General features: G+C 41.2%; 4 protein-coding genes across 6 annotated transcripts; 2 read left to right on the top strand and 2 right to left on the bottom strand.

The window, feature by feature from the left end:
- Positions 1–1,211: 1,211 nt before the first annotated feature.
- On the bottom strand, positions 1,212–39,436 carry LOC139612988 (transcription factor HIVEP3). Of its 2 annotated transcripts, XM_071469208.1 has the most exons (10): positions 39,160–39,436; positions 19,618–19,663; positions 11,590–13,933; positions 10,988–11,274; positions 8,748–10,784; positions 8,092–8,237; positions 4,797–4,972; positions 4,532–4,633; positions 3,116–3,780; positions 1,212–2,954 (listed from the first exon to the last, which is right to left on the bottom strand). In XM_071469208.1, exons 3-10 carry the CDS (start codon positions 13,586–13,588, stop codon positions 2,295–2,297), a joined length of 6,072 nt encoding a protein of 2,023 aa, XP_071325309.1. In that variant the 5' UTR covers positions 13,589–13,933; positions 19,618–19,663; positions 39,160–39,436; the 3' UTR covers positions 1,212–2,294. The 2 variants fall into 2 exon arrangements, with proteins under 2 accessions (XP_071325309.1, XP_071325308.1); XM_071469207.1 differs by lacking the exon at positions 19,618–19,663.
- A 3,482-nt stretch (positions 39,437–42,918) lies between these two features.
- Positions 42,919–52,176, bottom strand: serinc2l (serine incorporator 2, like). Of its 2 annotated transcripts, none has more exons than XM_071469476.1 (10): positions 52,047–52,176; positions 48,316–48,477; positions 47,834–48,021; positions 47,634–47,713; positions 47,344–47,481; positions 46,996–47,165; positions 46,524–46,614; positions 45,499–45,649; positions 45,193–45,405; positions 42,919–44,764 (listed from the first exon to the last, which is right to left on the bottom strand). In XM_071469476.1, exons 2-10 carry the CDS (start codon positions 48,364–48,366, stop codon positions 44,626–44,628), a joined length of 1,221 nt encoding a protein of 406 aa, XP_071325577.1. In that variant the 5' UTR covers positions 48,367–48,477; positions 52,047–52,176; the 3' UTR covers positions 42,919–44,625. The 2 variants fall into 2 exon arrangements, with proteins under 2 accessions (XP_071325577.1, XP_071325576.1); XM_071469475.1 differs by lacking the exon at positions 52,047–52,176 and adding an exon at positions 49,322–49,477.
- Positions 52,177–53,576: 1,400 nt separating this feature from the next.
- stmn1b (stathmin 1b) lies at positions 53,577–56,543 on the top strand. Its single transcript, XM_071469477.1, has 5 exons — positions 53,577–53,700; positions 54,850–54,882; positions 55,521–55,693; positions 55,827–56,018; positions 56,115–56,543. Exons 2-5 carry the CDS (start codon positions 54,867–54,869, stop codon positions 56,172–56,174), a joined length of 441 nt encoding a protein of 146 aa, XP_071325578.1. The 5' UTR covers positions 53,577–53,700; positions 54,850–54,866; the 3' UTR covers positions 56,175–56,543.
- Positions 56,544–59,875: 3,332 nt separating this feature from the next.
- On the top strand, positions 59,876–65,106 carry paqr7b (progestin and adipoQ receptor family member VII, b). Its single transcript, XM_071470204.1, has 2 exons — positions 59,876–60,016; positions 63,497–65,106. The coding sequence occupies exon 2, from the start codon at positions 63,503–63,505 to the stop codon at positions 64,559–64,561; it is 1,059 nt and encodes a 352-aa protein (XP_071326305.1). The 5' UTR covers positions 59,876–60,016; positions 63,497–63,502; the 3' UTR covers positions 64,562–65,106.
- Positions 65,107–111,812: the final 46,706 nt, after the last annotated feature.

The following is a 111,812-nucleotide window of genomic DNA, read 5'->3' as shown; positions in this document are numbered from 1 at the left end:
ATTGAAACTTAAACCCAGGGAACCTGTGTAGTCCTATTTAAGAGCATCTCCTATATCTAACACCTCAGCTGTGTAGATGAGAGAACTTTTGATCAATACCCGAGGGTTGGTGACTTAGTAAGGACATCTAGTGGCAGTAATAAAGGCATACAGCTGGATGCTCGCACAACAAAGTGTCCTGAAGTTTAGTAGAGTATGATTTGGACTACTGTGGGTTTATATATATGCTTCCAGACAGGTGACAAATTAAAGGAAAAAAATGAATAAGTGAGGAATGCAGGTGATACCACACAGGGAATGATGGGTCAGATGATAATTTGGTGAGATTTGAATCATGTTATGGCTGTAATACTCACCGCATCTCAACCCAACTCAAAACCCATGGGAGATTTTGTACCTACATGTTCAATATTGCTCTCCACCACCAAAATCAAAAGACAAATTGGGGGAATATCTATAGGTCTGGCAACTTGCGGTGGCCCGCCACCTTGTCAAAAAACCTGAAGCACAAAGGATTCTGTATAACGTCTGTATAACTTTCACATGTGCAGTTCTACTCTCCTTTAAGTCTAATGATGACGATCCCAGCAGAGATGGTCTTAACTGTGTTTTCAGTGCTTTATGTTTATTAAGGACTTATTTTTGAAACAAACAAAATGAAACAACGCAACTTTCCCAAAGAAGGAACACACATGTAAAAGGGCCAGTAGCCACTAATAACCTCATATTAGCACATGGGGCTCCACTGCACAACCAAACATATCACAGACTGCTGCCAAAGTATAAGCTCAGACCATAAAGTACCACAAAGAACCACAAATTGTAATACAAAACAGTACAAAATATCACACCTACCTCATAGGACACCGCAAACAACACACTGAGTGGGAATGTTTGAAAAAATGATTTTCAGATTTTTTGTCTGTAACTTCGGTAACACTCCTATCAACAACTGTAGCTCTTCTAAAATGAGGTAAACACTTTCAATCAGGCAATACAATCAGTTGGACACCATCTTAGATGTTTATGATGTAGTTTTGATGTTGTCTTTGTCCGCCCTCCAACTTCACAAGTTCAATGTCGTTGATAACACAAGGAAGTAATTAAATGTGTATGGAACAAATTGCCCTAAACCTCCCCCACATTTAAAGAGGATTGTCTATCAAACCGGTGCGATGGGTCAATGAAAGAAAGGCACAACCCGAAGGGAGTCAGGTGCATTTTTTTATTTCTTCAGTGACTAGAAATTTTGCTGTGTGTGAAATCTGCAGGGCACTTGATCCTCCGGTACCAGCCAAACTCAATCCCTCATCTTTGTCACCAATTCAAGTCACAAGAACATCATGAAAAAGACACGGATGTAACAAAAAAGGAATTTTCCAATAACAAAAAGTAAAAAAAAAACCTTGAAACAATGATCATTGTCATCAAATAACAATAAATAAGGAGCGCTCTTCCCTGTACAGAGATATACTCTAATCTAAAATCTTTCATAATAAAAAATAGATCTTCAGTGCATTTCCTCTGACACGTTTCTGCTGCTCCTTCAATATGTCTGCGATGCGACTCTTGGTTACCCTGGCATTAAAGCAATGGCCTTTAGAACAGAAACAATCAAAACATCAAATATTAACCCTCTTGAACAACACAAAAAAGCAGATATAAAATTTCACAGCCTTCTCTTTGACTGTCTGTACTGTACATCTCAAAAAGCAAACCTGGACAGAAAAGGCACAAGTAACTATAGTTTGAGTAATACTGGACAAAATCTGGACAAACAAAAATGGAATTATTTTTCAATAAAGATTTTGGTCATTTACAAATTTATTCATATTCCTTTTTCATATATTTAAACAGACATTAAGATTACCGGTATCAATAGAGATACAGGAGGGTAATATCACTTTCCCATTCAAGTAAATGGGATATTATATAAGGTTTTGTGTATGTGTGTGTGTGTGTGTGTACACACACACACACACACACACACATATGTATATATATATATATATATATATATACACACACACACACATACATATATGTATATATACATAAATATATACATACATATATGCACATGTACAATTCATATATTTATAGATTTACAGAAACATTATTTTCACAAAGAAAAAAGTGCATTTTTATAACAAACCTGAATGTTGCCAAGGAACAAACATTTAAGTTAACAATAGTATTGAAAACTGTATAAAAACAAAGCAATAAAAAACAAGACTAGTGTAGCAACCAATAAAGCAAAATGGGATGCATGATGCATCAAGGTGTAGACACTGCTAAGTGCTCTGGTCTGTTCTGGCTGAGTCTCCTTTAGCTCCTTCCTCCACCAGATCATTACCAGATGGTGGCTCCTCCTCCTCTGGCTGCTGTCCAATGACATGCGAGGCTACAGGGGCTGCTTGACTGAGGGCTGCTCTCCAACGACTGTCTCTGACGGAGCGCTCGGTGGTCTCAGTAGCAGACCTGTGGGTGTGTGTGGAGCTAAGTGAGCTGCCATATTGCTTTAAGTCTGTGGTCTCCAACTCCGGTTTGGAACATGTTAGTGCTGTGCTAAGACCGCACCGCCCTGACTGGCTGGTTCCTGCTGTCTGGTGCTCTGACCAGTGGTTTCCAGGAGTCCTAAGCCCTTGAGTTCTGGGGGTCCCGCCCCAGTATGATTCAAACCTGGCCAGTGACGGCCCCTCCGTGGGGGGAGATGTTGGCGATGAAGGGGTGGTAGGGTGGGACCTGGGTCTGGCCTGTACCATTTGGATTCCTCCGATGGGGATCATCAGATAGGGGACCTTGGCTTGTTGGGAGTGCATGGGAAGATGGCTGAAGATGTTGTCTGCTGCTTGGTGGCCAGGATAACCCTCACAGGTAGAAAGACGAAAAGCAGGTGGAAACAAGCTGGCCTCTGGCAATGTTGGCCCTTTGCCTGCTGTACCACTTTTCTCCTGTAGGGGGAGCAAAGACTTCATCATTACATTTTAGGCACTTGCTCTGCCTTTAAACAAGGTCCTGTACACTGAGATCTTCCTAGGAGGAAAGTGCCAAGTGGTTCCTCTCTGTTTCTAGGTACAGATCCACGCAGACCTATAATCAAAAAAAGACTTACCAGTTTGACAGGACTTCCCTTTGTACCGGGACTCTCCCAAGGCAGGTATCCAGCGGTTCTGTGCTGTAACCCAAGTGGCGAGGGGGGGGTCCGGGCTTGTGATGACCGGTAGCAGCTGGGTGAAATGGGACGAAGAGGAGAAAGGGGTCTGATCGGAGATGGTCCTCTTTCAGGGGAGGGTGAGACATGTCGACTGGGTGACGACAGCTCAGTCCTGGAGGAAAGACTGTGGATGGGAGAGGACAGCTCCAGACGAGGGGAGAGGCTGCGACTGGGGGAACAGCTTTCACTGCTGGGTGAGAAGGCTCTTGGTGATGCCTTCCAGCCCCGTTGGGAGAACAGAGCTCTCCTGCTGCCTGGAGAGGCAGCTCGCCTGCTTGGCCAAACTCCCCTCGGGGAGCGCTCCTGACTGGGGCTAGGACTGGGGCCCGGCAGGGGCTCAGGGTCAGGGGTGCCCTGCTGAGAGTGCTTACTGCAGCTGGAACGTCCTCCTGTTGATAGGTGGGTGTCTGATGAACAGGAGGATGGTGGGTCGTCATGGGATGCGGACTCCTCTTCTTCGTCATCATCATCATCATTGTCATCGTCGTCCTCAGACTCCTCCACGTCAGAAAATTGATGTTCCTCCTGTTCCTCTGAGCCACACACACGTTCATCACTTCCTGCTGTTTGTGCAGACACAAACACACAAATCCTTTAGGTTATATCTGTCTACATCCATATAATGAACTTCAAAACTCAAACTAATGTGACAAAAATTCTCACATTAAGAGAGACGAAAACACATTGACAGATTGACAGAACAATTTTCAGGACCAAGCAGAAAGGGTTAGGACAGCATACTGTATCTTTCTGACAAACCTCACCCACTACCCATCAAACCAATGTTATAAATAGATAGAGGATGAAAAGACCGGAATTTAATTGAATAGCACCAAGCCTCTATTCACAAACTCTCAACAGCCTTGTGAATGGAAAGATGGTTTAAAAGGCGCGTCCTTGGCTGTGATGAGTATAGTCTGTCAGCAAGAAAGAGACGGCAAGAGGAGGGGCAGTAGAGGAAGGTTAGGAAGGAGATCGTGAAGTGGCTGACTTTGACAGTGGAGGGGGCAGACATAAGTGTTGGAATGGGCTTTGTCATATGCCAGCATTGTATCCTTGTGGACAAGGTAAACTTGGCAAAATACTGCAACTACAGTGGCATCCTCTGTATTCTTCATTTATTTATCTTAACATTTTTTATACTCTTTCTTATGCAAGGCCAAAGGGAGGAGAATAGAACATGGTGTTGCATAAGCTGTCAGTGCTGAGCAACTACAATTCTTCATAGGCAGAAGTTCATCCTGCTGTGTACCAATATTTCTCTGCAGTGGTAGGGAAATATGTAAGATTTCCTCCCCATCGCCTCGTAAGTACCTGTTTCCTCACTCTCTGGCTCGTCCAATGATGACTCTGATATTCCCATTGCCTGGCATTTTTTCCCATGAGCCTTTGACTTCATGTGTTTAGTAAGGTTTCCTGTGAAGGAACAAAAAAAGCACATTAAAATGGCCCTTGACTTACACAGGGCAAGGAAAATGAGGATATTTCAACAACAGAGGTAAAATGTGATCACTGGGCATAATGTAGATGGCTAAATGTTTTAAATAACTTAATCTATTTAACTAAATCATCCCTTTACCTTTGGTTTTGAAGGCAAAGTTGCAGTGTTTGCAAATGTATGGACGGACATCGGTGTGTGTTCGGATGTGCTTTTTTAGCATGCTGGGCTTCTTACAGCGGATGCCACATTCTCCACATATGTACTTTCCCCTGCCGCGGCCTCGCACGTAAACATACTCTTCATTGGACTTATACCTAAGAGAGAGCAGAAGGAAACAGAAAGATAAGAGGTTTGGCTGCCACAAAATCACAATTTAAGGTTACTTCCATATAGACCACTGATTTCATTGCATGGTAGAATTTAGCAGCTGAATGCACAAAAGCCTAGTTTCTTGGTCTCCTCAACCAAAAATATCAGCCTCTTTAGCTGCTAAATGCTCGACAGCTAGTTACTGTCTGCTGTTTGGTGCAGGGTGGGTAACATACAGAGGTTTTACAGAGCTTTTTCCCTGAAAACAACTGTATGCAGCTAGAGCGATGCAAAGAACCAAAACCATGTACCAAGACACGTTAAACGCTCTGAGGAGCTGAGGGGAACTGCAGGGTTGTGTGATAATCTCTGTGGCTTCAACACTTTAAGAGCCTGCTTATATGTTACACATTCATTCAGCCTATAGTTCTTATAAAAAATATTGATTAGTGTAGCTTTAACACACACACACACACACACACACACACACACACAATAACACAAACACACACAAGAAGCTGGGAAACAAGGCTTTCTTTATGGAGGCGGGTTGGGGAAGCCCCACCAAAACCCCAGCAGCACTGAGTTCCTGGGCTGTTCCCTCCACTACACCCTGGGCACACAGAGAATACCAGCTATTCTGCTGTGATCGGTCAGCCCTGCCTACAACAGCAGCAGCTAAAGAGGGGGAAGGGAAGCCTGGCTATGGCCAACAACCTAAAATAGATACTATATATAAAAATCAAGCAACACATTTAGTCCTAGTCTATAAAAACATTGTTTATACTCAATCTTGATGTTTACCAAAAAGGCTATTTGTGGACACAGTGGACCACAGACACAGTTTTATATCTGAATGAATTGTCCTCTATGAAAAACTCCATCTACTCTCAATACGCATGAAGAGACGTACAATCCATTCTGACTTGTAAATATCCAATGTGTGCTGACTGAGTTTAATTACAGGATATGCACCACATCTACAAGAACCCAGGCTCTGAATGCTCCCTGTTGTATAACAGAACCAGCAACAGCAAATCATAACTGCTACACAACTGTAAAACAGTCTCAACAGCGGCATTATGTTTGTATTCATTCAGGGGGGCTGGCTACTGTTTACAAGCATGTATTTCATGCTTCTAAAAATACTCATCCACGTCTCAGGAAAAACAAGGCAGAAGTTGCACTTTACACACCGAGCATTAAATCAGCAGCGGTTCTCGTGGTAAACTCAACCGTCTCTCATCTCATCTGTCCCGCTTGTACTGTAGCTTTACAGCCACCATGGCAGATTGGTGGAGAGAATACCACTTCCAACCAGGCTGTGATGGATTCATAAAACCACTGAATTTCAAAGAAGTAAAAGACAACACTTCTAGTACTTTAACTTTAGTCAGAATTTAGACAGACAGGAATACTTTCATCTTTTTAACACCTGCTGTAAACTCACAGGAATGACAATGCCCTTTTCACCAGTGTGGTTTAAGTGTTATGACAAATTGGTAATGATGACCACTTCCACCATGGAAATCAATCTGTATCAACAGAATACAGCAGACACAGTTCAGCTCACTTACAGGGATTATAGCTCCTTTTCCACAGACTTTTGGAACAGCTATGCTTGCTTGATTGCTGAGATGTGTTAATGAGAAAAAAAGTATCTGTTTCTTAACTGTATGATAGCAATAAACTCCCTGCTCCCTGAGATCCCTGCTCCCCTTGTTCTTAAAGGAAACTGGATCAGGATGAAATTGTGCAAGTCATTGGAACAAAAACAAAGCTACATGATGCATATTCATGAAAAAATGTGTTGCTTGTTCTCCAGGATAAAATGAGTGGCACAGAGTCGTGGTTTCAAAGTGTTGAACAAAAGAGAGATAGTGATAATGAGTCCTAACAGAGTCAGGGTACAAAACATTCAGCTGTGTTGTAGAGTGAGACACTGTGCTTATTTGCATGCATAGAGAAAATACAGCAGGACATCAAGGTGCACAGGTACACTAGGGAGGCTGAAAGGGAATGAAGAGAAAGAATACATGGGTAAGTAAAACTGGAAGAAGAGCTGCCAGAGTGAAAGAGGCAGAGCGAATAGAGGGAGAATGGTGGTATGATGGTAACGGACGAGGGGTAGAGGGGAGAAAGCTGAAGGCTGAAAGCACTTCCTGAATCTGTGTGTCTGCAAATGATAAAGACTGGTAATTAGTGCCTTATCTACTGTTAAGCAGACAACTCATTCACTCTCAATCTGTGTGCACATAAACACAAAACACAGGCCTTAATGTGGAAGGGTTGACACGCGCGCGCACACACACATACACACATACCAGCAATTTCTTTTCCATTTCCATGTTCATCAAAAGGAAAACCAGTGTGTTTCCATATTTTTTACCTCTGTTCTTTATTCTTATCTGTTTCTACTATTTCTTCAGTATGAACAGTTCTATACAGAATCAGATGCTGGGGAATCTTTCAGCTCTAAACACAGTAAACCTGGGAAAAAAGACAGGCTGCTCTGAAAAAAAAAATCACTTAGACATTCATGGAAAGCACAAATATGTGAACATAGTCATGTGTACAAACATGTAGAGGTTTGAAGACAAACACACAAACATGACCGTCATGACTATGGTTCTGATTACTTGCACAGTGCTTCACACTGTGCCTCTGTGTCTTCTCAGTAACTCATGTAACTGTAAAAACAGGTATTAATGAGTCTCACAAAGTGAAAGTCGAGACAACCTTTTCCCCTTCTCTCTCTCTCTCTCTCTCTTTCGTACACACACACACACACACACACACACACACACAAAAACACACACACACTTCTATCTCTCCAAATTAGCACTTCTAAAACAGAGATATTCCTGCCAACACTAAGAGGAAAAAGCTTGGCTGCAGGTACAAATGAAGTCCCTGCAGGCTCCACTGCCTCCCATCTGTTACTGTAATTCTCTGTGCAGCTCTCTTGTCAGCTCTCCATAGTTTCTGTTTTTGATGTCATCAGGCATTGGTTTGTGACAGAAAAGCAGATTACTTGTGTAATGAGCCACTGCCATCATTCCCAAATATTGAATTTTGAATTAAAGGATGTGCATTTTAACAGCGTCACTCTCGTAGTTCTCACCCGCCTTCAAAGATGCGAACACGAGAGGGCTCGCCCTGTTTGGAGGTGGAGGGTCCTTCCTCTTCTCTCATCTCTTTATTCTCCTCTTTCTCATGCTGTTGCTGATCCTTTACTTCAGTGAGGGTGCTGGGTGGGGTGGCATGTACCTACACTCATGACACACACAGAAAAATTCAAAAACAACTTAAAATAAAATCTTCATTGCCGTCATTGTTACCCACAATGCAACTGCCTCTGACAGTTTGGTCAGAGATTTGGGTGTCTTATGTATATAATAGCCTGGAGCTTCAAGCAGAGATGAGGAGCTGTTCTACAGAGGTCTAGTAAGCACACTCCAAACCCCACAGATCAGATTTTTTTTCATTTTCAAACTTGTAGGTGTGAGCCCCAGCCACCGCTGTCTCAAGTGATATCGCCTCAAGATGTTAATTGAGGCAGTTGATCAGATTTTGAACTGATTTCTTTGGAACGTTTTCCACATATCCAGTAGCACTCCCTAACTCCTAAAAAACTGTACAGTGTAAAATAGGTAGAGTTCCCCTTTAAGCACATTGAAGTGGTTATATGTAAAACCCATGTATTAGTTAAAAAATGTAACAGAACAACATTCTACAGAAGTTAGTGCGTTACTGAGGGTGTATTGTGCTTATGTTTACCTCTGACACACGTGGGGTCCTGCTAGTTGCAGGGGCCAGTTTGCTTTTGGCTGGGGTTTGGGCCGTGGCCATGGTGTATGTCTCTGTGCTGTGCTTTTGTTTGGAGCACAGTAGAGACAAGACCACCTTAGTGCTGAGCCCCGGCAAGTTGGGGTTGTGAGCACTGACGCTCCAGGTAGAATAAACTGAGGTGCGGGGGTCCCTCTGGACCGATGGGTTGGGTTTGACATAGTTCAGGTAGCACCAGTTGACTGAGGTGGAGGTGTGGAGGCTTGGGTATGAAGGGGTGCTTAGTCTCTCTACCCCCTCTGCCACAACAGGCACCTCTTCCTTTTTTTGACTTGTTTTCTCAGTCGACTCCTTCTCCTCCTCCTCCTTTTCCTCTCGGTTATGTTTCCTTGGTACTTGCTCCTGCTCCCCCTCCACTTTCACAGTTGTCACCTCTACCCTCTCTGACTGTTTCCTCTCTCCTTCTTCCAGTTTTCTCCCAGTGTCTTTACTTTCTTCCTCCTCTCTTACCTTCTCTTCTACATCCTCCTCCTCCTCTCCTGCCTTATGTGGCTCCCCCTCCTCTTCCTCTTTTACCCTTTTCTGTTGACGTTGAGCCTCTGTGCTGAGTTCCAGACTGGCTGCGGGAGAAAGCATCCGTTTACTTCCTCCGGCCCCCAGTGGACCATATCCTTCTCCAGATCCTGAGGCCATCTCGGCAGGCAGGGACAGGGGAAGAATAATATCTGGAGAAGGGACCTTCAAGTAGGACCTTTGCAGCTTTTCCCGCTCCACCTGGCCCATGATGACCATAGCTGTGCAAGAAATGGGTTCCTGTGAGCGGGTGGAGGCCAGGATCTGGGACAAGGTGGTATACATGGCACTGGCATAGGTAGGTATATGTGTCTGTAGGCGCACTGGCACCACAAGGGACACTACTGGTGTAAGCTGTGCCAGGCATGTGGCAATGACTGGCCGTGGGTGGTGGTACGAGATTGTTACAAGGGATTGGTGGGTAAGGTCAGAGGATATGGAAGAGATGGAGGACCTGCTCTCTGTAGTGGGAGGGGAAGGGAGTTGTGTGGTAAATCTTGAAGGAACAGGTAAATATAGAGCCTGGCCTGCTCTAGTCCTGGAAGAAAACTGGAGAGGGACTAAAGCCGGAAGTTGATGGAGTGGTAAGCCCAATTGTTCTGCCATGTGGATCTGCGCTGGGTGTATTTGTATATGGGGAGGTCCTGGCTGTGAATGTAAGAAGGCTCTGTGGACGATCTGGGTGGACAGTACTTCAGAGATGGCTGTGGTGACAGGGAGTAGCTGGGATTGTGAACCTGGGGTGAATGCTTGCTGGCCTCTGGGCTGCAAAGGGAGCACATCCTGACGGGGAGGGAGGATTTGTGGCTGTAACAGCTGCAAGGCTTTCCCTGTGGCTTCCAGGCTGAACCGGGGGGTTGCCTCGGTTGAATAGAGAGGAGGAAGGATGGCACGGGAAGGCCCAGGCTTTGGACTCTCTGCTCTGGACAACTGACTCATGCTGGCCCCCTCCTCCTGCTCGGGCTCCCCTAAGGTGGCATGCTTCACAAGGAGACACTTTCTCCTTTCTTTCCAGGAGGATGTAGACTGCTGGGGCGACAGGGACCCATAGTCGAAGGACTTACTTCTGGTCTCTGAGATCTGTTCTGTTTGCTGGGGGCTGGCTGGGGCCTGCTCTGAGGCTGAACGCCTCATCTCCTTGTGGCTTTGGTGTTGTTGGTGGGAAACGGGTGGCACCATCAGCATCTGGGAGCTTTGGCTACTGATGGCCCAGATGGCAGGCTCTGATCTTGCTGGGTCCTCAAATGAAGCAGAAAGGCTTGAAGTGTGGGAGATGTTGCTCTCTTGACTGGGGCTGCGAGACAGAGACACAGACTCAAAGCTAGACTCCCCAGAGGACTGGGCTGCTTCTGCCAGGCGGAGTCTCTTCTTCTTTGGTGGCAGCTTCTCTGCAGGAAGCTGGGCCAGAGTCTGGCTACGCTGAGGCCACTGGAACTCCTCCACTCTGTCTGCCTCCTAGGATAGATAAATAGTTTACTCATTCAATCCTGTATAAATTTATAAATGACATCCTGTGTAAGATTTCAACTGTTTCTTAGGATACTGAAGTTCAAATATCAATGCATGTTGAACAGTAGTCAAGCAAGGCAGTCAATTGTACAGAAAATTGGCAAAAATATATAGCCAAATAGTACTGAATGCTTAAAATAATCATGTACCTTGGAAGAGGATGCTGTCACTGGCGGTGACACAGATGGCATGTCAGCATCAGGCTCCACAGTAACAAGGATCTCTGGCACTTGGATGTTTGGCTGGCGGATGAGGCGAGATGTAGAGGGTGATGGTTTTGGCTCGGGTTGTTGTGTTTGCTGACTCTCTCTGAGGTCTGGTTCCTGACTTTCCATGGATATACTCTCCTGCTTCTCAAAAGAGCTTGTGTGTTGGATGACAGACACACCCTTCCTGTCCTGTTGCTGTTGTTTTGGCTCAGTCTGTAAAGAAACACCTAGAAACATACAGCACAAACAACAAATCTATCATTATATTATATTGGTATGCTGCTTTTGGATGATGACATGTAGTTGTTAATGGATTTCATTACTTGATCTGTTGTGTAGTGTTATTTAACAGAATCTTTTTCTTTTGTTTTCCTTGCTTTACATCAATAATGTAAATGTAGATATTGCCTAATTATGTATATGTGTATATATGTTTCTCAGATATTAAAGGAGGAAAAAAAGTTATATTACACAAGAAACGTATTGCTCACTCAGGATAAGGTTATAATTTTATCCGCTATTGCAGGGATACATAAACAAACCTGAGAGGGCCTTGCTCTGCTCTGGTCTGCTTGGCACTGGAATGAGGCCTGCAGAGCTGCCTGACATAGCTACAGACCCAGGGCTGGGGGGGTCCTCCTCCAGGCTCTCTTCTTTCCTCCTCTTCCTCACGGCCATGGCCAGAGCCCGGAACTTGTAGTGCATCATCATCTGTGGGCGATCCTCCCTGCACGTTTTTCTCACATCCCTGCTCTCTTGTTCCAGTTTTTGCTGTCCTGGGCAGATGCCTCTGTGGGCCTCGTAGCCTTCACTATGTTGGAAGCGAGCCCTACATGTTTCACATTCAAACAGGCTAGGAGTCTTTTGCTGCTGCTGTTGCTGCGGCTGCCTGGCTTGTTCAGTGCCTCTGGCTGAGGAGGAGGAGGTGGGACCAGCCTCCTCCAGCATTACCTCAGCTCCCAGTGGGACTTCTATGGCAGGTTGGCGCCTCAGCATACGCTGGGCATGGCCAACTCTCATCTCGGCTACCACTGCTTGCTGCTCATCAAATGACTGGCAGAGACGGTAACCTCTGGGGGACATGGTGCCAGAGGTGGAGGGCTCTCCTTGGCTGGTAGATGATGGCATTGAGTGGCTTCTGAGCAGAGGCACTGATGACAGCTCCTGGGCACCTGGTGGATCTGCCTCAGGATTGTGGGGGTGCCTCAAACCACTGGGTCCAGGGGTTTCTCCCTTGGGATCAAATGTGTAGGCATCTTTAGGGGAGCTAAATTTAGGTGACTCCATGCTACTCTTCCTGGACAGAGAAGAGCGTCGGGGCTTTACACTGTCAATCTCACTGGTGTCTACTACTGCCTCATTGATAGTGATGAGCTTCGTAATATGTTCTATTACTTGGGTTTTGGGCACAGCGAAAGGAATGCTCTTTTCCTCCGTTCCTGAGGATGAGGAAAGTGAAGAATGAGGTTGCTGCTGATGAGGATTACGCTGCTGCCCTCCCAGTCTTCCATATTTCCCTAAAATAATTTCTGCGTAGGTTTTGGCACTGGCACTGGGAGGGCTAACTTGGGACAAGTCAGTGCTGCCTGATCCCGAGAAGTAGCCAGACTCTGTGCTGCCTTTACTGCCAGGGCCTAGAGAAGAAGATGAGGTGGAGAGGGAGGAAGGAGGATCATCTGGAGAAGCCAAGGGTCCACGTTTCCTTTCACTAAGCCTAAGTGCCAGCCTTTGCTTGACAGCCTGGGAGTCTTCAGGCCTCTGGGTCTCCTCTGAACCTCCCAGCGCTTCCTTACCACCTTTCCTTGGCTGGCCCAACATCTCCTTTGAGGAGGACTTTCTGTGTCGTCCCGTCTCCTCCTCAGACTCAGTGCTCTCTCCCTCTGTGTGTTCCTCAGGGTCTTCTCCAACACCACTGCCCTCTGGTCCACTCAAACTAGGTTCATCACGACTGGATGCCAGGCCTGCTTTAATGCGATGGGCATGGGACTTGCGGTGCTTGTAGAGGTTGCTTTTGGTCTTGAAAGAAAAGCCACAAGGGGCGCAAGGGTAGGGTCTTTCTCCTGTATGAGAGCGAATGTGTTTCTGAAGAACGCTTGGCTTGGCACATGGACGGCCACAGTAAGTGCACACATATTTTCCTGGTTTTTGGGGTTTCTTCTCCCCTTTTCGGGGTGAGCTGACCCCTTCTACGCCCTCTTGGCTGGACTGTGACGGGACCCCATGACCATGCTCACCCCGGGTGGAGGAAGTGGAGCGGAGGGATGAGGACGCTGTAGAGTAGAAGCTGCCTCCCGAGGGACCTGGGTTGTCTGAATGCTGCCATGCTACTGCTTGCTGCTGCTGTAATCGAAGCAGAAGGTCAGTGCGTTTGGGTTGGCGATTTTGCAGGCGGCCCAAGGCTCTGTGTACAGGACGAGGATTAGGAGGCTGCTGGGGCTGCTGAGGTGGACAAGATCCTAGTGAGGATTCAGCTGTCACATGCTGCTGCTCTTGCCTTCCAGAGCGCTCCTCATCAGCCGGATGGCTGGGCTCAGCCTCCATAGAGTGGGGAGGAGGCCTCACAGACACGCAAGTAAGGGCTCTTGGAGCCTCATGGGGCTAACCGCATGACAGCAGAGAGGTCAGAGTCAGGGGAACAGACTGAGTTGTAAATCAAAACGGAGGGCCTTTTGCAGTGTGGGCCAAAAGTTATTCAAGAGGACCACGTGAGGCATCATTAAAAGGTGCCCTGGAGCTGCATGGATGCAGGTAAACATGGATCATATCTCTGTACAAAGCAGCTCTGCTTCTGCCCAGACTCAGCCATTCTAACATCCCTCCCAAGGTCTTCTCGGCATCTCCTTTGTTGGTTGTCAAGAGTGTTAGCTGCTCAGCTTCTGAATGGGTCTAAAGGAACACAGACAAAAACAAGGAAGCACTGAGTCATTAAAGTGGAAACATAATAATACATTAGATAGAGTCTCTAGAAAAAGTTTTGTCACAAAGTGCAATTGCAAAGGGCTGTAAAAATATCTACAAGTTCTCATTTTTTCCTCATTTCCTCACTTTGCACTAATAAAAACAGAAATACAAAGTTTTTTTCTCAATAAAAGCAACAAAACAATAAGAGGTAATAAAGAAAGGTCCTGCTCTGCTGACTTCAGCCAACCTCAGGGCTTATTACTGCAGAACTCAGAAACAGCAAATACGCAGGACCTCATGAACATGACCAAGACTTCTTGATATTCTAAGGGTTTTCAAAAAAATAAAAATAAAGGCCTGCCATACAGTCTGAGAAAGAGTTACATTGGTAGAGTAGAAGGCCAAAATTGTTAGTGTCCTTTTATCAAACTATCAAAAACTGCTCCCACATATCTTACTATCACAAACAGGGTTACATTTCTTGGTGTAGTGTTGAATGGCATCAGTATTGCCATGAAAACATTAGCAGGGTCACTGCATCAGCAACATGTTAGTGCTCTCATCTGTCCTGGCTTCAACTCATTACAAGTCTATTATGAAATGTTAGGTACAGATGATCTTGTTATTGTAACACTTTGAAAAGACACGATGATCATCTACTGCATGTCAACATACTGTAGAAATACTTGTGGATCTCCACAGAATTGAGATAAAATTAAAAAGCTTTTGATTTCCATTCAAAACAAAGATATATGAGTCAATTCTGACCCATGACTGGCCAACTCTGCAGGAGTCAGAGCAGCTCAGGGCCAGCCAGGCAACATCCACAGCACAGGCACCAACAGAGGAGACCGCAGTGTCAGGGCAAGGAGTCATAACAAATGCTGGAAATATAGCCTATGCTTATCTGATCTGGCACAAAAGCTAAAGGGGGTAAATGGAGGGGGGCTGTTTTCTAGTGGATAAGAGGACTTGACAGCAACTTGGTTACACCAGCCTACACCCCCCACACTCTGCTGTTATACAGCCACCAGGGTGCAGTATTTATGAGGGGCCAAGATAAGAGTGGTCGCTTGCCTGGTGAGAACGGGTACTGTGAAACCCTTTATCAAAATTGATCAATTACAATATTGGCCACTCACACACTGCTAGAAAGCTGTGTTTATGAGTATAGCTGATCATCATGAACACTTAGAGAAGTAGCTACAATGAAATCTCTTCTTTTGTCAAGATGTATGGTCCGCAATATTTCCCACTTACTACAAATCCTGCACTCTGTCTCAACTCGAGAAACGGGATTCTTGTACCGCAGCCAATCAAAACACATTCTGGGAATGGATGGGGCCAATCATAACATTTTCACTGAGCAGCCATGCCCAACCGCTGACAGTCCCAGCACAGGCTCATCCAGAGTATCAATCATCATCTGCTTGCCACCCCCTGACTCTGTCAGACTCTGGAGATCAGTGCTCACTGAGGGAGGACACTCTGTATGTTCACCTCACAGTTGTACATTTCTGTGATGGCGTAGACAGCTTGCACCACCTTTGCCAGCTCTGGGAACATACCAGGAGAGAAGACAACAGGAGAGGGGGGCTTCTAATGCTTTGCACTGATGCAGAAACTGACTTTAAGGAGTTGAATACGTAGAAATGCATAGATGATCTATGAGATTAGATATATGCATTTGAAATAGGAGTAAGAAAAAGTGCGAGATGAAGTTAGAAGAGGTGGGGAAGAGAGAAAAGACTGAAGCAGTGATCCAGTGGCTGAATAAACAGGCCCAGCAGAAGACTGCAGCACGAGGTGCCTGTGGTGGCAGTGGTGACAGTTTTTTTTTTTTTTTTTTTTAACGAGCCACATTTGCTCTCTCCATATGTCTAAAAAAACACTGCACAGTCAGCCTTCATTAGAGCCAGTTTACAGTGGAAAAATGGAAGAAAATCACTCTTCCTCTCGGAAACAACCTGACATATTCTCGGCTCCATCTCCACGTTCCCCCGCATCTGTTAAGGGCCGATCATCTGTTTAGTGTGTGTTTCCCTGAGCAGACCAGTGCTTTGATTACAACAGACTTATACCATCACCACTCAGCAATTAGGCAGGATAACAAACCGAATCAACACCATTAAAATTCACTTCTCTGTTTTCAGCTGTCTGTCTTCCACCTGCTCAGCTGTACAAGAAGACTTCTGTATGTGCTGGCAACTAAAGATTCTTCTGTCTCGAGCTGTCGAGCCAGGGAGACATGCATTACTTGTGGAGTTTAATGCAGAGAAGTTAGATCAGGAGCGAATGGAGTTTACAGAGGAGAAGAGTGTTGTTCCTAACTTCCTTGACCTTTGGAGAGAAAAGTGACATGACAATAAAAACTGTAAATAAAAGAAAAGCAGGTGTGGGCAAAGATGGGTAAAAAGAAAGTGGGGTCTGGCTGTTGAAGAAGGATGATGCTGGATTGAGCAGCAAGGAAAGCACAAAGAGCAGGACAAATTGTCTTCCTCAGCCCCCCTGTAATAAATGTCTTTGTTCATGTAGTCGGTTATCAGAGTGTAAGTTTAATGATCTCTGGCATAGCTGCTGATGCAGCCCTTAAACAGGGCGATTAGAAGGTTTTAAGGTTGAGGGAGAGCACTGCTTACATTATTCATGGCAGTCTAGACTGCCAGCTCTGAGCGGGGAAACACACAGTCAGGGCCTTGCCAGGAAGATGAGGGAAAGGAATGCCAGAGTCTAGCCTACATTAAGCCAAAACACACACACGCACACCCTACAGCACACATACAGTGTACAGTACTACTCTCCCAGGAGCAATACCCACCAACACACAGCAGCCAAATCCACCCTGACAGCCCTGACCAGCCAATCAGCTGCAGTGCCCTGAGGTGACCTACCCCGGTTCCACTCAGCCGATCCTCCTGCTGTTTGGCGAGAGGTTTTCCTTTCTCATCATCTGCATTCCACGGGGATGACTTGTTATCAGCAGTGCTTATCACATACTGCACTTCAATGCACATTGGGCTTATATACACACCTCCAGGAAATCACTTGCTTACAAGTGAAAAAGACCACCGATGAAACACACAGGTCATGTAAATTTGTCTAACCTTATTGAAGAGGGTGGGGCGAGGGCGTTCTTTGCCCTGCTCTATTTTTAGGCTGAGGTGCGAGCAGGAAGCCACTGATGCAGCTGTTATACGGTGTTATGTTCTTTTTGGCGGGAGGTGTCAGATTAAAACCACAAAGCTAGGAGGTGTCAGATCAGACACACCCCTGGCCCTCCCCCCTCTCCTACAATCCCCAGTTGTCCACCTCCAGTCGGCCTTGAACCAGTGTATGATAATTCACACAACAGTCTCAAGACGTATGCAGTGATTTGTTGTGTGAACTACTTTCTGGTGTCTGTGCCTAAAATGTGATTAACAACTGGTCCACAGAGAGAAGAAGACAGGATGAGCAAGGAATGTGTGCAGAGATATGAGTTAATGTGTGTGTGTGTGTGTGTGTGTGTGTGTGTATGTGTGAACATGCAAAGGGGCTTTGTCAGCAGAAACAGGCACTGATGCAAGTACCCAAGGGAGCCCTGACACGTTACAGCTCACGCTCTCTCTCCTTCACACACACACACACACACACACACACACACACTGTCACACACTGTCTCCCGCCATCATCTTGGCTGTGTCTATTTAGCCCAGCAGTTATACTTCTGTAAGTGTAAATCCCATAAAACAAACATTTAGCTCAGCTCCTGCTCAATAAGCAGCACAGGAGCTTTGCAGCAGTTTTACAGTTAAAACTTCATTATCATACACGGGAGAGTGTGGCTGGCAGAGTTAGTGTTCATTTCCTCATCAATACCCAGACGTATTCATGCAGCTGGTAATGACGGATAAAAATATGGGTTAAACATTAAATTGCCTTGTGCCCTGAGAACAGATAAACCCTCCTAAGTGCTTTTTAAAAAATCTGCTGTCATACTGTACCCCCCCCCCCCCCCCCCCCCCCACCTCAAACACACAGACATCTCTCTCTCCCCATTCCCTCTTACTGGCGGTAGCCTGGTGCAAGTTCCCATGGAAACCAGCCTACTCTGAGCAACGGCAGATGGAGAGGGAGCTGGAGGTCTAAATTTATCTCCCAGCATCCTCTCTGACTACAGACGCACACTGGCAGCAGGAAGTGAGGAGGGGAAATGCTTGGCCTCTGCATGCATGCATTGACAAGCTGGTATGACCCTTGACATCTAACCCTCTTTGACTGACAACGGGTTGATGTCACACCAGATGAAAACATACAGTGCTGCCCTCAAGAGCTTGAACCGCAAAAGCAATTCAACATTTCATACTGTAGAAGAGGCTCTGCAGCATTTGGTATACGGAAAGTTAATAGTCCTTCCCGTGCCAGCATCACCAAAAAAAGGTACAGAGCTGCCAATCAAACTCAGAGTCCAAACCCTAGACAGCAACATTAACCAATCGCAGAACCATGGGGAGAATCAGTTTTGGTTTGGTAAATGCCTGAAAAAAGAAACCCAGACGGCAGTAAACACTAGATGGAGCATAAAACCTCAGAGGCCAAGACTCGCACTCACCCAGGAATATCACTGCTGTCAGTAGGAGCCGCGCGCCAAGGAGGACGCCGTCTGAAAAAACACCACATACCAGAGCTCTCACTCACTCTCCCCCAGCTCTGTGCGGGATGCATCGGGATCGCTGTACCTCTGAGGCGAGACGGTGTAGAGAGGGATTTCACAGGGCTTTGATAAGATTGGCAGTTCACAACCGTCGCAGTGTTCACTTTGATTAAACACAAGCCAGTGCACTGCAGGTCAATAACCGGCCTTTAAATCAAACACGAGTGGCATGACAGAAACCGGTAATGCACACCTCGGCAGCAGGAGGAGCTTGCACTCAGAGATTTTAATAATACCCCTGGCAGAGGAGAATCTGCTCTTTTGGTGACATAATCAACTGAAAAAACAAAGTGACCACAACCTGGACGGAATTGCAGGTTGCTGGGTTTCCACGTCCAGAAACCTCACAGATGGAAATGATCGTTTGATCATTGTGGTCACTTAGTTTGACAGTTTTAATTATATAGCCCAAAACCTGTGATTGGAGAGGAACTCCGTAGACCCTCTACTCTGATGAAAGATTCCACTAAATTTTCATAAACTCTTAGGGATCCAACTTCCAGGACAGCTATGCAATAGGTGTCATATACACAGTCTTAGACTGCAACAGACTTTCCAACTTTAAACATATCTGTGATTTAATGTCCATACAGTTCAGTGATACCCTGTGAGATGCTAAAAAATCTCAGGTATGTTGTCCTAAACCAGTGAAAAAGAGACTTTGACACTGACATAACAGACAAACTTAGAGCCTTCAACTAACTAAATACTCCTCTGGTTGCTAAGGTGCTAGATTACAATGTACCAAATGGCAAACTTTGCAATAAGAAACTATCAAATGTGTACACAATTCCCGACAACTAGGACACAGTTGCAATAACTAAATGACTAATTTGCTTTACCTGACAAGTAAAGTAATAATAAGGAGGGAACAAGAAGGGGGAGAAGACTGAGGGGAGAGATGAAGACAGAGAGGAAAAGAAAGTGAGGGGAGGGAGGTGCAGAGGGAGAGAGAGAAACAGACAGTTTAGATTACCTGACAGAGCAGTCTGGTCTTCCCCCTCAGAGACGCTTCACAGGCACTGTGAGACAAGTAGGGAGAGCCAGAGAGTGAGAGCGGATATGACTGTTTGAGTGGGTGTGTTGCAGAGAGAGAGAGAGAGAGAGAGAGAGAGAGAGAGACTGGGGGTGAGGCAAAAAAAAGGAATGATGGAGAGAGAGGGAGAGAGGAAGACACTAAATGAATGTTTCCACTGTACAAATGCAAGGGGAGGAGGAGGAAGATGTGGTAACAGAAAGAAACTAAAAGCGACTCATAATCTTGTGCCATGAGTAATATTTCAAAAAAATAAAAAATAAAAAATAAAAAATCACATCATCGTCTCTAAAACCACAGTAACAACATCAGCTGCCATGTGTCTTATTGCAAATGCAAACAAAGTGCATGACAAACCAGGGCAGTGACACCAAAGATGTGCACCTACACACTCAGGACAGGAATGTCTGTTACTGCTTCTTTAACTCACAAACATGCAGTGGCGGTGGCACACTGCCGATAGATAGGATTACAGACAGGTCTTACGCGGGGTTTTCCCCCTGCGACACAGAACCCTTGAGGCGATACCTTGCAATTATCACCTCCTCATCAGCAAAGTTATCTCATTGTAGTGGTGCGTGACGGAGAAAAAAAAAAAACCCAGCACCCTTCTCCCTAAGAGACAAACCCTCTGCCAAGATGAACATGTCTCTTTATGTACACCCTCCAGTTCCAGCCAGAGTGCCACTGTGCTGCATCTGTAAATGAATTCCAGAGTGGCATCCATTCAAGCAAGCCCCCGCATTACGCAGGACTCAGGCTAGGCCTATCAGCAGTGCAACACGAGAGAGAGAGGGAGAGAAACAGAAAGAGAAAGAGAGAATTGAGAATGAACGGAGGTCCTGCTGTTCCATAGAGCTTTGCCTCACTAGCAGAGCACAGGAAGTGTGAGTCACACACTCTAAAATAAACACACTCGCACAGTGACGAGCCGGCACATAGAACGAGCGGATGGCTGGGCTACTGATCAGAAGGCAGGCAGAGGGAACATGGATCCTCACAGGCCAGCGACACGTGGTGGCCTGGTGGGACTCACAGCCAGATGACAGGATGCAAAGGAAAAGATGGTTCTCTGCTTCTCGAACTGCTCTTTCTTTTTTAACCTCCTCTATTATACACCTGCTTATTTGCTCTCTATCAAATCTCTCATTTTTGTTTTCCTCTCCTCTTCCCGTGTGCTCTTCCTATATTATCCAGATGTTCCCCTATTCCTTCGCCTCTGCTCTGTGTTTCCTCTCTTATTTTATTTGGTTCCAGTCAATAGGAGTGTTGTTCGCGACTTGGTGATTACCCCTGGCTCCGTGCGCCTGCTGGCTGACTGCTGCAGGGGACTGTGCTGCCCTGATGCTGGGCTACTCTCACAGGCTGCTGGCTTCACTGGCCGAGGCACTGTATTGTGTCTGCCTGAATGTGCTCATTGTCACCCTTTACAGCACACACCTTCTATACTGTACTTCCCTGTGAGGGACCTTCACCCATCCGTCATCCCTTTGTCCTCTGTTCCTCAGACTGAGGGGTTCTGACGGGAAGGTGGTGGGGGGAGCAGAGGCCTGGGAACAAAACTGCCACTGTGGTGATGATTGACAGGAAAGTTGCTCTACACAGACGTAACGATTAGCAAGGCCGGGGACCAGGCTGCAGACACACAGTCTGGTTAGAAGCTAGAGGGAGATAGGAGGTGTTAAGTTGAACAGCCTTGCAACCAGTAACAGAGAGGACAATGTTTTTTGAAGACTTTGATCAAAATAGGAAATGCAACAATTGTGAGGGTGTGAAAGTAAGCATTTATGGTGCTATAATAAATGGTAACCATATGCTACTCACTGGCCCAAATCATGTCAGGCTCACATTATGCAAAGCTGTTTTCATTTACAGTAAATGGGAACAAGAGCTCCCCTGTGGTATGGTCACATGAGGCAATTTCATGTATACGACACACCTACATACAAAATATAATGGAGAGGCAAGCAACACCTAAAATGCAAACATCATGCTTTATAAGAAACTTCATGTTGTTTTGGAGCAGCCACAGACTATAATTTCGACCAAATGAGTGGTTTGCACATTTACAGACAACCATACAGATGACATATTTTTGGACTTTCATCCCATAAACTGCAGACAGAGGCAGTAAAATGGGCAAATTTGGGAGTATTCAGAGAGGGTTCTCTCTGTTCTGAGGGCAGATTATTTCAGACGCGTGGTCTTGTAAACTGACCCCCCTCTGTCCACATGACTGTGGTATTATGATAGAAACAAGATCCATTTAAAATGGGGAGCCACCTTAGTGTATAAAAGCCACTGTGGCTCAGTGTTGCTCTACCCATTTGCATTTATTTGGAAAAAGAAAAAACCTGGGTGCAAAGAAGACATCCATCGAACAAAGTGGGCTGAGTCATCTGGGACCAGCATGTCAACGCACTAAATCTATTCATTACTCGAGTAAATGTAACTGGATCATCACTTCTTTTTCACAATCCACCTCAAAATAAAACTTACATAAAACTTAAACACGTCTTATCCTGTAACATAATGTTTAACCTCTCCCATGCTACAACTACATCACTGGTTTGATAAAAGACCCTGAGAAGTGAAACATCTGTTGATAGTCTTGACTGGCCGGCACCAGTTAAGTGTCCACACAGTAATGAGCGTGTGCTATTGAGCAGGCAAGTGATACCGTATTCTGCAGAGCCGAGGAATGACAAAATATTTTTCATACTCGTGCCAGTATGATACCTGTTCTCCAATACTGATCTAAAAACAGTTTTTGAAGACTGCTGACTGTAAACTTTTGTACAAAAACCTTGGTTTGAGTCATGGTATTAGTGTGGCTCAAGCAGATCCCTTTAGCCTAGCCCTGGTGGCGTGGGCTTCAAAATAACAAAATATTCCAACTTTCAGTTTAATGCCTTTAACTGAACTGAACACAAAGGAACTTTGGCTGGATAAAATTAAGAACAGAGTGATGGATTAAATCAGTAAAGATCTAATAATTCAGTCGGTCATAAAAAATATTGAAGTTCAACAACCAAGTCGAGCAGTATTACTCTATACGCTATACTCAGTGTCAGCGCAAAATAAGCTAAAAACTTGGTTTAGGAATTCAAGTACACGTATGTACATCTATTTTCACACAAACAGATATAATACAGCTGATGGAGCGTGGTCTAAGACATGCAACCAACCACCCAGCTAATGGAGTCGAGCATGCTAGTCTTTTGTTAATGCCAATCGATATGTATCCTCAGCAGATGTGATATCTGATCCTGTAAAACACTGAAAGACTGACCACCCTCTCTTTCACTCAGCATCTTTTTTTTTTTTACTTGAGGGGTTTTTCTGCCTCTCCTTTTTCTATTTCTCTGTATTTCTCACACAGAGACACACAGAAAAGCACTATTCCTTCTTTGCAGCCACTCTCTCCCCATTTAGCTCTCAATTTCAGCCTTGCAACACACTCTCATTATCTTTTCCTTTTCCATGGTGCTGAAGCATTAATAAGCGCCACTGTCTTTATATGCAGCAAAGTAAACGTCATGTATATTATGAGGAAGGCTACCAGGAAATCATGTCTCCAGGGTTGCTCTGGGTAGTGATTATGGAAAGTAACTCAGGCCTGAGTAAAGTCCCAGATTGTTAAGCAATACCATATATAGAGCTGATATATCATTAGCAATTTGCAATGGTAGTGTAAACCCAGCTATTATAGTTATACAGTATTAGTATTTTCTGAGTTTTAAAAATTGGGTTTGATTGTGTGACTGTGTCAAAGTCAAAATGTTCTAGTGACATGAGACAAATAAATGAGAGACAGCAGCAGTGAACAAAGCCTCTGAGGCCTTGTGCAGAGTTAGTGTAACAGAAATGAAACAGATACTGAGTGTCCGTCAAAGAAATTTCATCTGCCTCTGGACAGCTCAACACCAAATATCAAAACACAGCACAAGTGGTGTGCAAATGAAATAAAAGAGTGACAAAGCATAGGGGATGCTTGGTGTGAGGGGGGGCTAAATATAGAAAGAGGAACTGACATTTTCAAAAGCTGTCCTCCCTGCACCCACAAGTTTCACTGATGCGTGGATGTCAAGATCACAGTGCAAATTCTCCCACGCAGCTTACTGTACCCGTCGTTCACACTCTGCAGCTTTATATTTGTTCTCTCAGTTGTGGTGCAACTGAAAAGAAAGGGCTTGAGGCAAACCTGTGATAAGATGAACGTCTTCAGTTAATTGACTGGAGACGGGACAAACACACAGCTCACCAGTAATACATTTATATGATGTGAAATCCTTTCATTAAGTAAATGAATGCTAGATGCTGGATAGAAAGATTTGTTACATCCAACAACGAACTCTTCAACTTTCTTTACCCCAGATTTAGAAATCAGTTTCTACAAGCTGGTCAAGGACAAATGTCATTTTACAACAGCAATCATTTTAGTGCAGTTATTTCTGTTTTTGCTGAAGTATCTGTTTTTCTATGAAGTCACCCATGTGGATTCCTCCCCAGTGATAGCAAAGCCTGTGATAGTTCCTCTTTCTGCAGCTGCTGTACTGCATCCTGTGTAAGGCTGCAGCAGGTACAATGAGTGCTGCTGTGGCACTATACACGACCTGGTGCCATGCCTTATCTGCACATCTCAGTAACTTGTGACTATGTTAATCTTGAGCTGTTAAGGTGGAGATGCTGGTGCTTTTAGTGCTGCCTGCACAAACACAGACACAGGGAAGAGTCAACAGGTGGAAGCTCAGCCTGAGTGTGTTTAAACATGAGGACCAGGCCGCAGAATGTATCAACACGGCCTCCGTCCCCCGCCTTCCTCTCCCGGCCTGGCAGAGGGGCACCCTTCTGATCAGGGAGTTTACTCAAAGCCAGGCCAGTCCAAGTAATTGCTACCCGCAGTGACAAACAACTCCATTCAGCCTAAGTGTCGGTTTACAGTTTACTCTCCCTCCTCTGCTGTGAGCCCCCGCTGCCTATTCTGCCCGGTGCCACGCTGCCTTTGTGGCCTGTCAGCGGAGACTTTCCTCTCCATCAATACCTCGTCAGCCGACCTTCAAACCCAACGCATGTATACAAATGCCATGTGCCGTAATCTGAAAGTGAAGGTGTGTGTGAGTGCATGCGATAGGGAGAGAGAGCGAGAGGGAGAATAACAAGATTGAGGAGAAAAACAGTGTGTGCAAATGCGTAGGAGAGAGACAGAGACATAGAGAGAGACAGCTCTTGTGTATAGTTATCCTCAGAGCACAGCTCTGACTTACAGGAGTGACTCTATCTGCCATCTCAGACAATCTTATAAAAGGCCATCAAATGTGTGTGCAACCCCTATATATCTTGAGACTGCAGCTCTGGGGCTGAATGAGACAGATCATCAATCACACACGACAATCAAGTGCAGCTAAAACAGTGCCTTAGTAAATATGTGTGCTTGTGAGCAACTATGAAATGCTGAATCTACAGAATGCATGAATATACTCTGTGTCAATGATAAATTGCACTGCATGCATATACTGTAGATATCTGTAAAGAGGGATCTGGTTCTTTATTTTTGTTGCTGTACTTCATGCCCAAACAAAATCCCTGAACCCCCTGAACCCCAATATTCCCAACTTTTCCTCTGAGTATACCCTCAGTGGGCTGCTTCAGTTAAAACACCATACATTTCATCACTGATATCTAGCAGTGTCTGGTCCTGCTGATAGTTTTGGGACATTCTTCTGAGATTTTTGCCTCTAAACCAAATTAATGAGGGTGAAAAACAATATCAAAATCTATTTCCAGAAACATCTAAGTTTTGTATGAGCCTTTTTCCAATGTTTGACAATGTCACACAAAGTATACATTCTTAGTCTCCTTATTTCTGCACCTCCACGGACCTGAAGACACAGAGTTAGGGAAACACTAAAATCAACGATGCCAGGTTTGAAATGGCTGAACCCTTACATTAAGTTCATCCTGAGTAGGTAGTATGTTGAGTTGGTAATGATGGATCCACCAAAGGTTTAACGAGAACATGTTAAATCATCATTCTGCTTTCAATGTGCAAATCTTATTTTTACAGTAACAGTAGTCAGCACCAGAGAGCTAAAGAAACAGAGCCTTACTGCCCTGTAAACACAAGATCGAGAAGGATTAAGATGTCAAAACGAGTGTCAATACCTGCATGCTGCTTAGTAACAAAGCACCAGGGACAAGCAAACATACGCTGGCATCCAGTTTCTTTACCACAACTCTTGCTGCAAAGAAAAAGGAGTTGTTGTAAGAAGAAGCTATTTGCTATGACAAGTCCTGTAAGTCAGACATGGCCCACTCTACTGCAAACCAACTGGCCCACTTCGCATTACAAGACAGACAGAAATGTGTCACTGGCTGCACTTGTTGTTGCTGGGAGGTAGAGACTACTCTGGCCACAAGGGAAGGCCACACACAGCCACACCGTCTGGTTTCAGGGTAAGGTAGCAAACCCATATTCCTGCAAACACACACTGCTTCTGAATGAGATCAAATCTTAGTGTGTATATACAGTATATAACACACACCCTGTAGATGCACATTTTCCTCTCCCCTGACCACCCAGGCTGTTCAAATTGCTCTGAAGGGTAACCGAGCCCCAAGGTCACGTGACCAGCGTTAGGGGAATTAGCTGTGCATTCCTCCAGCTGTCATCACCTCGTGAAGATCTGGTTAGGGAGAAACCTGACTCCAAAAGCCGGCTCGCCACCTCTCATCCCTCCCCTCCCACCATCCTACTTGTCTTCTGAGCCGCTTCCTCCTGCCTGTGAGCCTGATCATTTGAATACAAAGCAGAGAAACAAAAGAAGTCCTTAAAATAGAGATGCCGTGGTTTTCAAAGAAGCACACTGCAGAGACAGGAGAAAAGAGAGAGAGAGACAGAAAGAGGAGAAAGACAGTAAGATGAGCAGCCTTATGGCAAGAAAGTGAGACACTGTATTGATGTAGGCTAGGTGGCTTGATACATTGATTTCCTGTTAGTTCTTGCCTGGTTACGTACGGCTGACTTGTCATCCAATACAGGTTGAAGCACTGTTCCTGAACATGCCCTAGGCTGGGATTCACTGCCTCCTTGGATCATTATGTTACCTCAGAGAATGTTTCCCCACTGGGAATGGATACTGTAAGAGCTTTCTGTCCTGCCAGGTTACTAAATAACACTGCAATCTCAGTGTAACCTCAGGTGTCACCTCAGGACTGCAGAATGGGTATCAAGCAGTTGCATGATGAATTGGCCATTATAGAGGAGAAAGCTCCAATTATCAGGTTTGATTGGGTGATATCAGTCTGCTGTTAAATATCCAATAAAGTGCACACCTGAAACCACATGCTGATTAATTTAATATTACACTTACTACATCTCACCGCAATCTCAAAGAGGTGCTTAAGGCCTTCTTATCAATCAGGATTATTGGCTAAAGAACATAGCTTTCAATTATTATTTCAAGATGATGTTTTCTAACCAAATGAGCTGCCTCACATAGCACTCTTCCCTGGTTTTAAAAAAGCAAAATCATCAGGCATGACCCAAAGCCCAGCCTCTCACATCTAATTGTTTAAATGCAGGCAGTCACGGCAAGATGTGCAGCAAAAAGGCGAGAGACACCAACATGACTGACAGAGAGGCAGGTAGCTGAGTTTCTGTGGAGAATTGCACTGGAAAGAGAAACCAATGGCTTGACACAGTTTGGTTTCACACAAAAAGGTGATGTTAAACGATCAAATTCAAAGCAGAATGCAGAATTCAAAGTTGCACATAACCAGAATATATGTAACATCAATCTGGGTTTTATGTACTGACATGTTTTTTTTTTTTTACTTCTCTGCGGTTGAGCATTTGTACCACAGCAATATTCAGGGCAGGAACATCCTTTTATGCATCCCAGGGCAAGTTTTCTGACACAGTTTCGTGTTTTTTGATGTCATTTCAATAGTTTTCATGCTTTGAATTCACTGCCTCTGTGGTCAGCAGGGTCCAATTCACCCTGCACCAGCTGATTCAGCTGTGCCTGGAGAGTGCAACTCTTGTATGGATCTCGGTCAAAACACAATAGAAAATTCTCCAAATTGACAAAATATGAATTTGTCACAGTTTTGAATTGGAGCCGGCTTTCATATTACCATGTAGAATATGAAAAAGTATATTTTTTATTCACAAAATAGCCTGTAGAGCTGCACTGCTTACTGCACAGTGTGAGTAATTTCTCTTTTATTTAGTATTTACACATATTGCCTGATTGTTATGCTCTGCTAATGTAACAGTAAACTGAGGGGTACTGAAACCACACTTGTGTTTGCCCAAGTAGTAATATTGGGAGGTAGGAGAACATATAGGAGAGTGTCTATAGCCCCTTCACAATTGAATACAGGCTGTTCATTCTGACTGTACATTCACTGTAAGCAATACGATCAACATGTTATTAAAGTTAATTTCCTAGAGAGCTGAGCAATAAGAAAAACTGAAAGGCACTTGTGGTTAACAAGCTGACAGCTGACTTTTCGTGGTCAGCAGCCTCAGATTCAGACCACTTCAGTTATTCGAACTCTCCAAGCAATTACAACAGAATAAAGTTGATTACAGTGTATAAAAACTTTTCAGTTCTCGAAACATTTTTGAAAAAAATAACGTTCAGAGAACAGCAGCATTCTAAGTAGGGTGTTGATGGTATGATTGCAAATGACAGGTAAATGTTTAATTACTAAGGGCTAATTAGAGTGAGCTTTCGGTATAGCTATGTTAACCTTAATATGATTCACCATTATATTCATAAAGGTAAATCATATTATATAATGACAAAAAAAGAGCTGCACTCACAGTAGCTCATAGAGTACAAACAGATTAAATAATACAGCAAGTTCTTAAACAAAACCTGAAACAGGCTTCCTCACATTTCCAACAAATTTCTCTGGAAGAGTAGAAATGTGTTTATAGACCATTTAAGTAGCAGATGAGGAAGTCATAAGCCTGAACCCACAAAATTTAAACAAATGGCAAGACGTGCCCTCCAGTGAGCTGCTAAACTAAGATAGGAAATCTAATCTAAAAACCAATAAAATCTAATCTGGGGACTGGTGAGTAGGATAACTTTCATTGTTGAAGCAGTCTTGACTACAAATTGTAGAAAACTCAAACTGTACATACCATCAAAATTAAACAGCGTCTGAACAAGTGCAGCAAAGTGAAAGAGGTACTATAAAGAGCGAGCTCCACAGCTGAGGTTTGTGATTAAAAAGATAGAGAAGAGGACATGTGGATCAGGATTTATTGAGTGAAAACAATTTTGTGATTTTAGGGCACACATATGCATATATGCACGCACTGACACCTAGCAGAAAATCAAACTGTCACAAACACAAGTAAAATCACATTAGACAGTTCTTGGCAGACCCGGTCTTGCCAGCCCACAGTTTTCATTTTGCTCATTGTGGTCTGGCAAGACTCAAAAGGCGGTTGGTTGCAAGAGACGTCATTTCACGTAGGCTCTCCAAAGGATGATTGACAGGTCTCGCCTTCACTCAGACATCAACATAAACCCTCCCTCTGTTTGGCTGACTACATTCTCCGTTTGTTGAATTAGTTGGTCTGTATAAAATTGCACTGACATGAAAAAATGCTTTAAAGTCACTAGTGTTGGATAGCCGCAATAGAAGTATGTTACTAGATCATATAATAAATTTCAAGAGGAGAAAGTTCATAAAGTAAAACATGTTTCATGACATCAAAATAAAGTATTTTAACACTAAGAGTCTACTACAGCCATGCTAGCAGCTATGTGAGGCGTAGGGACAGCAGGTGTTTGAGCTAAATGCTAATGTCAGCATGGTAACATGGTCATGGTGAAAATGCTAACATGCTGATGTTTAGTAGGTATCATTTACCATGTTAACCACCACAGTTAAGCCTGTTAGCGTGGTAATACTTGCTAATGAGCACTTAGCACAAAGTGAAGCTGAGGATTCAACAAATTGAAAATTTTCATTTGATGATGACACTCAATGAAAAATCATGGGATCACTAGTCATCAGAGTCCACCCTCCAGGGACCACTTATCCAACTTGTTAAGATGTTTTACTCAAAATCAAACATGTTCAACCTCATGATGGCGCCAGACAAGAAGTTAGGGGGTCTTTTGGAAACCACAAATGTCTGTACAAAATTTCATGGCAATACATCCTATAGAGAGATTCCAGTCTGGAGCAAAGTGATGGCCGACAGAATCACATGGCCATGGCTAAATATGGCTGATATTAGATAGAGGATAAAATAAATATATAGATAAACATCACGATGAGACTAAAGGCCTAGTCTGGATTCAGAAGAATAACATTTTCATAAATCTTTATACAGGCTTGTTTGAAGACACAGACTAAAGTAGTAAAGACTTGGCTGATGACAGGCAGAATACAATATAACACACTGTTCACCATGAAAAAACTGCACTGACGATAATCTGATAACACTGTAGTTACACAGAAAAGCAATAAACAGCGCATTACATAGACTGATGGGATGAAACACTTATACTCTCGTGCAAAGCAAACTGCAGTTTTCGAGTTTTACGGCACTTGAGCAGAGAGAGAAATAAAGGTTCAAACAGAAAGTCGAGGGAAAGCATTTTACTGTATCTTCCCATCTCAGCAGGCTCTGGACCTGGTCAGTGACAAACAACAGCTCACCTATGACTTGTGTTTCCGACATGCCGATAACAACATGACCAATGATGCGAGTAATAAAACACAACTATGACCAATGAAAGACAGACTGTTGCTGGAGTAGCAACAGGGACAGCTCGCTCTCACAAGACCAGAGAGACCATCCATCTCACAAGCTGACAAAGAAACATTATTCTTTCATGCTGACAAAAAAATTCCCACGGAATCCAGCTCAGGGCGTTAATGCAAGCTTTACAATCTTGGTCGTTACAATGCTTTTCATGAAGACAATTTTAAAATCATGTAGTAACACACAGAGCATCTTTCTTTCTTTTTTACTGCTGGAAAAAACGCTGTGTCTCATGCTCTTTCGCTCAAAGACAAATTGATTTCTCCACGCTACACCCTCCACCCCCCTCCTCCCTCCTCCTCGTTTCTCCAAAACTCTCGCTAGGGTTTCTCCTGATCTCCCTCTTCTGTGTAATTTAGGCACTCCCACAGTAATGGACACCCTACTCAGGGGCAGTGAGTGGGAACCCAGCCCCACTGCTCCAGCTACTGTGCTCACAAAGAATCCCAATCATCCCTTTAGTTCGTTACCCACATACTACTACAGCTCGGAGGCTCTTTTCGGTAGTGAGGCAGAGAAAGAGAGAGGCAGAGAAAGCGAGAGAGAGAGAGAGAGGCTCCTGGAGACCAAGGAGAAGGGGCGCTTGTCTCCCTGGCTGGTCACATGCTACCAGCTGTGCAGCTCCTGGTCTCCCTATGGGAGTGGGTGTCAGAGTGAAATATTGCATCCAGCCTTGAGCCAGGGATGCACCATGTGCGCACCAACAACCCCCCACCCCCTCCCCACCCTCATCACTGTCCACTGCAACCTGCCATTCAGCTGACACCTGGGCAAGAGGGGGGTGTTTCCTCAGAGGATGAGCACAGTGCCATTAAGCATATTAGAGTTTCAGAGTGTTGATGAAAAATCAGAGTCTACAGTGACTTTGCTGGGGTTGCTCCCTAGTACTGTGCTGACAGTGCAAAGCTGGGAAAAAAAGGGAGGAGAGGGACTACCTGGGTGCAAACACTGGGACTGCTGACTGTCTGAGGTTGTTGAGGACAGCAGGATTACATAATAGAAAACACTGTAACACCTTCGACTGAGGAAGAGCTTCCTACAGCATTGTCCGTCCTTCTGCCCAAAACATATGCACCCATGCCTTTCTCAGTCTAACATATAGTTTTGCTAATAGCTGCAAATCAAATTCCAAAATACATTTACATGATCCAAATATCCATCCATACATCCAGTTCATTTTAACTGAACTGTTATGTGTGTCTAACCCAATATGTGCAGGGATATGGTGTTACTCACATGACCCTGCACAGGATAAAATGATTGATGTGATGTGACCTTGATGTGCTCGGACTTTTAACAAGCTAGCCTCAACTGTTGCCTCTTTTCTCAGCTTCGCCTGCCATCCATCCCACCCCATCCATACTCTCTCCCCAAAAGGTGATGACAACCTTGGTGTCAACATCCAGAGCAGCAGAGGATAAACACACAGCCCTATGACGAGCGGCACATGCTTTTTTTTTTTTTTTTTTCATCATCTGTTTATTTTCTCAATTACGCTGGGTGAGTCTGTGTCAGCAGCTTTGGGGTTTTGCTCTGGCAAGAGCAGAAAGGAAGGGAAGGAAGGGAGGAGGGGAGGATCCTTTCCCGGGGTGCAGAAGTTTCTAGAGGAAGCAATGCCACAGATGATTTCTGTGTGTATGCCAATGGAAAACCAGCCTGTTGTGATAAGTGTGGCAAGGCGAGAGGAGAGAGAAATGTTGACGCTACAGTGTGAGAGGACATCCACAACATCGAATTGTTCTCTCCTACTTCCATCCACAACTTCCCTAACAGAGCGATTCATGCTGAGCAGCACCGTCACCTGACCATTCATCTTCAGCCGTTAATCCACCATGACAGTGTGGCAAATGTGACATGAGATTACTTCACTAAAGCTGCAGTGCATTGTGGAGCTTGAGCTTGTCTAAGATGATTCACCTACTGTCATGCCTTTTGTTTGACTATGAGGCTGCTGGATGAACAGTCTCATCAAGGATTATTCGGGTTTTCAGACAGACACCCAAATAAGCATGTAGGGCTTTGTCCTTGAACCTAGAGTCAGCAAAAAAATAATCTTACACTAAGATCAGTAGTACAGGGGTGCAAACAGCTTTTGTTCTCAGCCCTCTTAAAAGGACTGTACCAGTATGTTTGCAGGTCTTAGTAGTTATGAGAACACTGAATCTACCAAAGTAACTGTTGAGATTTCACAGAAAGACATAAACCATCAGACAAAGCTTTGTCATCTTAGCTACTCTATTTTGAGATAAAAATAAATGTTTCACTTCATTAAATAAGACAACTCTGAGTGCACACAACTATGGAAGGTATAGTGGGTCAAAGTCAGATCAGGACGTTATCTATAAACTGTGATACATGTTTACAAAGGACAGTTTGGGTGATAATTTCACCGTTTGCTTTTGTTTTCTCTTTCAAAATAATCTGCAAAACCAGTGTTTTTTCTTTTTATTTCCATGAGTCTGATTGTTTGACTGCTCTTGTTTCTTGTCCATCCTGTCCAACTGCAGCAATTTTGCTGCAAGAGCTACAAAAATGAAACAAAGTGGTAATAACTTTTCCTTAACAAAAAGATCATACATTACATTTTGACTTGATTTGAAAAAAATTTAATTCATTTTGGTGAATTACACAATTTGTTTCAAGACTCAATGGATGCTTACAGCAACAGGCAAATTATAGTACATCTAAATGTTTCTAAACACGGTGGCACAGTTTGCAAAATGGTTATCTTTTATGTAGTCTAAGTGGTTTGCAGTAAACATGTAAAATCACTGGTATGACCCTTAAATTAGGTCTTGTATTCTTGTATCTGCTCTGACAGTACACCTGCAACATTAATTACCCACACTATGACTAGTCTGACTCAACAGATGTGGACCACTGGACCACATCCTCTTCTTTCTGTGTTCTGGTCACAGTTGCTGTGTCCTTGTCTTGGTATCAAAATTTTAAAGTTTACTGCCCAATAGGGAAATTTCCATGTTTGCTAAATTTAATCAGTCATGTGCAAAATGTTTTTCAGAACTGTACCCCTGCAGTATTTATCAAGAGAATATGTGAGCTTTTGGTTTAACAAACAAACTTTAACAAACAATCTCTTGCAGAATAATTGCAGACTATGAAAGGCCTTTCCACGGCTTCGACACAGTACAGAAGTAGCGTAGAGAGATAGGTCTGGCAGTGCTGGACTAGAATATGACAGGCACCACTCTGATCTTATTGAAGTACAGTGGTAGCCTGTGTTCTGTCAAGACCAAGTTAGGAAAGTTGTCTGTAGGAATGCTCATGCAAATATTGACCTTCAATTAGGTGAAACAGACGCCCTCGCTTAGGGGCCGCAATATGGAAGCATCAGCAAAAACATTGTACACATAAACAGCGACAGAATATACATAAACATGCAGAGACATACCTACATAGTGTACACAAACACAGCTTGTGTAAATACGCCTTCCTCTGCAGTGTGAACTGACATCAAATGGAAGACAACTGCAAAACCTGAAGCTTTTTAAAGGTAGTTTTGACCTCAAACAGGATGTCAGCACAGCATCAGTAGCATCACAAAACCACAACAAAAATGAACAGTTCTAGTAGAACATAACACACACACACACGAAAATCTGTGGAGTTCTGTGCCCTTTAATAGGGTGAAGAGCAAATGACCTTCCCAAGTGATGGCAGTCGACCACACTCCTGCATAATTAACAGCGTCTAAAATGAGGTGTTCTTTATATGACCTTACCTGACAATGTCAGGGCACAGCTTGCCTACAGGGACTCAGCAGTAAATAACAAATGCATATGAATGCATAAAACCACGAGCACACATACAGACCAACTTTTCATTTTATTTTTTACATATCAGATTATTCAATGGCACCTGTGGACAGGATGATAATGACCGGATAGACTGGATGATATTGCAGGGTATGACCTAAAAGACAAAAAAGAGCATGCCCCAGAGCTCTCCGCAAGCCAACACACTTCATAGCATGAAGGCTCGCCAGGTAAGAGAGCATTCCTCAAGGCTGAACGCGGCACACCGCAAACTGACTGCACTGGGAGGGAAACAAAACATATCTGGATTCTACCAAAGGGTGTTCCAAAGATTTCACAAGATTTTTAAAGAGTGCTGCTAAAGGAGGGGATCCAGGGGTTAGTTCAACCGCTCTGCTTCGGTGACAGTGACATGGCTGGGAAAGATTGTGCTGGAGCATCGCCTGCTGCCTTGATTTGCTCAGCAGATCCGCGGTAGGGTTGGAAGGATTTTCCCCCAAAGCCCTCTTACCCTCCCACAGAGCAGAAATCCCCTCCAATCCTCGCTCGCAGTTACTGCAGGGGCACCTTACATGCTGAGACAAAGGACTCAAGAGAAGGAGGAGAGGAGAGGAGAGGAGCAAGTAGAGGAAACAAGACGAGAGGAAAGGAAACAAGAGGAAAAAGAAGGAGAAAAGAGAAAGAAAGAGGACACAAGACCAGAGGAGAAAGGAAGAGAGGAAAGGAAAGAAAATGAGAAGAGAGGAGAGGAAATGAGAGGGCAGGAGATGAGGAGGGAGGAGAGAAGAAAGAAGGAGAGGAATTGTGAGGAAGGATACAAGAGGAGAAAAGAGAACTAAGGAGGAGAGGAAACAAGAGAAGATGAGAGGAAATTAGAGGAGAGGAAGAAGGAATCCAGTAGGAAACACATCTCATTAGAAATGTTGATTAATTATAAAAGTATATTGCAGTGTTTTGCTTGTTTTCCTTAATCCTCACACACACACACACACAGACTGTGATCTGTGTGTGTGCTGAGGGGTGTGGGGTGTGGTCCGAGGGTTACCTTGGGACCCAGCGAAGGAAGGAGAGAAATTTGGAAGAGGTGGCGATCTAGTCGTGAAATATAATACCTCGCCCGCTTCACCGATCAATACACACACTAAGCACGTATCCATAGCTAATCTTTCAAGGCGATGAAGAATCCTCACCAGAGAGTCATGTGCCCAAACCTCCAGAGGGTGCAGGTTGAATTTGATCATTCAAATCTGAGTATCCACTCGTTGATAAGATAATGTACTATGAGTGTTATCGTGTTTTTTTCAAGCAGTCATCAGCTTCTCCCAAGTTTTACACAAATCTCACAAGTGAGATTATGACCAAACCCTTTCTGGACATACCTGTGGTAAGCAGCACAGAAGCTTACAATCACACTACAGCGATCACTATTACACAACAGTGACCACTGTCGAAAACGAACGCATGCACTAAAATACCATCAATGTTGATACAAGGAGAAAACAGATAGATTAGAACATATACCGAGGAGAACAATAGCAAATGTGGTCAAAATGTCATATTATGGCCTGGTGAAAAGTTGGAGTCGCTGTGATGTAATAATAAACTTGCAGCACATTTTGAGGGAGGATTGCCATTACAAACAGCAAAACCCCCGCTTGACATTTCACTTGGCCACCAACTGTGCCGAAGTGGGTAATGATTAACTCATACGAAGGGAGTGTTTGAATGAGTAACCCCTCTGTTATGCGTCCTCTTCCTGCAATACCTGCCTGGCTGTACATGTACATCATCATCTACATATACCGTTACATAACCTGGGCTGGCACACATGGATGAGGGCGGGCAGCCACATTAACATACATATACTACAGTACTGACTCTGTGCTCCCTGGAAAACACAAGGAAACTCTATCTCCATTTGAAGGGGCAGCCAACACACTGGCCTGGGTGAGAGGTTGAGCTGAAGCCAGACACTGATAGACAACCCCCCCCCCCCCTCACCCCCCCGACACACACGCTGACCCAAATGATACAAATGCAGAATCACTGACTACACAAGGCTGCGAGAGCAAATGACAGAAAGCATTTCTTCATAAAATATATATTCACAGTGCATTACAATGAGAGTGGACGCATGCAATAAAGTTATTAGGCTAGTGGGGCATTTGTGAAGTTGCCAGACTGGCACTCCTGGCCTCCATTTTGCATTGTGAGTGTGTGTGTGTGTGTGTGTGTGTGTGTGTGTGTGTGTGTGTGTGTGTGTGTGTGTGTGTGTGTGTGTTTGCATAAATGTGTATTCAAGATCTTGTTCCTGGTTCACTCTGGTCTCTCAGCACTACAGTGGGTCTATTCTTCTCTGGTGCTCCAGAGAACAGGATTAATGACCAGCAGCAGGGACATGAAAAGGTTGTGTCCACCAGCCACCAGGATTTTACAGCCTGGGTGTGTGTCACTGTGTGTGTGTGTGTGTGTGTGTGTGTTTATTTTTCTTGCAGGAGACTGATAATGCCATCTGTCTAACATGCACTCTCAAAGAAAACAAAACTTAAACATGCTCATACAAGCCATTTAATACCTCGTGTAAGCTGTTGAGCCAACAGTCATGCGTGACGCTGAGCAGGCTGCACACTGACGCGTTTGTTCGCTTTTCCTACTGTGCTATAGGCATCACACCATCCATTTAACTCTTAAGAATTTCACATCGAACTGTCACTCCTACTAGAGAAAAAAAACTGCAGATCATCTCCTGATCCTTTGCTCCAGTGTTGCTGTGGTTATCAAACCTCGTTATCTGTAGGAGGTGTGTCTGAAGGTCTTGGCAGGAACTCCACGCGACCCTCTCCCTGCTGATGGCATTTCATGCATTTAAATCAGCACAGTGCCACCTGCAAGGCTGACTCAGTGTGTGAGAGAGGGAGAGGTGGAGAGGGTATGCTAGGTGAGTGTGTGTGTATGTGAAAGCAGGGATATGGTGTATATGGTTTTGAGTGGTTCTGTGTTAATTGGAAGAAAACCGCTCTTTTCCATCTGGAGTGTTGCTTGTGCCAGGGAGAGATAGAGACGCACACACGAAACTCCCTGGCTAACTGAGTGAGGTCTTCAGTAATCAGTGTTAGACACTTAAGTTTCACTTTTATTGTACCTGAGCAAACTTATTGTGCAAGTCTACAGCTGTGATACTGAATGCCAAAGCTTTTTGTAAGGAACTGGCATTGCTAAACTGTTGACTGGTATGAAAACAGGTTCTGCGGCTATACAAATAATAGCACATTCACTTCCAGCTTCAAAACACAGTAATTATTCTTAACAAGCCACCTTCTAACATTTATGCCAATTTACAATGGTAAAAGAATATCAGTGCAAGTCAGACTAGCAGCTTCTATCCCAATCCTTGTTGAAACCATAAATGGCAGTAATCCCTAAACCCTAGATCAAATGCTTCAGGATGTCCAACAATCTTGGAAATTTGTGAGGGAATGGAGCAGCGCTCTCTTTGGGTGCCTGCTGAGCTAGCGCCTTTCTTCAGCCAGCACCACAAGTGGTCTTGATCCAGGCCAGAGCAGAGAACTGTAAGGCTGCCACTTTGTGCTGATTCAATAAGAAATAATTGCATATTGGCCCCTCTCCACTCAACCCTCTTTACCACCATGGTCTGACACTTTACTGTATTTCTGTGCTGTAAGTTGTACTACAAACCCAGAACTTGAGAAGGACACTGCAGCATTGCTTTTTTTTTAATTTTTTTATTAACATCCACATTCTCCTGGACTGGATGGTGAGTTGCATTTATTGGCGTATAGAATCTCCACTGATTGATAAAAACAACAATTTCTCAGCAGCACCTGGCTTTAGAGCAGACAGCTGTGCAACCACTGTGGTCTTCATCTACATAGAGCAACACATTTCAAGTGCTATCCCTACCTCACTTCCTGCCAAACTGGCATTAGAGCCGCAAAGAGTGCAGTGACTCTCTTATATAAGATATATTATTTATTTTATATCAGCTTTATAATTCTTCAAAAACAGCAGGCTCACGTTTTAAAGCTCACAGATAAAGACGCAGATAGAGAGACAGACAGATATATATGGTTTATAAAGAAACTATATTTGCATGATTAACGTGCCAGACAGCAGTCATACAGTCATTCATCGGGTCTCCATGCAAATTCCACACTACAATAATATTGTGATTAGCGCGCTGTGTAAAGGTGAACCCTGTGTGGGAAGTCTGATAATAAAACCACTTAAATAACAGAGGGGCTTAACTTGAGGCAGAGTGGGTGTCACTGACTGAGCAGCCGCCAAAGTAAACCTGTTTCGGTCACAACTTAGCCCATCTATCACATAACAGCGGGTGAGTACAAAAGTATGATGTCATCCTCTAAAAATCTGGCAAGTGTAGGTGTAGCCCATGAAAAATAAGTTCACAGGCCTGATCGTGAATCTTCAATTTGTGCGTATAGCCTGCGTGTGTGTGTGTGTCTGAGAGCCCGCACTGTTGCTCCCCTCCACCGGTTTGTCATTAAGGACAAACGGGGTGAATGAAGGTACATGATGAAGCATATGCTGTCAGCTGTACGCGCAGCGCCCCCGTCGCCGCTTCGGCTTAAAAATGCTGCGCGTCGCTACTGTAGTTTGGACCGCGACAGTCCACCCAAATCCTGCGCCGCACGCAGCCCGTCCTCACTATTTTTTCCACTCCATCTCTCATCATAACACACAACGAGGCAGCTCAACTTCATGTCACACTCTTGCTGTGAAAACACGGGTGGGATCCTGCCCTCAACTTCACACCATACCACTCCTCCCTCCCGGTGACAGCCACTGCAACACCACCGAGCCTAAGTCATAAACAGGCAATAATAAAAAATAAATAAATAAATTTAAAAAAAGGGTAATATTTACCAGCTTGCTACTGTACGGGCGTTGCAGCCATTTATCCCGTAGCGAAAGGGCCAGAAGTCCGCATTTCCTGGATTGTGATGCGCTGGATCGAGCTGCTCTCGGTGCCCGTGATCCTGGGGGGGGAGAGCCGGAGGGGCCCGGGGTGCTTCCCACTGTTGTGTCAGACCGGACAGCGATGCCACATTCAGCCGATCGCCACAACAAAACAACATCGCGCCCTACGCAAAGCACACTCAGCTGCTCCGCACCACCCCACACGGCAGTTTCGGTGGACACCGCCCCCCCCAGCCCCCCCCTCTCTCAGCCTCCACCAGTAGGGTGGCGCGCAGAGCCCGCCTCATGAATAATCATGAGTTGGCAGAGCCGGCGATTGGTTGAGAGGAACAGTTCCTGGTTAAGGCTATTAATTCTAATTAGCCAGGCAACCTCATGCTGTCGCTTAAATGATATGAGCTTTAGAGAGTGATGTGGGTGATCATGCACCCCCTGATCTGAGCTTTCAGCAGCAATATTTCACCCCCACACACTTAAACCACCACATGCACCCTCCTGCTATACCCCAAGAATGAATGAGTGATGCTGACATAGCATCACACACAGGGGAGATAATAATGGAGGTCAGGATGTGAGGCCACAAATCAATTAACTTCTCTTAGCTGACTGTGTCAACTGTTGCAGCATGGCAAGCAGTGTTTTGCATTTTTTTTTTTTTTTTTTTTTTTTTTGCACACATCTCAGTGTTCAGAGTACGTTCCCTGCTGCTCTGATGACCCTGTCTGTCTGACCCCATATGAGGGTCAGATACTGTAAAGGTCAGTGAGAGAAGCCGGCCTGACTGCAGCTGTGGCTCTGTAACCCGGGGATCAAATGGTGCTCTAAAGGTCGGTGAACATCAGAGCTTGCGTGTGGTGGTGACTGGCGGCACATCTCATCTTTTCAGCTCACACATCACTGTCATGGCACACAGGTAGCCCATGGAGGAGCAAAGCTGCTCTAAGGACAGTGAAACAACAAGCAACAACCAACAGCTGTCTCATGATGTGTTGTAGAGAAGAACTGGATGTAGAATAAGTAACATTTGGTCCTCTCCGCATAAGAGCGTACAGTTAGACCCACTCTTTTGTGTCTCATATTTTCAGACCTGCCTGTGCATCTGCATCCAGCACGCTGACTCTTTGTTCCCGGTGTTGAGAACAGCGCCGCAGTAAAGAGGAAAGGGAAGGAAAGGAAAGGAAAAGTGGGGGTGGGGGTGGGGGGTGTTGAAAAAGCAGAGAGGAGAGGAGAGGAGAGGAGAGCAAAGAGAGACAGTGGGAGGAAGTGAGAGACAGAGCAGGACAAGGTGGAAGGAGTGCAGGAACATGCTGTGGTGTGAGCGCTCCGTACTGCTACAATATGACTCTGACAGGCTTATGTAACCAGACTGGCCTGGCATTTGGCTCACAGCAGACGCCGGCTGCACTGACTGTTATATAACTGCATTAGCTGCTCCTCTGAGCTGGGGGAGAGCATGCGCACAGGAGAGCCCTTCACACACACACACACACACACACACACACACACACACACACACACACAGACAGACAGACTTTTAGACTTCTCTACTTCCACCTTAGGACAGAGTGACTGCATTGCACTGCAGCCAGAGTGAGAGGATGGAAGTGATTGTACACAATGAAAAAAAAAACAAAACCCTACAGGTTCATCAGTTTTTTTAAATACAAGCACATCTATTAGTGCCCACATTTTACTTGCTGGAAACAAACTATGCAATGAGTCTGACAGGCATCAGCATCTTCTCTTCCCATCACCCAGCAACAAGTTTCCCATCCTGAAAAGCCTAATTGGGGCTTAATGTTGGGTAAATGTTTCCAGTGCACATGCAGTATGCCAGCAGGGCCCAAACTCAATTAGCTCCCCTGCATGCAGCACATAATTTAATGGGTCTGGATCCCACTCTTAAAACCCAATTACACCTCAGGCAGGCATTTCCAGTCATTCTGTCAAAGAGGTGGTCAGGGATGCACAATCCTCTCGCAGAACAATGCTTATCCAAATCAGCATCAGGAGCGGCTGCACTGTTCATTTAATGTAGTCGTAAGCACTGAAACAAAGCTTAAAAATTGTGATGACTCACACAGAGAATTACCTTATTATTGACAAGCGAATGCAAAATGCAGCTAAACTCTGACATTTCCCAGCTTATGTGGGAACAGGCAAGTGGAGATTAAGGTCAGGGATAACACTGCAACTGATAACCATTGTTTCAGTCAATCTGCAATTAAAAATCCCAGGATGCCTAACCAAGCGTGGCTGCAGAGCTACACTAAGTGGTTCATAATCAGCACTTTACAGCCTCTGATCTCTTATTACAGCGACAAATTGCATCTGATGATAGCAGAGGAAATGAAGGTGGGATTTATGACACTGGAGCCAATGGCCAAAGACGGAGAGTGTCTTAAATCTACCCTAGGAGAAAAATTGAGTTCACATTCGTACACCTGATGATAACAGGTGGAAATAAAAGCGCGATTTATGACGCTTAGCTAATTTGTTCTCACACGCTGTTGGCTGTGTTCAGAGGCCGTTAAATTTCAGACGGGGCTAATGGAGGAACAGTGAGGAGCAAAGAGTTCTTCAGTCTCATGAAACTCCGTCTGGTGCGTTTATATAATAAACACTTCAATCACTCAAAGAGAAACGGAGGAATGAGCGGGTGAGTTTACAAGACTGAGGGCAGTTCTTAAAAAGAGTAAAGACTGGGATGCTGTTTAGTCCGGCCGCAGTGATGAAACTGAAACAATTGAAATCAAAACACCAGAGGTTTGGAGGAGATGCTGCCTGTCTGTTTCGTTTCCATCACATCCTGGTTTGGTAGCGAGCTCACTGCAATGTCTGTGTGTCTTTTGAAGCCGATGATTGCACAAGACTCGATGGACACTTCCCCCTCCTTCCCATCCTACCTCCTGTGCGTGTCTGACCCGTGAAGTGAAACCATGTGTCAGGACAGTGAGCAGTGCGAAGAGACAAGGCAGGACTCCCACTCTGCAAAACATTCACAGAGAGTTTATACAGGAAAGACAAGGCTTATGACTTTCAGCGGTGCAACTTAAGGAGTGTTCCGAGTCTTTATTTTCTCTGCTACACGTGAAGAAAACGAGAATTCAGTCTCACAGCTACACTGTGACACAATCCATCAACTCAGGATTGTCTTGGACAGGCTGAGCGAGGGGTGGTGTTGTGAGGGTGGAAGTTGACAGGAGGTAGTGTGTCCTGAGCGGTTCCAGACAGTGCCAACTGGATTGAGTGACTGTAGCAGCCAAAACCAACATGTCCCGTCTGCCAGCCAGGCAAGAAGGAAATAACACAGTAGAGGCTGTAAGCACAGGCGCACACACTGCTCTGTTGTCGTACCAGCACAAGAGACAGGTCACATACATTTACTGCTGCAGTTGACAGTTAGGAAAAAGGAGTGAGATCTGCTCAGAGCTACACTGTTCTGTCTACTCGTACCCTGGTGACCCATCAGAGATAAGGAGATGCTAAGTATAATCAATAACATCCATGCAGCACTTAAAGCACCCTAAACATAACATGTTAATTACTTTACCAGTAATTTCAGCTCCTCAGTATATCATTGGTAAAACATCATCAAATATAAACAGATTTTTTTCAAATTATTTTTGTAGGTTTTACACTCCACCTACTTGACATTTTCATGCTACTGTTCAGCTTCTACTGAACCTCCATCAAGACAATGACTGAAAGTTTTCCAGCTTTATTAAAAACAAAGTTCATACATTAATTACAATATTAATTCATGCCATTGTCCTATGCCTTATGGCGTGCAATGACTGACTCACCACAATGTGTAAGGCAAGGCATAATAAGCACATGTCAGCATTAGTGATACTTTTTTTTTTTGAAATGCCGGACTACAAAAAGGCACTTAATAGTGTTTTGAAATATTACATGTTATGACCTAACATTGGCAAATCTGTGGAAATAATCACCTTAGAAGGTGGTAGGTGGATAATGGTAAAATGTAAAACACATTTGAAATGTTTGATAAACAAAATTAGTATAACAGAATTCAATTTATCACATCACCTTGAAAAATCCATTCACAATATTCACATGCAGCCAGAGAGACAGGAAGTCTGATTCGTGTGTGTGTGGGTGTTGAAGTGTTCGAAAAGAACATAACAGAGACAAAAGATAACATTTACAGGATTGTACCAAAATGATTTTTTCACAAATACAAAATATACTCATCTTATTTTAACTCATTCCATTCATACTGAAATTGAGGTAACTACTATATAATGCATAAAATTACTTTAACACCATTACAACCATCAACATACTATTAAGCTCAATACCATTTAACAGCAATTTATCATTTCTGAAATGCTTTGTTATTGTTTTGTACATTACAACATTTAAAAATCCCTTTTCTCTAAACCCAGTAGCACGCTCTGCAGCATTCTGGAAATAATGGCATCTGTGAGAGCACAGGTGGTGTGGAGTTCACGCTATCACCTCCTGAACCGTATCACTGCACATTGCATGATGCTGACTGCTGTGGATCAATACATGCCTCCCTGCTGCAAACAGACTGCTATACAGGTACAGATTGTTACTGTAGCTGTACAAGGCCAAACAGTCAGACATGGAAAGGCTTAGCACCGCAGATAAATTACCTTAGGTTGAAGAAGGCAAGGAAGAGCTGAGATTAGACTGGTTGTATATTAGGACTCTCTGGATCAAGGTGCAATGACATAGATTTGCATACAGCCTAGCAGCAAGGGGGAAGCCCTGTTATGATCTGTGGGGTGTGTCATATTAGTCTTATCTAACTCTCACACTCACCTCACTCTGGGGCTCCTAAAGAGGGCTACCCTGGTTGCCCCAGCACTGTAAGAGTCCAGCTAATCAGAAGGGCTCCAGACCTGGCCAATCAGAGAAGTCTGATCTCACAGGCCTTAAAAAGAGAATCTGTAAATGAAACGTCTGAGGTATTGAGAAAGTGCCTTGTTGCTTTGTGATAGTCCAGTAACTAAAATTCAGAAAAAATATAATGGAGCTCATACAATCATGCCACATCAAGCAGAAGGTTGGGGGTAACCTATCAAGGTGAGTCACTAACAAAGAAAATACCTTCTTGTGGCTAAAACCATCATCAAACAGGCTAAACAAAAAAAAAAAATCAATTTACTCTTTCAAACATATGTAGTGATTTTAACATTCAAACATACTGAGAGAAGTATAACAATAGAAACATTACAGCAAAAGCAATTATTTGAAAAAGGAATAAAATAAATTCTATGCATTTTCCTTTATAGTATCCTTCCTATTTCCTTTATAGCATCCTTCATACTTCCTACTACATTAGGCGAGAACCTAAAAAAAAACAAAAACAAAAAAAAAAAAAAGTAGAATCAAATACAGCCAGAAGTCAAGGCGTGCTCAGCTGAAATCCCTGTCAGGGAAGATGAGAGGGGCCATGAGGGTCCAGAGGTAGAGCCCAAGACCCAACCAGCTGGAGCTCATCTTCACCCACACAGCTGGCATACTGCTCTGCATGGTCTGGGTGGTGGTGTCCGGCCTGAGGGAGGGTGCAGAGTGAAGAGTACAATTTAGAGAAACTGACTCAACATGAGACATGTACTGAAATTTATCAACACAACATTTTCAGCTAAGGGCCATTTATGAAAGCACTGTTGTGTATGAGTTTTTTTTTTCTCTCGATACATTGTGGAAACATTCAAGTGGTGCTGAGAGAATGAGTGCTTTCGGGTGAAGTAATGCGCCCTCTGGTGGCCATAGTGGAGGTCTACAATGCCTGAAAGCTACTGATTACGGATTTCTTTTGTGCTGTTTTTGTTCTTCAGGTCAGATGCAGATTTTAACAGCTTTGTGTTTTTAAGCACTTTTACTTCCCCATTAGGATCCTTCCCTCCAATCACAAGTCTATCTGTCTAACCTTTGGGCCCCTGATGTTGCATATTGAGTATGTTGAAGAGAGACACTTACTGGTACCAGTTAGTGAGAGTCATCATGATGTACAGAGAGGCAAGACAGAGGTGGAAGTGGAAAAAGGAGTAGCTATAGGTGACTCCCTCCTCCTCATTGTCCAAGGCTCTGTGTATGCCGTCCTCTCCCACCACACCCTCTCCTCCACCTGACCCTCCGCTCTCCTCTGTCTGCATCAGCTTGTTTACCTGGGTGTTGCTGGACGAACGGATACTAAGAGAGAAAGACAGAGAGCGCCAGTTTTAGAAAAATATAGATGATAAAAAAAACAGGAGTAGAAAATATAGTTAGCACTGCTAAACCTACCTGGCGTAGAGAGTGCAGAAGAGGAAGATGACCAAACCAACAATGCCCTGGGCATCCCACCACTGCACCTGTCCGGTTGTGCTGTCACCAGATGGAACAGTGGTGCTGATGTTTGACACTAGACTCAATAAGCTGGGGTTACACTTCCGATCTAAGACAGAGTATACACACACACAGCATTAGACATTTTACTATACTATAATAGGTTATGAAAAATACATTTTTATACACTGAGCATGTTAACACTTGACATATTCTCGTATCTCTAAGTATTTGAATTCAATCTTGATGGAAATAAATTTTTAAACATTCTTCTGTGATAAACACCTTGAAGGCAATAGGAGATGCATTTGGCAATATTAATAAAGTACTAACAAAGTATAAATGACTTTCAGTTAATGAATACATTACTCTTACTAACACTGAACTAAGTGTCCATGTTGGGCAATTCCCTATTGTATAAAAAAAATCAAGTTTTTATGCTGGTTTGTCTTGTGTTTTAAAATAAGCAGTTGTTGCCAATGGCATCTAGCAAAGTTCAAAACACTCATGAAACAAGAGACTTAGAGTTCTTTGAAAAGGCAAGGACAAGTTGCACTTTTCTAACAAATGTGAAATCTAGCTCTACGAGGGTAGTTGAGGTGTATTTTTCAATGTCATGTGTAAAGAGATGCCTACATGTGTAGATAAAACTAAAGCTAATGTATGACAGCAATTGTTCAGTCTACCAAAAGGCAACTGAGCATGAGCCCTACAGTCACCACAAGCTTGCCCATTGTTGCCATTTACTTGGCAAACAGAGATCACATGACATGAGATAAGGAAGGTGTGCTAACTAGTAGTAAACAAGGCAGCTCTTTGTTCCTATAGCATGCCAGGGAAAACTCACCCGTATGATCAAAATGCTGCAGCAGACAAACAGCAAGTGCATATATTTAAAGAAAACAGCATAATCACAGCTGAGCATGCAACTAAATGCTACAGAGGAGAGCTACAGCAGTGGAATAAAACATCAGGAGACTCACTTGGATTGTTGGTCATTGCAGACCAAGTAACATACATGGTGTAGAGTGAGATGAGTGAGGCCTGGAGCAAACCAGAGTGTGGCTGAGCTTCCTGTTACAAATGGGACAAACATACAGCATTACAAACTTTCACACAACACAAGATTTAGAAGATTTCACTTTCCATTACTGAAATATGAAAGCTGTGTATTTTATGTCTCTGTATGTTCTCAAAGTTGTCTTACAGTGTAAAGGCAAATTAACACTATTTGTATTATTTGGAGTGAGTTGTAGATGACAGAAAGTTGACCTCTTGAAGATTGCCTCCCAGTGTTGTTGAATAAGTCAACTCTGGAGTGCATTTCAAGTACAATTTTGGGGTGATTTTCGGGAAATAGGAAGGTAAGAATAGATACCACAAAATGGTAATAAATGTATTTTCAAATGTATCTGCGTTAGTGTGGTCATGGCCTAAGACTGGTCCATACTGTACCTGTATCTTGGGTAGGATGGAGACAATGGAAATGATGATGCAGAAGATAAGGTTAAGGCTGATGAAGACCTTGTGCTCTGTGCAGTCATCAGGCTGTGTGTAGTAAACGTAGAAAAGCACCACAGCAGTGATAGCCAGTGCATAGTGGAGGAAGGTGAAAGACAGCAGGCCTGAAATTTACATAACCACCCATTAAAATTAATTGCTTAAACCTACAAGTATACTTACAATGAGTTAATGACTTGGACAGCAGATATCTGTCTTCTGATCAAATATTATTTGTGTAATTATTTGACAAATATTTATCTTAACAATGTAAGAATTGTCTCTTTCAAGTGAATGTTGTACCTGCAAACCAGCATTTGTTGTCACTATTTTCAGCCTTTTCTACCCACACCTTGTTCCAGGAATGGGCAAAGTCGATGAGGAGAATAAGTTGGATGATAATGAAGATGAAGGACCCCACCACTCCAAAGTAAAACCATACTGAAAAGTGAAAAGGAAATTGATAAAGCTGATACAGTTTACAAAAACTGACCCAAAAGTCACTCATAAATCACAAAGTCAACTTTGTGTGAACTCAAGAAAAAGTTAAAGTATATTGCTATTTATTGTAATTCAACAGAGCATGTTAGTACCAGTATGAAATGTTCCGTCAGGGATGAAAAAAGCTCCCACTGTTATCCCAACCAGGATCAGAAACTTAAAAAACCAGAACCTGGAAAAAAAAATAGTTACAAACCCACCATCAGTACAGTAGACAGATGGAAGAAGCACATGCAGATCTACCTCCATCCCTGAACCATTGTGTTCCATATAAGACCATTAAAGTACTTACCCATTTTGAATAGCTGCACGTGGGTCTTTGCTGCTACGGACACGAATCATGATGGCGGAGAACAGAAAGAAGAAGCAGGTCATGGCGAAGCACATACGGTACACAGACTTGTAGCCCACAAGGACATCACAGTTAGCCTTGTTTTCAATACCAGGTATAGTGGTTCCTCCTTGGCAAAATCCTGGGATCTATTACACAAAAGAAAGTCAGATAAAACTAACTTGTTCTTAAGCTTATCTAGAACATATTTACCAAAGAGATTATTCAAAAATACTGACAATACTTCATGATACATGACTTTTTCTATGAAAGGATAAAATTATAAAGTGACTGCAGTAACAGCGTCTAACCACACATTTTAGACATTTACTGTATAGAAACTGTGTAAGGAGAGCAATTTGATGTCACATACTTCCAGTTTCACAGATCATTAGTCAAGTTCATACACACACATCACACAAACATACACACACAGATCTCACTTTGCGGAGATGCGTCTCCATTCCAGGAAGGATCATGATGACAGACACCATGGTCCCCAGCAGCAGGAAGAAGGAGAAAACCAGCCGTGTGATAGTGGAGTTATTAGAGGAGGGACAGCAGCCACACAAAAGACATGGTGCTGAGCCACACAGACAGGAGGCCTTTGGGTGGGGTTGGAGTGGGATAGAAAACGACAGACATTGTTAAAGTTTTGGGCAGGACAGTTTTTTTTTTTTTTTTTAAATCAGACAAGGGCCAAATGAATATGGGCAACTACTTGGCAGAATACCAATAACAAATAGGTTTTTACTGTAAACCACTGTCAATTATTAATCGTGACAGTAAATTTCCAATACTGGATTCAAGTGGATAAGCATCATCCACTTCAAACACGGGCCTATTGTTATCCCAGCAAGTAAATCTAGGACATAGCTACCATTTGACTTTTATGATGGCATGGTAGCTTTTATGATGGCAGGTAACTATATAGCCCACACAGAGAAAGACAGACTCAACCCTTTTCACTTGAAGCTATTGACAGTGACCTAGCTAGCCCATTTCACCATAAACTAACGCTACAATTGTACCAGTGGCCAGGAGTTGTTGTCCCAGAGTTTAGCCAAAGCATATAAATTAAATCTGTGATAATTGCTCGTTGGCGTTATGGTAACTATCTGACCTAGTTAGCTGGGTTAAATGTGTTTACACTAGTGCCAAAGGCCCGTTCTGACGCTTCCTCAATTTTTATTTCCCTTGATGACCCACTAGCTTGCTAAGCTAACTTCCTTCAAATTTCTAGCGTTATAACTGTCCAGTACAGCTAATATCAGGTGTCTAATATCAAACTGTCACGTAGTTTGCACTTAACGGAACTAATTTTTCAGCTAGATAACGTTAACCTTAGTTTATCTCAACTAGCTACAAGCTAATGTTAGGACGATAGGAGGGAATATGAGCCTTCCGTTGATATTTCAGATAACAGTAGCACTGGAATAAGATACTTACACAGCTGGCTAAGGAGCACAAGGCCAGACAAGCTCCCATTTTGGTTTTAAAATGCTGATATTGATGGCAGCGTACCGACGCCTTTCGCTGTCCTGTGCAACACCACAGCCCAGACCGCACAAATAAGCGGAAGCTGCTCAGCGGCTTTTCAGAATAAAGGTTTTCACGATTAACTCAAATGGTAAATTTTTCAACATGCAAAACACTAAAGAAAGCCTATTAAACCCACCACGAGCTTTTAGTGTGAGTAGGATGACAAGGGCATTGTGTAATTTCAGCGTATAAAATGTTGCTGCATTTTTATGAATGACAGCACATCGTTGTGTGGTTAATGGATTAAACTTGTGTCTCGGTGCGGTTTATTTCCGCCAATCCAAAATTAGTCTAGGTGTGTCTGCCGCACACAGTGGATAACATGACGGCTAATATGGGGACACTGAAACATACCATCTGTTCTCTTGTTCAGCATCCCAGGAGCTGAATGTGTGTTCTTCAAAACTACACAGACAGCAGAAGAGAGCCTGTCAGGTGCTGATAGAGGCCTCTTCAAAGCCCCTGCTGTTGGTAGTGCACCAGCACAGTGGGGAGCCAACAGTGATTGGGTTATTAATAGTCCTTTTAAAATCTAACCTGGAACATGGAGTAATTTAGTGCCAAATACTCAAAAATAATTAAACAGCAAGTAGGAGTATTACATTTTAGGCTGAGTAAAATTAGTCAGCTTGGACATTTCTAAATTCACCGCACACTGAAAGGAAACATAACAAATATACAGTATTAGATTGAGTTTATAGCTGAAAATAAACCCACAAGGCATTTAGCCATAAAACGCAAAGTGTGAGACTAGTGATCTGATGGATTATCAATAAAAATTTAAGATAAAATAATGACAAGGCATAAAGTGCCTTGAGATAACCTGTTGTGATTTGCTACTATATGAATAAAAATTGACTTGACAATGTCTATCAAACTGAATTTTAATTTTGTGAAAATATTACCATAAACAAAAACCATTTTGCTAGAAACACTTTTTTATAATGCTGTAGTATTTCCATGATATTGTCAGTGAAATACCCAGCTGCAACAACATCCATTCATGATTCCTCTATCCAACACTAGGTAGCAGCATTTAACCAGCTGTTTACAGACTTTCAATTTAAAACCTATATTTCACACTTGAACAGATAAATCAGTCAATAACATGTCTACAGTATAAGTAGATGTTCTTAGGTTTGATCTGATACACAGGCCCCACATAAATATCTAAAGTTTACTTCTTCTTCTTACTTCTATTCCCTACATGTTCCTGCACAGGAGAAAAACTGTGCATACTTCAGAATTAATAACTGATTTTAAACTACCAGAAATATCATGTCATGAGATGAAGGGACTGCAGTTACAGGGAACATTTGGGGACATAATTTCTCCATGATTTAATGTTGCATGTCTAAACGTGCCACCTTACCACACCAGTGGCAACAACAGTCAATTCGAATATGTCAGAACATACCAGCGCAGTTTATGGGTTATTCTGACAACCAGAGGGTACACTGATTCAACAGAAACATCTGGTGGCTGGATATACAGGGGGGGAGGTGAAATTAAAGTAAGTATTTGTAACATCAACCCATCTGTGCCATTCTCACCTGTCTATTAATTTAGGATGAAAGAAGACCGGGGGTTTGTTGGCAGATCTGAGATTAATATGAAGAATATTTGTCAGTGAATATATTCAATGACTTTCATTCAAATCAACACTAAGGTTAATGTCTGTATTGGTGAAGCTGTGGGTATTCAGGCCTCTGCATGCCACTCAGGTAAGAGATTTCAAGTAAACCATTAAGAAATAGAGCCAATGACAGCTGTAGCTTCAGTAGCTGCAGAAAATGACGGTTTTAAAGGATGCAACACTTCTGTGCAACACATGCATCCTAAGATTTTCTTTTGAACTGGTCTTAAAGACAGAGATGGGTTTAATTTTCAAAAGTTCGGGGGCATTTGAAATACGGAACAGCAATTCAAACTATCCTAATAGAGTCTATTTTATTGACGATTCCCACCTCAGATAACAGTAAGTACCTACTAGGAGTGAGAAAAGACCATGTACCTTAATTATCCTGCTATTTAATAGAACTCTGGGATCAAGTTTTAATAATAGACTTCACGTATATTGAGTATAAGTAAAGGAAGGTTGAGAGACCTCAAGATGGAAAAATTGGTTTCCAGAAAAATAAGGTAAGATTTCAGTAGTAGTAGTAAGCCTAATTTGTGGGGTTTAAAGTTTAAGATTACTGTAATAAACTAAGTTTCTTAAGGCTGGCTGTAACCAGTTTCATCAAAACTGTTCTGGTTTGAGATCAGCTATGAGAAACACCCTCCCTACAGTCAGTATAGTCACTAAAAACATATGTTATTTACTGATACAGTAGTCCAAAACGGCAAACAAAAAGGTATGCAACCACTTAATGAATCTACATGTCAGCCCATTACACCTGATAAATTGTTCTAAAGCTTGGATAAAATTATCTCTTATATACTATTACCTGCCTTCAATGGCCTAGTTTCTCCTCAGGGATCCAATTCTTTGTGTTTTCTTTTTCAGTTTGTAAAAATGAAAGCATTACTGGAGTGTTTTTTTCTCCTGAAAGTAAGACTTTTGTACAACCCACCTCTGTCATCCACTGGCCGTTTTAGCCACTCATCCTTTTGAGTGTAATATAATCACCTCTTTGTTCTGGCACTTGCAGCAGTTGGCAACTGATGTCTGCCTTTCTATATTCTTGTTCGTTGGCCGCAGTTGCCAGGATTAAAAGTTCACTCTCATCCATCTCAACTCTTTCATCACTCACTCTAAGGACGTTCATGTAGTTTTCCCCTTAAGCAACAAAGGAAAAATGTTAGAAGGAAGAAAGATTCCTGTTTGAGATTTTTTGCTCGGCAATGGAAAAATGAGATGCAAATACATGCAACAATAAATCTAGACAACACTTTATACTGAGCCTAGACCAACTGACAAAAGTGAAGTGATGAATCTACTGCATTATAGCTTAAACGTACCTCATATGAGACACAACATTAAGGACAGAAAGAGTTTGCTAGCACGCTCAGAGGTTGTCTGAAAACAGCTGAATGTAAATAGGTATATTTCATAGATGAGTCCATTGCCAGTTTAATGACCCATAGACTTTAATATAGTTTCGACTATGATGAAAATCTCCATTTATTTTCAAGTACTAATGGCAGGGACTGAAAAAATAGGTGTGTTGAGTGTGATGAGGTAAACGCTCAAATGGACCATAAGAGTCTGTGAGGGACCAAGCTGGAAGGCAGAAGGAGGCACAGACAGATTTTGGAAATAAAGGTTTTATTTACCCAAAAATGAGAAAAAATTACAAAAAACAAGCAATAAAGTTCCAGGTCCATAAAAAAGGTCCAATGAAAAGAACTAAATTTGAGCTATGATAACAAGGGAACAAAATAAGTCAGCTGACCTCCCAAACAAAGACCAAAAGGGGTCGTATATTTGGTTGATAAAAAAAAACAATTGTACACAAAAGAGGACAAAATACAGGGAGTTAGCTTATCCTGACTGACACCAGACTTAAGTATTGTCTTGATATTTCTTTGAGAATGGCTTTTAAGCAAACAAAATGAATATTTGTTCCAACACAGCTCATACAACGTAAAACATGAAATCATCGTGCTGTATACTTCCTGTAATAATGATCTGTGGTAGTTTGCCATCTTTATCAAATGTGGAAGTGTTTGTGGGAAAGGGAAGTGTAACCACCAGAAAAGAAAATGATACTTAAAGGGAAATATCATTATTTGTTTAAATTACTTACTAATTTTACACAGCTGTGTGGTCTGTGCAGGGGTCACGAACAAGGAGGAAGTAAAGCCAATGTCACCAAAACACACGGGTTAATGTGATGTAGCTCTGTCAAGACATTATAATACAGCAAGCCCACTTTGGTGCATCATTTAAACTAATACTTACCAGTTAGGTCCTTTTCAATGTAACATTAACTGGATTATATATTCACGATCACATATCTGGCTAATGTGGAAGACTGGACGGACAGTTTCGTAACCTCAGGTAAACGCAGGGTCTGGCCGGGCTTGTTTTGCTCCTGCAGCCATGAGGCCGTGCCAGCTGCTTGGCTCTGTGTCGGTTAATTTGGCCTCCTGCTCCTGGCGCTTGCAGCCTCGACGCTGTCTGTGATTGGTGGATTTGGACCAATGAACGCAAAGATCTCTCATGACGTCTAGTGTCAGCGGGTTTTTGCGCGAAGGTGCAGATGTTGGCGGTCTGGAGGTCTGAATAGAGACGAGGACGACTTGGCTGAGGGCTGCTCTTCAAACTGAAGCACTTGACGGTGAGAACAATGCTTTGATGCAAATGTTTAACCGGGCTTTCAGACCTCTCAGGCAGAGGGTTTATAAGGTTAAAGGTCGTTTTGGATGCTTTTTGCAGCATTATGAATTCTGCTCAGCATCATTAAAGTCAACTAACGGACTTTATTGTTATGGCCGCTGTTCAGTAGACCTTATTTGCAATACATCAAAATTCAAAAAGTTTTGTAGAATACTTAAAAAAAAACAGTATCATGGGTTTAATTTTTCCAACATCTTGCTATATACTGTCAGCCAATAAATCAATTCACACAAAGTTTGGCAGACTGGGGTATTGTTTTTGAATTAGTATTATGTAACGATTTCCGTGCAGTTCCACCATATAAAGTTTAGCTAGCAAACTTAAGTGGTTTATTCAGATGCTTCGGCTTTGATGGCCCCATTAAGGAACCCTAACTAGCTTTTTTACATGCTTTTTTTTTTTCTCTCAACATGAAGCCTTACTTTTTAATTATTTGTATGTTTAATTAGGTACTGTGCAGCATTTCTATTGCCCCGCCCCCGCCATTTTTAACATCTTGCAAAAAAGCACTCTCCAACTGTGGGGCACTCACAATCAGCACCTTTTATTTAATTAAATTTTATAGACCCTTTCTCTGTGTGGCCTAGGACTTGCTGTAGCTGAGGTTCCAGTGAGGCGGAGAACTTGTTTTGCCTGACATGTCATGTCATGTTATGACTGGTAACTGAACAGATTATATAATGTTATAATTCTATAACATGCAACAACACAGCACCTGCTGCTGTGAAGGTGAATCATTGCATCCACAGATAAACAACATGAGCAAATATATTTAGTTGACGGAGAAATTAGGTTCTGAGCTGGTCTCCGTGGGACCAAAACAAAGCTTGGTTTGATTCTCTATTGCCAAAGCATGAGGGAATGAAAGAAAAGAAAAGTCATGTTTGCATGCCTGACCGATGATCTATCGAAACATAAACTGGTACTGTCAGCTCCATTGATGCGGTGCTCCTCCTGCTGAGAGGATATGGACATGCTTCAAAAGTACTACGATCTCTCATTTGACTGAAGTAAAATGAACACTTTTCCATTGTGTGCAGTTAGACACGCATTGCTTGATACTAATGCTCTTTTTTTTTTTTTTTCAAAGGCAACATTTCTGCTGAAATGGAAAGCTATGGAGGTAGGTGTAAACTATGAAATTGAATGAAGTTAAATTAAAAACCTTTAAGATAAATTTGATCCCACTTTCCTTGCAGCATAGGCTTATACAGTAAAAACAGCACTATATAATAGCTAAAGCGAAAAAGCACTAGAAAAGCTGGGCAAAGCAAAGTTGCTATGTTTCTGAAACCATATGCAAGACTCAAACATGTCATTCAGCTATCTAGCAGTAACAGGAGTCCTTTGATGTGGCTGGCGTAGCAAGTTACAAAACTGATCTGTACAGCAGCACTCCCACAGGTCAAAAAACAGGTCTTTGTTTTGTCACATCTTGTTTTTGTTTCTTTTTCATTGTAGAAATACAACCACATAGCAGAGATTATTCTTCTCTTTTGACCTCTCTGGCAAAGCAGTGACCCCCTAAAAACATAACAGGAGGCCAACTCAACCTCCTTTAATTTTCCTGAGTCAGACAATGAATCTCAGTTAAGGCACTATGTCAGGATGGAAGTGCTGATATGGTTGCTCAGCCAACTGGTCTCCACGGCAAGTTAATTTAACACATAGTCAGTTAATTGTTTGTAATTTATCATGTAGAAATAAACCAATATTGACCATCACTTAAACTAGTATGTACTTAAATATCCTGTTTTGCAGACATCCAGGTGAAGGAGCTGAACAAGCGTGCATCAGGTCACGCATTTGAGGTCATCCTGAGCCCCTCAACCCCAGATCCCAAGGGTGAATTTCCACTGTCCCCTCTTAGAAAAAGAGAAACGTCGCTGGATGAGATTAAAAAGAAACTGGAAGCTGCAGAAGAGAGACGCAAGGTATCTGCACAAGTCACACAGATTGCCAAACGACGTGAGCAAACAACCACTTTGAAAACCACTAACTGACATTTGAAGTGTAGCATGTTAACTGTTAACTTACTACAGAAGTCCTCTCGTGTCATTTTGTCAGAGCTATGAGGCTGAAGTGCTGAAACACCTTGCTGTGAAACGAGAGCATGAGAAGGAAGTCATCCAGAAGGCCCTAGAGGAAAACAGCAACTTTAGCAAGAAGGCAGAAGAGAAACTCAATCAGAAGATGGAGGCAAACAAGGAGAACCGCACGGCACGCATGGCAGCTCTCAACGAGAAGTTCAAGGAGAAGGTAAGCTCTTAATGTTACACCAACAGGTCTTCATGTTAAATGTTGAAAAAGAATGTTAATTGTAGTTATCCTTTTTTTTCTTTTAAACACTAACAGGACAAGAAGTTTGAAGAAGTGAAGAAGAACAAGGAGGGGATGAAAGAAAGGGAACATTAATTTGTTAATGCCCTGGAAAACAGTTTTTACATATTAGATAAGCTATATATATTTTTTTTAACTGACGTGTTTGCATTATTTTTTCTCGGGTTAGTTCTGATTATGCTGTTGGTTAGACCGGTTTGACTTGGTGTGGATATAGTCTGACTTTTCTTCACTTGCAGATTTCCTTTTGGCAGCTGGTTACACACTGTTTTGTGGTATGAACTATATTTTTCCATTAGCGGGCATTCCATTGCAGTAAGTTGGTCCTTGTGCTTCATACTGTTAACATGCATCATTAATACTGTTCTGAACTGTTGATAATGTTGTAAGTTTGAATATACTGTATGATACAAGGTACCATTAAAGTTTGTATCTACAATTGAAGTTTCTGAGAGTTGACTGTGTTTACTCTGACTCATAAAGTTTGAGATAAAATGTTATTTTTGTAGCATTAGATGAAGACTGACATAATTATTGGAACTGAAGACACAACCACTCTAAGGCCTTCTGTATTACAGTCAGTGATACTTTGACACTGCTGACACCTAGTGGCAGTGAGGTCATCTTAGTGATAGTTGTGTAATAGTTACATGTAAAAGCTATGCCCAAGGGATCCAGAGATCAAGTTTAAAATTATTTCTTATTTTCTTGTGAAATAATAAATATTTTTCTCCCCATGTATATAAGAATCTTTCAAATAAGACAAATTTGTGGAGGAAAGAAAATCAATGGTTGAACAGGTCCCCAGTGGAACCATGAACAGTCACAGATGAGGGCATTGGTTTTATTTTAAGGGGTTATTAGCCAAAACGGGTGGGAACCACTGTTTACCTTAACTTGTTTGTGAGCGGATTCCTTGTCTGTATTTGCACAGAAATGGCCACGCCCAGTACAAAAAAAAACACTAATGATGTCTGTTTCTCATTATGTGGAGCACACAATGTTTCCTTTATATAAAATCACATCAAGTAGCCTTTGAGAAAAGAAACACTTTTAAAAGAAAGGTAAAAGCTTTTGCAGAGTCAACGTTTGGATGAAAGGCGTTGCCTGACTCCACTGCTGTTGCCACGCTTGTCATGGATGTTTCAGCTAAGTCTTCATTTGGACCAAGAGCTTTCAGAATCAGAGAAAACCCCTGACACAAATCCCTATTTGTAGAGAGACAGAGGAGTAACAGTGTTGCATATTAAGCAGATAGTCTTCATGTGGATGAACAACAACAGCCTGTTGCCCATGAGGGTATGGCAAAGCATTTTCACTATTTTACTTCCCCTCCTTGTCAGTCCGCATAGAAGGAAGTAGTTTTGAAGCAATGAGAGAAGTTAAGATGTGGAAGAGAAGGCAGAGATAAGTGAGGGCCTTTAGGCACAGTTGACTTTATAGTCCATAATGAAAAAAAGATGTATTTTCTTTATATACTAGCAGTATTATAACCGATGTAGAAAAATACAACAAAGAAGTTGTGGGCATTGCTTTACTTGTCCCAAGCCGAACAGTTTGAGAGCTGCTGTCATATATGAAAATGAATGTAGCTTGGAAGGTGTATGATATGGTGAAGACAGGGAAACACCAGCCTATCACAGTGGCGATTCACAAACACATTCACTCATTTACATCTCGGGGCATGTTATAGTTTCAGATTCACCTGAGCAGCATGTTTTTGGACTGTAGGAACATATGTGCTCTAATCAGCACCAGACAGTGTTGGGAGACAAAGCTGTGATGTTACACTTGTATGCAGTGACAGCATCATGCATAAGCAGCTCATGGGCCCAGCACTGAGTGTCACGAGCTGTCACAGTAATGGCGTTGTCACAAATTGTTGTAGTGAACATGAGTTTGGTTCTAAAGCATGTAAGGTTTTGTGTTTCTGATGACGCTCATTCACCATTGTTTTTTATTCTGTCTCTTTATTTGAGTAGCAGGATTCTTACTTCTTTTATTAGCTATTACATTTGAATAGGCACTAGAAAATGTAATTACATTTGATTCAATAAACAATTCACAGAATCACAAAGGTTTGATGATTTAAAGTTTAACTCCAGAGGTGAAAAATCATTTGAGAAATAATGACAATTGAACTACACTTATGACCTGCATGTAAAATATTTACACATAGCAAGTCACACATAGCTGCTCTCACAGCTCATTTTTTCTCCTCATCAATAGGAAATTAAAAGAAAAAAAAATCTTAATGTGCTTTAATTCAAGAAACAACAATAGAAATGTTACTTTTTTGTGGTTTTATAAATGAAATGACCACATGTTTTTATATATCATAGTCCCTTTAACTCATGTTTAGCTTGTTTTTCAAGTTTCTTAGCAATTTTATACTTTGTGGTCACAGTGTAACAATGTTTGTTGAAGTGTGACAAGTACAAATATGCACATAGATGTTTGTGTTTGTGTCTGTTTTGCTAGGCACACAAATGCACACACAGCACTGCACAATCCTATCTTTGTCGTGTGTTTAGAGAAAACTGCTGGACTCATCAGCCCACAAAGATGCTTGTCCCATAATGCACTTTTCCTCCACTGTCTGACGACACAGGGGACAAACACTGGCTCCAGTCCAAGACCCTTTCCTCAGCCTGCACATGATCATGACTTTCGTTGCCTAACCAATGTTTATGCACCATCATTTTTATCTGCTCTATTCCATAATATGCACCTTGTCCTGAGCCTCTGCAGACACGTTTTCCTCATGTTTTCTGAAGTTGGCCTTATTCACGTTAAGATACAGATCATCCTACAGTGGATTCAGTCCCATGAGGGCAAAACATATTCAGTGTTATCGTAGACACACCCTGAAAATCCATCTCTGTTGGGAATATACACTGAGTAGGATGGTTTGAATCAGGAAACAATGCAGATCTTTCAGTAATCTGAGTCTAACAATGGAAACTTTGTTACTGAGTACCAAACAAGGGAAAGGCATAAGCCATAAAACTGATGTGACCACACTAGTCAAGCAGGGAAATTGCTGGTTTTGATAATCAAATTAGCTCCAGTAGGGTTATCGCTGTACCCTGGAAAGAAGCATAGGAAACCAAATTAAAAATATCCCAGTTAGCTGTCGCATGTTGAAAGGAACAGCTTGTGCAAAATGTATCCCTTTAATCTTAAACCATGGTAAACCTTTATTTTCATGTAGCAGCCTAATGGACACACAAAGAAACATGCAGGGGAGATGGACAAGATTGGGAGAGGGAATATGGCATGTACAAAAGTCTAGAGTCCAGGTTAACAGCATCCTAATTTCATGAAATATAGAAATATATGAAATAATATATAATATAAAGTCAGCTCCTGTATGGATACTGCAATGGGATAATATTAAAATAAATACTATGGTGACCTCTCATGAGTTAGAAATAAGGCAAAATCAGATCAATATATAGCACAAGTATGAACATCACATGACTTCTAATCTATTTCATTAAGTATTTCATCAACTAGTTTATAAGGCAACCAACAGTCTGGGCACCCAGAGGCCTTATTTGATAGAAACGCCTCATGGGAGTGTGCCATGCCTTCATCTGGCAGTGGAAGAATTTCTGCTGAGGGTGGGTGGGGTCATCGGCCAGGCGACAGCTGCCATTGGTCAGGATGACGTGTGCGGCGGCTGAAAAAGAGCCGCGCCGTGTTTGCTGTTTGGCCGGAAGAGCCGCTTGTCAAACGGCCCCGTATCCGTATCCTCTCGGCAGCTGCGCCGTGAGAGCCGCCAGGCGCTGCTCCCGACTCGGCCATCCTTTATCCGCTCACCCCTCCGAACAATGTTATCTATGTCCTGCACGCCTCTAAATCACTCGCTGACTGCTGCATCTCAGACCTTGGATTGATTCTACCATCTACAGGTATGATCGTTTTATGAATTTTTTTTTTTCTTTTTTCGACATTAATGGTGTTTTTTTTTTTGTTTGTTTGTTTTTTTGTTTTTTTTCCGCGATGAAGTGGAATAGCGTGAAATAGGTTGAGATGCGCCTCGGACGTGAAAACCGTCAGTGGGTTTTCATGAATGTGCAGCGGTGTATTTTTTTTAAAAAAGAAAATTCATTTCTACACACCGCACCTCAGAGTATTGCACATGGGGGATTGAAGCAAACCTCGATGCGCGGAGGAAGTGTTAATGCAAATTGATTTGCATTTGACTGGCTCTCAAATTTAAACGGACATGTCGATCAGGTGCAGGTTTTTGCTTATGGGAATGAACTGCAACAGGCCCATAGCTTTAGGCCTGCGGTTTAACCCCACCTTATGAAACATCCTTCCTCATTGTAGTCGAGCATTTTCCTTTACCCATAAATATTTTAAAGGATCGCAACCGTTCTTGGAAACGCAGGGTGTGGGTCTGATGGGGTTATGTTACGTAAGCTCTTCCCATTCATTACTCCACGCCTTTTCCTCCTGATCCTCTCTCGGCCTGCGCTCATCCCACTCAGCCTGATCTCTCTCTGAGGATGCTCGCCACATCTCAGTGAACCCAGAAAGCTCTGAAGTGATCTAATCGCTGACATGTTAAAGTCATTTTAATCCCGCTCCCACTATGTGTAGATGTGTTGGCATTAGTTACAGCCCAACGCACAGGCTCAGCACAGTGTGCACAGTATACTTGATTACTAGGTTTAATTTGAAGTCCAGTTGTTAGTGTCACAACTAACAGAAGTGTATTTATTTGGGAAGCATCCAAGGATCTTTAAGTCATAGTTTCCCTAATCTTATGTAAGTCATGACATTTATTTAGGGTCAATCAAAAAAAAAAAAAAAAAAACCCAGTTGAGCAAGATAAACAATAAAACAAATGATCAAAGGAGGATAAACAAACAGGAGATGCAGAGTACTTATTACATCCAATCATCCCTAGTCATTTTCCACTGCTGTGATATTTTTGAGACTTGCCCTCTATCGTTTATATTGTGACACCTGTTCCTGTTGCACTCTAGGTGTAACAAGAATGTACTATATCATTATGGAACCTATATTGATATTGTGATATAAAATAACATGTATCATGATGGAGGATTGTATCCATACATTCCATCCCTGGATCAGTATTCATTCATAATCACTCATCTGTCAAAAGAACTTATGCCCTCCTGTGTATTAAAACCTGGTTTCAAATCCTACCTGCAACTCCTTAGCATAGCCGCTGTAGGTTTGATTCTGTATCAAGTTCTACAACACCCCTATTTTAACATTTTTTTAAAATTAAAATTTCAGCAGTTCAGCCTTAAAGAAAACAGGCCTTTATCAGGGGTGAAAAAATTGGTCAACTAACAGCTTTCCTGCAGCAATGGAAGTAGCCTACAGGTGCCCTAATGCTTGGCGATGACTTACAAACCCTCTGTCTGTATGAAGGCATAGCTGGAGCAAACTGGTGTTTCTACACCCTTTGATGTCATAATTAGGACAGTACAGTACTGCAGGAAATAGTACTGTACATAGCTATCAGAATAGTGAGAAATAGAGTTGTTCCGATACCGATACTAGTAGTGGAAATGCCTCGATTTCAGTGACTACACAAGTTAATGCACCAATCTAATGCCACATAATTCATTGTAGTCTCACACCTGGATAAAAAGGCAGTTTTCCTGGAAATAATTCTTCTGCACTGCTCACAGTAGCTTGCACAGCAAGGTGCACTTTGCAACCTCTGGCAACTTCTTGTTTTAGAATAGCAAAGAAGAATTGATTTCTGGTAAATAGTGTAATGTTAGCTGTAACTAAAATGTCAGCAATTTGGTATTTTGGTATTTAGACTGGTAAGTCCCACAAGTAGAAAAGCAACATGTACAGTATGCAAGGATTACATTTTGAGGGGTGGGACTTGTGTTAGGACAGGTAGTGTAGGAATTGTTATTAATTCCCAGATTTATTTATTTTTACTTATTTTTTACAATTGACATTCAAATTAGATAATAAAAGAGAGATTCTATGGCATTCATGTATCTGCTCATGTTTTACAATGGGGTTAACCTGAGCTATGCCATACAACGATAGCAATCATATCACATCCATGCAGGGTTACTTACAGGATCTTTTTTTATGGTTTAACACAGTGGTATTGGCTCGGTACTCAGAACTGGCTTATACTTATATATCTTTATTGGTAAGAAAAAATGGTATGGGAACATCTCCCCTGAGAAAAAGACAGGTAACATAGGAAGACAGACTGGTTGGTCAAGGGTTCATCTTACAGTAAGATAATGACCCAAAACATTAGAAGAAAAAAAAACTAGACGTTGTCTTCAAATGATGGAAGACCAGCACAGGCGAAAGCAAAGCAACCTGCAAGTGCAACATATTTGTGGGAGCTTTATAAAAGAAACACACTTTATTCTAAGCTTTATCTTGTAGTACACTGAGACAGTACACTATGTAAATTTCAGTAACAACAGGAAAAATAATTAAAGTCTGTTAAAGACTAAAGTCTTGGGAAGAAGCCAAAGGAAACCAATCAGATGTTCTACTGCCACCATGAATGAAACTCTTATCCATAAGAACCTGGAATGTATTATTAATTATGAAAACATAAGGGGAATTCACATTTACAAATGGAAACACTTAAAGCTGTACTAATCAATATTTCTGTGATAAACAATGAATCCAATTATGTATGTAGTATAACTGGGGTCACAGTCAGTGTGGAACACACACTATTATCACTCAACACTGCAGTTCTTCTCTATCAAACCTTTTAGTCTATTTCAGTCTGTGGGTTATTGTTTTGGTTTTCGGGCGAGCTGACTTCTTTTGTATTCTAGCTGCAGCAGGCAGCTATTTATAAAGGTAATAACGAGCCAGTGTTGTGTTTTCAAATTGTCCCTCAGCCCTCAAGGGGCAAAAAGGGAAAAAAAACAAACAATTATTGCAAATTTATGGAAAAAATATTAATGAAAATGTTATTGATCATGTATTCCATCTGTTATTTATTTGTCTTTTTGTTTTTATTTATCCTTTATTTTTGGTCTAAAAAACAGTGAAAGCTTAAAATTGCTTGTTATGCTTGACCAACCAGTCATGTAAAACAAAAAAGCAGAAAACTTTGGAAGGTGAGAATTTTTTTTATGTTTTGTTTGATTATAGACTTAAATTATTATTTGATTTTTCAAAATTGTTGTTGATCATTTTTGTGTTCACTGACCAAACAACTAATCCGCTGCTTCTTTGCTTTGTAACAGCAGCAGTGTTGCAGGACCAAACTCACAGTACTGTCTGTACATGCGTTTACACACATATGCAGGTGCACACAGTATCTGTCAACATCTGAACGCCAGACAGATATTGACTCAACTGACCGTTCGTTCATTCTGTCTGCCCTCCCCTCTTGTCTCCAGTTTGCCATGGCGACGGTGGTGATGGAGCAGATTGGTCGCCTGTTCATCAATGCACAGCAGCTGCGTCAGATCCCTCAGCTGCTGGAGTCGGCCTTCCCCACGCTTCCTTGCACTGTGAAGGTGTCCGACGTTCCGTGGGTGTTCCGCGAACGTCACATCCTCACCGGCTACAGGCAGCCGGACCAGAGCTGGCGCTACTACTTCCTCACCCTCTTTCAAAGGCACAATGAGACCCTCAATGTGTGGACCCATCTGCTGGCTGCCCTCATCATTTTGGTGAAGTGGCAGGAGATCTCAGAGACGGTCGATTTTTTGCGAGACCCCCACGCTCAGCCTCTCTTCATCGTCCTCCTGGCAGCCTTCACCTACCTCTCCTTCAGCGCCCTCGCTCATCTCCTCTCTGCCAAGTCCGAGCTCTCCTGCTACACCTTCTACTTCCTCGACTATGTGGGGGTCGCAGTCTACCAGTATGGCAGTGCCCTGGCACACTACTACTACGCCATAGAGAAAGAGTGGCACACTCGAGTGCAAGGGCTCTTTTTACCCACAGCAGCATTCTTGGCCTGGCTTACTTGCTTCGGCTGCTGCTATGGCAAATATGCCAGTCCTGAGATACCCAAGTTTGCCCTCAAGCTCTTCCAGGTGGTGCCGTCAGCCTTGGCTTACTGTTTAGACATAAGCCCTGTGGTTCATCGCATCTACAGCTGTTACCAGGAGGGCTGCTCCGACCCAATTGTGGCGTACCATTTCTATCATGTGCTCTTTTTCTTAATCGGCGCCTACTTCTTCTGCTGCCCTCACCCAGAGAGTTTGTTCCCTGGGAGGTGTGACTTCATCGGGCAGGGCCACCAGATCTTTCACGTGTTCGTGGTGGTGTGCACCCTGACGCAGATTGAAGCACTGCGCACAGACTTCACGGAGCGCCGTCCCCTCTATGAGCGTCTTCATGGCGATCTTGCACACGACGCCGTTGCACTCTTCATCTTCACTGCCTGCTGCAGTGCTCTTACCGCTTTTTATGTGCGCAATCGTGTGCGTGCCTCTCTCCATGAGAAAGAGGAGTAACGATTGAAAAGAGTTAAAAAAAAAAGAAAAAAGAAAAGAAGTCTAATTTATTCTACTCGGTAGTGACCATTAATGAAAATAATTCTGATGTTTTTGTCAATGAAAGTTATCAGTTTGTGACAGTGACTTATGACTATGTCTTCTCTGTGATTTGCCAAACTACAGTGAGCTATAAAAGTGATTTTTAAGGTTGTGTTTTTGTGACTTTCACTGAGGAAAAGGGAATCTTGTAATTTGACGGTAGCAATACAGGTAGTTCTCGAACACTGCAATGAGTCCTTGCATCTTTACTCTGCTCTTTTATTAGTCTGCAAGGTTTGTCCTTAGTCGTGGTCTAAAGGAATGTTTTACTTTACCATACAAAAATACACTTTCTGTCAAGATGAGCAGAAAACTAGAGAGACTGGTTTCTTCAGATGCCTTTCACCTAATCATATTTGAATTATCTCACTGTCTGAATTAAATTGTAGCATTTCAAATCGTGCAAGCATTTATCTTTACAGTTTGGACTCCCGTGACACTTCGTATATTGCACTCAGACAATTCCAATCCAATTTAAACTGCTGTTCTCACCTACCATTCTGCCCCTGTCTGTGCAGATCAAAGCTGAATTTTTTATTTTGTTTTAATTTATAAAGGCACCAACACTGTGCCCTGCAAATGTCTGAACATATTGTGGGAATGTCGAGAACCCAATTTGAAAACCAAATATTGTATCTCCAAAAAAAAAAAAAAAAAAAAAGAGATGTTTTTTTTCTGTGGGTGATAACATTCTGTTGAATTATGTTGAAAATGAGGCTGGCACTCAGTATTGGTAAAGAGATGGATGGTAGATTACTGATGTCTTTGTTGTCGTGACAGTCTTAATCTTTTTTTATTCAAAGGGCTGGAACTTCAGCTTTTGCCTTTTCACATCCCATGATATCAGTGCTTTTGCGTGCATTGTTTTCATTGTTGGTTGATCGGATTTGAATCGCAAAAAGCTGTGTCTGACTGGTGTTCTGCTTTTGGTATATTTTGTTTTTGTAAGATGAATATGTATGTGCCTCTATACGCATGTCTTTTGGTATATACTGTGGATATTAAATGTGTGAATGTTTATGAAAGCTTAGCCTTCCACTTCTTACTTACCCTGTAAATAAGGTGTATTTCTCTAGAAAGTTGTTTGCATCCCATTTTCTCTTTATCTATGAATGCATTTTTTTTTCTGGTGGAATATGGAGCAGTCCTGATGTGCTGTGTCCTTTCAGAGTGTATTTTATGTTCAGTGTCCTCCTGCCTATCAGATTTTATTGGTTATGAAGACACCATTTCATATTGCTGCACTGTAACTCTGAAGAGGCCCTTTATTTTTACCTTTTTTTTTTTTTTGTTATCACATAGATATGGCTCACTGGTTGCTTAGATTTCTATCTCACACAATTTTAAATGTCAGAAATGATCTATATTCATTGCAGCACTCTCTGTTCATGATGGTGTTTAATGTGCCAATGAATCTGTTATTGCTTCAGTGATGGAACTACTGAAAGATAAATTCAGAGACAGAATGTCAGAAGTGACACGTTGATTTAAAATGATATCTTGATCTGACTGTAAACATGTTACTGGTTGGTGAGATTTAACCTCAACTCCCCTAAATATGAATCTTTTAACTACTGACTTAGGCGTCACTGACTTGGTCTCATCATGCACTGCCTGAATCAACACTGTATATACTGTAGCTGACAACACTGGCTATGTTTACATGCATGGAGGTGTATGCTGTTCATGTGGTTCCTCTGGTTCTGTGTTGACTCTTGGAAATATCATAATTCAGAGTAACCCGGGTGGACCTGTACTCCAGTTCCACCCTGTCACTTCCCTTTTTAAGGGGGGTTATAAATTAGTTGACAACAAGATTGAATCTCTTCATGTGTAAGACTCATTTTGCACGTGTAGTCTACTGCTTCATCGAACAGCTTTTTTACAAAGACTAATCGCATCCAATTGGCAAATGAAGCCTCCAAGTCTCTCACTAGCCCTGCCTGTTGCATACGGTTATTGTCCTCATCATCGAAGGGACCAAAATGATTAACACTGGGATTATAATTTCTTTCCAATGTGTTAGAGATAACCCGGTATTGTTCAAACAGGGAAGTAGCAGCTGGAAGGTGACCAGTATGTTTTTCTGAATAGACTGTTGGTACAACATGGGTACTCACAGATTATCCAAGTTGCCGTTAATTAAACATGACGAAGATCTTATCTGGAATATGGCTAGCAGTGTGTGTGTGTGTGTGTGTGTGTGTGTAAACGTAGCCTCTGATGCCACCCAAGGTTTCCTTTTATCCCTTTATGAAAGCAGGGTGAGAGGGACCAGAATGTCCTCTGCCTCTGAAAATATGTGTGGCTGACTGTACTAATATTCTGTGATATTTAAGAAAATAAAGTGTTACAGTAACTTCAAATTCTCCTGTTCGTTTTTTGTTTTTTTGGTTTTTTTTACAGGTTAGGCAACATATGCAAGCAAAGAAAAGCCATAATGATCCACAATGATTTGGGTCTTATCAGTAACTAAAAACCTAGTTGTGAAATTGAACCACTGCTGGAAATCTTGATAGTGAAATACCACTGAGTTTAAAGCAATGAATAATTTCACTTTGAGAACAAGCTGTATGAATTTATGTTTATGAAGTTCCCACTATTAAATTTCTAGGTCCTTTCAAGTTCTGCAATTTCAAAAACTTCTTTTCAAGTATTTTTTAGGGTTCATACATATTTGAATGTTCCCTGTTTATGAAAAAAAGCTGTTTTTTAGGGGTTTTTAGATTCACATGGAAATCATTGGAATAAGAAATTTTAAAGTTGAAGTTAAATAAATCAAGTTACTCAGATTGGACAGGTTCTTACACAGAAATTCAACATAAAAAAAATTTCTAACTTGAACATTCAAGCCACTGGAAAAAGTAAATCAAATTATTTGCCACATGAAGGTATTTTCGGTCAGTCACATGAGCCAAGAGAGAAAGAAGAGGAATTCAGGGAAGCCAGAGGAAATTCAGCACATTAAATGTGTGCACCTCAGAAGGGAAAAATCACAATAGTGAAAATGAAATTTCAGAGAGGCAAAGTCAAACCACATGAATTCAGATAGATTGTTTATGGAGTAAAATATTTGACTGCTCTGAATTCAGTGGTATGTGGTACTCACTGGCGGTTACATTCTACGATCAATTTCTTTAAGAGCTAAATTATTATGGCCTGTCTTTGTTTCCCCAGATACATATTAATGTTGATATTATTCAGATAAATGGAGCTCCATAGTAATTGAATCTCGCAAATTTTACATGCAGGTCTATGCAACAATAGGAAGAAACCTAAAATTTAAAAGTCATTTAAAGACATGGTGAGATTGAAGGTTTATAGACTGATTTTAAGACCATTTCACTGTAAATTGTATATGTTTTTATTTTCTGATGCACAAGGATTATGTTGGGATGCAAGATTTGTTTATGTCTAACTGGGGACAGCAGATCTATTTGGCCCGTCCTTTGCCTTTGCAGGCAGTAAAAGTACCTGGGAAAGTAATGGGCCTGTACTATAGTTTATGAGGTGGTAAATGTAAATGATGGACAGTCTTACTCTAAAATCTAGCTGTTTGTCAGACATACTTTAGTTATACAATATTATTTATCGTCACCCATACACCACCAGAGGGCAGCCTTGTTGTTTGGTGAGACAGTCACAGTTCGACATCAAAGGTAACACAGCTCATTGAAAGGATTGTCTCGATGTGGGTAAAACTGGATCTAAAGAGGTATTTGAGGTGAAAGGGTAGTCTGTGAAGATAAAACATTTATATCCTCTTTTCCCATTGGTTTAGAATCATAGCAACACTGTTTATCACAACAACCTTTAGTAATGAAGGAGCAGTTAATAAAGATAGTACATTTCAATTTTGCATGACCTAGGTTAGGTTGATTGTTACACATAAACAAACACTGTTTGTAACATTCTGCAAGTCTTTATTTACATGTAAGTAAAATTGCTTAAATGGCTGAAAAGTTCAACAATAGCCTACTCAATTCAGTAATGACCATGAATCAGTCACTGACTGAGAAAATGTTAATATTTAAATTAGATAGCACATACGCCTCAAAGGTTTATCAAAAAATGGGATGAAGCAAACCATTATGACACTGTTGGTCTATGTACTGCTGCAAGATGACAAATGCACCATTGTGTTGGTCCCACTGTCTGCAAGTACAATGGCAAAAAATACAAAACAGATGGCTCTCTCTTTTGTACAGTACACAAGAGTAAAATACAGATAAGCGTGTAATTATTTTCTTCTTGGGCAAACAGCTTTAAATGGTATCCAGCCAGGGGGAAAAAAAAGTTGCATTACCTGGAGTTCTTCAGGACAGACAAGCACAATCACTCTCACAAGATCTATTACATCCCACAAAACTGACGCGTACGAGAGCAAGTCTTTCCATTAGGGGGCACAAATGATCTGCATATCTTTCCAAACATATATCACAGCGCTTTCAAATGAACCTCCAGGTCAATCAAGACGGTTTTTTTTAAAAATGCATTTTTATTGATAGCGATGCCATCCTGTTGTTTCACATCAGGATATTCAATATAGGCCATCTGCAGCCTGGAGTTTAAAGCAACATACTGTACGTCATTTCCAGTGCTGGAACAACAGTTCATTAATGCTGTTAACACTTTGTTTCATAGTCTAAGAATAATTTTACATGATTAAATTTAATGTTTTTCACGCAGATGTTCTTTTGAGAACATTTATTGGAGCGGTACTATACTCACTATACTGCCTCATGGGTGGCACATATAGTTTATGTATACATGTTCTGTATGTGTGGACATGGTGGCTCAGGTGCTAATACTTGTTAACACTTGCTTTTGTTTACATATGTTTATATTTATGTTTTGGTCCTAGATTAATCTAAATGTGTGGAAGTTTGTGTGGGTTTAAAGAAGTGTTGCTTATGATGATTAAGCTGGCTTGTACATGTTCATATAAGACACACACACACACACACACACACACACACACACACACACACACACATAACACTTATACCCTGAGTGAGTGGAAATTCATAAGCTGCGCTAATTAGAACATCTCTAAAGTACATTTTCCAGTGATGGAGAGGAATCATTGAAATTTAAGGCAGAAATGAGCTCCTGATGTATCTACCTTGTATTTGATTAATTCACAGTATTACACACTCAGACGGTCTTAAATCAAAAGCCAGAGATAGTGATAATTGCCTTACAGCCTGCTTCCTGTCCTCTAACTATCAATTGCTTCCCCAGACTCCATCAATTTTCATATGCCTGTTTCTGGAGCAGCTCGTCGTCCCCCTCCCCCTGGTTTCACTCGTGTCCTCTCCCGCCGTCTTTTTCCTCTCTCTGTGAGTTGCACTGTTAAGCTATTGCTCCTCTCCATTCCTTTTTAAATGCTTCATTTGCTTTGTATGATTTGCATCAAGGTTGCCAAGGTAATATTGGGTGGCCTTGGTCACCTATCGTGTTTTGTAATTAAAGGTTTGACTTGCTAGAGGGACCGGCTTTGTTCTGAGCTATTAAATCACCTTCTCTTCTTGCCAGGTGACAGACAGCCAGCTTCTTTTTGCTTGTCTTTATGTTTTTTTGATGAACCTCTTCTATGCTTCCAGGTATTTTGTTCCCACATCCTTTGTTATTGTGGCATTTTCATATGGTCTCACGCTTTTGTTATTACACAGAGAAAAGCTTTGAGAAAATCATTGTGTTATGAGGGATGAAATCATATGAGGAACTGAACAAAGCATTATCAGCCTATAAATTAGAAATGAATCCAAATGGAAAATGTAATACCTGTCCTCCAGTCCCTGTAATGTACTCATAATTAATAACAGTACGGAGTCAGTGCATGTTAAAGTAGACAACCAGCAGACTATTAAATATTTCTCTGTCTAAAATCTGATTTTCTACTTCATACAAAAAACTTAATCCCCATTACAGTTCAAACAGTGGTCTGTTTGAGGTATTAAAAGTATATTGAATAGACTTTGAAATGTTAATTTGGTTCTTTAGATCTAAAATGTTCAATTAGTACACTAAAGAGAAACCAGATAATATTAAATGCTTTGCTGTCTTCACACTTGGTTCACCTAAAATTAGTTATTATTCTTTTTTGAGATTTTAAGAGATAGTTTTAGGAAATATGCTTTTTCGCTGTCATCCAAAGAGAAGATTCATTCTACACTCATATCTGTCCATTAAATATGAAGCTGAAGCTGAGAGACAGTTGACTCATCTTAGCTTAGCTTAGCATAAAGACTGGACACAGGGGTGAACAACTAGCCTGGCTCTTTCCAAGGAAACTAAATCTACCTACCAGCACCTCTGAAGCTCACCAATTAACATATAGTGTTGCAGTGCAAAAACGCATTTGTATCACTTTTTTTTTTAACTTTTGGATAGAGCCTGGCTGTTTTCCCTGTTCCCAGTCTCTGTACTAGGCTATGCTAACTGGCTGTAGGATGAGAGTGGCATCAATCGTCTCACCTACCTCTCAGCAACATAAGGTATTTTCCAAAATGTTAGTGTTTTTTTTAACTTGGCTTGGTAAAGGGATTTTGTTGTTGGTTCGAGTCAGAGACTTACATTGTGTCTACTTTGTTTAACTAACATACAGACAATATTTATAATTAATAGGCCCTTCAGTAGGCTATACTGTATTTGTCACTCAGCTCTCCTCTTGTATATTGCTTTATGCACTGCAACGATCCATTGTTTTCTAGAGTCGCATTTAGCTGCCCAAATGGGTATTGCACTTAACTGTGTTTGGTTTTTGGCAATCCCAGAAATCCCAGCTGTGTTTGTCATCAGTCATACTGTGCATGTTGAGGCAGAGTAGGTCTGCAGCGGACAGATAAAGGCTGAGAGAAATAGAAGCATAAAATATAGATCTACAGAGTTGATGAAACAGGCTATTGAGGGATGTCAATTGTGAGGCTCCTGCGAACAACGGTTATTTTAGAATGAATCCTTCTGAAGTTACAGAGTGAGTCTGACTTTACAAAAGACAAAAATGAGGAGCTGGCTCATGTATAGTCTAATGTTTATACTACTTATAACATAGCATGAGAGAATTAGCCCTTTGTCTTCATAATCGCATAAACATTGCATTGTCCTTGCTGGCACTGATATACCACAGCCATCGTTCTACAGCGCTGTCAAAATGTACTACAAATCTAATAGATTTGATCTGCTCCAAAAAAGACACCTCTTACCTCCTCTTCATCTTTGTAGTTGCTTCTATGCCTCTACTTGCTTCACCAATCAGCTCTCCCGCTGATCAGGCCTATTCATCATGAGCTAGTTGAGGAGATATTGGAGGCTGGTGGAGGTGAGGAGAAAGCACGTATGCCCTATCTGAAGGTCTCTCTCACTTGCCAGAGCCCGAAGCTGCTCTTGGATAATGAATTCTGTCCTCCTGCCCCTTAACCTCTCTGTATACAGCAGGGTTACAGACTCCCAACACATTATACCCAGATAACCAGAAAGTGGGAAACTTTAAGAACAAGCCTGGACATTGTGTTTTTCTCCCAGCAGGCTTGTGCTAGTGCAGCTTAGGGGGTAGATAGACTTGTTTTGTGGGTGTTATTGTTTGAATAACCTTTTGTTCACTATGAGTTGTGACAGCCAATACTCAATGTTTCAGTAACAAACACTTTTTTTTAAAACTGTATTTTACTGTGACCCAAATGTTTGGGTTTCTTTGACATTTAATTTTAGCTAATGTTTGCAGACACTACTTTTACTGTCTCCCAGTTCTACATACCATACACTAAATCTCAGCACATTCTGAGTATGTGATGTTTTTGCTCTGGAAAAAAAAAGTGTACACAACTTTCTTGTCAAGAGTTAGATGAGGAGATGGATAGCGCTCTTGTGTTTGTATAGTAAATATGCCACCGATTAGCTACCGAACAGCTAGGTCTCTGTCCAAAGGTAACAAAAATCTTCCTACCAGCAGCCCTTTACTAGTTCTTAAAGGGGTTGCAGTTTTCACTTCCTGGTTTCCTGGCAACAGCTTAGTGCCAAGAAAAAAGTCAGGCACATTACCCAACAATAAAAAACACAAATAATGACCTTTACAGGTACTGGTAGGTGGATTATGTTGCTTTTGGAGATAGGCTAGAATTTTCCCCCTATGGTCAGGCTTTGTGCTAAGCTAAGCTAAATCGTTTGCTGACCATAGCATCATATTTACTGCACCGATATGACAGTGGTACTAATCTTTTCAGTAAGAAAGTGAATATGTGTGTTTCTCAAAATGTCAAACTATTCCTCTAAAGCAAAATTTGATTGGTGTCACATCAGTTCCAGGAACACCCCAGAAAACAAAAAGATACCATTAAACTTCTGTTCAAATGTTTCAGTGTCTACTCTAAAGTAGAAGTTTGATTGACGCCCATTTGCTGTTAGTATAAAACAGTTAAGTACATTGATTTCTGCACTATAAAGATTACATTGCACAAACTGTCTACAGTTAATATGTAGAATGGACTTAGGACGCATGGTTTGCATCATCTGCATGGTGTATTGAATAAATTATAGAATTCATGATTATATGTTTGTCGAAATGTCAAGCCCCTGATCCTCTCACCCAATGTATCTTTTCCCTCACTCTGATTGTGCCTCTTTATGTTCCCGTTCTGAAAATCCATCACCTAGTGAAGGGTCCCCTCCTCCTCCTTCTCCACAGTATGAGTTTTCTCAAAAGACTCCAGATGGCTTGGGATTCTTTTGTTAAAGCCCATCTATACGCTTCCTCTGCTCATCTCTGTTCCTTGATACACACTATTCAATTACCCATGCACCTGCAGCAGGGGTTTCAATTTTCCAAAGGAAGTGTTTGAACAAGCTTTTCATGCTTGTTGGTATAGGAAATGAAAAAAAAAAAAAACATTTCAGGTTTCCTTACATCAGTACTTTTAACATCCTTACAATATTCTATATTGGAAATCAAGAGTTGTTTTATGGAATGCTAAAAACAACTTGCTTTTTCAATTGATGAAAGTCTCGAGCAAGACAGGACAATGCCCATACAGTAGATGTTTGGAGTTATCTGTTGTCAGTTTGAAGTTGTAACTCTGAATGTAATTCTTGGATTATGCAATTGGATGTGCACAGTTATTGTTGTGACTTTTTCAGGGATTACATCCACACTGAGGATTAGTGAAGAAATTGTTAAATTGAATTTTGGGGAGGTACAGAGATGATAAAGGGAAATGGTGCTATATGGTATATTGGCTCAGCCTTGCTGAATAGGCTTGCTCTCCTTCAAAGAGCAGAAGACCTAAGAGCTGCTTGAAACTGGCAACCCTCTCTGATCCCCTTTCTCCAGTCTAAACCGGCTTATTCAGCAACAGCTGAGCATCCTGTGAGAGACTGATTTTATATGAGAGGCTGTGCTCTAAAGGTAAAGTCTATCACATCAATATAAAAATGTACCAGTAATTGTGTGTAGTGGTTACAATAATGATAAATAAAAGGATGATGAACAAGTAAAAAAGTAAGTAAAGATAGCCAAGAGTGAGAATAAAAATGCTTGAGACCAAAAGCAACCAGAACTACAAATTGGTAAAATAAATAACTGTACTTTATATTACAATAATTTTGTAGTGATTACCTTTCACTGGTCTGTAACAATTCACCTTCGCCATATTCTCCATTATACTGTAAGTCAGGGCCATTTTATAGCTATTATGCTTTACTTCAGAGTGTGCCTATTTGTTTTTGCATATTTACAATCACTATGATATGAAGTCTTCACTTGAAGCAAAAGCTTTTTCAGTATCAGAGAGTGCAATAAATAAACACAGACACTATAAATCTTGGAACCACAGGTGGTGTGGCTTCAAGATGGTGGCTTCATAATTCAAGCCTTGTAATAGCTTAAAAAAACAGTCCTGCCTTCTTTAACTGACCCACAGCAATCTCAGCCTCCAAGTCCTTGAGTACACGTGGCACACTGTTTTTCTTATCTGTGGAGGAGGTGAGTCGGGGGTACTAACAAAAGGAGTGTGAAGATAAATATAAAAAGTAGAGGACCCCCATGCCCATGACTCTGAAACAATACATATAATGTGATGAGTATATCTTGACAAAATCTAAATAGAAGTGTCTGAGGGAAAACAAGGAATGGGTGGAGGCAATTGCTGTGTTTTGGAGCTCCCAGCTCTGTGAATCGACACAGGCTGATAGATGGCGCTTAGGGTGACAGCACCGGCACAGTAACTAAATCACAGAGAGGCGGGGCAAGGCTGATAAAAACTCCGGGACTGTCACACTGTTTCTGATTAAGGTTTTCTCTCAGCCTCTCCATTGTGAGAGAGCAGCACTTTTAAACTTTTTTTTCTTTAGAGATGCTGGAGGGAGGTGAAGAACCTCCTCCTCATCCCAATTAACCTGAGCTCTATTTCTGTAGAGTATAGGAGTGTTGTGTCTTTAATGTTTGCCCCTTAAAATCTGCATAACTCTTGATTCTTGACCCAGCTTTTGGACAGATACAGTACATATAGGAACTTTCATAGTTTTAGGTAATTATTTTTATAGGCATGACCACCTAATTTCAGGAGCATCTACTGCTGCAGGGCTAATTACAAATAAGATATGTCAGAAAAAATTATTTATATATCTTTGTAGGTCTGTGAAAAACAAAATGTTGTATCATTGCTATTAAATATAATTCGGTCTGGCTGCATTCCATTTGCAGCCAATTTGAAAATTAGTTATGGTGCTATTCAAAATTTATTTCAGTGCCACTTTCAGTCAGATAAATCATGTTGGTGATTTTATTTAAGACTGATGATATGCTCAGTTCAAATAGATGGCTGCGATGAAGATAACAGTGGTTTGCATTTTGGTGGAAACTCAAGAGTCCTCTAAAAACAATATGCCCTTGAAGGGACCCCCATGTATTTCGAGTTGTATGAGGAGAAACTTTTTGTGGTTTAACGAAGTGCACACCCTCATGTGCTTGTGAGTCATCTCCGTCTGCTACTTTTGACGGCTGGCTCAACAACTTACAGAGCAGCAATTCAGTAAACTCACTGTCACAAACCCAGACTTGGCAACAACATATTTGAGTTAATACAGTTGTTAATTTATATTAGTCATATATCAGATATCATTATATTTTATTTCCACAATAAAATAAGTTTCAGTTACCCCTGCCTTAATAGATGGATACGATACACCAAACAGATTTATTTAGGTATATTTTTAAATCTGCAAATGTAATATAAAAATGTGAACAATGTAAAGGCCGAGCCCATATGGTCAATCAGGAGAAAATCTTTAGCGAATTGATGAAATTAAATTACATTCATTTATAACAACTAAACACAATGTACAACTTCCTGTGATACAATACACCGAACCTGAAAGTGAACTAAAAGTTTCAGCACTGTTCTATTTATTTATCTAATATGAGACTGCAGCCAGCTGCTCGTTAGCTTAGCTTACCATAAAGATTGAAGATATTGCAATGTATGGTCAAACACCTGTCTGGCTCTGTTAAAAGGCACCAAATCTGCCCAGCAACATCTCTAAAGCCCATTTACCTACATGTTGTACCTTGTATTTACCAAAATGGCAGCAAATCCTTTACCTATTCAAGATCCTCTCGCTGGAGGTATATTCCAGGCTGCATTTTGACTCTTTGGCCAACACTGTAATTTTCTGTTGTAAGAAAGTTGTAAAATCTTTGCAGGGAGCTTTGCAAAGTGTAAAAAAGACATAAACCTGAAGATGTCATTAGGATGTAATTCAGATTTTTAACAGAAAGCCTGCATCACAAACTGAAGGTGAGGAGTTTAGTGAGCTTGACCAATAAGCTACAGTTCAGGATATCCCTGTCTTTGCTGCTTCAACTTTGACTATTTGTGAATTTTAAGTTTTAAGTTGTTTCTTTTATCCAGGACCATTCCACAACCTTAACCGTGGGCTTATTACTCTTACCAATGTTTCGCCTGCTACTTCTATGCTCCTACGGGTCATAAGTGCTTTATTGATATCTACTTTATTCAGGATACATTCAGTTCAACTTCACTTTTTTAAAGATTTCAAGGATGGTGCTTGTTTGTGCTTTTGCAGGCTGTTCAAACAAAGCAGTGTCCTGGCATGGGCTTACAGTTCACACATCTGCACCACCAGGTAGCTTGGGCTCTTCCTTGGACTCCAGTCTGGCCTCCAGCTCCAGTTTTCTTTTCTTTATGTCTCAGCCCGGTCATTCTTCATTTGCAAAACTTCCTCTGTATACTGTGGTTCATCGAGGTATCCTTTACTCCACAGTGAACGGCATTCTGTCGATGCTGTCATAATCACTCATGTTTAATTGCTATTTGGTGTCTTCCACAAACCGCTGAAACAGCTGATCTGCGGTGTGATACAGTGTGTTCAAAGGATATCGGATTGTTTCATGGACATTTTTTAAATGTGTCAAAAACATTTAAAAACATTCAAAAACCCGAACAATATCAGAACAGATGCGAATACAGTTGGAGAACTATACAGAGTGAATATAAACATATTAAAGCCAAGTGAATGAGAGGCAGAACAGATGCTGAATTAATTTACTCAGTGTTAATCCAATACTCAGCGGCATGCCACACACTTCTTCCCCACGGTGTGAAGGTCTGCCGTAATAGAATTGGTATTCTTCTGCAGACACAACTCTCTGGGGTAAATATTTATGGAGGGGACTGGCATGAGGTGATAAGGAGTAGGGGTCCATTCATGATAACACAGGGGAATTTAAACAGAATATTTAATCAAGCACTAGTTTGTATCTCTGGGACAAAAACATTTCAAAGCTTTTAACCGGATACGTGAAAGCTTTCTGGCAAAGGTCAAGGAGGAATTCTACAAACTTTTACTCACCCTGGAGCTGTGTGCTATTTAGAGCTGTTTTCACAGGGTTGTAATAATCGTAGACAAAAACATGGCATATTTGTTGTCCCAGAATAGGGTGCACTGTGGGCTGCCAGTAGAAAATAAAAAGTTATCTGAATGCACACAACATGCAAAATAAGAAATAAAACTGCAGCTGCATATTCTGATATGGATATATCACAGGGGTGTAAATTATGTTTCTCTCCTGAATGGCTGCTTCTCTAGTCCTTCAAACTGGTGTTCTTTTTCTGACTCCAACCCTGACTGTGACATCCACCATGTCCCACTGGATGAATGAAAATAATAGTCAAGGTAAAAAACCATTGATAAACACCCATTCTATACTGCAGTCAATTGCAGTGATTTCAAAACTGCTGTTATCTACATTATTAATCCATCCACCATGAAATGTTCAACATGGGAATCATTGTTCATTGCCGTGTCAGTATCCGTTTTATTTTGAATACGATAATCATTTTTCAGTCTTCACAAGGTGTGACAGAGAGCACAGGGCTGAGGTGTGGAGGTGCAACAGGAATCAATACATCATTCACATAACAAGTCCCCAAGCACCCGTATTCACGGCTGAACAAGCCTGCAGTTAATAGTTCGCTTCCAATGTAATAGCTAACTGCAAAATTGGAATCTCAGTGTGAATGTGGAAGATATCCAAATGATTGACTCTCAGAAGGTCATGAATGGGGGCGTCTGCATAAAAAAATGGAAAATGACATTTCTTTCAAAACCTGGCACATAATGTTGAATAAAATGAATTACTTTCTATTCAACATATTTATCTGTTTGCAAAATCTAAATCAAAAAAGTACATGCACATGCTGCCCTCCAAAGGCTGACAGGTCATGTTAGGTTGATCACTACCCGAAGAAAGCATTGTCATACATAAGACCTACTCTTTCAGATTTGTTTAAGAAAATAAACTTTATTTTGATCATTTATACTCCATGGCTCAAAGGAATTTAATGTAGCTCTGTTTTGCTTAGTGTCTTTCTGTCTATCTATCATTAATATTTACATCATAATCAATATAAATCCTTTATAATGTAATACATTTAAATATGTGATCTAGCGTAACACCAAATTGCATGAATCCTGCTAGAGGCAAAAACTGAGCTGGCAGCCACATCTACTCAGCTAAGATAGTTCTATGCTTCAAAAACAACAAAAAGCCTGGTTTTTAGCTGTGCTTAGCAGCAGTTTGTAATTACTACAATTTTGAGAAGCTGCTTTCACATAAATTACACATATGTCACAATAATTCTTATAAAATAAAACAAGTGTCAAATACTGTGTTTGCCTTTTTAGGGCAGAATTCCACCAAAATTCTGTGTATAAGGGTAGTAAATCACTGAATTTATGATTATGTGGGGAAAAGAATATATAAAAAAAAAAACAAATAAACAAACAAAAACAAAACAAAACAGTGATGTCAATTCCAGTGCATGTTAGAAAGACTCCGAACGAGAATAAGTGTGTGGACTGCTTATTCACTGGGGTCTACAAAAGAAAGAGTTAGTTTAAACGGGAAATGTTGAGTGTGAGACAGTATGAGCTGGAAATTCTTTTGAAAGAAGATGCTTGGCAGCAAGGACCCTACTGTGACAGATGGCTGAGGGAGGTAAGGGAATAGAGGAGAGCATCAGATCAGACCTGACTTGATATTGAAGGATCGAGGGAAGAGAGTTTTTGGAACTCAGGATGAAAAATAGGCGAAGAGAGGAGGGATTGCAGGATTAACTCCAAACATGAATCATATATCTGTAATGACAATTTGGAGTGTCCTGACACACAAAAGTCTTTCTAGTGCCTTCAACGAGTTTCCACAAACATGGGTCTTAGTGAAACACATTGTCATGCTGCATTTAGTTTTCATGTTGAGCCTGTGATAAGCAGAGCTTGTTGCTCCACATCTTAAACCCAGGTCATTCTTATTTGCATGCAATTAAGAATTGCTTTAGTTGTGCAAAGAACATGGCTGGTTGATATTGCATAGGCTTACAAACGGCTTACTGCAAATATTATGGGCAGACCAGGCAACACGAGGCCTTTCGCTGGCTTAATTAACCCTGATCATGCTTGTATTGTGCTCTGGTTAGTAGAAATGGCATTGCTAGGGAGAGCCCTGCAAGTACAAATGAGTTGATGAAAGCTTCATTATGAGTGGGGAGACTGGGGTATAGCAATGCATAGTTATCAGTGAGCACGCCCATGTGAAAATGTCAGAGAGATAGAGGGAGACTGTAAAAACATGCCGCTTTGACAGAAATGCTCACGTAGACACAACAATACTTGAAATGTGTTGCTTATTACTTAACTGTGGATGATATTTTGTCATTGCGAAGTCTGAAACATCTTATAACAACTTGACGCTCAGTAACACACGCACACAATGATCTAAAAAAAAATTCCCTCTGACAGATTTCCTGGGTTTTGGGAGCATTCTCTCTCATTCTTGGCAGGGTGCTCTTGACCCACGAGCCAAGCTTAATGAGTTTACTGGTTCATCTGTTTTTCAACATTCAACACTTAACGCCATCTGTTGTGCTCAAGTACAACCTACCCGCAAGTCCAAGCCTCCCCACCTGATTCTCAAGCTACGCCGCACTGCTCTATCATCCTCTTATCCTCTCAGCCCTCCTGAGGGAGTCTGTGTTTTTAGACACCCAGTTGGTGGATAGAAAGTGTCCAATCTTTCTGGTGCATTGGGTATTCAATCTTTTTTTCTTTTTTTTCTCTCTCTTTCACCCTCTCTCCCTGACTCTCTCTTTCTCTGATGATCTCTGCAGCCTCCCCGAGCTTTATCTTTCAGATAGGAGCAACAATCTGCATCATCTTCCTCCCTCTGTAAATTGTTTTTTTCCACACCTCTGCTGACTTGTTGTAAGCCATCAGTATGATTTAGTGAGTGATGCTTCGCTGACTTGGTGTCTCTGTGGTGAATCAAAAGGGAAACTAACAAGGAGGGCAACAATGTGAATATATCTTTGTCTCCACTAAAATATGAGGTGCTATTCTTGTTTGAAGACAAAGAAAGAGGGAAGAGACGAAAGGAAGCAGGAACTTAAGTGTGAGTGCAACAAGTCTGAAAACTGCACAGTACCAATAAATAAATAAATATATAACACATATCACTACTTCTTATTTATTTTTTGTTTTCCATTCACAGCTCTGTTTGCCACCTTCTCCTGTAATGACTGAAAATTACATCTTGAATGTGCAATGAAGAGGAGGAGGGGGGCCTGCAGGACAGCATTATGAAGCAAAGAAAACAGCTTGCTGTAACCTCCACTCACCTATGCTCCTTAGCAGGGACGATCTGCACTTGGAGTCCACTCCTACTGAAGTCCAACTGCACAAAAATCTTCTTTGGTGGCAGCTGAAATATATGCAGTGTGGAGGAGAGATCTTTGAGGAGGCAGTGGCTTTGATGTGCATGCAAATATTTTTGTTTGAACACCTCCTACAGCTCCTGATATCTATGAAGGTGGCTGTATCAGTATATTTTGATAATGCAATAACATGATATCCAACCCAAAGACACCACATGAATTTGACATAAGGCATAACCCAGGAGCCACCTGGGTTGAAATCTTGGATCCCTTAAAGACTCGATCTGGATGCAAACAAAAGTATTGCCTTAGCACAGAAGACTGGAACCTGCTATCACTCAGTGATTGACAGGTCTTTGAATACAGACACTAGTCAGCAACAGCAGACAACATCTAAATCTCTTTTTTGAGCGAGAAGCAGTAAAAGGCCCAGAGAGGCTTCGGATCAGACCATATGATTTTTCTCAGAAGACTGAGTTGCTCAGATTTGAATGGAAATCTAGAATTTCCATTTTCTCTGAGGACTTGGGGTTGTCTGAAAAGTTGAGATTGAAAGTTCTCCCTTGAGTTTGGAAACAGTAGTTGACAAAGACAGTCTTACCACAACGTCCATTCAGAAGCTATTTTTGGGCGTCACATGATCACATGATCTACCTCACCAGCTGTAGTAGATTTTCTTTGTTAAAATTTGTTTCGAAGGACAAGAAATGAATCTGCTTTGGTTTTTACTTTGCTAACATGTCTATGGTGCAAGTCTAAACTCAAGGTTCTCTGTCTCTTTCCAGATTTTTTAAACCATATTCCATGGCCTTCATCAGCAAGTGCAGCTTGCTCAGACATTATCAAGTGACCTCAGTTTGAAACTTCGATGATATCATAATGACAAGTCTATGGTCTTTAGTTTTGTATCATGTTGTGATGTCTTGCATTGCTTTCTGTTGTTTCAGCTTGTACACTCGAAATTCAGATGTTACACAGATCTAAAGAAGTTTGTTGGTTTTCTGACCTGGTGCATAAAACTGTAGATTCAGGACTAAAACTATGTATACGCACAAAACCATAAATGTGCATTATGATTTTCAAATTATAAAAGCATGCATTCGCATGATTCTGTTTTATAAATCTCACTCATTGAGAAATCGGGCCCGAGCCTCACTCCCACAATAAGCAATAAATGGATGAAAAAACTCCCTTAATCCATCAGTTTGCATATAAAAACACTGTCTGTTACACAAGTTGTCAGGCATGGCACAGAAAATGCAACTTCACTAATTGCTGGTTGGATAACAAATGGGAGCTCATCAGTTATAACTCCACCTGTAAAGTCCTGTTTTGCTCTGAACTTCATTTGTCGAGACGAGAGATGTCTTAATTAGGCTCCAGACGCGCGTCTGAAAGTGTGATAAGTAAATATCAAAACTGTATGGAAACAGTTTACTAAATGACTCACAATAAATAATGAGGATATAATATTAAACAATCCTGAAGGAAAAACTGAGCACACAAAAACAATTATTTCTGTTTTTAGTTGTCAAATTGCTTTTGCTATATGAACAGCAAATAACTTGATGATAATAATAAATGCAAGCTCAGTAATGTTTGTTTGCTGTTTTGTTCTATGTTCAACTCTGTGTCTCCTCTTTATTTTGCATTTTACTTCACTGTATCTAACTTGGCTTGCTCTAAAAAACGTGTACGCATGGTCAAAAGGATGCATGAGCTGCGCACAGTGGTTTTTGTGTATACACATAATTTATGCATCTGGCCCCTGGAGAGGGTAGTAAAATATACCCAATAACTCATAACAGCATGGTATCTGTTTTGCACAGCTAAATGGAGATCTGCCACTGATGCTACATTTAGACTAACTTTGCTCCACTCTGTGTTTCATACTTTCCTTTCAAGGCCCCTATTTTCTTCTTCTGCAATTACTCCTGACAACAACTGGCATACATTAGCATAATTTCCTCCCAAAGCATTTCTGTCTCTTGATAGCATTGTGCAGCATTGCAGAGGTCATCCATTTCTCACAAGTGGTCTGTGTCTCCAACCTGCAAACAGTCTGAGAGGCTACATTTGAGTTGTGTCAAGTATTACTTCATTTTGAAGATGGAGGAAACCAGAAGCCTTTAATCTTTATGTTATTTTAAAATTCATTATCATAAACAAATCCAATATAAAACACCAAAACACAGCAGTGGCCATAATAAAATACAGTTGCAGAGCTTTCAGGATAAACTGAACTGGAATAAGATGGATTATGTAACTCTGTGCAACGGGGTTTGTTCTATGTGTAGGAGATCTGTATATTGACCATACCTCTGCACAAATGAAAATATGACCTCTTAAGATATATTTGTTTCAGGCTTTAAAAAAAATATATTATGTACAAAAACAACAACTTTTGACACAGTGACAGGTGTATTTTTTTTCACCAACCCATGAAAAAAACTTGTAACCAGTCTGTATGACTTGCAGCTTTATAGCTTTAGAGAAAATGTTAACAAGAACTTTGTGCCCCTGTTCCTCGTGACATGTGGGAGGAATGGCTTATAACATTACACACAACGTCAAACAACGCTGCACACTGTTTAATTCAATTCAAAATACCACACAGACTCCACTGCTCTAAAGCAAAACTACACAAAATCTGTCCAGATGTTTCTCCCATAGGTCATAGATGCCAGTTCTCAGAACGCCACAGTTTTATCTAAAATTAAGCCTGGCATTTTTTATATTGCCTTTAAATACACTATGTCTAATCCATAACCACATATTTTACTTATCATCCCTTGCTCATTTTGAGTCGCCAGTGAAACTTATTTGAGGCCAAGCTCTCTTTTTTCCATTTCCTCATTACAGCAAAAACCTGACTGTGTCATATTGAAGGAGAAGATGCCTTTGAAGAAACAAACTAAAACTTCTAATAAAATTGAATCAAATTTTGGAACCTTTTATTCAGTAGCCTACCTTGGAAGAGAAACAAAATGTTACACAGTATCATAGAAAAGTGGAAGAATGTCGGTGCGTTCAGATGTACAAGGACTTTGATGAGGTTATAGTGACAGGGTGAGATGTTCTTGACCCTTTGAATCTCCTTTGGCTTTATAATAGGAAAACTGAGCAACACTTAAAGTTCTGTAAGTGGAGTAATGGCGTCCTAAGATGAGAACAAAGTCAAACCCCTTTACATGTTGTAATGTTTCTATGTTCTTTGATGCTTTCTGGTGCATGTTAGTGCAGCTACACTGTTTCACCTGTGCTCCTCCCTACAAATATAAACACACGGGGAGCTCTGGCTCAAATTCCAGTTGGCCAGTGGCACTCAAAATAATATAAGTTATTACTGATTCCATTAGGGTCTTTACTGGCTTCGTCATTCAAGCAGCAGATCACAGCGGACAAATCCAAGGCTGAAGTTCTTTCCCAGTCCGTGCAGCACATACTGGTCTGGAATTACCAAGATGGAGAGACCTACAAGCTGCTAAAGGGCTCCAGCGGGCTTTTCTCCTCCTCAATGTATAAGTAACTTGATGGCTACAAAATATTACATTTCTGTTTTCATTAGTGACCAGCTACAGGAGGCATGATAATGTTAGCTTACTTGCTGTTACCCATATTATGAATGTGTCTGGAAAATGTTGCTATCGCTACCTGGCTTACTGCTAGCTTGCGTGGGCTAATGGCAATTTTTTTTTTTTTTTTGTTGGCTCACATGTACACATGCTAATTCAGTTGTGCTTCTCGTTGTGTGTTTAGTGGCCGCCTTTACTGGGCTTTGTAATACATTGATGATTGAAAACGTGATGTGCAGGGGTGAGGGTTTTATGGTGTTGGTCAAGTGAGACATCTAGTGGCAGTGCATATACAGAACCTTTAAATAAAACAAAATATTATCTATTAATAGTATTAAGTGAGTTAAAACTATGCTCACTGATGCATTTCTGACACAACATACAGTAATTACATGACCTAGAACTTGGAAATAGAGGGGAAACCCAAGCTCAAGCAAACTAAGCAACAGGGACATAGATTGATCCAAACCAAGAATGAGCCATTTCTGCCCACAAGCCCCCTTTAACTAATGTGGCTATTTCAAAATCTCTTTGAAATCCATACAGCTCTATTATGTATCTCCAAGTTGCAGGTCCTACTGTTATGAAAAGCTAGCTGCTATGTCATTTCAAAATGCTATTAAATGTTTATAAATGGTTCAGATAACAGGCAGAAAGGGTTTCGTTTCATTTTAATATCAACCAGGAGTGGAGTACGGTGGGGGAGTCAGACAAATCACTGAAGTGCTGCTTACTACAAACAGGAAGAAAGGCAATTTTAGCTTGGGGGTGAGAACAGAAGGGCTGAGGGACTTAAAAAAGATGTGGGATAGAGAAGATGGTCATGTGTTGAGAAAATTGGGGGGGAAATTGAAGCGCGAAAGTCGTGAGGTAGATTTAAAAGGATGTTGAGACATGTTTGATATCCATGTATATCCAAGTATCCATCCTGCTGAGGTATCACTGGCCTAACCACAGAAACCCAGCTAGGCCCAGGGATGATGTTATTGAAGAGAGGTGGGAGAATTCATTTTTCCTTTGAGGGCTCAGCCGGGTATCACAAACAAAATTGCTACTCATTTTCCAATTTTCAGTAATTTCCTGTGTGGCAGAATGCTTGGTTAAAAATAATTAAGGTATTCACATTGTGTTCGAGAAAAAGTTTCCTGTCCACATAGTGTGCACAGATGTATGGCCAGCTGGCAGAGACTGTGCGCAGACCCTACTGAAGGTAGAAAAATCAAAAAGAAGCAAAGCAAAAACTTTTAGTTTAAAGGAAAAAAAAAACAACAACTCCAGACAACAACCCCAGACTAACAGCAGTCACCCACACCTCAGTGACTCAGCTAGAAAACATGCAACACAATTTAGGGACGATACACCTCCATTAGCAGGTGTTTACTTTTATAAGACCATATGCACTCCCAGGTAGTTAAGCTTTCTTTGAGCAATAATGGCTGTGCTCACACCACAAGGAGGCCAAAACATCTTTGTATGTGATATTTAAGAGATTAAAAGCCAAAACAAATGTGACCACTGGGGGTATTGAGTTTAGAGGCACAGAAGCTGCAGACCTTTCTTAGCATTTTAATTTTTAGTTATCACACTTATCTTGTTTACTGCTCTTAATGAATCCTTGTTGTGCCACTTGTGTTTACAGCCACATAACTTCAGAATGTGTTTTTCACATATTACACCATGATAATGCACTTAATGGTCATGCTACTTGGTTTCTAGAGAACAACAGTCTGTGCTTTTGGTCCACTCTCGTGATGTCACATTTTTAACCACGCTAGCAGAGTGGCTCTAGGAACGGCAGTGTGAGTTGGTCGGTTCACCACTTCAGGTAATCCTGAAATATCTATGATACTGAAATGGATTCCCATGAAAACCTCCTTTTTTTCGTCTAGCGGCAGCATGTGACTGACATTTTTGGATTTCAGTGACATATCTCAACAGCTATGATGGACTTCTGTGACACTGACATCGACACTGACGGAATGAATTGCACTTTGGTAATCTTGTAACTTTCATCGACCAATGCCTGCGAAACAAGTGATATTTCCATCAGCCTCAGCTGTACTTTGTGTAGTAGTGCTAATTAGTGCTAATTGGCAAATGTAAACATGCCAACACATTATGGCTGAATTTTCATTGCAACCATGTTAGCACTTACTTTAAAGCAGAGTCACAAACATGGCTGATGCTTGTAGAATCTGGTTTAGGCTTTTAGCTGCCTATAGAGCTATTTTGACAGTTACTCTTAAATAAATTCACACCACTTTAAACCGTCAAAACGAAATGAAGTTCAGTTATTTGTGATTCACTCAGCTGACATACAGCTGCGGCATAATACAGTGTGCGTTGTAAGTGTACTAGTGTGTAGGAATATATAGTTCCAAAGGAAAGTGCTGTTTTGACAGAAAGTTAAAGTGCTGAAAATATTCCAAATGAAGAGTACTTTTAAATGGATATTGGATTGTTTCTGTGGGCGTCTTTTAATAATGTCTAAAACACATTTTCTCTTCTGTCCCTGTGCACCGCAGCACGTGTTCCTTGCCGCCTCAACTAACTGGCATCTCAGTGATCTGTATCTGCAGGTAACAAATTCACTATGCCTGACTACCTCACACAACCCCACATCAGATAACCCAAAATATCCTTTAAAGAACAACTGTGCCAATGTACAGCTTCACAGAACTCATAGCATAGTTATAGATTGCTTCTGTACAGTGACTCTACAGTGTGCTATGAAACTCAGAAGTTAATAGAATTGTCACTATGAAAGCTCTTGTTATGACAAAAAAAAAAAGAAAATTGATCAGTCTGCAGTGCAGAAGAGCATGCTTTTTTGTTTTTAGTTTGCTATGGAAAGGAACTTCAAGCAAGCTGACAAGAACACATTGTACCCCGTTGCATCATTCAGCATCTAAAAGCTGACAGCTTTGGCTTCAGCATTTATCTTGTTAGTTTTGGCTTCAGCATAGCGGTGCTTTGAGGGAGATAGAGCAGTGTGAAATGTTTCATTTGAACGTGGATGTCCCCTTCGTCTTCCAGAGTCTAATTAACCCAAAATGAATAGCTACCCATTCCACAGGTCACTGTTGCCAGGGTGAGCTGAGTAAAAAAAAACTGTGTAACCCTCTGCCTCCTGGAATCCACTGTGCTTGACCATAAAAAAGTCTGCCAATGCACTTTAACCTTTAGCTTTTAAAAAGACACTTTTTGGCTTGGATGAAAAATGGCCCATGGAAAATGAAAGAGTTTCATGAATTCATGCAGTTAAAATGAACATATTTTGTTTATTCAGGATGCTAGTCTTTGCAAAAACACTGACTATATGTTCAGAAGCAAACATAATGCAAAGTGAATCACTATTTATATTTGTTGTTAGCTCTTACCAGACAGCAGATGTAGGGTATTACAAGGATCATTTTACCCACCAGATGGTTTTTGCTAAGACAAATCTTTCATTATACATTATCAAACCTAAGACCGCCATTCGCACCATACTTACCTCCATCCAAGTGCTTAATTTATGTTTACAGCGCTTTCAACACAACATTAGTTCCTCAATTCATTTGCACTTATCTGAAAGGTATCTCATACATAACATAAAGCATATATGATATATGATGAAAGCCCTGCATAAGCACAAGATATGCATGTCTAAAACTAGGTTTATATTTGAAAAAACAATGTGTAATGAAGCATCTGTATCCTATCCAGCTGCTGAGCGCAGGTAATCCAATAATACTCATAATACACATCCCTTCTCAGTGAGTCCTCAGGTAGAAAAACACAAGTCGATAGATTGTACTGTATATCAGCAAACATCCATACAAACATTTTTATAAGTCTGGGGTCTGACTCGGTTCTGTATTTGCATAATGAAATCCTTTGTTTATTATAAACTCACACATTCATTTCACCGAGGACCATTAAACAAGCAAAAAGTAGTTAAAAAATGTGGAAGCTATGGTGTGGAATACAAAATTAAAATGCAAATGTGGCTCAATCCTGATCCTCCATGGTCCAATACAACACCAGCCAAGCAGGTAGTGTGTACTTGAGCTGTGGTGTTTCTCCACAACGACAGTGAGGAAACAGAGGACCCAGAGGAGCGGAGCCAAAGCAAGATGCAGATGATGACACTTGATTTCCGTTCATGAATGAGATTCAGGTGGGCACTGAAGAGCGTGTGGAGGGAGGCGTCAGAGATGATGAGGAGGATGGGGGCAGTATTAACATGTGGAAGATCAGATCAGCACTACTGTGTCATTAGTAACTTCCTGCACAGAGATTTTTGAACAGCTACTTGTTAACTTGTTGTGAACATAGACAAACAGGCAAAATTAAAGGTCAGGTCACTGAGGATTTGCTTCTTCACTCTGCATACATATTTATCAGATTGTATGTGTGTTCTTGTGTGTGTACTGTGTATTTTAATGCACATACACACAGACAAGGCTTGAGTTTATCCTCACAATTTGCAATGCACCTGTCACCTCCCTGCTCTGCCCATTCATTGTGACCCAGAAGTATAATGTTATAAATCAGAGGCTGTGTTTACTATCAGAAGAGTCTTATAGAGTGTGATAAGCCTGAATTTGTGGGAGAATTATCTTTCCCCAGCTACATGGTGATGTACTGTTGTTTCTGGGCAAGTTGCCAAGACAACGGGACTAGAGTTGAGTTGAAGTGTAAGGCAAGCTTACATAACCACAAATCTGCATCTGAGCTGTGTCAATAACCCCAGAAGTAGGACTTCAGCCAAAATTGAATTACTGCCCCTTTTATCTTCTCCCTGCAATGTTATGGAAGCCTCACTTCATATTGATGAGTTTTTTTTTCATGCGTTTGATAGAAGAAGATCAAAATATGGTAGGTCAGACGATGAACAGGTGAAGAAAAGTTGACAGGGAAGTAAAGTAACAGTGGCTTGTCCATTGCAGGAAATGGAAAAACTAGATTAAACCAAAGGTGAGAATCTGTTTTCATTGTCATTTGGGCTTGCAGTGAACTTCTAGGTGCCAAAATTGACAATTAATATTGAATTATGTTTGTAATGTGTCTATTTTTGCAAATGTCTTTTCTTAATTACTTTTGTCTAGTTTTGAGCATGTGCAGTTAGTTAGATAATGCATTGTGTTCCAGACAAGCAGAAGAAGCGATGTAGACGGTGAAAAAAACATGTTCTTTGCTGAAAGAATCCTGGAGGGATTTGCACTTTTTGCATGGAAACTGAAGAACTCAATGGACATGGAGAACCTTAATAAACTGTCATACCCAGACGACTTGATCTTAGGCCTTAGAGTCGTGCCTTGTCAGCAAAAACAAGAAAAAAAAGTTGTGTGAGTCATTGAAGTCAAATGAATAAACATTTTAAATTGGTCTGAGGCCAGCTGAGAAGGGCAGTCAGAATAAATTTCTGATAGCCTAAACATGTGACTCTGTGAGGACGTAGACGCAGCAGTGCCTTGAGCCACTTCAAATGCTAACGTCAGCATATGCTAACACCTGTCATGCTCATCTGTTTAGGAGCTATAATGCTTGCTACGTTCACCAGCTCACGAGCATGTCACACAGACAGTAGAGGTAGGAAAGTTTAGTGTTAATGACTTGCTAGTATTTACATCATCCAGACGACTGTATGATTACAGTGTGCTGTGTGAAGTTTAAAATACTATTTACAATACAACAGTATATTCATTACATTTGGGTTTCATCGTTACATTAAACGACAGGTTGTGGGTGATGTGGGGAAACCAGATTAGTTTGGTTTTCTGGTACTTCAGTGTTGAGACAGACAGTCTCAGTTTCAGAAATATTGTAGTTTTACTGCTGTAATTACAACTTGATATGATTTTTTACAGGTGAAGTGAAAGCTTTGCCCTGCTGGTGGTGTTAGAGGAAAGGTTAGGGGATCATCACAGTTATCAGGATTCATCCTCTGGGCAACATGCATGTCTGTACAAAACTGCATAGCAAGCCAGAAAATACTTGATTGGATTATTTCCCTCTGGGCCAAATTGGTGGACCGAACAATCAAATTGCTATCGCTGGAGTCAGGTGGCTAGCTTGGCAAAAAAATGTAGGCTGCTGGTACCTTGTGAATGTGACGTCAGCCTGAACCGAGCTCTTTTCCCCTTTTGTAAAACCACCCATTCTCTTTTTAGGAGATGTAGATTTTGGTTCTCAGAGCTGTTTCTGATCCTGGGTGAACACTGCTGAGTCCTGACCTGATGTGTTGGCTCTTCTATGTTGTGCCATATGTTTTGCATAAGGTTGTCTGGGTGAAGTTTTGTACACACCTCGCTACACTCCATTGCATCTGTTGCTCTGCTGATGTTTAGGTATGTGGTCCTTTGGGTGAACTAAGTGTTGCCATAGTGCGTTGCCAGGTTTGTAAAATACCAGTATGCACAAATCCTCTGATACTTTTCAAAGACAGTTGTCTCATAAGGGATATTTGGGTTTTAACAGAGGCCCACTCGGGGTAACTGCGGGCTCTCAAAGCCTGTTGGAAGTGTTTCTCGTCTGTGGTGTTAACCTCAGTGTATTTTCTGTACTCAGAGGTAAAAGCGTTAGTCTCAGGCCCATTTATTTTCAAAAGGATGGGGGAGAGTCAAACACAAGGTTCCAGTCTGTGGAGGTGTTTTTTTTTTGTACACCTCAGTTTCAAGGCTCCCCCTTCTTTCATGGAGATGGAGTAGTCCATGAATGCCAATTTATTGTTATGCAAATCCACCTTTGTGAAACTGATGTTATCATTTGCTGTGTTGATGTGCTTTATGAAAGCCACCAACTCGCAGATTTAGATTTTTGTACCCAAGTGCCATCCACATAACTGAGCCAGTAGCTTGGAGCTTTTCATGCCCATGTGTGTCCAAAGTTTTTCTTTTCACGTCTTACATCCTGTGGGATACACTGCTGAGCACATAATGCAGCCAATACAAGAGGTACTTCTGTATTAGTAGTATGTAGTGTTCAAATAAAGTCCAGAATTTAACATGGACATGCTATTTAGAGTTTAGTCCTATTGTAATTATCACACCTTCCACTGCTTTTTGCTGGTGTTGCTGTTGTTGAAATACATATAAAGAGAAGTATGTAATTTTATGTCACCACTGTCTCATCTGCTCCCAGTTTAATTCCCCAGACACTGAGGACAGAAATCCACAGAATGTTCGATGTTGCGCCAGCTAGAGTTTTTAGGACAATAGACAGATACTTGGCATAGCTATGGTTTATCAAATTAATACCACTGACAACTGCTTGGAGCAAAGCCTTACTTTTGTACATTATTTGCTTACTTTCTTTAGTGATTGTGAATAATCAGTAATCATACTCTATAGGAACTTGTGGGATCTCTTTGTAGGCTTTTTTTTTTCAAATGTGCTGTCATCATTAAGATGATCAGTTACCTTACTGTGTTCATCTTGTGTTCATCACCACTGTTGCTCTCCTCTTGTCCATAACCAGGATGGTTATTTCCGGGCCCCTGTCAAATGCAACCAAAGCTGTCTTCTCCTGTGTTGTTAAGCTTGACAGGGGTGGTTTGAGGTTTATTATGTCTCCATTTTAGAGTTGTCATGTCTGTGTCAGAGATGTTGCTTTTCTAAAAGTCTGATTTCTGTGGCTGTGATCGCTTCTATTTTGTATTGAAGCTGCTCATGCCACAGGGGGTATTCATTTTTAGACCTTCCACACTTATTCAGGATATTGAGATAAATTCATTTTCATTTCCTCAGTTTGGTGAATAAAGAGAAGGCATATTACTGACCTGCCACAGTGACAGGAAACTCAGTCAAGGGCAATGAGAAGGAGAAAATGAAGAGTTTGTAAATTTTTCCACTGCTTTGACATGTGGACTCTGTTTTGTTCTGGACCAGACAACTCATCATCTTTTCGAATATGAGCTGCTGCTGATAGTCTTATGCTGTACATGTTCTGTATTTGGACAGTATAAAACACACATCTTATGTCTGACTCTCCACAGCAAGAATCATGTGTGGTAAAGCCAACAGATCAGAGAAGGAATTCAAATTTTATTTCCAAAGCGATTTCCACGGTGCAAATGCAACTCTTTCAACAACCCCCCCTTTTCCTCCTCCACCCCTCCACCCCTCCACATTGTCATCTCCCCTCGAGCTCAGCGAATCTGTTTCAAAATCCTCCATTGGACTCAGAGCCCGGTTGCCATGGAGGCCACCTCAATATCAAGTTTCCCTCCTCCTAATATGGTTACAGGCCTTATGAACAGCACATTTCATTATGGCCCCCCAAACTAGATTAAAGCTGTTTTGCCCTGGAACAACTGAGGGCCTAAACCAGCTGTCATAGTTTATTAGGAGGCGGGGCTGGTACAAAAGCAGGCTTTGGATGTTCTGAGATGATTCCTTATTGGACCATCATGTTTATCCAGCCTTTGTGCGTAGGGATACATATATTTTCATGTCTATGAAATTATACTCGCTGATATCCAGGGCTCTTTATTTTTAGTTCTGCTCTGCCCCTGCTTTGTAGGAGCTGACAACATTGTTACTCATGTTTCTTTCATTAATACCAGCAGATTTGTAAGCAGCAGCACTTACAGTTAGAGGCTATTATCACCAGCGCAAACCATTACAAACCAGTCTATCATGACTTTCCCTCGTCACGCTTATACCATCCTCCTCTTGCTCCCTCGCCTTGTTTCTGAGGAGCTTTGCCTCAGCACTAACACTAACAAACATAAAGCTCACAGAAACAAAAGCTTAACTGTCAAACACTGCCAAAATGAGCTCCCACACACTAAACAATGTCCTAGACTGTGTGTGCTGCACACTGCTGTATGGCCAAATATGCTATGCACCGGGCTGGCATTCCAGTAGGCGGGTAAAGTACAATATATTGTAGTAGGCGGCTCTTATGGAATTCAAATGTTTCATACCTCAGAGATTAACGAAGGAGCTGATAATTCCAGTTTAGAGACAAACGTTTAGATTAAGCCTCTCTCTCTCTCTCTTTCTCCCTGTGGCTCTTTGCATTTTAGTGGGCAGCTGGAGCCTGCAGGAAAACACAGGGTGAGGAGAACTCAGCTGCCACCACCAGCACTCATACTGTGTGTCAAATTCTTAGTGGAAGAGTTTTTGCATGTGAAAAAAAAATAAAAATTAATCATCATTATCAGTTATTGTCTGAGTCTGAGTCATATCTCCCAATGGTCATAGTGCTTCTCATTTGATATTCCTTATTCTGCAGAGACTTGTTAATCAATAAGCCTATCAAGCCTCTTATCTTTCAAGGTCACAGGCATCTAAAATAGACCATATTTCACATCTGCCTCTTCCATTTTTCATCACTGTGATTTTAGTGGCATTTCTTAAATTTTAAGGCGGTGAAGTTCACAGGACATAACGTGCCATGTAGATAATCTATATTCCTATGGTACCCCTGAGTGCCAATGTAGATAGTTATCAAACATTTTCATACTTGTGGGTGAGACACTAAAACCTGACAAGTGAACCAGGGTCATTTATATTTTATTCAGATTTTAATGACTCGTGAGCTAGGGAATCCTCTTCTGAACGTTTTGATGAATATTCCATGTCAGTGGATACATCATTTCTCCCTGTAATGATTTTACCACAGCACCACATGAGAACAAGAGCATATATCTTGATGTTCTCCAAATCGTTGCTAAGTAATATCACCTGCTGAGATAGCTTAGACACCAGAGGGTTTTTTTTTTTGGAGAGAAACAGATTGATGTGAAAAAGGCGTGGAGTTAATGCAAAGTAAATGTAAAGTATCTCAGTTTTGATTTCTGTCTGTCATCAAGCAGCAGGGGGAGCTAGTAGGCCAGAAACACAGTTAAGAAGTTGGTTCCTTGTGAACTCAGAAGCAGGAGCTGAGGGTTTTCTCTTCAGATGTGGTGTATGAGCTCTTCAACAACACAAACATGGCTCCCGTTCTCTGCTGCTAAGTGTGCACAGTTCACACAAAATACACAAAAACAGATTAAAAATTCAATTCAACCACATTCGCTTACACTTTGACAGAGAAATGCATGTGCTTGAGAGATCTGCCAGCGTGCCCACCTCTCTGTACACTCACCAAATTTTGTGTCACACTTTTAAATGCTGCTTGTTGTATATTGCATAAGGAGTAAACCAAATAATAGGCTGCAATTCTGCCTTTGCTGTCACAAAACTGTTAATTCAGCAGCTGAACAATATAGCTGAACTGTCCATTTCAGAGTGATTTAAAAAATAAGTCACCGTCTGGAAGTATAAAGAACATTTTTCAAAAAGATAAACACCTGACTCAAAACACAGGTGGCTTTGCATCTTTTATTGTTATGATTGTCTTTCTAAAGGTTAGTGCAGTAGCTCTCATTACATGAAAGTGCCTCAGTACAAACTCACCTCTTATGACAAGGAGCTGACATTTGGTTTGATTCTCCACCATTTTTCTGAATCTCCTTCTCTCTCAGTAGCTCACTATTCTCTAGATGTCCGATACAAAGAGCTGTGTTCATGAAATAGTGATGTCTGTCTCTGGATATACTCTCCACTGTGCCTTGCAAATTCAAGAGTCTGAGTTTATCGCTCTTTTCTCTTTCCTGTCCTTGAGAACTTATCGACTATAAATTATGTGTAGCTTAATGTGTTTTTAATGTTTAGGGCAATCTGAACCTTTTAAACATATTCTTAAGAAGTCTTTGGGGGAGTGTATGAATTCTGGTATCAAACGTTGTTCAAATCTAGTGAGCTCAGTGAAAGATTTTGGTTTACAGAGTGCCTCTTTTTATGTTAATTGGTCCCTGTGAAGGTATCGTTTAAAGAAACATTGGATCAATGAAAAATTGTAGGAAAAACTAACTAATGCACTGTAAAATGAAAAATTACAAAAATATCAGAAATATCAGAAAGCATTCAAATGTAACAGGCTGGGTTGAAAATTTGAACTCCACACATACTTTAAACCTGAAGCATAGTGACCTTTGACATGACAGAGGAGCTTCAAGTGTTACTCCAGGGATTTAGTACTACGCTTCCATGAAGTTGGGGGACTCACAGGAGGACTTTTAGTCTCTAACCTAGGTCTAGCTCTAGAAATTTTGGATCCTACATTTCCCATAATGTAGGATCCAAGCAGTATAATGCACCCAACCCAGGTGCATTATACCGCTTTCATTAGCCTCTTCCTGCCTCCTAAATGTCTCAGATAACCCTGATGACACTATGACATTAACAGGGTTATTTTTTTCAAACTTTGGAAAGCTTCTTTTTGTATTGACTATCAGACTATGTGAGTCAGTGACATGCTCCTTTAACATGTAATGCATTTCAGTTCTTTCAAAACATTGTCTGTTGCAAATTAATATGAACATGTCTTCTAGTCTTTGTAACGCTTCTTTAACAGCTGAACTCCTGCTAACAGCTGAACTCCTGAACCTCAGGTAAATTGTTTAATGGACCTCCTATTGCTAATACGTGGGTGTGTCACACAAAGGATTTCTGATATAAAGGGGCTCACAAATCAGTCTAAGATATGGCCTGGTTTGACTTAAAAAACTACTAACTGACTATCATCAGTTTGTTTTGGTTGTGATGTTTAAACTCACAGTGTGTGAATGCGCTGTGGGCTTTGACCATCTGGATCTTATGTACCAGCAATGCTCCTTAGTGGCTTTGGATTCCATCGCTTAACTGTCCCTGAGCAGCTATTGACACCCGAGAATGGCAGCTTTATGAGCCAGGAAGTTTGTTCCTTTCTTCTCATTGGAGGTAAAGAGAAAAGAATAGATATCATTATGAGACGTGCCTCATTAAAAAGGGGGCTAATGGCTGCTCTTTAATGCTGAGCCCGGGCTGCCTCTGCAGACATGAGTGCTCCACACTGATTGTCACTGCAGCCTCAGCGTCACTTAACTTCACATTAAATCGGCCTGTGCTCTGTCTGCTTTGAACTCTGAAGGAAGGAGAAGCCAGTCAGCAGATTAATGATGGCAAAACGACCTATTCTCTTTCCCTTTCCTTAGTGAGAAGCAATGAGAGACACTAACGCCTGGAGAATAGAGGCTGAGCTCATGGAGGCTTTTGTGGAGAGAATGGAGAAAGCAAAAGGGAAAGAATGACTTACTCCCAAGAACCTCATGACTTCATGATTTCTGCCGGCTGCTCTTTTTCTCTAAACTGTTACAGCTTTGTTGAACAGTTCTTTATATATCAGGAAGAATTGCACTAAATTATACACATTACAGTATGCAATTACATCAGGTTTCATATTGATATTTATGTTACGAATTCCTATTTTCCACTGTGAATAGTTTTAAAAGCATAAACCTTCTTAAAATATCTAGTTGGAGACAACAGGCTCACAAAATGCTAATATGCCCCGAATTTTAACTCAGGCTCAAATCAAACTTCTTAACTGAGGGCAACAAATGCGAAATGAGCCTTGGAATCAATTTAAAGACTCTGCAGTCAAAGTGAAGTTAATGCATAACTTATTCTCTGAGAAGATGGTGATATTTATTCTGGGAAATGCTCCAGCGGTGCGCGGGCCGTTATTCAAGCACCAACAGAACAAAAGGAAAGAATACTGAGCCACTTTTCTTATCCATGACTATTTTCTCACTCACCTTGGGGTAGATTTGACAGGAATGGAGGAGGTCACACGATGATGGCAACTAAATCCTTCCAGACACTATTTTATCATTCAGGCAGATAGCCATAGTCTCAATACTGCTTAGTATAATAGCAAGGTTTTTATCAAGGGTTTAGAGCACTGGCTGGCTCATTGTCTATGTTATTTCTGAATGTGGTGATGATCTGTGTAAGATGCTGGTATTCCATTGTTTCAAGGTTTCACACATTATTCTGGTTTGAGTGCTAAACAGTCAAATAAAAGTCTCTTAAGGACACAAGACTGTATATACCTGTTTACAAACAGACAAGTACAGAAATTCATGGCTGCAACCACAAAGAGTGAACAGATCTGAAGCTGCACTTTCTTTCTGACATTTAATGTTTTGCTTACAGCAGACCCAGAGATCTTTCTGAATGCCCTTGAGCATGACAGCAGGTATTACAAACGCCTCCATCACACGGTGTGTTTGGTTCATGCCCAATGTAAAGGACAGAGGAGTAACTGTATTGCTGTGCACACCCCCTATATTGACTTGTGACCTCCTGCAGGGAGATGCTGGGGAACCAGTGTTCATCCCTTGAATATTAATGTTGAGGACGTCACTGAAACAAGGCCAGGAAACAAATGCTTGACAACACAAAGAACTATGACAAATTAAGCAACTGTCATTGTGACAAATGCTCATTTCTCAAAAATGTGTGTTGAAAGTAATTATATTCAAATGAACCTGTCATCTGCAGCTTGGGGGATCATCACCGTTCCTGTTTCACATGGCTTTCCACACTTTTTAGGCTTTTAATACTCTTGTTGTTAATATTTTGTGAAATAAGCTGCTTTAGGTTTGTTTTGATGATTGTGATGTTCTGTGAGTTCTAACTGGTTTCAGATCACGTCACCACATGATTAAGGTGTCCCGCATGGGTCAATAGTAGGCCCGCTGGTATTTACTATATATATTAATAAAATGCATTTTTCAACTGAATATTGCAATTTCCATTTTTAAACTGATGATACCATCTTGTATGCCAGATTGTTTGGGCCCCTTTTTAATTAATTCAAAGCTTGTTCTTTAATCCAAAAGGGAAAAAAATGTATGTTCCCTCTCTGAAATGTCTAATAATGGAAATCCAGTAGATAAAGTACAGCATTATAAAAAAAGAAACATTATACAATCCGCTTTATTATCTTCTGATTTTTTGAGATGTCTTGTATGCTCATGCTGCTATGCTCCACCTCCCTGGATACCATACTAAATTGCAATTGATGTGATGTTAAATGTGTGTGTGTGTGTTTATATATATATATATATATATATATATATATATATATATATATATATATATATATATGATGCTGATGAGAGGTCAGACAGTAAATGAAGACTTCATCCAAGCTAATGGAGCAGTAATGAGCTTTACACAGTAGCATGTAACACTTCCTAAAGCTTGGGTCACTGTGTGATTTTGCAGTAGTGAAACTGTTAAAACTCGGCTCAGCTGTCACAGGATTTGTGGAGTCGGAGTTGCTTTGATGTGGTTCACAGTGACGTTGACATAAGGAAATAGTATTAAAAAACCAAACAAACACATGCAGACACCCACACAGCTGTGGGTACACAAGTGATATGAAACTGTTTATGACCATACATAAATATGCAGGGAGAAAGAGAGAGGCAGAGAGAGAGAGAAACCAAAAGGAGGGGCAGGAGGAGGGAAAGGAGATGCAGGAGTAAAACAGAGAGAGAAAGAGAGAGAGAGAGAGAGAGACGGAGGGACAATGCCTGTGGGGATCTGTTTTTCTGTTTGCAGTCAAACAGTCTTTACATGCATTTTTTTTTTACATTATTCCACCAATTGTTATCAGGCATGTCCCCGGGCAACACACTGGGTTGGTTAACTACTCAATATAGGGCATAATATGTACACTGACAGCACAATGCTTTTGCTTTAACAATGCTGCAGCAATGAATATGCTAACAGCTCCTTTTCTGGAAACAACAAAAAAACTTGTTCAAATGAAAAGGCTATTCTTCAGGCTTGTTCGTGTGTGAATGGCCCGGACTGTGAACGATAATCTGCCCTTTGGCAGGAAAAAAGCAATTTCTCAACAGTTTCCTTAACCAACATGTCCATAGGTTGTACGCCTCCTGACCCTACTATACAAACAAGAGCATTAATATCAATTTGTGTCACTTCATTACAGTCTGCCATTATTTAACATCAGGGCTGGAAATTCTTGATGTTCCCTTGCTATGAGCCTAAGATTAAAGCTCTAACGACCACTCCCTCCTCTCATTAGAAAGCTCGCCCGGATCCACTTTTCATCTGAGCCTGTCACACACTCAGACTCGCCTGTCAGCCAAATGAAGATAGAGGGACCCTCAGAAAGGCTTTGTTTTTTCCCCCCCTCAGTATTTCGGTTGTTTTCTTTCCTCATCATAGGACTCATTCAGTTTCTCACAAATTTGAGAATGTATTTGTGTGTGTTGGCACGTGTGTGAAAGTGGGAGTGAATTGGTACATACTCATCACAGCAGTGAAAGGCCTTGTTGATGAAAATAATTGGTGACATGACCTTTTGGCAGTTGCATTCTGTTGCCCAGAATATAACATATGACATAAGCCCGTTTAATTGTAATGGGAAGATGGGTGGGGCTAATCAAGTCACTATAGAATTTGTGTCTCAATAACTCTAACCTTGCTAATGGTTAAGTCCACAATAAACGAAGGAATATTGTATTTTTACTGCTAACAGCCTTTCTTTTTCTTAGGTTTTGATGGCCTTATATTTTAGACTCTAATCAGATTGCTCTGCAGTGCTAAGCACCACGAACTCAGAAACAAACATCTCTCAGAGGCGTCAGCTGTGTGGGTTTTCCGGATAATGATCAGAGTTTTTAAGCTGCAAGTGCTGAGTTACTCTGTCCAAGTGCATTATCTTCCCATGGAAAATGTGTGTATTTATGGCATCTCCACTGACACGGGTTTTAATAATTCAGTTATTGCCATATGTAAATTATTTCATGGACCCCACTCTTCTCAACAGGAGGAACAATTTGAAAGATGAAGCTGCTACAGGCATTTTTAAGATGAACAACAATTTCAGTGCAAGAACAATATACAGAGGTGTTTAAATATTCAGCATTCCCCTCAAACAGTCTTTGCCACTCTCTGGCTTATTGTGCACTGATGGAATGTATGATAATATACAGCTGATATTGGTAAAGGAGCTGCATAATACTAGGTACTTGAACATAATGTCTTTAGATGAAATACTATTGTTGTCCAACAACTACCATATGCTTTTTTAAAGAACAATTATATAGGGGGTGGAATATGGAGTCCTATGCTATACATATAAATGTCTAATTTTAGAACACCTCCATTATTCCAGTTTAACACAGTGTAATGTCTCAATGTTTCTGAAATTAAAGCATAGAACAAATAAATAATAATGATTTTTAGAGAAAAAAAGGAATCATTGAATCCTAAGTTTCAAGTTTCAAGTTTTTGACTCATCCAGCAGCCAAACACACTCATTCTTTCTACAATGGAAATGAAATGTTCAGAAAGTTCATCCTAACACTGATGCAGACATTCCCACAAATGTGTTGTAGCCTACTTGTAAGTTGCTTTGATTCTGTCCAGTTCATCCCACACCCCCTCCATGGGGTTTAAGTCTGCAGACTATGAAGCCATCGTCTTCGTCTCTTCCTCTTCTCTGTTTTGGTTCATTATCTTGATGTAGGATGATCCCCTGACCAACCACTCTGTCTTCCTTTGTTACTTTTTTTCCCTCACTATTCTGATACCAATTTACAGTACTACTTCCTGCAATACAGTGTTGTCCAGATAATGCATGCAGGGGATGCAGTAAGAAAGTTTGTTCCAACACTGACTTTGTACAGACAGAGTTTATAAGTCGTCAACAAAAGTTGGGCACATGCAGGAAGTCGTTTGCATTATCTTTCAAGATTTCATTCACTTCCATTGCTGCAAGAAGGCTGTGTGTTAACCAAATTCTTAATCCTTAAAAGTTTGTTAGGGATTTGTTTTCCATTAAATTTGCCCAATCTTTCAGTTTTTGGTGAGCTAAACTTTTTTTTTTTTTTTTTTACCCAGGGCAATTTATAGCTTACCATTTCTAGTTATTCACTGGACTTGAACTGCTGAAATTTCAAAAAACTAGAAAAAAGGCGATGTACTAAAACTTTTGACTGGTAGTGTATATATCTCATATCCCAACACAAGAGGGTGTTTTAGTTCTCTATTTTGCTTTGCTGGGTTTTGTAATAAATCACAATTCAGAGACCTCTGCCTTGAATCAATACAAAGCGCCACGCTAGCACTATCTCTGCCTTATTACAATATGGTTAGAGTCATTGGAAATGAGTTCCCAGCAAGTGTCCCACTAGTTCTTTAAAAATGCATAGGATTAAGAGGGAATGGTGTGCTGCAGTGTCAATCAAGCTCAACCCAAGTGTGTTAAAAAAAAAGAGAAAAAAAAAAATGATGCTTGACAGTTTCTACAGACAAAGCTTTCAGGATACTGGGTGCACTTTCCTTCCTCCTTCTTATAGGTGTCGACCCACTGTGAGTTCTCTATGGAGTGCTGGTGGACTGGTGGTAATGGTCAGTGGGTGGAAAAGTCATTATGAATTGCTATCAGAACAGAATGTCCAGTCTTTATTTGACCAAGTGTGGGCTGGGATGCACAATGATACATGTAAAAATGAAACGAATGATTTTGACCCGATTAAGGGCATTTAAACATCACTCAGGGGATGTTTAAATGCCCTTGTTTTACATCATGTATAAAAGGAATTTAAATTCAGCTTAATCTGTTTACCTGAGAATTAAAAGGTTGTGGGCTTTTCATCACGGGTTGCAGTTTCTTTGTTGGTTTGTTTTTTCACACTGTCAGTACACTTTATTTGGACAGTGGCTGTGACAGCACAGCTACTCGTGATGAAAGGAAATCCCTGGTCGATTCATGTCAGTGATGTGAAAATGCTCAAATGTGCTTCCTGTGTTATCTGCAGTACCAGCTGACACCTAGCACATAAAACATGGCCACGCATCCCTTCAGAATCAGGCTTTGTATCTAAGGGAAAAAAAACACTGATCAAAAAGCTCATACAGAGAATGCGTGTAGATAACCTCCATGAGTTTAGACTCTTTGAGGACAGAGCAACAGAGTAAAAATATTCACTTTTGATTTTTGATGAAGTCAGGTTCTTTCTCTAATGTACCCAGTAGGTTTGCCCATAACCACCAGTAAAGTAGAAACAGCATAAGGATAACTGAAGCAGCTGAGAGAATAGCAGAACAGAGGAGAACAGAAATTATAGTTAGTTTATCTTGTGGTAAACCCTCAGTTCATATTTCCACAAAGTGCATATGTCTGCAGTGATGTACCATAATGTTTTATGTTCTCCAACTGTTATATTTTGCAAGGCTGTTATTCAACTTCTCTGAAATGTAAAAATCCACCGTTTTGTGGTAAGAGACCTGGAAGTTTATTCTTTCAGACTGAAATATCTCAACAGAGAGCAGTGGATTTCCATGAAATGTTGTACAGTCAATCATGGTCCCCTGAGGATGAATGCTAATGACTTTGGTGATCCCTTGACTTTTCCTCTGGTGCCACCAATAGGTTAACAGCTTTAGTTTTGAGTATAAATGGAATGGACATCACACTTTTCTAGTCCTAACGACCACTCAAAGCAATTTTCATCACGAGTCACATTCACACATTCAAACACACTTTTATACAGCACTTGCTATATGCGCAGCACATCTCTGTCGCACATGGATACATTGATGGCACATTGGGGTCAATTTAGGGTTTACTATCTTGCCCAAGAACACTTTGACACGCAGACTGGAGGAGCCGGAAACATATAACATTCTGATTAGTGGACGACCCACTCTACCTTCTGAGCCAACAGCTTTTGGGTGGATTGCTATGAAATCTGGTTCACACATTCATGGCCCCTGGGGATGAATTGGAATCACTTTGGTGATCCCTTAACTTTTCATTAATGTCATCAGGTCCAAATTTGAATGACTTTGTCTAATGACATAATAACTGTAAATCTCATGTCATTCCCATCAACCTCAGTTTTATTTTGTGTTTAGAGCTAATTAGTAAATGTCTGCATCTGATGAAGATGATAAACAACATACCTACCAATTTTGGCAACTTTTTAGACCACAATTTTCTTAGCACATTTTTTTTTTCTTTTTTTTCCAAAAAGTGACAAATGTAGTCATGTTTTGGGCAGCCCTTATATTATTTCTCAGTGAATGTGCTCTCAATGTGCAAACGAACAAGTGAACAATGAATGTGCGTACATAACCATCCCCCATTATTCGTCCAGGGAGCGTGTATTGTTTTTCTAGTTTAGATGAAACACGTCCACCTCCGCGTGACGAAAGCCTTGACAGAATGACCAGAGCCCTATCCCTTACCTAACCAAACGTGGGTACGATTTAATCTAAACTGAGGGGAAAAAGATGGGTTAAAAAAAATACAAGCATCCAGGGAACTCCTCCTATCTTACTTTTTATGGCTAATTCTCAAGAGCGAGTTTATTACAGTGTTTGAATCCCCACTGTTTATTACATGTCAGTCCCACAGTCAGTACAACAGCATTCATAAAACGTTTAAAAGCATATTGATGTGATGCTGTGATATGTTAATAGTTATACTGTGATGGTATGGATGTTCAAATTTGTGTGGCTTGCAACATTTAGTGACTTTTAGAGCAGGCTTGAACTAGTTTCAGCTGAAAATAGTTGGCAACACCGTGTCATGCTAGCATCAACATTTAGCTCAAAGCACCACTGTACCTAAGCACAGCCTCACCGAGCACACTAGTGTGGCAGTATGTACCTTCATCTTGTTAAGACTCACTTTCCAAAATAACAATTACCATAAAAATAGTCTTTTCATTGCTAACGTTTGAAAGTTGGATGATGCAGTTCGTGACATTTAAATGATATAATATTTCAATAGGCTCATGAAATACAAATGTCTGACTAAGGCTTTGACAGGGCAGTGCTGTCAGTCGCCCATCTACCATATTGTTTTTATGTACTTTCCACAGATTAAGGGGAAATATATATCTTCTTGTCTCATTTATTCAACTGGGATTCCCTCTGTGAATAATCTTGACATTTTCCAAAAGGTTAGAGCAGTGATGCCCTGACGTTACAGGATTTAAAGACTTTCTGCCTGCTTGTGTCCATGTGTCTTCAAAAGAGATCCGGGAATGCGACAAAAAAGATAAAAAGAAAAATCTCCATTAGAAATTCATTTTTATTCACACCTTCCATTCAGCTGCACCTCACGTCTGCAAATGATAGAATAGAGCCTATATATTGATATGGAGAGCTACACGGTTAATATCATGTGGAAAGATAAAATTTCATATAATGATAGATAATGACTCGGTGATTTAAACGCTTCGGTTGGTGGAAAGATTGCTCTCTGTTTCACAGGGGGAACATGCTTATATCACCACCTGGATGGAGGGATCTTTAAATGACGGTAGTGATGATACGAGCACCATATCTAATCTCTTACAGTAAAAAGAAATGTTGCAAAATTCTTACACTTTGTGTTCATTTCTCTGACATTTGTGATTGTATCTTTATACTGTATGAATAACCAACTATGGTTTAAGTATGTTATGTGATTGGGAAACACTTGCATGACAACAGCCAGCGGATGTTTCATCCTTATCATGCCTCCTACTTTGACTCCCACGCCTCAGAGCTGTACAGTCCAGCCACCTTCATCCACCTTTGACCCCACACTCCACAGCTGTGAAGAACGTGCATGCTCCCTGAACATGGCCATATGGATGGTAGTGGTTATTCAGTTATTTTGAGAATTTATTCCAGCACCCTCTTCATAATAAGTGTGTATCTCCACCACAGTTTTTTTTTATTTAACATGAGGTAGATGTTCTGGTTTGAGCCAGTAGTCTTAAAACCATAAAGTGTACAATGACTAATTAATACAAAATAATAGGTCATTATTTTGAAACCAAGTTGCAGACGAGCTACATGATCAGAAGAATAAAAGACTGAGCAGATGACTTTAATCTGTCCAACAGAAGGACAGTGACTCAGTACAATCATAATAAACACTTAAATTAGAAATAAAGCTGAATTTAAAAGTTGTTTCTGGGCAAAATGCTTCAACAGATGGGACGATTACCAAGTCAGGCAGATGGAATAAAAAAGGAAATTACAACAAGGATGAAATCCTTAAATTTTCTAACAAAAGAAAAGCCAAAAATTGTAATAAATAGGCCAGAAGATAACTGAGTATGTGTTAAATCTGCACTGATTAAATATTTATAGCTAGCTACTCCATTCTGTTCTTCACTGCAAACTTTGATTTAATATCGTTTTGTTCCGAAACTTAGAATGAGATACCAAACATATACCCAAACTAAATGTAAATTCCACACTTTGATAGGCCAATTCACATAGTAAATTATTCAATCTACACTGAAGCTGAAGGGAAGCAAGAAAACCTAAAGTAATATAACACCTTAAAAAATTCTGTCTTTCAGCTTTTATCAGCACATCTCGGCCTACCACTTTCTCAGTTTCCTCCACTATTTCTACTTCCAGGCTATATTTAATTTCCCCTAAAGTGCAAGCAGTAACTCATGTTCCCTGGGACTGAACAGTAGTAGTAAAAAAGAAAAATGTTCACTCTCACAAAGTAGGTTTGTGAAGCAAAGTTTGGCTCCTATTTGGGATTCAGTTCTCTGTGCCTCAGTGAAAAGAGTAAGTATTGTTCCAAATCACTTCAGGTATGTATGAGCGAGGCACGAACCTCAAACTTTCACTTTCATTCACTAGAAATCCATTTGGTGACTGTTGAGCAGCCAAGCAGCCTATTTATAGCTCCCATTGCACTGGCCTCTAGCGGTGGAATCAGACAACTCCCCACTGCTTCACTCTCACAGGATGATTTGTTTGTGTGTGTGTGTGTGTGTGTGTGTGTGTGTGCTTAGCAGGCAGCTCACAAATGGAGGCGAGCCATGACTACTAATGCACTGAACAAAGTTAAAAACTAGTGAATTATTTGGCGGTTGTGCATAACTAATATCTCATGCGGGGGAAACAGCAGAGGAACACTGGAGGTTTTTAAGTCAGAGAGGCTGACATCTCCTGATGCAGTGAATATAAAGTCAAATGTAGAAATAACGAGAAATAAAAAGCCACCATCATGAGACAAATTTGTCCCTTAAATGTGGTTTTAGTGTAAGTGATGAAGTAGTTCTCTGTTTATTGTGTTTCTGGCTACTGAAGCAAATTACCCTTAAGAGTGTTTTCCATTGCTGTGATCAGAGCCTGAATCTTGTATTAGCCGAGCCCCACAATCACACTTAACAAAATGCACTACTGTCTGTGAGTAGTGAGGTCGTCTGTCCTCTTTCTACAGGGCAGTGTCAACAAAGACTGCAGAGCTCTCTGTAAACTTGTTTTAATACCTGAAGCCCACAGTGCGTCAGGATGGAAAACAGTGTCACAGAAAAGGAAGGAGGGATAATTTCTTTCCTCAGTCCCATCTGGTAAGATTTTATTTCCAGCTATGGGGATTTGAAAAGTCAAAGCTCACCAGAGAGGCTGGAGATTCAGGCTTTTAATGCATCTTACAGTTTATTTACCTAGCTGCCTACAAATCACCATCCTCATTGGGGGACCCACTGGGGAACCACTGAAGGATGAGCCACATCTGCACATAGAAATTGATTTTTTTTTTTTTAACATCAATTTTTTAGGCAATATCTGTTAAATTGTTATTTGTACTCACATCATTCACATTTGAAACAGATGTGATAGATAATACAGACATTTCTCTTCCATTTAATTCACTGCCCATATGGTTTGTTTGCTTGCTTCCAATAGACAGCATTAGTCAGAGAAATGTCTTCTCTGCAGCTCTGAGTTTCTGAGACTTAGGGCAGCTTGAGTTCATGAAGTCAGATGCACAGTGAAGTGCAAAAATATCTGTATACTTGAACTGATAACTCTGCTGCTCTCAGACTCAGACTCGTTTGGAGCTCCTGACGCCTTTCTGTTGCTGCACAGGTTTGGCTTCTAAAAATAGAAAACTTCCCTGATTCATTCTGTCGAAAAGCTCCTCGACATGTGTTTTAGCATGCTTACTGGTCAGTCTGTTATGCCTCCCAAAGAAAAACAAAGACTGTCAATGGATAACAAGGCCTCAATATATGCACCATAAAGCCACCAGTGTACAGCACATTGCTGTAATGACATGTGATATGTAAATGCCTGTGAGGTCTGTTTGCTACCAGGCTGCATCCTGCCAATAGGAAATAGTCACACTGTTTTGGTGCATTGAGATAAAGAGGATTTTGTGTGTGTGTGTATGTGTGTGTGTGTGTGTGTGTGTGTGTGTGTGTGTGTGCGTGCGCTGGAGGGTGAGAGCAGCCGCATGAATGAATAGCTATGAGGAATGTATGATTGACAGTGAGTGTTTAAGACAGTGGACCATCTGTATCACTCTGGCACAGACCAATCCTCCCTGCTTGTATGGTACTGAACTTGACCTCTATTGGTTCTGGTGTGATTGGGCTTTTCATTTAGGTGGCAGCTGTGCAACCCACCAGCGTTAAGACCGCAACAGGAACAAATGACTAACCACATAATGAAACCTCATCTTCATGCCACTAAGACAGCGTCTGCTTTTACACTCCACAGTAGAGAAATGTGCAGTGTGTGTGTCGTATATGGATGACTATAGTATCACACTGGTTCCTGAACATGTTTGACTTACTTTCTTTTATTAATTTCATGCTAACAAATCAATAATTTGACTGGAGATATTTCTGCAAAGATTTGTTAAGTGTCTCAGAGAGCATAAAAGGAATGAGTTTGACTTTGTATGATTTCCATCCTGATTTGATGGCAATGAATATAATTATTTCCCGCAGTGCAGTGGTGATACCAAATATAAACTCTCACTATGCATTAAAATGATCATCTAGTTATTCTGAAAAGTATAAAATGGGAAATATGCTTATTTGCTTTTTTGTCAAGAGTCGGATAATAAATTGATACCACTGTCTGTAAAGTCAACATGCAGCTGGAACCAGGAGACTGTTAGCTCAGCATAAAGACTCGGGGCAGAGCCTGGCTGAAGTCAAAAGATTAAAAGTTTCCCTTGCAACACCAATTTGACACAAGTGACATACAACCCTGTTTCCAAAAAAGTTGGGACACTGTGTAAAATGTAAATAAAAACAGAATGTGATGATTTTCAAATCTAGCAAAAAATAGAATAAAGACAACAAATGCTGAAATGTTATTGTTTTATGAAAAATATATGCTCAATTTGAATTTGATGCCCGCAACCAGTTTCAAAAAAGTTGGGACAGGAAAAGTTCTGTAATGCTACAATAAAAAACACCTGGCTGAATATCTCACAACTAGTTAGGTTAATTAGCAACAGGTCAGTAGATGACTAGGTATAAAAAGAGGCTCCCAGAGAGGCAGAGTCTCTGTACAGTGAAGATGGGGAGAGGTTCATCACTGTGTGAAAGACTGCGTGGGCAAATCCTGATCTTAATCCTGTTTCAGTCTTCCTCCAGTCTTTATGCTAAGCTAAGCTAACCAGCTGTGTTGATCCTCTGTTGGAACTCTAAGCAAAGGAAACGAATGAGCATATTACCCAAATGTTCTTTTAATATAAAAAACTAAAAATATTCAGATGTATAAGACAGTAATGTCAACAATATGTTGGACATTTCACACTTTCCCTTCATTAACACATCACTGGATTTGCAAAACCAAAAAGCACATTTGTCAAGCAAGTCTGCTGAAATCACTGAAGCAACCAAACTACCAGATACTTGATAACAGTAATTATTACAACCAGAATGTCAACAAAGGAAATTTCATACTGCTTTGGTTGAATAAACATCATATAATTGGATTTCAAAGAAGCTTGGGGTTATACAGTACAAATAAAAAATGTCCTGGATATATTGTAGGTCATGCATCCATTTTTTTTTTTTTTTTTTGCACAGCTCCTCCCTCCTATTACCTGAAAGCCCAAAATTAGCTGATAAATACAGAGACATTATAAGCTACGGATTCTGGCCAAATGATCGCATTAGCAGCCGTTGTTATCTTTAAGTTCAACAAAGCATTGACAAGAGGTTTTCCATGAGTTATCTAGGGAGAGGCAGCAGAGCACAACAGGGGACATCAAGGATGACAATGTTCATCCCAGGTTTTCATTAAGATCTCTGCAGAAAAGCTGTGCTTTGCATGGAATATGAGTTTCCTCCCTCTCGTCCTATCATGTACTCAAGTGCACGCCTCCCACTGCTTTTAGATTAACTTTGTACTCCCTCTTTCACTGTTGAAGCAAGGCTTTCATATCATCCCACCTGGCATGTCGTTAACTCCTTCATCTGATAAATGCAATTCACAGCTTCCAGTCTTCCTAATTCAGCAATGCTGCACAAGCTACGCCAAGTGAATAAATTAGATTCAGTATGGCAAAGTAGTGGAGAAGAAGAAAAACTTGAGAGCAGAGGTTTGTGAAGTAGACTTAGATCAGTGCTTATCTCATCTTGGATTCTCCTCACTCTGTTCTGTTTCAGTATTTCTAAAAGATTTGGGTTTCACAGAGACTTCCAACATTCTCTTCTCTTTGTTTTTTAAATGGAAGTTGTGACAGGTCGACTTTTTAACAGAACTCTTGATGATGCTGTTTTATCTACATGACTCATATGTAATATTGGTACTTGCCTCTTGTGCTGTACTTCCTGTACTGGGAATGAACCCATACAAGATCTAAAATACGGAAATGACAAAGATTGGATAACAATGAGGACCAGAGTGAATCATCATCTAATGTAAATGTGGACAAATTAAAGAGGCAAAGAAAAGAAACATTTTACCTTAGGGAATAAACTGGACACAATTTGTTCAAATGAGATGTCAAGTTTAATGTCCGTCATTGATACTCTCAGGACACATTTCCGATAAAAAATGTTTTTCTTATGTTCCTGAAAATGCATTCAGAGGTGGAATGTTTTTACTGTTTGCCATCGGTCTGCATCTGTGGGACTCGGGTCGCTCAATACTGATCTATATGACACCGCAATGATAGAAGATATCCATCTACAGTATGTGACTCTCTTTAAATGTCATTTTCAATTAAAAGTGTACCACTGAATATTATGACTCCCTCATCTCATTTGTGCTTTCATCCTTCTGCCTTTTCATCACTTAAAGGCTGAGGATGATTTTCTTCTATTAACACTTAACGCAGAAACTATTAGAGGGCTTTTACATTAAGACCTCCTGCATGCTGAGGTGAAGGAGGGACGTTTCTTTATGTTATCTTTATGTCATTTGTTCGAGCGGGTAAAGTCCGCTGTCACTGATAATTAGACCTCAGAGAGTCGTATAAAGACCTATGAAAGGGAGTGATTGAACAGATTGCCAGGGCCCCAGAAAGTGTTTGTGTGACACCAGAGGGTTGTGTGTGTGAGAGAGGGGAGAGGAGCAGTCACACAGACGGGCAGACGGGAAAAGCGGGAAGAGAGGAAGCCATTATCCAATATGAATTTCCATTTTTCTCCCGCCAGCCTTCTGTCTGTATTCCACTCCAATGAATATCCCACTGATAAAACAATTAGACTAAGACACAAAACACTGGTTTCAAAGGAATTACTCATGGTTGGCAGTTACATATTTTCCACAGTTTCACTGAATATTTCATATAGACATAGTCTTTGATTTTGTACTTAGACCGTTCTTATGAAGCATTTATATGTCACATTAAATTGAAGTGAAGGTACTGTAACTACACATGCCACATTATTACAGTAGACAAAACATCAGAGGAAGTAAGTTCTGTGAGAAATTGTATTAAAACCTGTTGTCTCAGCATGATCGCTCCGGTCAGTGGAAACCTCTCAGTCGTGCTCAGCTGGGCATTTATGTCAATTTCCTTCTAATGGCAGTACCCAGAGGCTCTTCCAGGCAGACTGGCCCCAGTGACACAGGATGTGATGCGAGACTCCTGTTGCATTTGTGGACAGGTCTTATTTGTCTCAGGAAAGGGCATCAGAAATGGCTGGGCCAGTGATCTATCCAGACTCATTTTCCCTGCTGGATGTCCTTTCACTTGTCAGCTGGAGATATGGCAAGCATCAGATCACTATTAGCACTAAACCTGCAGCTACTTTTGTCCAAAGCTGTCTACTGTACATACAGACAAATGATGAAAGCTTTATAGGTACATGGTAATTTTTTTTTCACATTTAATACATCAATTAACAAAATAAGACTTTCTTCATATTTTTATGAGCTCAGGGGGTGATTATGAACAGTTTTATGATCAAGATAGAAATATGTTTCTGTAAGTAAGAAATGATCTCACTGCATAAGTGCCATTAATTAATATATAAAGAGAGAAATAAAAGGAAGAACTCTGCTTGGCGTAACCAGTGCGAAACCAAGAGTTTGCAGTCTTCATCACAACAGCACAGAAGTGCATGTAAACAGGCTGCTGTGAGAAGCACGAGGTGAAACGCTGGAAAGGTAATTTCCATCTTCTGTCCCTTCTACCAAGAGTGCCACCACAGCACCGAGCGCCCCCTGGCACATTGATTCAAAGATGAAGGGGAGCTTCGGCAGCAGCATGATCCTAAACACGATGACACAGGACTCTGTG

Source organism: Trachinotus anak, unplaced genomic scaffold (assembly GCF_046630095.1).
Source record: "Trachinotus anak isolate AG129_WGS33_773 ecotype Australia unplaced genomic scaffold, CSIRO_AGI_Tana_v1 ptg000032l, whole genome shotgun sequence".
Lineage (NCBI taxonomy): Eukaryota > Metazoa > Chordata > Actinopteri > Carangiformes > Carangidae > Trachinotus > Trachinotus anak.
The sequence above is the reverse complement of the archived record's forward strand: the minus strand, read 5'-3'. Positions and strand labels throughout refer to the sequence as shown.

Excerpts from the sequence above, each read along its gene's own strand:
- serinc2l (XM_071469475.1), bottom strand. The coding sequence starts at position 49,360 with ATGGGAGCTTGTCTGGCCTTGTGCTCCTTAGCCAGCTGT. Across the intron at positions 48,022-48,315 it reads TGGAGACGCATCTCCGCAAA|ATCCCAGGATTTTGCCAAGG; the intron begins GTGAGATCTGTG and ends TTTGTGTAATAG. Across the intron at positions 47,714-47,833 it reads CGTGCAGCTATTCAAAATGG|GTTCTGGTTTTTTAAGTTTC; the intron begins GTAAGTACTTTA and ends TTTTTTTTCCAG.
- LOC139612988 (XM_071469208.1), bottom strand. The coding sequence starts at position 13,588 with ATGGAGGCTGAGCCCAGCCATCCGGCTGATGAGGAGCGCTCTGGAAGG. Across the intron at positions 11,275-11,589 it reads GCAGAGCAAGGCCCTCTCAG|GTGTTTCTTTACAGACTGAG; the intron begins GTTTGTTTATGT and ends GTATGTTTCTAG. Across the intron at positions 10,785-10,987 it reads TGACAGCATCCTCTTCCAAG|GAGGCAGACAGAGTGGAGGA; the intron begins GTACATGATTAT and ends TATCTATCCTAG.
- paqr7b (XM_071470204.1), top strand. The coding sequence starts at position 63,503 with ATGGCGACGGTGGTGATGGAGCAGATTGGTCGCCTGTTCATCAATGCA.
- stmn1b (XM_071469477.1), top strand. Across the intron at positions 55,694-55,826 it reads CTGCAGAAGAGAGACGCAAG|AGCTATGAGGCTGAAGTGCT; the intron begins GTATCTGCACAA and ends TCATTTTGTCAG. Across the intron at positions 56,019-56,114 it reads ACGAGAAGTTCAAGGAGAAG|GACAAGAAGTTTGAAGAAGT; the intron begins GTAAGCTCTTAA and ends AAACACTAACAG.